Below are 144,179 nucleotides of genomic sequence, written 5' to 3' on the forward strand. Positions count from 1 at the left end.
ACCATTGAACTACCATAAATATTTTGAGATATTATATAGGCTGATGCTAACTAGTACTATACTCTTAGGACACTAATTAAGAAAATCAAAATAAGTAAATTTTGTATTAGAAATAATATTTTTATATTTTTAAAAAAAGTAAAATACACAAGTTTATATATTATTTTTTTGTCAAATACCCTAATGTCCAGAAATTTCACTATATATAATTGCAATGTCCATACCAAGGTGTATATAAACATTATAGAAATTTCATCCTATTATATATATAAATTTTACAAAATTCACCATTGAATTGAAAATTTATATTATATTTTATATATATATATATATATATATATATATATATAGAGAGAGAGAGAGAGAGAGAGATCATTTATGTAAATTTTTAAAGAAATAAAAAGTTATTTGATGTTATTGAGAATCGTCAAGATTAACAGCATTCAATAAAAATGCATACTCGTTAGTTTTGACGAGTCTCAATAACATATCAATTAATTTTGAATTTTCTTAAAAATTTACGTGAATGATTTATATAATATCAACTTTCAACTTTCAATGTTTTAACTTGAAAATTTGAGGCATAAAACTCTAACTTGGTTCAGCCCTGAATACAAACTATAATCTTACGTTTTATTTTCTCTTATAATAAATTCTTCTTTTCATTGTTCAATCTCTATAGTCATTCTTCTTCTATTAGCAAACTAATAATCTAATTAACTAATTCCTAAATTCTAATAGAAACAAAGAAAGGTGTATACCTAATTTCACCGAATGATAGGATATATATTCCATAAGTGTGATTCGAGTTTAGTAGCTGGATTTATATACCTTATGCTGATAACATTCTTTTCTTAAGAGAAGAACAAAGAACCTTAAATCGTGATTTGTCCCAAAGCCAACTAAAAGAATCTAAGCTTGTGAGATAATTAAGAGTAAACGGCTCGATTTATGCCATATTGTTAAAAAAATGAATATGAATGTGACAAAATATATTTTAAATATCTAATAACATTTTATTAATTTAAACTTTTCTTAGACAGTTTCTTAAGAGAAATTTTTTTTTTATAATGAGCCAGAGAAATTTAACTTATTTTCAGTCAAACTCCAAAGTATCACAACCTTTTTTTTCTTCGCTGAATTGAAAGATTAAGACCAAAATAAATTATTATTCTACTAATCATCGAATCATATAATATTGCATCTAAGATCTTAGGCAAAATGCTCGATACTTAAGAAGATAGAGTCACAGTCAAACCACGTTATGACGTCTTTGACTCTTCTTTCACAAATATTGCCGATGAAAGGGTCTTCCCTTTAAAGCAAAAATTATCGGTTTATGTAAATTTTGAGGTTCTACTCGATAGTCATAAACATAGAGTATCAACAAGCTATATCTAATGTAGGTTATATAAGTGTCACATTCGTTCTTGTTAGTTTAGTATCCTTTGATGCTAATTGTTTCGAACTAAGTCAAATCAGAATCAGATGCCTAATCATGATTGTTAAATGAAGGAACTTAGGCCGTCTCCATATAGTTGTCCAAAAAAAGGTTCTACAATCTAAAACTCTAAGTCTCTCAATAATGTCCAACTTATGGTTTAAGCTTAGGTATGCACTTCTCCCTAAAACCTCAAACCATGACTTCTACAACTTAATCGTCAGAGTATTTGCAGACACATTTCCACCTTTAAAAGTTTCTCTTTCAAGCTAAAAATCGTATGTCTAAAAGGATCACTAATCACCCTAATTTTGAGCTTTCCTATGTGTTAAAAGTCTCATATTGACTACATATATGGTAAAGATAGTCTTTATAAGTGTAGTGCAAACCTCAACTTTTAAGCTAGCTTTTGTGGTTGAGTATAAGCCTCTCAAATTCTAATACTATGGTTAATTAATCAAAATCTCAATGTTACTTGTGAAATGAGAATTCTCACCAAGTTTTTGTATGGTAATTGGTAATTGGTCTGGATTAGATCAACTTAGATAATGACACTATCTCTATTGAAGATAATGTCTCCGAGGATGAATTTATTATGATTACATCTAAATAACAAAAATATAAACAGAAGAAGCACATAAAACCATCTCCAGAGGTTGTCTTAAAATTTATTTAACATCTCCCCGTAGATTTTCTTTATATCATTTTCTTTCTATTTTTTAATCAATAAATATCTTTTTTGTTGCTTAAAAAAATAAAGTTCTTGGTTTCTAAAATTTATGCGGTTATATGTGTGAATTGAATAAGTAGGATTTAAAACGTAAAAAAAAAGTACAATAATTTATTTCTTTAAAATAGAAACCTCAACATGGATTTTCAGCTTCACATTTCAACAGTAACCCACCCATAACTCTGGTTGTAAGATGTGGACCATGCTCTGCATATTCATAGCATAGTGACTTCAAGGGATAATCCAAACAGAAATTCTGACAATTGACACACATTTTTTTCACCGTAGTAAGTTTATAGTAAAAGACTGGATTGGAAGGTACACTACACACGTTACATAATCAAAATTGGTTTGTTATGAGTTAAGTGAAACAGTTGGTAAAATAATATTCATCTTCATCATTTAGGTAACTGTCCAAACCTATATCCTTAAATGGTGTAGCTATCTAGCAACCAAAACTACAATAAGCAAAGGCCAAATATGGTTAAAGTTAGAGAGTATAATTATGGTGCCATTTTCATCTATGGTTGGTGCGTCATAACTGAGAAGAAAAAGAGATGCATGTGGAATTCAAAATTTTGGGACCAGTTTGTCCCCTGCCATTTCCTAAAGGGAAAACCATGACATTATTTTTACACTTTCTTTGGTTGGGTTGATTTTAGAATTTGAGGGTTTATTTCTGAATTTGCAAAAAGTAAAAGTTTTTTTTTTTTTTTAACATTACTTCTTGATAATTTAAAGTATTTATTTAACTAATAAAAACAAGTATATATATATATATATATATATATATATATATATATATATATATATATGAAATAAAAATCGGAGGGAGTAACGAAAACAAGTTATATATATTTAGACAATAATATAGTCTAAATACATAAATTTTACAATGAATCTATAAAGTAAAATGTTTCTTATATATAGAGTCGGATGAAGTAATAAAATAAAATCTATTTACTCGTATATATAAAAAGCTAGGATTCGAATTGCATGCAGTTAGGATAGATATGGACATTCATGATCATGATCGGATTTTAGATTAAAAGAATTTGATCGGATAGCATGACTGCTTTAAATTTAGATTGGCTGATCTTAATCAAACTGTCAGATTAATTTGTCTTGATTACATGCAATCCAAATTCAAAAAACTACGAGAGTACTCACCTCACGAATTTGAATCCCCTCCAATTTTTTCTCCAATATTATCTCTCTTGTTTTAATCCAATGATTGATAAACTATAAAATTACTATAAGTCTATTAACCTGAGAAAAAATTGTAGATGATCCAAATCTGCCAAATCTCGCGGATAAACATCTTGGAACCGAAACGACATTGCATGGAGACATATTGATTTTGCTTGCTATGATTGTGAATTGTGATGACAGGATGTGATGTTATTTTGGCCTTCAATAAGAGTGGAACAATTGGGCCACTGGTTAAAAAAGAAGACTTCATGGCGTACGAATCATAAGGTTCCTTAACTATGGTTAGTTTTGAAGATTAATGGAATCTAGAGAAATTGACTCCATCGCCTTATACAATTTTACTACTAGTGTTTTACTAAATCTAATCAAACCACTTTTGAAAAATTAGAAATGTAGATTTTGGGGTGCCTTTCTTATGGGACCATCCATCATGGTACTATAAAATTAATCAGTGCATGCAAGCATGGAGAGAAAGTTAACTTTAAATTTAAAGAGATAAAAAGATACTACTACCGGTCATTATGAATGAAAAAATATATGTCGGTCTTTGTATGATGATTTCTTATTCAATTTTGTGAGAGATAAAGATGAAATGGGATGGGCTCTATCTATAATTGATTAGTTCTAGCATAAGAGAATAGTAGTGTTCCGCAACGAGTCAAATTAGAGTTTGAATGTCAATAATAGTATTGTCAACGCACGCGTAGTAAGTGACTCACTTGTCACGTCAACATATCTATAATTCATGATGACGGATCGTCACACTCTCTAATCCATGCCTATTTTAGCAACATTAAATGCATTTTAGTAGGTTTTAAGCAATAAATGTAAGAGAAATCTAATCATAAGCTTGATTACTTGTTTTGCAAGAAAACAGGAAAAATTGCAGGAAATTGCTGATTTTCACTACGCTGGGGGCGTAGCCCATCACGCGCCGCGTGATGGAGATCACAGGGAGCCAAGTTTTCACTTTGATCACGCGCGGCGCGTGATAGCTCCACGCCCCCGGCGTAGTTGTTCCTCTTCTCTTCTCGCCGCGCGTGGTCAAGTGCTACGCCGCGCGTGATCAAGTCAGAGAGCAATACAATTCCTGAACAAAGCTTCTCAAGCTATCCTATGGAGTCCTTGATCTGGATCTTGATGCTTCCAAAATCAGAGAATAGATGAATATTGCAGAATTTTCCAACGCTTTAACAGAAAAATGCAGAATCCTTATATAATGAACGCAACCACGCCGCGCGCCAGATCTATCACGCCGCGCGTGGTTGCACTTTCTTCAACGACGCCGCGCGTGTAACGGTATCACGCGGCGTGTGATCAAATCTGAGGTCTCTGATCTTCAACTCTGCCATTTTCACGCCGCGCGTGATAGCTCCATGCCCCCGGCGTAGTTGTTCCTCTTCTCTTCACGCCGCGCGTGGTCAAGTGCTACGCCGCGCGTGATCAAGTCAGAGAGCAATCCAATTCCTGAACAAAGCTTCACGCCGCGCGTGGTCAGGTATCACGCCGCGCGTGATCAAAGTGAAAACTTGGCTCCCTGTGATCTCCATCACGCGGCGCGTGATGGGCTACGCCCCCAGCGTAGTGAAAATCAGCAATTTCCTGCAATTTTTCCTGTTTTCTTGCAAAACAAGTAATCAAGCTTATGATTAGATTTCTCTTACATTTATTGCTTAAAACCTACTAAAATGCATTTAATGTTGCTAAAATAGGCATGGATTAGAGAGTGTGACGATCCGTCATCAATTCACATGTCACGTCAGCATATATGTGGCAAGACAAAAAACTATTTTTGTTAATTATATCCAAAATTTTATCATCCTTAGCTAGCATTTCACATTTTTGTTTCATCATAGTGACTTAAGAGTATCATATCTTCTTATTATTAATAACTTAAAAAAAAAATTACATATTTTAAAAACTGAAAATAGAAAATAAGAAAAGGGTATATAAGTTTTTGTCTTTAAACATAAATTTTAGTCTTAAATTTATTGTATATAAACTTTTATATGTGAATGCATCCACATATAAATAAATAATTTTACTTTCAATTATTTTGTACCAAAACCAATTTATTTAAAATTGATTCTCAGTTTCTCACCACCATGCACTAAGTTTCATAAAAGTTTGAACCATAATCAGGATTAATTATGTAGTATGTAAAACAGCTGGAATCCAAGTAACAGCCAATGGCCAAAGATAAGACACTAATGTTTTCCGAAGAATCCTAAGGGAGAAAAAAAAACACTCGGATGCATTATTACACTATGATCAACTGAAATTTGGAAGAACCTCAGTACACAACAAGCCAAATGCATGTGACAAATCATTTGTTCTATAGTAAATTTTTTAATACTAAGTATATAGTATACGAAAATAAATCTCCTTTATATAGTCCTAGATATGACTTGAAAGTTGAATATATATGTTTGGTTTGAAAATGAAGGTAAGAATTTGAGAGCTGAAAGACAGAAAGTTGATTTGGTACCAATGTGACAAAAAACTTTGAAAGAAAATCTAACAAAAGAAGTGGATGAGATGAGGGATTGGACCTATTACATTGTCCATACGTATAATATTAAATCACAAATTCTTTTCTCTACTATTTTACCAATGTGCTGCTTTTACTATTTTCTTTTGTCTAATGTTGCTTTTAAGAGGTTGAATCACTTGAAAAATATGCAATATATGTCTCTTGTGTGAATTGGCATTTGAGGTCTTATGTAATTTCTATGATTTTCCCTATTGGATATTTTACTTGGCAGAAAAAAAAATTGAACAGATATTAGATATACGAGGCATCTTTATTTATATGATAGGTTATAATTTCTATGACTTTTCTTATTGGATTTTTAATTAGCATTATAAGCAGAAAGAACATTTTGACCAGATATTACGACATGATATCTTCACCTATAACTTTAAGATATTAAATATACGAGGCAACGAGGCATTTTTATTTGTATGATATGTTTAATTTTTATGACTTTTCCTATTAGATTTTTATTTAGCATTATAAGCAGAAAGAAAATTTTGACCAGATAATTGCAACATTATATTTTCAAGATATTAAATATACGAAACATCTTATTTGTATGATATTATGTTCAACATCAACTTTTTTATTCAATGTTTAATTTTTAACCGGCACATGATACACTAACATATAGTATTATAGTATTAGAATTTTTGATAAAGTTTGGTGGGGCGTGTAACTGGATCTTCGTAAGGTCTGGTTGATTGGAGGTCTCTTGTTTGTCCTTTTGATGGTTGATTATTGCCTCCCTTTGAAAGGTTTTTGGATCTTCTTGTGGTCAGAGGCTAGAGGTGATTTATATGATGCTAGTTCAACTTCAACTTTTTTTTATTTAATGTTTAATTTTTAACTGCCACTTGATAGTTGATATAATAACATATACTATCTTTGTTCCTATATAGGACCCGTTAGTTCAACATCAAAATTGTATATTAACATGCGTGGAGTCGTTAAAAAACGACACTTAAAAAGGAACGGGTAGATATACTGTATATAAGAGTAATATTTTTGGATAATAAATAAGAATAGTGATGACAACACAAAATGAATAATTAATCGATGTTTTTTCTTAAGGTAGAATAATCAATTGATAGCCAGGTTCATATTTATGTCGTGAATGAGAGTTGAGGACTTTAGGTATCTGCAATAAAGGCATAGTGAAAAGTACAAATTCCACATTGTATTGCCCGTGTGGTAGCCCACGCTATTGACATTTCATAATTGCCCCATTTCATTACTCTCCTTTGACTTCATTGATGATTGCAGAGAATTGCTACTAGTAATAATTGGTAGGAGTACATGTTGTGCATTTCATGTAGAAATTAATGGAGTAGTATTGGATAATGTGGGGAAACTATGTTTGAACAATTAAATTCATTTTATCACAATATACACACCAAAAGGTGATTTTATAGGAGTCTTAAATTTGGAATATATGAATTTTTGTAAAAAAAAATAAAATCAATGGGAATATATCAATTTGAAAACGTAAAAATGATAAGTTCTTAAATTACGCTATAATATACTTGTATGTGTACAGTGTGAGACACTCTTCTAAAATGACTGTAGTCGTAGGTTTAGAAAAACAAGGAATGCGGTGTTGCATTACTTGACACAGTGGCATACCAAAATAGCATCAATAGGGTTCGGTGGATGAGGTTGGGAGCGAGCGAAATGAAGTGTGATGTCAAAACAACAATTATTACAGAGCAAATGACAATATAATATTCGGATGTGCTTGAGAAATGAACATGACAAATTTGTAGTGGCAAAGACATGGTACCTAGGATCACAACAACCTAGTGATGCGAAAGCTCGAGACTTAAAACGAACACTCATCTGATTTGGTAGTATTAGTTTAGTTCTGGTGCCAATTGAACTTGACCGTAAACAAATGATTAACTATATTTATAGCAAACTTAGTATCAATTTTGATTTTGGAACAATTTTAAATATGCAAAACTTTCTTGATTAATTTTTTTTTATAGGGCGAAGAGCATCTAAGCATAGAGGGACAAAGCAAACAAACTTTCTTAGTTAGTTGATTATCAAACTTTATGATAAGTTTTATTTGAAAACAAGCAAATAATACTCCACATTTATTAGCAAGAGCATGATTCTTTATACTAGTTCCCAAATCATGATCGTAACCACAGATAGTACCTAACCTAGAGTAAAAAATTGCCCTAGTTTTCAAAGCAAACCTTTAAATTGATCTGATCTGATCTGATTTTCTTTATGTCAAATACTTTAGGAGTAGTTGATTTTTTTAAAAGGTGAAAAAGGCAAAAATAAAAAGAAAGAAAATGATAAAGGCAGAGTCAAACTTGATTGGTACACACGCACATCAGCACATGGAGTCCAGCAAAATAATTAGAAGTTATTGCGCTTTGCCCTAAACTCAACGTAATTCCACTCCACACGGTGGGCACTACAGCTTCACAACTTGCGCTGTTATAAGACCATTGGTGATTTCGTATATGCAGGGTCAGCCTAAGTAACGTGTGGCCCAAATCTTGACTTTATGTCAAAAATATTAGAAAAAAATTTACCTCTCACTTTTATAATTAACTTATAGTACTATAATTAATTAACGTCAGGTTACAAAATATAAGTTTTTTTTTTTATAAATTCAAAAATAAGTTAATCAACCCTAGAACATTTAGATGAGATGATGCGAGGTTCTGGGTTCGATCTCTGGCTTGGACATGCAAAAGTGTTAAAACTCTTAGGGAGAATTTGCCACTATTTGGGTCCCACAAGACTCGAGGGATTAGTCTCTACAGTTGCGCGCAGAGGATACCCGGTTTGAATTTTTTTTTAATCCAAACGAGGTCCAAGTGTTTTGGTTTCGACAATATTACCAGAAGTCCATAACACTTTTAATAAGTGTTTTGGTTTATAAATTGTTGATGTTTTCTCTCCCGACCTCTGTGTTTCTTTTATACCCCCTGAATTTCTAATTTTACCCTTGAAAAAACTTCGGTTTGTGAAAACCGAAGTTTTTTTTTTTGCCTTGAAAACAAATTTTGGTTTCTAAAAACTGAAATTTACTTTGAATTTGCACTAGAAAAAAATTTGTTTTCTACCAACCGAATTTTTTTGCAAGGACAAAATTGGAATATTGAGAGTATAAAAGAATCACGAGGTCGGGAGAGAAAGCATCTAAATTGTTTTCTCAATAGCAAACTCATATATGAAATGAAATGTAATAGAATTTTTTTTTCTACCCATACATTTAATTAACCTTCCACCCCTACAAATAATCTGATATTCCGATTTTACCCTTTGTTTAATATATGATTTTTTACACTAATGTATTCCGGTAAGAAAGATTTTTAAATTTACCGGACAACTTTTAACCAATATCCCCATTTGTAAAAAAACGACCGGAACACTTTGAAACACTATTCTGGTATGTTAAATTTTCCAGAAATTATATCCAAAACAATTGATAATTTGTAAGAATTTAATCCCATCCGGAAGTTGATAATTTGTTCTGGTTTGTTAAATTGTATAATCTTTTGATTGAGACTATGGGTGCTTCATCTGGTTTGTTAATTTGTATCCCATCCGGAACAGTTGATAAATTGTATAATCTTCTGGTTTTTCTTTGGTATGTTAATCTTTTGATCGAAACGGCGCTCCATTTGGCTAAATCTTTGAACCTTAAAGAAATTACCACCACTTTTCTTCGATTTTCCCTTTTTCTTCCGAGCAAAAACAATTTCAGGCACATCATCATCAACATCAAAATCATCACCATTATCTTTAACTTGTGAAGATTTAGCATTACCTTTCTTTTTCCCAAGTTTCTCTTCCACCACCGCTGGAGCCGCCTGTTCTGGACTGGGCCAAAAGCTGGCCCAATCACTCTTTTGCCCGACATTTGGGGCACATCCCAACAAGGGGAGACCTCCCCGACACGTCAACCAATGACGTGTCCTCCACGACGTAATGGATAGATACCACATTAAACACGTGCTCATCTATCCACGCACGTCTCATCCGCTTGAGTCACGAAGCCTATCCATTACCCACCTAAAGTGGAACGGCTTCAACCAAGATAGGGGCGAATAACCGCCCCCCCTACGATACAGGGCCTATCTTGGCAGTTGAGTCTATTGGGCCGGTTATTCCAGCTCAATAGACCAACCTTTGGCCTAGCGCCGGGGGCACTATATAAGCTCTCCTTTACATGAGAGCCAGATATTCTATTCATTCTACTCTCTCACTTCTTACTTGTATCTCTCTCATTCTCTTGCTGACTTAAACATCGGAGTGCCTGCAGGTACAACCCCCCCCCCTTCGGTGGACGAACTGCTCAACGGACCAGCCATCAACCTTCTCTAATCAATAGGTTAGATCACCGCTGTTTCCTCTGAAAGCTCAGTTCCGATAGAATATTCATCAACATCGATAATCAGAGCCTTCTTCTTTGATTCACACGGATAATTGGATCGATTGCACGAATTTTACAGGAAAAAGGTTAATAAAAAAGCGAGATTCGTGTTTCGATGAAACGAAAGAGAAACAGGAATTTCGATCAAGAGAAAGGGAAAGGAAAGAGATTGGGAGTGCGGCAAGAAAGAATGGTTATAATGGCTATATGATGTTCCGTATTGAAATTTTGGAAAATTTAATATACCAGAATAATTTTTCAAAAGTGTTCCGGTTAATAAAAAATGTGTACCGGAACATTATGTTGGAGAGGGTGAACAGGTTTCCGCAAAAAAATGAAATGATTGTTTGAAAAAAATATAAACAAAGGATAAAATTGGAATATTAGATTTTTTGTAGGGGTGGAAGGTTAAATGTAGGGGTAGGAAAAAAAAATTCAATGTAATATATGAACTATATAAGGCCCAAAAAGGTTTACAAGGCAATAGGCCAACTAGTTCTTTTTTTATGTTTTCTCTCTAGGCCTCCCATGTATCTTTTATACCCCCAAATATTTCAATTTTTTTTAGTTCAAATTCAGGGAAAATTCGATTAACAGAAGGCAAAAAAATTCGGTTCGTAGCAACCAAAATTTTTATTAAAGGGAAAAAAAATAAAATTCAGGAAATAAAAGAACCATGGGAGGTCCTAAAGAGCAAACATCAGTTTTCTGTTGTTGTGAATCATCCGTTTGGAATGTTTTTTTTAGTTACGAAAAATAATTTATATAAATAAATAAGTTGTTTTTTTTTTTTTGAACGCAAATAAGTTGTTATGTTTTTTTTTTAAGGAAAGCTATTATATTAATTCATAAGTTTTTATAAACTAAAATAGTATCTTCATAGGCTGTTTTTCATAAATTAGTTTGACAAACTTATGAATAAGGGTCAGGATCAAATGACATCAACTAGTTTGACACCAAATGTTACACCTCTCAATAACGTTTTAACCGATATAAATTTTATAAAATTCACCGTTGGATTAAAAGTTTATATCATATAGATCATTTGTGTAAAATTTCAGACAAATCCAAAATTATTTGATATGCTATTGCAACACATAAAGATTAACGGCATATAAAAACAAATACTCAAAGCGTTAATTTTGATGTATCTCAATAACATATAAAATGATTTTGGATTTGTCTAAAGTTTTACACAAATGATCAATATGATATAAACTTTCAATCCAACGCTGAATTTTATAAAATTTATATCGGTTAAAACGTTATTGAGAGGTGTAACATTTGGTGTCAAAAATAATACATAAAAATTTATTTATTTAATTAACTGACATAAACTCAAAAATAAAATAATTCAAACGGAATCTCACAATTTGAGCCTAAGTTCCAAATTTCTTTAAAAAATAAAAAATACATGATACCACAAGAAGGCATAATGCACCACTTGAACCAACTTTTCATCTTATGCAAACCCCTTTGATGCTAATGCTATCTATTTTCTCACAAATTGAAACACCCTCTACTTTTCATCTCTTTCTAAAATTCACCCAAAATAGGCAATCAAATCATACGAGAAAAGAGAAAAGATGAAGAAATAGTGAACCCTAAATGTTTTATGATTCCTAAATAGTTCTCCTATCACTTCTCAAAACCCTAATCCACTTAAACCAATAAATTTTTTTTCATTTAGCCACGTCAACCATTTACATCTAATTACACCACTCTATATGCCACGTCACTTTCCACTTAGATCATTTGCATCTCAATGATATGCATATGAGGAGACGTCAGGTTCCATAGAGACGGTAACAAGCTGCTTAATTAGACTATAATTGCTGAGAAAAGGGGCTGTTTTGTCTCAAGAGAAGAAACCAATTGCTTTCTTTAGTGAAAAGTTGAGTGAAGCTCAACAAAAATGGAGTACTTATGACCAAGAATTTTACGCCGTTGTCAGAGCTCTTCGCCAATGGGAACACCATTTGATTCATATAGAGTTCATTCTGTTCACTGATCATCAAGCTCTGAAATTTCTTCATAGTCAGAGAATAATCAACAAGATGCACGCTCGGTGGGTGAGTTTTCTACAAAAATTCCCTTTTATTATTCAACATAAATTTGGAGCTCTTAACAAGGTAACTGATGCTTTAAGTAGGAGAGCTTCTATACTTGTCACTTTAGCATAAGAAGTTGTGGGTTTTGAATGTCTGAAAGAGTTGTATGAGAATGATGCCGAGTTCAAAGAATTATGGGCCAAGTGCAATGATCGCCCTTGTGCAGATTTCCATATTAGAGAGGGATACCTTTTTAAAGGGGACCAACTGTGCATTCCTTACTCGTCCTTAAGGGAGAAATTAATTAGAGACTTACATAGTGGCGAACTTAGTGGACACATGTGGCGAGACAAGACCATTGCTAGTTTGGAAAAAAGGTTTTATTGGCCGCACCTGAGAAAAGATGTTGGAACCATAGTCAAGAAATGCTACACTTGTCAAGTTTCTAAAGGTCAGTCGCAGAAAACTGATCTTTACATGCCTTTACCCATTCCCAATGACATTTGGCAGGATTTATCTATGGATTTTGTGCCGGGTTTGCTTCGTACCCAGCGAGGTGTGGATTCTGTGTTTGTGGTTGTGGACCGATTCTCCAAGATGTCCCACTTCATTGCATACAAGAAGACTGTGGATGCATCCAACATAGCCAAACTGTTTTTCAGGGAGGTTGTGCGCCTTCATGGGGTTCCCACATCTATTACTTCCGACAGAGACACCAAATTCCTTAGTCATTTCTGGATCACTCAGTGGAAATTATTTGGAACATCACTGAACAGGAGTTCTACCGCTCACCCCAAACCGATGGGCAAACTGAGGTCACGAACAGGACTTTGGGAAATATGATTCGCTGTGTTTGTGGTGATAAACCTAAACAGTGGGACTTGACTTTACCTCAGGTGGAATTTTCTTATAACAGCACGGTGCATTCTGCTACCGGAAAAACACCTTTTGCACTTGTTTACACTTTTGTCCCTAGGCATGTGGTTGATTTGATTAAGTTGCCTAAAGCCCCTCGAGTTAGTGTAGTAGCTGAAAATATTGCTGGGGAGATTATAGCCGTGAAGGATTCTGTCAAGGCCAAACTAGAAGCTACCGGATTGAAAAATAAAGTTGTTGTTGATAAAAGGCGAAGGGTCAAGGTTTTTAATGTGGGTGATGATGTGATGGTGTTCCTGCGTAAAGAAAGATTTCCATCTGGTACCTACAGCAAGCTACAACCCCACAAGTATGGTCCATTCAAAGTGACTAGCAAGATCAACGATAATGCGTACGTGGTAGCACTTCCAGACTTTATGAACATTTCCAACACTTTCAATGTGGCATATATATATATATATATATATATATATATATATATATATATATATATATATATATATATATATATATATATATATATATATATATATATATATATATATATATATATATATGAATGTCATTCAGAGGAGGTCCTTTATCAAGATAAGAACTTGGGGTCGAGTTCTTCGGAGGTGGAGGAGACTGATGTAGGCACACTAGCAGCACGTATCGAAGATGAAGTGGCGCGCAAGAAAGGTTCACTTGAAAAATAGTGAAGATTTAATTTTGCTATATTTTAGAAAAATTTAGTGAGGATTTAATTTTATATTTTAGCTAGATTTATTATTTTTATATTAACTAGATGTGTTATTTTCTTTTACTATCTTTTAGGAGATTTACTATTTTTATTTTTCACTGCTATTTAAACTAAACTATTGTAGACTTGAAAGCCAACCTTTTGATTCAATAAAAATTATAGAGAATTTTCTCAAATTTGGTGGATTCCAAATTACTCTTTCTAGTGGATTCCAGAACTTTATCTGACAGGTTTGTCGCTTGCGAACCTGTGTTCCATAATAGGATTAACGCTTGCTTTTTCTTCACGCTTCCGTACTGCCTCAGTTAGAGTACTAACTATTTAGGCCAACAAAAAAATAAGAGAGACTTGTCGCTCCTTTATAAAATGATTCTCCTTAAGCTGGAATTGCAGGCTAAAAAATGGAGAAATGAGTAAGTTGATAAATTTGTCTAAACTTAAGAGATAAAACCGAGTTTTCGTTCTTTCGAGTGCACGATAGAACAATTAGTTGGATTCCTAAAAAAATACATTAATCATGCATAGAACAATATATCTTGGCTCACGTCTACAAACAACACACATAAACTCTCTTCATGACATGATATGATTCGCTCACGATTCGCCTCACTTATGTGACATAAGAAGAAATAAGATTTTTTCAAATGATTGAAGTACTTAAAAATCAAATACTTCTCATATACCATTTCAAAACCTCTCCAATGCAATCTTAAAATATAAGAGACTGAATATATGATAATTTTAACTTTATTGTGTTTGACATTAAAATTGTTTTTGGAATTGGACAGACCAGAGACTAAGGGATTGAACAAAAATTGAAATTTTTACCCCATTAAATAATGAAACAATTTTTTATCTTTTGTTCAAGTTATAAAATACCAAAATAACATTTTATTTGCAAAATAGTATCGTACAAGATAATATTTGTCCAATACCTATGGTTTGTCTCATGTCATATTCTATCGTATTTACATTTCGTACATCAAATAAACCCTTAAAAGTTAAAGCATAGTATACTACTCCACATCATTCCTAAAAATACATAATGATAATTTTTGAGTATTACAATCGAAATCGGTACCCTATAGACAAAAATAATTTAATATAAAAAATGATATAAATAAATGAATTTAATTGATATGCACCGACGGTGTAAAATAATTTTTCACTGTCAACCAATACCAACCAATCAACCATGTTTTCCGTCACATCACCCCACTTTTTTGATATGACATGGTTAAATAATAATTGTTTATTGAACGATTGTATAAAATTATTTTACACCGTCGGCGCATATCAATTAAACTCTAAATAAATTAAATAATTAAACGATAAGCATACATAAGATAACCAAAAAAATATCATGGTGTTCACCTAATTTTAAAATATATTTTTTGGCTAAATATATCATATCCAATTTTTTATTAAAAAAAAAAGTAACCGTAATTAAACGGTTTCCTTCCATTTCTTTCCTCCGCTCAATCTCATTACATTACAAATAAACAAAAAACCGATTCCAAAAACAACCACCACACTTTTTTCTTCTTCTTCTAATCAAATCATATCAACAACAACAAACAAGAGAGGCGTCTTAATAAACGTCCATCTCTCTCAATCATTTCCATTTTCGATCTTAATTTTTTTCTTCAAAAATGAGAGAATGCATTTCGATCCACATTGGTCAAGCCGGAATTCAGGTCGGAAATGCTTGTTGGGAGCTTTACTGCCTCGAACACGGCATTCAGGTAACAATCATCGATCTCCCTTAATGTCAACAGATTTGTTGATTTTATTCCTCATTTTTTGGATCGTATCTTCAATTTTTGTTTGCATTGATAGATCACCGTTGATTCTTTATGGCATTGTTTCTTGCGTTAAATGATTTACCGTTCTACATATATGTAATGTTCAATGTAGATTATGATTTGCATTTAATTTTGTATTTCTTCATTGATTAGAAATGTAAATCTAATTGCATTTAGTTTTCATTTACAGTTCTTCATTTGTGTTTAGTATATATTTTTTTCCAAATTAGTGTTGATCATTGATACATATATCGTTAAATTATCCTGGTTTTCAATTGGATAATACTTTCTAGAATAATCTAGTTCCATCGTTCAATTTAGTAATTTAATCTAGTAATTCAATGAGGGATCCGAGGTTTGAATCCCGTCCTGACGTCCGACCTAACAATTTCGGCATTTTTTGTCTGCTAGGATTTCTGGATTTTTTTTTTTTTGTAATCTTAATCTCAAGTATGAATGTATTTATATAATTTTGTGGATATGTGTAAAGCTTTTATAAGTCATTCATTTTTTTAATCATGTTTAGATTCGTTAATTGGTGATTCTCTTGGTTTATGAATTGTTTAAATTTCTCATTTGTTAATTCCAAGTGGCATTCTATAATTTTCTAATAATAACAGAAAAACAATTTATAACCTAAGTGTGAGTCCGTTTACAATTACAATATACATCCCTCCGTGACATTTTATAAGCACATTTCATCTTTCTAGATTCATTGCATAATTAATGTATCTGGACTATAATTATGCAATGAACCTAGAAAGGTGAAATTTGCTTATAAAATGTCACTGAGGGAGTATGTGTGTGTAAGGAGGGTGTTTGGTGTTGTCGTTGACATAGTTGTAAATTGTGGTCTTGAGCTGCAATTGTGGCCACCACATAAATGTTTTAGAGGTGTCTGTAACAATATCACAATGGCAATTGCAGTCATATTTGCAACATTTGTTGTAATATCGAAGTTTGTAGCATAACTGTGATTTCGAACGCACTTTGTAGTGTTTCTACTTGTTATTTTTACTCCACGTACTTTGGAGTTAATATTTGTTTCTTGTATGTGGTGTTATAGGCTGATGGGCAGATGCCAAGCGATAAGACTGTAGGTGGAGGTGACGATGCTTTCAACACCTTCTTCAGTGAAACTGGAGCTGGAAAGCATGTACCTCGTGCAGTTTTTGTAGATCTCGAGCCCACTGTGATTGATGAAGTGAGGACTGGAACATACCGCCAGCTATTCCATCCTGAGCAGCTCATTAGCGGAAAGGAGGATGCAGCTAACAACTTTGCTCGTGGACACTACACCAGTAATTAATCATATATTTCAAATAAGACATTATCCTTTTTTAATATCAAACTATAATAATGTTGTTTTCTTTTGTTTTTAATTACTATAGTTGGAAAAGAAATTGTCGATGTATGCTTGGACCGCATCAGAAAACTTGCAGACAATTGCACTGGTCTCCAAGGCTTTCTGGTTTTCAATGCTGTGGGTGGGGGTACTGGTTCTGGTCTTGGTTCCCTTTTGCTGGAACGCCTTTCAGTGGACTATGGCAAAAAGTCCAAGCTGGGCTTCACTGTCTATCCTTCCCCTCAAGTTTCAACCTCTGTTGTTGAGCCTTATAATAGTGTCCTCTCCACTCATTCCCTTCTCGAACATACTGATGTGGCTGTCTTGCTTGACAATGAAGCCATTTATGATATTTGCAGGCGCTCCCTTGACATTGAGCGACCCACCTACACCAACCTTAATCGCTTAGTTTCTCAGGTATATATTAATAAGATTTAATTTCACTTTTGATTCAGTACATTGCAGTTCTACAATTTGTTCCCTGAATTTTAATTGATTCTAATATTTGTCATACTATTATAATTCACATCCTCTCAGTTTTCCTATATTTTGAACACCAATTTTTATATTGTAATGTTTGTGCTGTATTGTGCCCCTTTAACATTTTGTTGGTATATTCAGGTGATATCATCACTAACTGCTTCCTTGAGATTTGATGGAGCCTTGAATGTTGATGTTACTGAATTCCAGACTAACCTAGTGCCATATCCTAGGATTCACTTCATGCTTTCATCTTATGCTCCTGTGATTTCAGCTGCGAAAGCATACCATGAGCAGCTATCAGTTGCTGAAATCACAAACAGCGCATTTGAGCCGTCGTCTATGATGGCAAAGTGTGACCCACGCCATGGAAAATACATGGCCTGTTGTCTCATGTACAGAGGTGACGTGGTTCCCAAAGATGTCAATGCAGCTGTTGCAACTATCAAGACCAAGCGCACTATTCAATTTGTTGACTGGTGCCCCACTGGATTCAAGTGTGGAATCAATTATCAGCCTCCAACTGTTGTTCCTGGAGGTGATCTTGCCAAGGTGCAGAGGGCTGTGTGCATGATCTCCAACTCCACCAGTGTTGCTGAGGTTTTCTCGCGCATTGACCACAAATTTGATCTCATGTATGCCAAGAGGGCATTTGTACACTGGTATGTTGGTGAAGGTATGGAAGAGGGAGAGTTCTCTGAGGCTCGTGAAGATCTTGCTGCCCTTGAGAAGGATTACGAGGAAGTCGGTGCAGAGGCTACTGAAGGTGAAGATGGTGATGATGCAGAGGAATATTGATTAATATTAGATGTTTGCACCTTCTGTTTGTTGCTTTTCATGCCCATTTATGCATTCAGTGTGCTATCTTCTTATATCTGTCATTTCTGTGGAGCTTGCCTTGTTTCTGTACTAAATAACATCAATCATAAGGTTGTGGCTCTTTGCTTTTGGAATAAGTAACAATGTACTAAATAAACTTTAGTCATAAGGTTGTGGTTGTCATATAAAAGAATGACTCTTACAAGTGATTGTCTGCTATAATTGCTTTAAGCCTTTAATAGCTATACTCTGATAGAACTTGTTGTTTTAAGCAATTCTCCTTGAAGCTAGTTATAAAGTTAGCAAAATATATATATGTTTCGAGCTATGGAATTGAGTTTATGAGATAAGAGTCTAAAGTCTAAGGATGCGTTTGTTTCCCAGATTCCAAATTCTTTCCAAGGAAATCTATTCCCAGGATTATAATAGCAGGCATTTTATTCCTAGGCATTTGTAAAAAAAGTGTTTGGTTAACTCTATAATTATTTTTCTTTCATTTTAAATTTTTATAAATAATTAAAATAAGTAAATACCATTGCATGACACATGGCAAAGTGTTGTGTACGTGTCACATAAAAAACTGCTTCCTTGACAAAACTATGGTGAAAACGTGCATAAACTAGTGGATCATATATCGGTTATACATAAAACTGACCGGAATGATTTATTCCCATGCTTATAAGGAGGGAATACAACTCCGGGCTTTAAAGGAATAAAAAGTTCCTGGTAATAATAATTTCCCAGGTATCATTATTTATTATCTCATAACAAACATAGGTATTTTTTATTCCCATCTTAGATTCCCAGGAATAAGTTTTTAATCTCCGAAACAAACGCCCCCTAAAGTAACAATTTTAAACAAAACATGAGTTTTATTTTGCAACAAATTCATAAATAGGAAAAAAAAATAACCCAAGAGGGTTTGTATATAGCAGCAACATCTCTTGAGAGACAATGGCCTTTGCTCTCATGATCGTTGTCGAATCTTGAGGTACGCATGCATATTTGTTATCATGGAGAGTTTTTCGAAATCACAGTGAGCCACTATAATTTGCAAAAGTTACAAAATGCAGCTTCTACAAATCACTCTTCAACCTTGAGGCACTTGGTTCGAGATTCTGGCACTAGAGAGCAACTTGAAATAAATTGATAACTCATTTGACTTCGGCTTTTAGGAAAACGGAAAGTGTAGAATGAAAGATTAGAAATATGGTGAATGATGCACTTATTTTTTCACAGCTAATTTGACAAGTAATATGCTACTACCTCCGTCCCCAATCCCCAATTATAAGACCATATTAAAAGAGAGGTCTAAACTCTAAAATATCAATTAGAACTTAGTGAGTGAGACATTTGAGAAGGACAAGGTCAAATCTGAAATTAAAAGAAGCATGCCATACCAGCCTATCTTATTCTTAGGTAGTAGTCAATTAGTACAATAGAAATACTCTCTCAGTGTGATATGCAGCATGAAACAATGAGATTAAGGGTCATCAACGAATCTGATTCAACAACAACCTCTATATGTCCCTCTTTCCAAACAAGAATGATCACATATAATAGCCATGAGTTCCGAAGCAACTCCACGTGACCATGCAAAACCAACAATCAATTTTCGTATGGCCAACAATGCTTAGATTACTGGTAGAGCTGCCATCAACAGCTAATTTGACTATTACATTTTGAGTGAGAGTAAATATTTTTTGTTTGATGGCACATCTACCATTATCCTGTTGGAGAACAAGCACACACTTTGTGTTATTGAAGAAGATGAAGGAGATTTAGGAGAAAGAAAAAAGATTCTTATTGATTAGTGAATATTGTGGAATGGTTTTTTAGAAGTGATTCTACACTTTATTCTAACTCCTACTTATAGAAAACAAAGATAGGTGGTTAACTTGATAGACAAGTAACCAACTAACCAACTACTAACTAACAAGTTAGTTACAACCAACTAACTTGAAATGAAACTAACTTCTAAACTAGGTTTGAACAATTACAAAACAACATGCTCCCTTAATTTTCAAACCTATACAACAAGTTCAACCTCATGATCTAAGTTGGAACACACCAAGTGAATTCCTTAAGTTCAAAAATCTGTCAACCTTCAAACTCTTAGTCATAATGTCTGCAACCTGTGAACCAGTAGCACAATGAATTACTTCTAAGCTACCTTGATTCACCTGCTCCCTCAAGAAATGAAATCTGGCTTCTATATGTTTGCTTCTTCCATGCAGCACTGGATTTTTAGCTAAGTTTATTGCAGATTGATTGTCAATTTGCAGTGTAATTGGCTTCTTCACATCGATCTTCAATTCCTTAAGCACTGAGTTAATCCATAGGGCTTGACATGCTGCATAAGAACCAGCAATATATTCTGCTTCACACGAGGAAAGTGCAACTACTGGTTGCTTCCTTGAACACCAAGCAACTGAAGCATTCAAATACTTGAAAAAGTAGCCAGTGGTACTCCTTCTATCCACTTTATCACCACACCAATCAGCATCTGAATAGCAAATTATTTCTGATTTTGCATTCACTGCTGACTTTGGAAAGAGAATTCCAAAATCTAGTGTGCCAGCTATGTACCTCAATATTCTCATAGCAGCTTTCATATGAGATTGTCTAGGATCCTCCATAAATCTGCTAATCAAGCCAACTGCAAAGCATATGTCTGGCCTGCTATTGCACAGATATCTCAATGACCCAACAATCTGTTTGAACATTGTAGGATCCACTGCATCTTCACTTTCATTCTTTTCCAGCTTAAGATTTGTCTCCATTGGAGTTATAGCATAGGTACAATCAGACATATTGAATCTCTTCAAAATCTCACCAGCAGACTTTCTTTGATGTAGCATTAATCCTTTTGAAGTTTTCAAAAATTCAATACCTAAGAAGTAAGAAGTTTCTCCCAAATCTGTCATTTCAAATTCAGTCATCATGACATTTTTGAACTTCTCAATCTTAGCTATGTCACTCCCAGTTACCAAGAGATCATCAACATACAAACATATAAGAATGATGCTTGAAGTTGACTTTTGTACATAAACTCCATATTCTGACTTGCATTTGCTGAAACCTTGTTTCACAAGGAATCCATCAATCCTTTTGTTCCAGGCTCTTGGAGCTTGCTTCAAGCCATATAGGGCTTTCTTCAACCTGTATACCATGTTTTCTTTACCTTTTATCACAAAGCCAGGAGGTTGAGTTACAAAAACTACTTCTTCTAATGGTCCATTTAGAAAAGCAGATTTGACATCTAGATGGTACATAGGCCAATCTCTTGCATTTGCTATAGCTACTACCAGCCTTACAGTCTCAATTCTAGCAACAGGTGAGTAAACCTCTGAGTAATCCAGCCCTTCTCTTTGCAGAAAACCTCTTGCAACCAATCTTGCTTTGTGCTTTGCTATGGAACCATCTGGGTTGAGCTTCAATTTGAACACCCATTTTACTGCTATTGCTTTCTTGTCTGATGGTAACTTGACTATCTCCTATGTATGATTCTTCTCAATGGCACATAGTTCTTCCTCCATAGCTTGCTTCCATTTCATGTTATTCAGAGCTTCAATATGATTGACAGGTTCTGCTCCTGCTAGCAGTGCAAAGTGTACTAGATCACCATCTTCATTTACCTCATTATCATTTACCACATCACAATCTTGTAATCTGGCTGGAGTTTTTCTTGCCCTTGATGATCTGGCTCTGGTTCCAACTTCTGATGCTTCAGCATCTGCTGCTTCTGAAGCTTCAGCATCTGCTGCTTCTGAAGCTTCAGCATCTGCTGCTTCTGATGCTTCAGCATCTGTCTCAGCATTCTGATCACTATCACTGTCTTCAGTTAAACTCATCAATGGCTTGCTTGTGCTGCTGCTAGATATCCAATCCCAACTCTTTGCTTCATCAACAATGACATCTCTACTGTATATCATTTTCTTTGTTGTTGGATTGTACAGTTTATAAGCTCCAGTTACATGATAGCCTACTAGAATCATTGATTCACTTCTATCATCCAGCTTCTTTCTCTTGGCTTCTGGTACATGCTTGTGGCACAATGCACCAAAAACTCTAAAGTGACTTACACTTGGCTTCTTGCCACTCCATACTTCTTCTGGTACTTTGTCTTTGAGTTTCTTTGTAGGGCATCTGTTTAACACATACACAGCAGTACTTACAGCTTCACCCCAGAATGACTTAGGCAGATTTCTATGCTTCACCATGCATCTAGCCATGTCAAGTATTGTTCTGTTCCTTCTCTCAGCCAACCCATTGTGTTGAGGTGTGTATGGAGCTGTGACCTCATGTTCAATGCCATTTTCTTCACAAAATGACTCAAACCTCCTTGAAGTATACTCACCTCCTCCATCAGTTCTGAGAATTTTAATTCTCTTGCTGCATTGATTCTCTACCAAAGCCTTGAATTTTTTGAACACATCAAATGCTTCATCTTTTGACTGTATCAAGTAAACCCACAATTTTCTGCTAAATTCATCCACAAATGTTATGAAGTACCTGTTTCCACCAAGTGATTTCACATCAAATGGTCCACACACATCTGAGTGTACAACTTCCAAAACATTTGCAGATCTTAATGGTAAAGATTTTTTGAAAATGTTCCTGGTTTGCTTGCCTGCTAAGCAACCCTCACATATCTTATCTTGCATTTGAATTTTGGGTAGTCCTGCTACCATTTCCTTGCTTGCTAACTGGTTCAAATATTTAAAATTCAAATGGCCAAATCTCAAGTGCCACAGCCAATTTTGTTTATCTTCTGACACAGCTTTCATGCATTCTACTGTAGCATTGTTGATCACAGTTTTGAAAGTTCTATTCTTAGCCAAAGGTGACCTCAATACTAACATGTTTGCAGGATCATAGAGTTCAAAGTATTCATTCTTTATACTAACTGAGAAGCCTTTCTCTATTAATTGACCAACACTAAGCAAGTTACAATCCATACCTGGTACAAACAAGATATTTTCAACTATGGCAGAACTACCATTCTTTCTTTTGATTACCATGTTCCCAGTGCCTTCTGCTTGTATGGACCTACCATCTGCTAGTTTCACTTTGCTTTTCTTTGTGTCATCAAATTTAATCAGCCAGTTTTTATGACCAGTCATATGATTGGAACACCCTGTGTCCAAGTACCATGCTCCACTAGCAATTTTATCTTCTGACATAGCAGCCATGAAGGTTACAGCACCTTTACCTTCAACTGAGTTTTCTTCCACCAAGTTTGCTTCATCATCACTGTCTTTTGCCTTCTTTGATCTACATTCAGATGCATAATGACCCCACTTCTGGCAATTGTAACATTGAATGTGACTTTTATCCTTTTTCTTTGGATTTGAATTTGATGTTCCTCCTCCTTTCTTGAAGGATTCAGATTTTTCATCAAACTTCTGCTGGTTTTGTGAAGCATTCTTGGACTTATTCTTTCCTTTGTAGCCATCATTCTTCTTGAATGTTTGAGCTTTCAACGCTTCCACAGATTCTTGTACACCCTTTCTCTCATTAATCATCAATTCATGTGCTTCTAAAGAACCAACCAAATCTTCCAATTTCATGTCTGCTACTTTACCAGCTTCTTGGATAGCAACAATAACATGATCAAAATTAGGGGTTAAGGTTCTCATTACCTTTTCAACAATCATCTTCTCAGAGATTTCTTCACCACAACTCTTCATGGTGTGAATCAGTGCTTGAACCTTTGATGCATAAGATCCAATCGATTCATTGTTGTCCATTTGCAGTAATTCATACTGCCTCCTCAGTGATTGTAGTTCCACCATCATAATACTTCACCAAGATATCCCATGCTTCTTTGGATGTTTCAGCATGAGAGATCTTATCAAAATTTGCTGAATTCAGTGCAGCTTGAATTGCATACATTGCCTTGCAATCTTTCTTCTTCAAATCTTTGTGATTGTTTCTTGCCTCTGCATTTGCATTTGCAGGTAATGCTGCAACACCATTAATCACCACATCTAGTGTATCTTGAAATCCAAACAAAGATTTCATTTGCTTGTTCCATCGTTCCCAATTCTTTCCATCAAGAATTGGAAGATTATTGGGTAAACCACCATTGCCACTTGCCATTGCCTCTGAATGTTGACAATCTTACCCAAGAACCTGAATCTTGTGATGCTACACAATGAACCAAAAGGCTCTAGATACCAATTTGTTGGAGAACAAGCACACACTTTGTGTTATTGAAGAAGATGAAGGAGATTTAGGAGAAAGAAAAAAGATTCTTATTGATTAGTGAATATTGTGGAATGGTTTTTTAGAAGTGATTCTACACTTTATTCTAACTCCTACTTATAGAAAACAAAGATAGGTGGTTAACTTGATAGACAAGTAACCAACTAACCAACTACTAACTAACAAGTTAGTTACAACCAACTAACTTGAAATGAAACTAACTTCTAAACTAGGTTTGAACAATTACAAAACAACATATCCAATTTATTGAAATTTAATATTTATGATCACAAAAAGAATATCACATACTTGGAGTTGAGATCAGCTCCATTAGTATATCCTGATCTCAACTCACTGATCTCAACTCAATTCAATGGTAATGGTGGGATTGATAAATTTAATTTTTTTTAATTACAATTATTAATTGATGTAAGTCTCAAAGCTTGACCCTTGGTGTCATTTTATTTTTTATTGATATATTGGTGTCATTTAATTTCATCTCCTATTTGATCGGGAGGACGTTGGAACCACTTGATGCAAAAAATGTCCCTAAAACTATATTAGACGGTTCAGTGGACCGGATACTAATGGTAAAAAATATATTATATCTCAAATTTTAACACTTAGTTGAACCGATCAATCCAATCCATTTTTACAATGTGGATTCCCATAAATGTGATAATGGAAATATTTATTCCCATGTTTGGTGAAAGGGATTCCAAAATTATTTCCAACAACAAATTATTCCTAGGAAATTTATATACCCACGTACATGGACATCCTATTATCAAGGAATGAAGGAAAGTTAGAACGATTTATTCCCGGTGGTTATAATGATAGTTAGAAACTTAGCATTGTGATAATGCAATTTACAGCATCATACACTCACGATGTGGGTGGGCTTTTTTTATTTAAAAAATAAATAAAAAATATCCCTAGGAATTTTTTACCTGTTAACCAAACTTTTTTTTTTAAAAATCTTTTATATATTAAGACAGAATACATGTGCAAACAATGTTTAGCGCCTAAATGCCTACAAAATCCCGCTTAATAACAGTGTGGCCTCCCAAAGCTTCAGACCCTTCATTTTCCATTTATTTTATTACTTAAATATTAGTAATTCCCAAAATAAAAACCATGTGTCCGTCTTTCTTCCCACCACCAGCCACCGTTTTCTATTTCTTTCTATTTCTTCTACTATACTAGTACTTTTCATGTTAACCATTTGTCTATATATCATGAATCATAATTGGTCATTTCATTTTTTTTTTCTTAAAAAATGGTTTTAAAAATTATTTCAATTATTTGAAATTAAATTATGTTTTCCTATTTTGCAGGATATATTAGGACGGTTTGTTTTGTTTTTTATTAAATGATTTTTGTAGTGTATTGTACTTTTATTAAAAAAAATTAGTAAAGAATTTATAGAGAAGTTTCAAATGAAAAATCGGTTTAAATAGTTTCTCTTAAAATGTGGTTTTAAGTATTTCATTTTTTTTATGTGGTTTTAAATACTTTTATTAATTTTTTTATTATTTTATTTTTGTCAAAAAAAATTCAGTTTTTTTTTATTAAAAAGAAAAGCATTTCATTATTTTTATTTGTAAAAAAAAAGTATTTCATCATTTTGTTATAAATTTTTTTGAATCATAAAATTTCAAAAAAATCTCTAAAAAAAACTATTTTAAATAGATTTTCATAAAAATCATTTTTGAGATATGCATTTTTTAAAAAAAAAAAACTGTGATTTTTTACATTAATGAAACAAACACACCTTAAAACTTATAACATCCAGACACACTCTCTATCACATTCATTTTCAACAAATACTCAACCCACTTGGTGTTGGTCTAGTGGTGTAAGTGTTAGCTTGGATCATTGGTGTAAGTCCATACAGAGCAAAAAAATTATAGTTTTAAATAGTGCCCCCGCAAGTGGCAGTGAGATTGGTCTCCTTGGATTAGTCGGTCATAAGGCCGGATGCCAAGTTTTCAAAAAAAATTCAACAAATACTCTTTTATGTGTTATAATTATATACAAATCTCACCAAATCACGTGGATTCTATATAACTTTAGGGGAATTAGAACGCTTAAAATTTAACCAATAAAAAATTGTTGAAAAGTGTGTGTCAAAAAAATTGCCACTTCGTTATGTAGGCTGCAAACTAAGTTCGCATGAGAAACCTTGGGAGTGCTAAAAGTATATTGGTCCAGTTGGGCCGGTCCAATATTGGCTGGGTTAGTTTGTAAGAAAATTTTTTTGATTCATTTACACGTGCCACCGTGCCTCTAGTATAATAAATTTTCAGGGTGTTCCTGTTAAAACACAAAAAGCTAAACATCAAATTGAGAAGAGAGTAAAAAATGGCGTCGACGCTAGCACGATCTGGTTTTCTTCGCAACGTCCTACGACGGGGAGGCTCCGGTGTCTCTTCCACTCCCAAACGAAACTTTTCTGCTTCCGCTGGTCATCACGATGACGCATGTCAGTACCTTATTCCTCTCCCTCTCTCATATAATTTAATCCCTTTTTGTTGATTTAGGGTTTCGATGAATAGCTCTTATTCAATAGATATATAATTCGAATATTCGTATGATTTTCATTGATGCCTATTATTTTTTAGATTGATTTTGGTTTTGTTATTTTAATTTATGAATGTGGGAAATAATATTTGGATTATTTAGATTTTAGATTGATCCGGTTTGTTTAGATTTAAGATTATTATTATTATTATTATTATTATTTTTGTGTTGTTTGATTAAATTGAATTATTTGCGTTTGTAATTTTTCTCTGTTGAAATGGATTTGCGCTTTGATTTGGCTTTTTAGCCTATTTAGTTTGTTTGAATGTTAATGCACGATGAAGAAACGATCAATTATATTTTAAATCTTGTTATTGAATCAATTAAATTTGCATTTGAATTAATGGATTTTACCTCAGATGGATTTGTATTTGCATTGCTATGTATCATCACAAGTTATTTCGTGGTACATCTATGATATTTTAATACTTAACTTGAATTAAGTGAAAGTAATACTCTCATTTTATGTTTCACTTCACCATCTTAAAAATGAAGATTTCAATTTTGATACATTTTTCTAAATTGTGAATTTCTGGTTAAAATATCATGCAACTGTTCGTAGTTGATATTAATAGATTTTATTTTGCGTACTCTTTCACCTTAATTGTCTTTTGCATGCATCTATTTGAATATTTTGTTTTTGTATTGAATTTGTTATTATCTTATCCTTTGTATCAGATGAAACAAAAAAATGGGAGAAGATTACATATTTAGGCATTGCTTCATGCACTCTTTTAGCGGCTTTTATTCTATCTAAAGGCCACCACCACTATGACGAACCTCCTGTAAGCTTTCCTTTAATATATGGTGTTTGATCTTTTAATTCCTTTCATGTTAAAAATTTTCTGTGAACATTTTGTCTTTCTCTTTTTTTTCATGAACATTTTTGAATTTTGAAGAGAATCTGAGATGAGAGACACAGAGTTTTCTACTCGTTTGCTGTTTTTATGATTGTTACTTTGATGTGTATCAATTTTCTCTTTAGCCCATTTCAATTTCAAATGGATGTTTGAGTGTACTTAGTTTATAAATAAAAGAGCAAACGACTTATTGATCCCTCTTCTCATAAAAACAATTTAATCTTTAGGCTTCCTTTACTTCTACAGAAGTATTGGTGCCTAGTGATCCAGCTCAAGAAATTAACATCCCTCGATTTATGGGAACTTTTTATTCCTTTTCATTGTACAGGAGTGTAACAAATCAATTAATATTTATGGGAACTTTTTGATCTATATAATAACTGCTCAAGAAATTAACATCCCTCTGTTTCTAGAACAAGTAAGGAAATGAAAGACTTAAAATGAGGCACTCCATGTATCCCGAAGTTTATATTTGTCTATGTGAGAATACTAATACAAATATAATACAGAGAGTAGCAAGTGGTGTATGCACCCAAAAAATAAATACATTAGATTCTAGCTCTGATGTTTTTCTATGATTGAAGTTCCTGATGCATAGTCACTGTTTCCCTATAATACACCCTTTCCCTATAATACACCCTTTACTCTTCATGCCAAAATTTGTGTGACATTTCACGATTCCTTTGTGTTCATATGATTAATCTTTTATTATATTTACTCACTTTGATTTTTTAAGTGAGAAAAATTCTAATTCTTTTGTTTCTCTTCCAGGCATACCCATATTTGCATATCCGCAATAAGGAGTTCCCATGGGGTATGTGTCTTTCATCTTATGCCTTGTGATTTTTTTTTTTTTTTATTCTTTTATCCCTTGTGATATTATATTTGCCTTCAGCAGCCAAAAGTTACCCAAAAACCATTCCACTAAATTAGTTGGATTGATTTGATATTTCAGTTCATTCATTGCTGGAAAGTATCATAATTCTAGTATTTTGGTGCATTAATAATTTGCAGTATTCTTTGATGTTTGTTAAGTGAAGAACACCCATGTCTAGCTTATTACAGTAGTTAAGCGGAGTTGGCATGCACATTATATATTTCTAGTAGGATTGTCAAATAAGGATACATACAGTTAATTGTGATGCGCTTTATACTATGGCATGTATTGGTAATGGTATATTGCAAACTCCATTTTTTAGAGTTACAAGGTGGATCTTGTATTTTTTTTTTTTCTTTTCATTTCTTTAGCCACAATCTAAGAAACTGTTATTGCTTTTAGTTTATGCTTCTTTCTGTTCACATGATACTTTCCAAGGCCTTCCTGCTTCTAACTCAAGGATTTATGAGAACTTGGCATTCATTTTTTGAGGAATAACCATGAACTGTTCATGCAAATACCAATAGTTCTGTATGGATAAATTTTGATAGACAAGTCTTTCTTAGAGACAAACCTCAACACAATAAATGAGTTGCTGAGAGTTGACTTATGTAATACTTTGCGCCTAGCCAATATTTCTGTCCCGTATTTTGTATGTTTTTGTTTGTGTATGTATTAATTATATCATTCTCTGAGCTTGATTGCATTTGGTTTTCGTTTATGCTTATGTTATGTGCACGTTATTGTTAGTTTGTAGAATAGTGCAATACATATTGTTGTCTATTTTGCATTGCGAGGACTGCTGCTAGTTATTCATTGACACTGTGTCCGCCTTTGTTTTCAAATAATCTTATTAATTTGAAATTCCAGGTTGTATGACATTTCTCTTTAATGATAAACAGGCCCTGATGGACTATTTGAAGTGAAGGAGGAGCACCACTAGGGAATATTAGTGGTTTCGTGAAGGTGGTTTGTGGGCACTGATGTCTTCCTTTGGCTGGGTAGCCTCAGAAACAGTGATTATTGCAGTTTCATATTGTTTATTGAATTGAGATCTAGAACTTGCACTTGGCATGATATTTTTCATGTAATTTTCTTTCTCATTATGGTTGAAGCAAAATAAAATTGCCCAACAATATTATGCAGTGTTTTTACTTTGAGTCCTGTTGTTTCAATTTTGACAGAAAACGATCCATTATGACAAGAAAAAACTTCTGTGTTTTCTAATGGATGTTTTATGCAATTTAGCATAAAATATAACTAGGTACTATTCATACGACTTGGTGGGAAATAAAACGGAATAACTCGTTATGACTCATTTTGTAAAAATAAAAATGAGTTAAAGTGAGATAACAGCATGTAGTCTCGCCCTGGCGCTTACGAAATTCCTTCTATATATAATTCAATGGTGAGATTGGTGTCTCACTTTGCTTAAGTAACTCTTGACTTTTTTTTATTAGAACTTCTTTAGCAGGAACGTAAATTTTTATTTGACAAATTGAGGTAAATGTTGTTCTCTCTATACATAGTGCATAATATTTTCCAGTAGGGTAAATCTTATTGGAAGATATATTTGCATAGTTTATTTCTGTCAGCAATTCGGGATGAGAAGAATAATTACCACAAATTAATTTTCTAAAGTGTGTTAACAAAATGATTGTTACAACTTACAAGCTCAATGGCAACGAACCTAACAATACCAGATTGCAGCCCGGTGGAGGACGAGCAAACTAGTGGAGACTCCCCTGAAGCCAGTGGACTACCATATATGGATGATGAGATGGAGGAAACTAAGATTTAAGGCACTTATTAAATAACAACACACAGTTTTATTTACTAAGCTTTTGATCCCCTTAAGCAAATGGTCAGGAGTTCAGAAATTATTCATTGTTAATCGGCGGTTAAAACTTCGTATCAATAATATGATAATCTTCCAAAAAAAAAAATTTAGTTTTGATCCCCTTAAACAAATAGTCAGAAATTTAGAGATTATTCATTGTTAATCGGCGGTGAAAACTTCGTATCAATAATATGATAGTTTCATACAATAATTAGCAGGACAATTCGTCTCATCAACTTTTAAATCTAAAATTTAGTTTGTCATTTTATATCGTTGAACGCTACTGTAAATTGAAATCAATGACTGAGATTTGAGTAACACCCTCTGGAGTGGATAGGATAAAGTTACCTCTTCGTGCATATTTTCTTTGACCTTTTCGAATTGGATATGTACCGTAAAAACTCTTTAAATTAATAATGTCAGAATCGGAGAAATTTATTAATTTAGAGAATTATTAATTTATCGATAAATTAATAATTATTAATTTAAAGAGTTTTTAAGTAATTATACCGTACATACCAAACAAAAAGGCAAATTAGTCTATGCCTCTTAGAATTATGTTGCAGCGAACCTTGAGACTCAACGTAAATCAGTAACTACTGTGTTCATATGCATTGGAAATCAATAATGACTTTTGAAGTACAGTAAATGTAAACAAGAGGAACAAATGTGTTCAATGTATTCTTAAAATATTGAATCATATTTCAATAGTGTAATATATTTTTTTTTCGGTTTCTATGAATTATTAATTTATGATTTTCTTAGAACCGAAAATTATAAAGGGATCTCCTGAAAAATTATTATCTTATTATTTTATCGAGTTTTTCAATATTTTACATTGGCCCAAATTGGGACCGGACAAATTTATTATTTTAGAGAGAGTATTAATTTAAAGATTTTCTACTAAGTGACATTTTATCGTGAGCAGAGCAGTTTATCTAGCCTCTGTTAGTGTTATCTTTCTATTCTGTTAGCTGCAGAGGCACTATCTCCGTAGTGAAAGACCAACTACCTTGCTTGTTCTATTTTCCAATGTTCTTTTCAGTTGAACTCAAACTGATTTTTGACTCAAATATCACCTCATCATTATTACTTTCAAATACTCAATCTCAAATTGGTTCAGCTCAACCATGCCATGGAGTCAAGAAAAAGTAACTCCAAATTTTGAAAAAATATCAAAAATAGAAGTAAAGATGTTGAAACTCAGCATGTGATTTGATGTCTAGTTGAGATAAAATTTTCATCAAACACTTGTAGAAGAAAATAAAACAATTTTATTATAAATAATAAATAAGTAACTTTCGGCATAAGTTAAATAAACACTTTCTGACTGTTATTCAGATATCTTCTCCGCAATTGCTATAATCTTCCAAGAGTTTGTTTTGTAAGTCAAATTTCAAATACTTGCTCAATTCTCAAATAAGAACTTCTAAAAGTTAAAAATTAATTCAGACTTGAAGTTAAGGGAAAGTCTTTGAGGCCAAGGACAGTTTTATTCTCTCTTCAAATTAATGTCTTTTGGTTGGGGACTTTTTTGGAGGATGCAAAAAGTACAGTGAGTTAATATTTTAAGGAATGATTAGCTCAAAGTCTATAACATGAAAGATCTCATTATTAAAGAGAATAACTTATCTTTGATGACAATTTAAAGTGATCATTATTCTTCTAGGAAATGGTGCGGGTTACATATAAGACAGAAAAGGAGTTTTTACTAATACAACTCTATTTCTAAATTCTTATTCTGACCCTGTGAAAACAAAAATATGATAAGAATATTTGCTAAGTAAAGAACAATACATGGCTCAACAAAAAAGAAACAAAATAGAAAGTAGGATCAGAAGCAGTAGCAGGATACAATACAACTGATTAATTTGAATTATCATTCCGCAGAAGAAACATCTTTTTTATTGCTTTCTCCATTGCTTTCTGGCAAAGTTCCCAAATCTACGCGGGATTCTTTATCATCCTGAGTTTCTTTATCGTCATGTGTGATTGAAGGATCGGAACTTCCTTGATCATTCGAGTTAGAATTGCTATCTCCATCGCTATGAGTAGATTCCTCATTCTCCTTTTTTGACTCCACTGATTCATTTTGAGCATCACCTTCAGTTTCACTTGTTTTGCTCTGAGCAGTGTTCTCATTCTGATTCTCATTGGCATCATGTGAAGCATTTCCATTGTCATTAGCATTTTGATTGTTGTTCGAGTCATTCTGGTTAGCATCACTGTTGTTTTCTGAGTTTGAGTTTGCCTCTCCACTTTGCTCAGATGAACTGACCTGGCTAGAATCTTTGTTGTCATTAGCACTTTCATCACTGTTTGTGTTGCTTTGAACCGAGTTTGCATTGTCATTCTGTGAAGATTCGGAATTACTTTCTGCACTCGAGGATTCATCTTTCTTTTGTTCTGTTGAAGTATCAGAGGTAGTGAGTTGAACCTCATTGCTAGTAGCATCTTTGTTGTCAGATGTGTTGGATGATGAACCACTCCCTTGAGTTCCTTCTTGACTAGTATTCTTTTCCGCGTTTTCATTGGTGGTGTCCTTGTATTCACCATTATTTGTATTGGTGTCTTGAGTTTCTGAGGAAGATGTGGTAGTGGAATCTGTCTGATCGCCAGCAGTGTCTGATTTAGAATCTTCGGTTTTTGGCGTTGTATTTTGCGTGCTGGAGTCCTCTTCCTTAGAGTTTGCATCTTCCGATGTTTCATTCTGTTTGTCAGTTGTTTGTACATCATCCTTGGCGGTGTTATTCTGCTCTTGCTCTTGCTCTTGCTTCTGCTCACCTGACTCTGACACAGAAATCTTCTGTGAATCATTCTCTGTCTGTGCCTGATCATTCTCATTTCCTTGCTTGTTTTCTGTAACAGTAGAATCAGTGGCTTCAGTAGTTTCATCACTATTTTTCTGAGACTCCAACTCAGACTCAGTTTTTCCCTTCTTGTCAAATTGTTCTTCTGTCTTGTTAGAACTTTCTTGTGAGATGTCTTGCGATTTATGATCTACTACAGCACTGGAGGCATTATCTCCGGCATAATTTTCCTCCCTAGCCTCGTTGTTCTTTTCACCGTCCTGAACCTGATTTTCAGATGAAGTCTCTTCCTGAATCTTACTTTGCTCTTCTTTCTCTCCCCCTCCTGTTCCATTGCTCTCCTCTGTCCCTTCTTTACTATCTTGCTCATGATTTTCCTCCACTTGATCTTTCGCGTCAGTCCCATTCTGGTTGTTTTCTTCCTTCTCCTTATCATTAGTGTCTGTTTCACTTGTCTTTTCATTCTCTTGCTGACTCTTTTCCTCTTTAACTTCTCCAGTTTCTTTCTCCTCCCCTTCATTTTTGTTCTCTACATTTTCTTGCTGACTCTTTTCGTTCTCTTCATTCTCTTGCTGACTCTTCTCTTCATCTTTGTTCTCTTCATTCTCTACCTGGCTCTTCTCTTCCTCTTTGTTCTCTTCATTCTCTACCTGACTCTTCTCTTCCTCTTTGTTCTCTTCATTCTCTACCTGACTCTTCTCTTCATCTTTGTTCTCTTCATTCTCTTGCTGACTCTTTTCTTCATCTTTGTTCTCTTCATTCTCTAACTGACTCTTTTCATCACTAGTTTCTCCAGTTTCTGTGTCCTCCAATTCCTTTTTGATTTCCTCATTCTCTTTCGCTACACTTTCACTGTCCTTGTTATCTATACTGTCATTCTCTTCATCAAGTTTCTCTACATGCTGTTCACCTTCAATGTCAGTCTTAGCATTTTGAGAACTCTCTTCACTCTCTTGATCCACCGAATCCTCTTTATGCTCAGAATTATCTTCCACACCACTAACATCGTCCAATTTTGTTTGATCTTCATGCTTGTTGTCTTGTTCATCTGCTTCATCGTCGTCTTCCTTGTGTCTTGCATCTATAACAGTAGTATCCTCCACAAGAGGATTCAGGTTCTTCCTCCCTAACTTAATAACATCATTTCCAGATTTCGTGGTTTCTCCATAAGCCACTTTTTTCTGGCGAGAGTGTCCAATTTGGTAAACCAACCAAATACAAACACCAACCAGAACAAATATTTGTAGAGCATGCTTCACCTTGAAGCCTTTGGATCTTTGACTCCTCCTGGGAGATAACCTAAACATCCCTAATATTCCTCAGCCACAAATTTTGCTTCTTTTCAAAACAAAGACCTGCACATATGATGAAATTTATTTATTTCCACCGGATACTCACAAAATCACAAATTGCTAACCAACATAATAGAAAACAACAATGCAATATAGGCAAAATAAAAAACACATTCAAGATTCACACATATGATACTAACTACCAAGGTTGATCTACATATATTTTTCTGTTTCAAAGAGCCTAGCGGCAAAACTTACATATGTGTATGTTTGGTTTCAATTCTCGAGTAGCCATAATTGATTCTTGACGTGTAGAATTGACTCTGACTTGTTTGGTTTCTCAAAAGTAGAATTGATTCTGCCTCCAGAATTGATTCTACATGAAGCTAGAAATTGTAGCTTCTAATTCTAGAATTGAGTTACACACTCGAATTTTTTGTTCAACTCACTTTGACATGAATATATCCAAACATAAATCACTTATCTTCAACTTATACTCTTAAGCGCCGAGAAGTGGGAAATTACGAATTCAAACCCGCGCCCCAGTATGTCAAATGTACTTACAAGACGCATTGATCTACATATTACTTATGTTATGTTATGAAAAATAAATAATGTTTTAATTAGTTAAACTAAAGATATTAAGATTTACAATAAAACAGGGACATACCATATATACAACCTACTAATTTAATTATAAAACACCTTAATTTATCATAAATGTCATAAGATTATGCATTTCATATATCCAAATTTCAAATCAATCGTAACAAATCACACTAGAACAAGCATAACATCATACTAATTTGTGACAACCAAATTCAGATCAAGAAAAGAACATTAAAAATATTGGAATGCATATTTAGATCTAAGCAAATTTAGATTCCAATAATAAAAACGAGAAATGGTTACATACGTGGCAAATTGAACGTGCATAAGACAAAACAAAAGGTGCGTTCTTCTTCTTCTTCTTCTTGTTCTTCCTCTGCACTAAGAATTTAGAGGAATGAATGAGAAAGATGAAAGTCTCAGAAAGTGGTTTTTGTGAGTGGAATTTCTCTGGATCTGAAAAAGTAATGTAAGAATAATTAATCACTCAAACTCGTAAATGCGAATGGCTTGTAATGTATCGCTCTTTTATTTTATTTATAGCAACTTACTACTTAACAACAGATCTCAAGCAGAGATTTCATGATTAAATAGTGATGATTAATTAATTGATTATTATATTATGTGTTGTGTACTTAGTTTATTTAATTAATTAATGTAATTTAACTGTTTTCTCACTCAAAGTTAAAATCGATTTAGTACAAAACGACGTTGTTTGGTATGAGGGAAAATATGGAAGCACCGTCAATCGCAAGATTGGTGCTTTGGTGGATATCGAACTTGACACGTTGTCTTCTATAAATCTTAGCCGTTGAATATGTCGGTTACACTCTACAGCCGTTGATTGATACATAAGATCCAACATCACCTCAATAGGTCCAATAAAAGTCAAACCCTTTGTCTTTTTAATGTGAAAAAGAGTTCTATCCAAACAAATTAATAGAGAGTAATGTGATAAATAGTGGTGGCGAGCCGATCTGTTTAACCCACCATTTTTATAGGTTGAGTTCAGGTTTTTGACTCGATATTTTAAGTTGGTTCACTCCGCATATCCCGTTTAAAAATGGTGCAATGGTGGAGTGGATTTTGTCTACGGACTTTTTATTTATTTATTTTTAGGGTCATACAAAAAAACGAGTAAAGAAATGGTGAAAAAAGAACATATATTTAGTAATGATTTAATTCAAATCGTAAAAAAATAAAAAATAAAAATTGACAGACCAGCCCGGCAACTCGTCAACCCACCAATAAATGGGATGAAGTTGAGTTTTGAGCCAGCACACCTAAGTTCCCCCCACCCACCCCCACACTTTTGGCACGAGCTTCAACGAGGCAGACCTAAACGGAGCGGGCTGCCCGCTTTGGGTTTAGATAGATATCTTTACTCCACTTCATTTCTACATGAACTTATATAATTTTAGTTGGAAAGAGAGTGTTTGCTCCACATGTTCCTAATAGAGATTAATCATTATTAAACGATAAAGTTTCATACGAATAATATGATAATCCAAAACAAAAAGAATTTTCTAACTTGTATAAAAAAAAAAAATCAATTAGTAGAAGAATACACCGTGTGTATTCAATAGACTTCTCGACAAAAAATGATTGTCAATAAATAAAACTTTCTACCTATATAACCCAAAACAAAACAAAACAAAAGATTGATCCATTTTCTTGTGCTTGAATAGTTTGTTTATGCCATATTTTATATCTTATTCTCACTAATAAAATTTATTTTTTGGCCTTTATAAAAAAATATAAAAGTTTGTCTTCTCTTTGCCAAACCGATAATATAGCTACTATAGCGTTCAACTCAAAGCATTAAGCTGCCTTTGCCTCCATTTGATGTGTGAAAAAGGTAGGATTGAAAAACAATGATGGATTGGAATGTCGGCTGCTTATTATTTATTTTTCATTCGACTTCAACTGAAACAAGTTTATTATATTCTGAAATTTAGAAGGGAGAGAAATAGAAGAAAAAATATATAAATATTTTTTATTTTTTTAGAGATAGTTTTTATAGCGAATAATAAAATAAATATTTATAACTGATGCTATTAGAATTTGTGAGGTATATCTCAACCACAAAAGCTAGCTTGAGAATTGAGGTTTGCACTACACTTATAAAAGTTATCTATGTCATATCTTTAGTTAATGTGAAACTTCTAACACACACCCGCACGTCCATGACTGAGCAAGCTGGAACGTAGAATCAACAACAACGGGTGACCCAAATATGGGAAGTCTCCACAACAAACAACAAATGGATCTAGGATAGACTCTGATACCATATTAGAATTTGGGAGGCCTATACTCAAACACAAAAGCTAGCTTGAGAGTTGAGATTTGCACTACACTTATAAATGTTATCTATGTCATATCTCTAACCAATGTATGACTTCTAACAATACTAAAAACAATATAACAATATAGACCTTTACCAAAAAAATAAAAAATAAATATAACAATATAGACCGGAGAGATTTAATGTTTATGGTATTTTTCTTGAACCTAATTGATATGTTAATGGTGTGAACTTGAGGTTGAGCTTTGTGAGAAAATCAAACTTTTGGAGCGATAAATGGGTGGCTTTGGAGCTTAATGTATTCATATGTCTTAAGAATACATGTTAAAAATACTTAAAATAATAATTATATTTTAGAAAAAACAACTTTTAACTTTTGAATAATCTCGGATTATGATTCCCCTTGGCTTTATAGTTATTGGAACCTATGTTGTTAATCTCGGATAGCGGCGCGTAGCGCCGACCCTAAAAAATGCTATTGCGGTATAGCGGGTAGCGCTATAGCGGTATAGCGGTCATGTACAAATTAAACATAAATTCCAACAACATACATAAAATAGAAAAATACTCAAAATTAAAAGGACTTTCTTACTTAATAATTATACTAAATATTGTCATTTACCATCAAAATAGGTTATAAATAAAGACTAATAACATTCCATGATTTTACTTCTCCCGATATCCCTAACTGATGCTTCTTTGCTCTTGTTATTCCTCCATTGGAAGGGTGAAAACAAAAATCACAAATAATTGTTTTCTTGCTGCTGTCTTTATAAGAATTCCACTTCCAACCTATATCAAGGTTGTCACCAGTAGGCTTAATGAAGCCTCTATTATCAGTAGTTCTAGAAGATGGTGTCATTGCAAATAGCACGGAGATGTCTAAACCCTAAACCTAACAAAGCAATAACATGAACAGAAACAGAGATGAAGAATATAAACAAAAAAAAAGATGAATAAAAACAGAGATCAAGGAACACAACACATCAATTTTGAGAAAGAAAATAAAAAGTTTTGAGAAAGGTGAGCACCTCAGGTTTGAGAAAGGGAAAAAAAAAGTTTGAGAAAGGAGCAAACCTTGTAAGAAGAGGATAAGGGCAGTTCATTTGGAGAAAAGAAACAGAGGAGTCGATTTGGTGAAGAAGATGTTGAAGGAGAAGAGGTGATTGGTGAAGAAGTCCGTTGAAGGAGAAAAGGAGAAGAGCGTGATGTGAGAAAAGAAAGATAAACAACTCAAATAGAAAAATAAATCATGTGTTGTGATGCGATGGTTGCTTTATGATGTGCAGAAAAGTACAAAATACCCCTTACTTATGATTTATTTCCAAAATAAGAATTTTCATCAATTTTTTTCCCTCCAAAATGCTAAAGCGGCCCAATAGCGCTACCAAACCGCTACGCAGGGCCGGTTTTGGGCCAGGGCAAGCAGGGCCCGAGCCCAGGACCTCCAAATTTTGGGGGCCTCAATATTTTTTTTTCAGGTTCATCATGTAAAACAGTATTCAAGTAAATTTGCTGCGGAAATTTTGCATGAAATGAAGTTTGCTATGGTGGTTGGTGCGCCTCACTTAAAGTCTTAGTACCAAGAGGTTATGAGTTCAACTCTCACCTATGGTACTTTTGTTTTATTTTATTTTAATTCAATTATAATGAACATTTCATAAGCTATTTTTAAAAATGTTTCCTTTTTCAAAATTGTGAGTTTTTTCAATAAATAAAATCACTCTATAACTTATAAATAACTTCACTATTTTACTTTTTTCTTAAAAAAGTACATTTTATTATTTCTTTGAAGATAAAGAATTAATTTATGAAATTAAGTTGCAATTTTTATTAAAAACACTATCAATTTTTAATGATATTAGCTTGAAGTTGTATTTTGCTATTATTAATTTGAAAGTGATTATTTTTTTACATTGTTGATGTTTACATTTTAAATAGATTACTCTTTTTTAAAAATTATTGGTTCATTTTTAATGATATATCGCTTAATTTTTATATTTATCGATTTAATTTCAACACCGTGGAATGACATTTTCTTTATATTAGTTATTATGATTATTTTTGATATTGTTGATACTATTTACAATTTAAATAAATGATGTACTTTTTTCAAATTTTTTTATTAAGGGTCCATTTTTGTTATTTGTCCCGGGCCTTCAAAATCTCGGAATCGGCCCTGCCGCTACGCCACCGCTACCAAAACGCTATTTTCCTGCAAATCGCGGCCGCTATTTCCGCTTCTCTAAATAGCGGAAAACAGCCTTATAGCATAGCAGAGAGGTGGTAAAACACTACGCTATAGCGCCGCTATTAACATCCTAGGTTGGAACAACTGCTAAAAAAGCAAATGGTAATGGAAGCAAACGATAATGAACATACAAAAAGTTTGATAACCGAATTCTTCAAGTGGTGGGTATGTGTATCTCCGACTGTAGAATTCGTTGCAGCACGTTTCTATTAGATTAATGAATGAATTAGGGTTTCAATGTTACAAATGATATTTATAATAATAATAATTTGGTCCAGATCCCTGAACTGTACCGCAGGGGCTACCGCCCTCACCCGCAAAAAAAAAAAAAAAAAAGAAATATTTTGGTCAATCCCATATGGACACAGGGCGGGCGGAGCTTCGCTCCTTGGCCGCACACAATCTCTTTCTAATGCATATCATTCATACTCAACAATAGTTTATAATTAGGACCAACGACAGGAGAAAGTATACTTTAAGCTTTCACTCAAATACTTATGATGGAAAATAAGTTTTTTCTATTTGCATTCAATTGCTTCACAGTAGATATTGAAGATTTGAAGTTATTTATATCTTGCAATAAATTGAGCCTCTTTCAAGTTGCTAGAGTCTCTCAATCAAATCATGACACATGGCATGGAATCTAGTATTCAACTTCATGACAAATGGATTTTCCAATGTCAATATTGTTGCTGTTGCGGCTTGTATTCATGCCATTTTATTTTTGGCAAAGTTGAACTTATAATATTAGGTTGAGCCAAACTCAACCACATAAAATCAACTTGTAAAATTAGGAGTATATTTTAAGATCATTTTTCAATTAATATGAGAATTTTTAACACACCCCTCACACTCAATATAAGTTTGGTGTGTGGATATAAAATAGTAGGGGGTTCAATAGCAGGAACCTTATAGCTAGTAGTAACCCAAAAGATCTTGGAAAATGCTTTGATCTACTCCTTCCGTCCCATTTTATAAGAGTCAGTTTGACTAAATGACACTATTTACTTATCTTGTTTTGACCATATTTTTTTAATAGTATATAAATTTAAATATTAGCATATAATATCTTGTTTGATTTGTTTTGATGAGTATTTTCAAAATATCAAGTTTTTATAATTTTTACTAATAGAGAATTAAAGATATTAGTGATCAAAATTGTGCATTGACATACGTGCAATAGTCAAAATAGTTCTTATATTTTGGGACGGATCGAGCATATTATCAATTATTTAATAAATTTGAAAAGTCAATATCTATTTATAATTAAGATCGGAGAAGTAAAGTTGAATAATAAAATACCAAATAGTAACTAGTGCATCAGATATACTATTAGTTAAGAGTACAAATTAAAATAATTTTTTGGTGAATTCTTCGGTACACATATTATGTGGATGTGTACCGGTACATCGCTGATGTGGTTAACGAGTAATATAGTAATTAATGCAGATTTGTCAAAAAAAAAATTAATGCAGATTTTGTTTCTTTATTAAGTTTTTTATATTAAACACTACTTTTTAATATTGGCAAATGTATCATTCCACAATAAATCAAACCATGCATCATATCTTTCAACTTATATATGATTTTCGACAAATTCAAATATTTTAATATTATTCTAATATCTTATAAATAATATTATTTTAGTATTTTGTATTTTCTTAAAAATTAAAATATGATTTTAATAACTTTTTTAATTATTCAAACAAAAAAAACTTTTAAAATTATTAATATGATTGATCCAACTACGATTTTAATATTTCAATATTATTACCTTTCAATTTTTTTTAATATTATTAGTTTATAAAGATTAATATTCATTTACCACCTAATCATTAGTACATATAATTATTAAAAAATATTTATTATTTAGTAAAAAAAAACTTAAATTTTTTAATATGTTTATATATTTATTGTAATATAGTTAATTTTTAGTGATTCGTTATATTTTACAGGGTTAAATAAGTTTGTTATCGATACAAAATTACTAAATTTAATTTTTCATCTTCATAAGAAAATGTCATGTTTTGATCCCCACAAAATGTTTATGCATGCAATTTTGGTCATGTTGTAAAGTTGATGTATATTTCTGATGATTTTGCAAATATGTATAGCGCATTATAAAAAGTTTGTCCAAAAGTAAGGAGCACAAAATTTGATTTCTAGGTCAAAATATTCGTTACTTTTATCTTGATATTTTGATTTACAAAATTCATATTTAATTCGTCTCATATTAAAAAATACTAAAGTTTTGTAAATGAACTTTTGACATTGTTCTAGACATGCTTAATTGTCGAAATTCAAATTCATAAGTTATTGTTAGTCCAATTAAGTGATATTGAACGACTTGATTGAGAAAAATTGAATTCCTTAATAAAGTAAGTATAATTAGTTAAGTTTGCATATGAACTATGTTTCATGTTGAAGGGTTTGATCTAAAATTTTTTATTTCTGTTGACACAATTGACATTATTAGTCGAGACTTAATAGTCATTTCATTTGAACTATGTTTTATTTAAGTCATAGTTAATCTAACTAGTTGAGGTTGAATTGTTTGATTTTAGAATTTGAATTCTTAAGTGTTTCTCATTCCCACTTGGTCAAGTTGAATAGTGAGATTGAGAATGTTTGATCTCCTTAGTTCCTTTCAGTCTAATTGGTTGTGACTTAACAATCATTTTATAATAACTAGGTTTCTAGTGTAATAGTTCGTCCAACAATATAAGATTGAACTGTTAGCTAGAATGTTGAAATTCAACTTTTTAAGTGTTTATCATTTCAATTAGGTCAAGTTGAATAGATTAACTGAGATGAATTGATTCCCTATGTCACAATTGAGAAAATTAGTTGAGACTTAACACTCATTTAATATGAATTACGTTTCTTGAGTCATAGTTAATCTAACTAGTTGATGTTGAACTGTTACATTGTCGACATTTAAATTCTTAAGTGTTTTACATTTCAATTTGGTCAACTTATTTCTTTGGTTCTTATCGGTAGAATTGGTAGCAACTTTTTTTTTTTTTGAAAACTTGGTATCCGGCCTTATGTCCGACAGAATTGGTAGCAACTTAATAATCCTTTTCTGATAACTAGGTTTTTGATTCACAGGTAATCCAATTAGTTGACATCGAAATATTATATTGCTAAAAATTTAAATGTCATGGGTCTCGTTCCAATTAGGTGGTATTTAATTGTTTGAGAAAAAAATTAAAATCAAACACGTACAATACAACTGAAATTGTCCAGTCAAGTCCTTTAAGTTTTAGCATATCTTTTTTTTTTTAAGAATCACGCACTACATGAAAACCTCAATTTTCTAATAAAACTTGTTGAGGGCTTAAGTAAGTAAAGCCCTCAAACTTATTAGGGGGCTTCTATGGTACATATGAAAAAATTCAATCTACCGGTACATTAGATCAATTAATTAATAATTATTTATTAAATAAAAAAATTAGTTGCCGATTATTGTATTTCAGAGATAATAATTTCATAAGAAAAGACACAATTTCAATGTTTTATAAGCAATACACAAACATTTTTACATTTTTTCATAAAAAAAATCAATATTGACTATTATGAGTGATAAAAATTTTATTTTATTTATAATTTTGATAAATAGTATTTAGTTATTATAATATTTTAAATGATAAAAAATGATTTATTTTGGAAAAATATCCATTTACCTAATAATTTAATGATCTAATATATCGGAAAAATATTCATTTACCTAATAGAGGTCTGGATAGGGTTCAATTTGAAAGCGACTCGCAGGTTTTAACTAAAGCTATTCGAACGAGGCATAGTGATAATTCGGAATTTAGTTTAATTGTTGCTGATATTATCCAAATTATGTTATCGTGTATAAACTTTGAAGTGAAGTTTGTTGGGAGACAAGTGAATATGGTTGCTCATTCACTTGCTCGGGCGGCCAATTCTTGGGCTAGTTTCCATAGATTTGAGATTATTCTCTTATGTATTGAACATTTACTAGTTAATGAAATGCGTTAAGTTTGTTTGATTAAAAACTAAAAAAATTTTGAAGGAATATTTTTAGTAAAGGGAATTTTGGTAGAAACTCTCAAATATCTTAAATATTGTACAAAAAAAATATTTGAGAGTTTCTACAAATATATATATATTTGAGAGTTTTCAACAAAAAAAAGGTACCGTATATATAATATTTGAGAGAGTTTTTTAAAAAATATATAACATTTGAGATATTTGAGCATTTCTACCAAAATTACCCTTTATTACAAATATTTCATCACCTTCCCTTCACTCCATCTACTTCCAAACAAACATACTCTAAAGGAAAATGTTACTCCATCCGATCCTATATATAAGAAAAAGTTTATTTTTTAGATTCATTGTAAAATTGATGTATCTAGATAACATTATAGTCTAGATACATCAACTTTACATTGAATTTAAAAATAAACTTTTTCTTATATATAGGATCGGATGGGGTATTTTGTAAGAATTTTTTTATGCAAGAAAGAGAAGAATGATACCCACAACCTAAAACAAAAAAAACCAACCGCCTGAAATTGAAAAACCTCGAAATTGCATATATGAAACAAAAATATGAACTTTACGAGAAATTGAAAGAAATGCTTCAAAACGAGTGATGCTATAAGTATAAAAAATAATAGAAATTGATGAAAAGCTAAAAAACACACATATTAAAACCCTTTTGTCAATTTCACAAAAAAAAAAAAAAAAAAACCCTTTTGTAAAAAAAAAACCATTTTGAAATTTTTGTAAATTAAAAATCTCATCTCATCTAAAACATCTCATCTATTTTTATTATTTTTTTTTTTACAAAACATCTCTATTTATTTTGACAAAAAGCAATTTAGGAAATTTCTTTAATTTTCATTTTAAAATTTTTGTAAATTAAAAGAATAATTTAGGAAATTTCTATTTAAAGAAGTCTTGAAATGACATGTTAAATTATTATTACATGTGGACCAATTAAAATTATACACCTTAACGGTGTACCGGTACACGGCCACATAAGATGTGTACCGGAGTGCTCACCTAATTTTTTTTAATTCCTTAAATAGTCGATCAAATGCAATAGTTAGCATCACCCTAATAAAATTGGTATTGTACCAAAAAAACCCTAATAAAATTGGTATATGATGCTTGCTGCTTAGTCCGTTTACTCCGGTCCAAATGGACTAGACAAGACCAAACTGATGTAGTTGGTATTTATGTTTGTGGATAATTAAAAAATGAAAAGAAGATTTCGTGCATGAGTAACTAACCTAACATTGTTGTGTTGAGTCATGTCCTGCACTGCAGATAAGAAAAAATAATGAATATTTGATTCGGTATAAGAACTAGGAATACGAGACGATGTTGTATCCCATCACTTTATTTTCATTTTAAACAAATAAAATAATATTATTTTAATAAAGTATCCCGTTTTCTTCCATCATTTCAACCCCAAAATGTGAAATAAAATTATAAAAAGTAAAAACCTTTGGTTGGTTTTTTTAACCTTACACTCAAAAATAGGATGAGTTGATCTCATTCTTTTTTTCGATTGATGCACAAATATGATCAATGGCATGCAATATGGAAAGTATGTTACATCATGTGACTTATTTATTTATTTATTTTTTTGTTAAATCATGTGACTTATTTATTGTCGTGAAACCAAATTAGTTAGTTAGTTTAGTGATGATTAACGCTGAACTTGGTAGGGAGGATCACGGTTCGATCTCTGCAGATGCAATTGGGAAAGAGCTGAATCCACTTGATGTCAGAACTGATCCCCGAACCAGATTAAAGTGGTGGTGAAAATAAAAAAAAAAAAACCACCTTAGTTATAATGATTAGTACCCATCATTTATTTAGGAAAATGGAAGTTCACATTATTAGAAAAGGTTGCAGGCAATTTTCAATGTCATTTTAAAAAAATTAGCCAAGAATATCATTTGTCTTAGATCCTCTGTTTCACTTTCACCTAAGTGACTAGTGATATTTTGGTGCCTGTAAACCTATTTTGGAAATTTCAAATTTGTCATGTAACCAAGTATCGGATAGTGTCAAACCGAAATGGTGAAATTTAATTTCATAAAGTCCTATTTAGATTGGGAATATAGGATGAAATATTGGGATTTATCAATTTGGTGTATTTATTCGGTCAATTTAATTTTTGAACAAGCGGTCAATTTAATTAAGATCGGACAATCTATATATTTTAAGGTAAATTTTGATATTCTTTTAAAATTATTAATCTTGAGTTTGAAATATGTTGATGAAATAGAGAGAGAGAATTAGTTGACATTTTCAATTGTTTGATATTATTTCTATCGAAGTTGTTAGAAAATGAATAGAAAGTGACGAGTTTGGATCCTCTGATGTCCCATCTATTCAACGGAGCGGAGTTAATATCTCTTAAAAAAAATAGGACGGGAACTAATGAAAGAGAGAGGAAAGAAAATTACGGAAACTAATGAATGAATTTGGACTAAAGTTAGTCTAAATTGATTCATTGGTTTCCGTAATTTTTTTTCCTCTCACTTTCTTTCCATTCAACCAAATAAACCATAGAGCTGGCAAAACGGGTTATCCAACCCTAAACTGATCGGTCCGAACAAGCTTTAGATTTTATTAGACCGGACCAAAAAGCCCTATTTAAATATGGGCTCTAAAAACACTAATCCTATAAACACTTAAAAAATTCGAGCAAATATTTTAAGACCCAAGGCTTATATTTTGTTAAACCTATTGCTAATTCAAATATTCAATTAATCTTATTCCTTCTCCATGTTAATGATTATCCTATCCTATTCCAATTAAAGGGCACAAATTAGTGCACCTAAGAAATCTAAATGAAAGCAACGCAATAATATATACTCTGGTCAGAACAAGTAGCAATCAATCTCTTTCATGTTTTGGAGGGAAGTATGCAAAAGAAGAAAATAGATGACAATCAAAAGTTAGCGTGTCAATTATTTTTGTTTTGCTTTCTCTCATTGCATATTGCAGGCCAGAAAGTACTGACAACAAAAATTATCTTGTGAAATTATTATTTTCAACTCATAACAATTTTTTTAACAATATGAATAACTTATAGTAACAAATTAACCACAATACTCCATCAAATTAAAATGATGTAGCATAGCACAATAATAGCTATGAAGGATAGCATATAGGGACAATTGATAAAGGCATATAGTTAAAATAATAAAAAAAGCTATATCCCAAAAAATTAAATTTAAAGAGGTGTATAATCAATAATCATGTACAAAATTGACAAATTTGTATCCTTGATTATGTAGATAAGCTAAATTGATATTCAATTAATTGGATTCTTCAAGGGTTAAAAAGGAGGTTTCCACATTTGCATTTCCAACTCATGGGCTTGTAATTGGTATTGTAATTTCCTCTTGAATAAGCACTTGAAGAGAACTTTGAAGAGCTTATCTTTCTATTCTTCACTTGAGGATTTGTAGGCACCTGAATAGCCTCACAGTGTCCACATGTCCTACACCTTCTTTCACATTTTGGAGGCCTTGACCCTATTTTTGCCCTTAGAAACATCTTCTCCTCATTTACTATCTACAAAAAAATATAACATCATTCAACTTCAAATTAGTACTTCTAACTCTTAAAAAGATGTGTTGACAGTAAATTTGATAAAATTACGGTGGCACCATAATTAGTGATATGAACATTTTTAACCTATGTTAAGAGCTTGTTTAATTTGACGTTGAGTTTGACAAATTCGGTTGAAATTCTAATTAAAGGGTACTCCCTCCGTCTTAAAATATAAGCAAAAGTTGCTCAAAAAAAAATGAATGTATTTGGTCCAAATCTTTAACCAAATACATCAAGTTTCATTGACTCACTTTTACTTATATTTTGGGACGGAGGGAGTAGTTTGTCTAAATGAAAGTACCGTAATTCTGACAATTTTACCGGAAATCTAAACATACACTAATTAGAGAGACAAAATAACAATTTAGATGGAAGAAAAAAAAATACCTTGTGAAAACCAATTTGTTTATGAGTTTTTCTACCTTCAATAACAAACCCTTGCATGATCCAGCTTGAAATTACCAAAAAGAAAAGAGAAATGCAAATAACATGATGATCAAACCTCATTTTTTATAGGAGAAATTTTTAATAGTGGTTGAAGAAAGAAACTAAAGCAAAAGAATATGAAAATTCTTAGTTCCTATAAAGATGAAAAAAAAAGAGATGAGAGTGGACTATAGGAACTAAGAAGAAAGAAATATATAGTTGAAAATTGAGATGATGAGATGTGTGAATAAGGTTGAAGTGATGGAACATAGAAAGACAAATGAGAAAAATGAGTAGCACTGAAAAGGAAAACACTAGTAGTACTTTGGTTACTGAGCCTTAAAACAAAAATTTATTTACTTATTTATATAAAATAGTAATAATAATTGTTTGAAACAAGAATAAGAACACTGAGTAGAAGCAAGTAGATAAAATGAAAGACAAAGAGAACCAAAACAGCAAAACGCCACAAATTTCATCAGATGAGAGTGACAAGTTTTCACTAACTGACATATCTTAGCTAGTAATACTAATTAAAACATTCAAGCTAGTAATACTAATTTTATCATATCTTAGCAGGTGTCACCTTTTAAGTCGTCACGCCTAATGACGATAAATAACTTAATATAAAAATATTTCTCTTAAAAGTTATGTATTCGATTTTTATTTAAAATTTTTAGGGGGAGTTTGTCATCCATTTGGATCACACGAGACTCGATAAATTAGTCTCTATAATTGCGCGTAGATGATAATTTAAAATATGATCTTTTGTGTTTTTATTGAAATAAGTTTCATAGGAGGATGTAAAAATAATTTTTATTGTTATTGATTATGAAAAAAAAGATGAGAATGTAAATTAAATACAATTTGTATTAAATTAAATACCACATTGTCAATTTTTAGTTAAAAAAACCAAAATCTGTTAGGCTCAATGAAGTTAAGCCCAATAATGTTACTGTACCACTGGCCCAGCAAAAGCCTAAGAGGAAATTATGGTTTTGTTTGGTAAAAATAGATTATGGCTAATAAGTTAACTGATAGCTTATGGCTTATAGCTTCTAGCTGATAAACTGATTGAAGTGTTTGGTAAAATTAGTGGTTCAATTGACTGATAAATGTAAAATGACATAAAATGACATCTTTAATTCATTAAATTTTTTTATCAAATTATTATTCCCCCTCGTCCCAAAACTTTAGTTTTTTTGGAGTTTTGCACGGAGATTAAAAAATGATAAGTAAATTCATTTTTACTCTTACTTTATTAAGAAAGAGAAAATATATTTAATTAATGTTTTAACTTTTATAAGGGTATAAATGATAAAGTATCACTAAATGTGCATTGATTTCTTAAAATGACTAAAGTTTTGGTACAAAATTAAAAAGTTAAAAAAACTAAAGATTTGGGACGGATGGAGTACTATTTAAGATACTTAGAATTTAATATTTTAAGTTTTTTTTTAACAATATTTTAGGTTTATTAATTCAATAAATATATCTTTCAAATATTCTTATTAAACTAATTTTTATATGCTGAATTTTTTTTAAAAAAAATTACTTTCCTTTCGGTTGATATATTTTATGAAAAAATAACAACAAAATATATTCATAATATAGTATAATGGTTAATTATAGTAAGGTACGTTGTTTCAAAAAAAATTATAGTAAGGTACGTATCTTTTTTTTTTTGACACATTAAGGTACGTACCTATGAATTGATAAAAAAAAATAATATGTTTTAGCCTTATTTGAAAATAGATAATAAGGCAACGTTAAAACATATATACATGTGATTTTAAAAGAAGCGACGTTAAAACATGCATTTACTTATTTTATTTTAAATTCTAATGATAATAAATTATAAAGGGTAAATATTGATTTTACTTAAAATAATAAGAGTTAAAGAGGAAGAAAAAATGAAAAGCTATAAGCTATAAGCTCATAAGCTACTTAAAATAGCTTCTGAAAAAGAAGCTATAAGTTAGTAAAATAGGCTAAAAGCTCTTTCTGAAAAAGATTGTTACCAAACAGGTCTTTTAACTTATAAGTCATAAGACAAAAGCTAAAAACTAACTTTTTTGGCTTGCCAAACAGACCCTATTCCACCAGGATATCTCAAAGACTACACATTCTAGAAGGCCAATTAGTTAGAGGGAGAGCCAGCTAGAACCTTGGAGATTTGCTTTTGGTGCCCTGAAATTTCTTACGCGCCCCTTAAAATTATCAAACTAATCCCCTCGCCTTCTAGGATGCGAGCAGAGCACTCTTCGCACTCTAAGTAGCGAGTGACAATATTTTTTAACTTAACTCGGTGTATGTGTCCCCCTAAATGAAAAAATATATCATTAAAAAAAACTTTCGCATTCTAGAAAGCGTACTCAGTTTTACAGTTTGTTATCTATAAAGAGAATTCTTTTTTTCATGATTTTTTTCATCTAGGGGGGCGCAAACATTGAGTTTGAGTATAAAATATTGTCACTTGTTATGTAGGGTGCGAACTCAATTTACACTTTTACACTTTAACTAGTGTACCTTATAAAAATGTGACCACTATCTTATATCATATTTTGATTTGCCACTGAAGTGGTTGTGACATTATCGATCAATCATACACACCGTAAACATAGTTATACTTGCAATAGCCATTTATCAAGGCTACATGAGTTGATATATTTGATGATAAATAGAAAATTAGGTGAATGAATGGTTCACTGTTTAACTTGCGAACTGTGTTTCATTCAAAGTTATTTCATGGGAGATGAGAGAAGAGTGAAGAGGACAAAAAAATTTAATTTTTATAAGGTTCACATTCTACAAAGCGAACTCATTGCGGTTTGCTATCTAGAAAGCGAACTTTCCCCCCAAATTTTTACTATTTACACACCCGCTTTCTAAGTAGCGAGAAAGATAAATTTGGAATATCAGGGGCGCACATGTTTACCGAGGGTACAAAAAGTAAAACTCAGAACCTTATGACCGGTTAAGAATAATCAATAGGATTATGATTGTTAGATTCCATCTACTTTTAAAATATTCTTAAATGGTCACATGACCAAATAAATTAAATTTGGTCAGACTCTGAACTTTGTTTGTTGCATGCCGAATTTAAGTCAACAGCTCCAAAACTCTTTGAACTAAATAGGCTGCAAATTTAATTTTTTGGTTTTAATCTTTGTGAAGATATATTTTTAGTTTTAGTCCTTACAAAATATACAATTTTTATTTTGGTTCTTGATAGGGTTTTGTTAACATGTGCATATATGACACATGATAAGATATCTTAATATAGAACTTTAGCATTTAATGATACAAGACATTTAATGCTTGAAAAGTTAAAATGCACAAATTCTAAAGCATAATTTCTATTTTTATTACCTTAACATGTGTCATATATGCACATGTTAACATTCTCCATTATATTAAACTAATGTGTATTTTTGAACGATTATTTTACGGACATGTTTAGAACGTTATATTTTTTTATTTTAAAAAACTTGGTATCCGGCCCTAGGACCGACTAATCCAAGGGGACCAATCTCACGGTCCACTTGCGGGGGGCCCATTTAAAGTCAGAGTTTTTTTTTTTTTTTTGCTCTGTATAGTCTTAGCCCGCCGAAATTGGCACCAGATGGAATCGAACTTAAGACCTCGAGAAGAACATACTCCAAGAATCCAAACCAACACCACTAGACCAACCTCAAGTGTCTGCCAGGTTCATAGGATGCCAGAACTAAACTAATACTACCAAATCAGATGATTGTTTGTTTTAAGTCTCGAGCTTCGCATCACGAGGTTGGGATGATCCTAGGTACCATGTCTTTGCCACTACAAATTTGTCATGTTCATTTCTCAAGCACATCCATATATTATATTTAATTATCCATAATGTTCTCAATTATCGTGGTCCAATAATCTCTTGTTAGTCAAATCATAACGTTCTCAAAAGTCTAAATAAAAAATGTCTTCATGATGAAAAAAATCGCTAATAACATTAACAACTTTATATCAAAAGCTAGGGAAATGGGATAATAAACACTTCATTTATTTTTTTAAGTGTAACTTTGCAGTTTTAAGAAAAGTGTAACTTTTGACCACCACTTACATGTCAATGAATATCTTTGATCAATAATATCTTTAATTATCTATTATAAAAAATTATATTTTAAAAATATTTGTCGAGAAAGTAATAATGAGCCAGATACATTAGTTCTTTGAAAGAAACAAGGGATTAGCTCTTTAATCTTTGAAAATTGCTTTTTAGGCCCCCTGCAGTGCTCTTAGGCCCCCCAAAAACCAAAAACTACCCCTGATTTTTGGGATACAGGATGGTTTGGAAATTACAATCCGAGGATGGTTTGGAAATTACAATCCGAAAACGCCTAATTTTGTAAGAAAGGTCATTTCGAAATGTAAATTCCAAAATTAGTTAATTTTGGAACGTATAATCCAAAATTAGTTAATTTCGGATCCTATAATCCAAAATTAACTAATTTCGGAATTTACGTTCCGAAATGGTCTTTCTGGTTAATTTCGGATTGTAACTTCCAAAATATCAATTTTTTTAAAAAAATAACCATTTCGAAGCTAAGTTCCAAAATTAACTAGAAATAATTTGGTCATAATGGGAGGCCTTAGAGCAACATAGGAGGACCTAAAGAACAATTTTCTTAATCTTTCTCAAAGATTGGGGAAGTTTATGAGAAATCAATATCCCATTTCAAGCCATATGGGCCGGTTGGTTTTGTGTTGTTTTCAATTGAAAATGAATTAAACAAAACAAACAGGAATTTTGTTCGCATAAAAATATGAGAACCATATTTTATTTTCATTTCCTCTCTTTATTCCTTTGGTCAACATAGAAATATGTTGAGATAGAAAAACAAATTGGATATATAATAGGACAAAACTTATATGCATTTTTTTAGATGCTGTTTTTTCTGTTCTCTCATAAAAAGGTAGTTATTTATATTTTTTAATTAAAAAAAGAAAAAGAAGAATGTTTTTAAATAAAAATAACTTCCCTCATGTATCTAGCACAGTAAAAACTGTATATCTGAAATTGTACATAAGTTTGGTCCTATATAATATAGATACAATGTATATATATATATATATATATATATATATATATATATATATATATATATATATATATATATATATATATATATATATATATATATATCGATTAATGAATTAGAGGTGTATGCATAGTCCTAGAAACAGGCTCTTCGAAATGGATGTTGGAACTTGTAATGTGAGGATTGTCTTTTATTTATAAATTTTTGTTTAGGTCATCTTACATCCGATGTGAGATTTCTTAACACACCCCCTCACGACCAACATTCTTGGACTTGGTGCGTGAATATAAATGATGGGTGACCCGATAGCGAGTAACTCTGATATCATTTTACAAATGGATGTTGGGCTTAACTCATTCCTACAAAACCGACTTGTAGAGTAAAACTTGCATCTTACTCCCCCCCATCCCAAAATATAAGAGCAAAACACATTTATATTTTTCTAGATTTGTTTCTTCTTATTCTCATGAAATTAAATGCACTTTAATCAATAACCAATAAAAATTGTTTTTACATCTTCCCATGCAACTATTTTCAAGAAAAATACAAACAAAAAAAATGTCAAATTTTTATATTTTGGATTTTTTTAATAAGTGTTTTTTTGTTCCTTATAATTTGGGACGAAGGAAGTACTTATAAACTCTTATCAAACCATCTCACATTCGATGGAAGACTTCTTAATACATAATTTCTCTTTTATTTTCTTATTAATCTCGCTACAAAAGTAATCAATTCATTTTCCCTAACTCTCCTAACATTTATTCAACTGAATTGTATTAATTGCAGTTAGATGCAATTAGTATTTTTTAACTATATGATCTTGCTCGAATGACTCAGATCTTAACATAACTTCTATCATCATTTATTTAATTTAAAATAGGCTTAACTACACATTTGGTCCTTTACGTTTATTTTAGGTTTCAATTTGATCCCTTACGTTTAAAAAGTATCAATTTGATCCCTTACATTTAAATAGTCTAAATTGATATTCAAATCTAGATCATCCGATCTTGACCTGATCTTGACCGAATAGTTTCTCTCTTAGCAATCGCATGACTGCACCGAATTTGAAATCCAATTAAACCCAATTCTTCATTTTTTTTTTCTTCTCTTTTTTGACATCACCATCTTATCACACTCCTTTCTCTATATTTTGTTTTTCCCTTTCTAGCTAGTGTTTAATGGGTGTCTAAAATATGCTTTCCTTACCAAAGGTGCCGTGGATAAGCTTTTACATCCACTCACGTCCTTAATTAGGATAACACCATTTAATGAATAACATTAAGTTGTATGCTATTTTATAATTATGATTATATTTATGGGTATACCAAAAGGGTTGAGAACCATCTTATCCGTGCATGGGATCATATTTGTACGTCTACATCTTAATGGGAAGGATAGACCTACAAGATGTAAACTGTGTCTACAAATTAATACGTCAAGTCCTTCAATTATTTCCTATGATCGGCCGGAGTCTATATTTCTTCTCTCCACATAATTCACAAAAAATATTTTTATAAAATTTAGATTATCGATATACTTTTCTGTTAAATTTGTCCACTAAATGAGGAAATTTCCAAATAATACAAGAAGGGATGTGTTTAGCCATTAGCCAATAGAAATTCCTAAAACACTGAAATTTAATGATATTGAAGGGTATTATATCTGTCTGATTTTGACGCAGCACCAGTCTCAAACTAATTAATCTCATCTTGATATTCATGGATTAGATACTAATATACCTTAGTATGAATAATATGCCAGCAACACACTCTTTAACAAACACACTCCAACACACTTTCTTTTATTGGTTGAAATTCACATGGGTCCCATTAAAAAATGTGGACCCATATAACTTTTATGGGACCCATATAAATTTTAACCAATCGAAGAGAGTGTGTTTATATAAGAATGTGTTGCTAGCACTCCTCACCTTACTATTGTAACAGTACAAGAAAAACTTGATTTATTGGCAGAAAATATCCCTCACTAAGTGCCTTTTTCCGCCACTATGTGACAAATTACTGGCGGAACAGTTCAGCCATTAAATCGTGTGCCACTAAATTTAGTTGCGGAAAATTCCGTCAATAAATTCGTCTTAAAGTTTGAGGAAGAATCTTTAAAGTTAGTGGCAGATACTTCCGCCAATAAATGTGTGTCAGAACTTAAAGTTACTGGCGGAAAATTCCGCCAATAACTTTTGAATTTATTTTTTAATATTCAACTTTTCAGTTTAAAAAAAAAAAGACCAGAATATTAATTAATTCCGCCACATTCTTTTGTTCTTAAAACAGTAGCAGAAAATTATTTTGTTCATGCGTATTTTTTTTATGGTTACAAAGTGTGGTTAATGTTTTAGTAGCTCCTAATATTAATTCCTCTGTTAATTAACCGCAAGTTAGAAGGAAAAGTATATACTGTATAAATATTAGAAAGGTTGGATGGATGGGGCAACCCAATTACTGCTACTTTGGTACTACGTTCGTATTAGGGTCAAGTTGTTGCAAATTTCCTTGAAAACGAAGAATACATCAAAAACTTACTGTTTTGGCACTTCGGGCGGAATTCTGGTGCCCGGGGCGAAATTTTTAGTAGTGACTTCCTGTTTCTGCGCCCCGGGCGAAGATTCCTGTGCTCCGGGCAAAAATTTCGCCCTGGGCGAGAATTACGCAGTTATATATATATATATATATATATATATATATATATGTCACGTTTTCTAATATTTGTAAGAGGATTTTAGGGTTTCTAGAGCCAACAAACAGACTAGGGTTAAAAGAGATCATCTTGGGAAGACTCTAGGGTTGGGAGAATCATTCTATCATCTTGGGAAACACTTTCATATTGAATTTCTTCGTCACGAGAAGAAATTGGGGCTTAGGGTAGAATTAGGATCAAAGCTAATTTTTGTAACTCTATTGTGAGATTTCATTGTAATCAAGAACATCATTTGATAGTGGTAAACAATTCTATTATGTTCCTTTTCTTTATCGCTTTATCTTTTAATTTGTGATTATTATCGTCGATCTCATTATTTGATTGCTTAATCGTTATTTGCTCCACACATCAAGTATTTTATAAGTGTGATTCAATCCGAATTCACAACAATTGGCGCCCATCGTGGGGCAAAGTATCAAACGATTTAAGTATCATGGGTTCTAAGTGGGACATTGAGAAGTTCACCGGGAGTAACGCCTTTGGGTTGTGGAAGGTGAAGGTGAGGGTAATATTAACACATCAGAAGTGTTCAGAAGCATTGTTAGGAATTGCGAACATGCCTAATACTTTCTCAGCAACAGAGAAGACCGAGATGAATGATAAGACATTGAGTGTCATTATCTTGTGTCTCGCGGATAATGTGTTGAGAGAAGTAGCTAAGGAGAGGATTGCTGCGGGTATGTGGACCAAGCTTGATGCATTGTACATGACCAAGTCCTTGGCACATAAGCAGTGTCTGAAAGAACAGTTGTTCTTCTATCGTATGTCAAGAACAAGTCTGTGGTTGAGTAATTTTGTAATTTACATAATCTAAAAAAATCAAAATTATACTAAAATTACAATATTTTAAAGTAAACTAATTATTAAAAAATCGTAAAATATGGATATTAATTTAAATTTTATAAAAAATTAAATATAATTATTTTGCAATGGTATTTTTATTATTTACGTATGAGATATATCATATATTTATTTAGCTTATCTAACATGTATATATCATTGGGTTATTTATTTGATCATGATTCATATAAAAAATTAAACTTTATTATTTTCTCATGTTTTTTATTTAAAACTATATAAAGTTATTTGATTACTTATTTATATTTTTTATTTAAAAAATTCAAAGTATTACAAAATAATTTTAAAAAAATAACAATTGATTTACAAGGGTAATTTTGTCATTTAAATATTTTATACATCTTATCACATTATTATGAGCATGTATGTATTAAAAACATGCTATAATAATTATCATGTTTGTTATCATGTGTGCACCAAACACAAGATAGGATAACTGATGATAACTGTTATCCTACTGATATCCTATCATATCCTTATCCTGTTTTATATCATATTCTATCATTATCTTATCACGCGCACCAAATGGGCCCTGAAGTTATCTAAACTTCTCTTCATCATTTTTTGAGGTCTAAAATCCTGAAGTTATCATATCCTACCGATATGAGTTTTTTGAGGTCTACGCGAACCAATTTATCTAAACTTCTCTTCATCATTTTTATTTACAATTTCACAGATCGGTCTAAAATCTATCTAATCTAAATATATATTAGAATTAGAGACCTAAGTTTGTAAAAAAAAAAAAAAAAAAATTAGAATTAGAGACCTAAGTCGCAAACTATTTGAACCACATAACCTTAGTTAGGTCCAAAAATCTGCCAAATTTCGGGTCTGATTAATGAAATGGTACCTTTAATGAATACAATGATCAATACATGCAGCAAAATTATCTATGTTAGCTAAGCATCCAAATAAAGTGCAATTTATTAAGTAGCTGGAATAGCTCAGTTGGTTAGAGCGTGTGGCTGTTAACCACAAGGTCGGAGGTTCAACCCCTCCTTCTAGCGATTATTTTTTTTTGTTTTTTTTTTGTGAGATGAGTAAAAGAATGTCAATATAGTTAAAATGTCATTTTTTTTGTTAAACTATCTCTTTGTTGCCTTAAAAAGTACAATTCATTAATCTGTATCATATGCCAACAATATATAATCATGTCGAAAAAAAAGTTAATTGTCGATTCCAACATGATAGGTAAGATTGATAGGTATTTACCTCCTGCAACGTGAACGAAATTTGGTTTACCCTTGTAATATTTTTTTTTCCTTATTACCCCTTTTATTGTGAAAATTTCGTCCTTTACCCCTCATTGAATTTCCGGGCATGCTATTCCATCCTATTGCACCCTATAATGTTAGGAATTTTGGTTTATCCCACACTAGTCATATCACGTCATTACTTATGTGGAATCTTAAGTCAACATATTTTATATGGGGGTAAACGACAAAATCTTCACAATACACTGAATAATCGGAAAAACAAAAGAGAATAAACCAAAACTCACTCACATTACATAGGCTAAACATCATTATCCTGATAGTAATATAAAAGCAATTTGTAAAGTAAGATCAACCACTTTTATAAATCCATTTCCACCTTAATCCTTAACTTTATATATAACATGAGATTTTTCTCGGACATTTAGACATGAGAAGATAATGAGTTTGTAATTCCTCAAGTGCAAACAAACCATAAAAAAATTGAAGATCAAAGATTCCAAATAGATAAGATTGGAACCAAACCGATTAAGCTTCAACTTTTGATTTGGAATTTTCCACGATCATTGTCCTCATGGTAATGCAGGGGTCCAAATGTGTAAGGGCTAAATTTAGCCACAGTTGAACCATCATAAAATTAAAGGTTTTATATTATAGGTTTACTCGTGCAAGTCCATAGCTGATCCTAAATCCTAATTATTCTAAAAAGTTTCATATTTTATGAGCAAATCAAATTCAATATTTGGTTTTTTTTTTAAACCAAAATTCAATATTTGGTGTTTACGACGCACAATTTGTACCAATCACTAATATTAGACTCCGATGGTATAGAAGAAGTTTTTGTTTTTTTTTACACAAGTATAGAAGAAGTTATGTACTTCGAAAATGTTGATAGATGAAATGACAAAGTCATGCAAATAAAATATTAGAGTTTTTTTTAGATTACACTATAAATAAATGTATAAAAGTAATGAATAAGTAGCTAATTTTATCAACAAAAAACAAGTAGCTAATATTAAAATTTTGAAAAGGACATCGAGAAATAAACAAACAACAACTTTTTCCAGAAAAAAATGAAATAAATAATAATAATAAAAAGCAGCCAAGGGAGTATATGGAATATTAGTGGTGGTGGTGTGAAATCCAACACTATACTTAAAGATAAACCAATTTTTTTGTCGGCACAAGTGAGGTCCAGCATATTGCATTTCATTAAGAAATTTTTTATTCAAAAAATTAAATGGTATAATTTTCAATGCGTTGATTTTACGTATTTTCATAAAAAATTTATAAAAAATTCACTATTTAAGGTTTTAAAAAGTGTCCCGAGACACTCGTTATCATTTGCCTTTCTTTTTTCTTTCTAATAACCCAATAATTCCATACTTTTGGATCTTTTAAAATGGACTATTCAACTTAAAATCAGTCGACATAACGTGTTATTTTCTCCGGTCTTATATAAGAAAAAAAAAATTAATTTCGAAATTTATTATAGAATTGATGTATCTAGACAATATTATAATTTAGATACATTATTTTTATAACGAATCTAAAAAGTAAAATCGGACTAATTTTTTTTATTTAAATATAGATTTTAAATATACTATAACATTATACGTTATACGAACCCGGTCCTATACGGGTTGTGAGCTACCCGAAAAGAAGAGAAATACTTATATGTGCACAAGCCCAAATAATGATTTGTTATGCACATTCACAATAAGTAATTAAAATTAAAGAAAAAAAATAATTGAATTGATATTAATTTATGTGACAAATATATTTTCCAATTAATTTTTTGGATTGATGTGTGTATGCCTAAAAATTGTGTCTAAGTAGTTGTGTCTAGGTAAGACCTATGGGCAAAATCTTTATTTTTTGGAGAATGTTAACTTGTGCCCTTAAGGGCACATGTTAAGAAGATAAATGTGGAAAAAATTTATTGAACTTGTGGTGTATTCAATTATCTAAACATTAAATTCTTTGTATCATTAAATGCTATATTTCTATTTTTAGGTAGTTTAACATGTGCCCTTAGGGCACAAGTTAACATGACCCTTATTTTTTTATGTCTGACATAGTCACTAATAAATAAGATTAATTTTTTTTTGTTTTCACCATCGGTTTTATCTGATTTGTGGGTCAGTTCTGTCATCAAGTGATTTCAGCACCCTTCCGACCACTGCAGAGAATCGAATCATAATTATTCTTATCAAGTTCAGCGTCAATTACTACTGATCCAATTATAGATCCATAAATAACACTATTTTTTTTCCTCAAGGTGTTATTTAGATGTACGATATGAAATATTTTCTTATCCAAAGTTTCAAACTACTACTATAACTATAATGTTGAGTCTAGAGACTAGTGATTTTGTCTTCTGTTGAAAAGGCACTGAAATACAAAATCCCAGTTGGAAAAGTCTTTAGCACTACAGTAGATGCATGGCTCATCAAATCCGTTCGTGATCAATCAACCTCTCTCAGCTGTCCTGTCCACCACAGTACATGGCTCATCAAATAAATCGAAAAAGATGGTAATCAATATGGCCTTAAACTATAAAGTACCCTCAAATTATTAGAGACCAAGGAAAATTAAAGATAACAGCAAAGCTCGTAAGTAACATTTTTATGTCTGTCAGGCAGCTGTAATGTACGATTTATAATAACTTCATCACAAACAAATGCCAATACTGAATTTAAAGTTGAGAGTGAGTGGTTAGTTTCTGTTACACATTGACATGAATAAATTAAATGTTACATACATGCTCTTTTCGTTCTAAAATATAAATAAAAATCGGTTAATAAAAAGTGATGTATTTGATGTAAAATCGATCGGATACATTAATTTTTGTTAATCCATTTTTATTATATTTTACGATAGAAGGAGTCAGAGATAAAACACATATATCAAATTCAGTAAAACGAAACATATTAAATATTTTTTTATTAAATTTTATAAACAAAAATCTTCATATGCAGAAAAAACAAACATATATTTTAAAATTTGTTTTATGCTTCATTTACTATTGAACATTATTGGGTTGATAGTAACACCAGGAGAAAGAATGAATATATAACATTGAATAAAAAAAAATATATATCTATAAATCCTAACTCAACTGGTAGAAATGCCGAAATTGCTAGTATCGAACGTCAGGATCGGGGTTCGAAATCCTAGCTCAACTGTGCAAGATGCTCACAATTTCTTCTACTAACAAACTTGCATCCCCTATATAACAAATTAATTACCAACAAATTTATTATTGGGTTTTACCTATATAAGTAATTAAGTCTAACATCAATTATGAATTAACAAAATATTAAATATTATATATATAAAAAGTGACCCAAATATGTAATACTTAAAATTTTGGGTAGAAATGTAACATCTCTCTCCCATAATCTTGGAGCAAGATCCGTTGTTTCTTCCCACCGCTCTCCAAGTCTCTCCAACTATTGGGATCAGAAGTCTGATTCAGCTAGATGTGAGAGCGAGGAGATTGGAATTGTTGACTATAATAATTAAGCAAAATGTTAACCCACATATCTAATATTTTAATAATCACGATAAGAATGTGACATATCTCTTTTATAATTATAGAACATTTATTTGTTTCTCCCTGAACTCTGTCTATCTTCACAACATTTACCTAAAAAATTAGGAAAAAGTAATATAGTCAAATGTGTTTAGCAATATTTATCCCATCCACATATTAAATGCTTTTAATTTTAATTCAAAAATTATTATATTTTATATATAAATATATGAAGCACACGCTCAGAAAATGATTAGGCAAGAGGATTATAGGGCCCAAGCAAGAGGACAAACTGTTTAGGTAGGTCCTATGACGGCAAGCCCTTAGCTGTATAGAAAGCAATGTTGTTATGTTTTAACATCTTCCATTTCAATGCGACAATGAAACTAATTGATTATTCCCAAAATCTCATGTATAAATATAAGCTATTTCCCTTATTTCCTTTCCACAATCAAACATTTCTTCATACATCCATAATACAAACATATAAATAATAACCATGGTTAAAAAAAACAATGGTGTATTTTTTATAATGTTGATTCTTGTATCTTGTGTTTGTGTTTGGGCACGACCAGCAACTTTTGGGCAAGATTTTCATGTCACCTGGTCTGACTCTCATATCAAACAAATCGATCAAGGCAGAACAATCCAACTCACCCTTGATCGAGGCTCTGGTAAGTAACATAATAAAAAAAAAGTTGTTCAAATAATATTTCTCTAATATATATTATGTCAAAAAATGTCCAAAACTTTAGATAAGTCAAATAACATTTTATTATTCAATAACCAATATACTATATACTATACTATATTAATATAATTTGGATAAGTCATGTTATTGTTCCCTATTTATCTATCACAAATACTTAATTGTTTTTTTCATAGGTTGTGGATTTGCTTCAAAAGTGAAGTACCTGTTTGGTCGTGTTAGCATGAAGATCAAACTTGTACCTGGAGATTCTGCTGGTACTGTAACTGCATTTTATGTAAGTTGAAATTAATTTCCATAATCTTTGTTTGAAAGTTAATTAAGTGAGGTAAAAATATGTAATTAATGAATAAAAATGTTGGTTTGTGGTAGATGAACTCTGACACTGACTCTGTTCGTGATGAGTTGGATTTTGAATTCTTGGGAAACCGTACTGGACAACCTTATACAGTTCAAACAAACATTTATGCTCATGGAAAGGGTGATAGAGAACAAAGGGTTAATCTTTGGTTTGATCCTTCTGCTGATTTTCACACTTATTCAATTCTTTGGAATCATCACCATATTGTGTAAGTTAATTAATAAATACTTAGCTTAATGGTTTTAATTAATCACACGTACTCGAGTTGCATGGTGGTATTAGATATTGCAGTTCAAGTTGTTAATTGTGTTTAGTGGATATCATGGTGAATGAATATATTATTGAATGTCAAAATTTACTATAGACAATAATGTTAACTTAATCAACCACAAATTTGGATAGGATTAATCACAATTTTTAGATGTTTTAATCTGCATGTAGTTAAACACTTGTAAATAATGATTAATCATATCTAAATTTGTTGTTAATAAAATTACATTAATAGTAAGAGGTGTATTATATAAACACAAAAAAGTTGACAAAAATACATTACGACAGATATGGCCGAATTATAGTAGGCAAAAAATAAAAAAATTTGAGAAGAGTAGGCAAAAAAATTAAGTCCACAACAAATGGAAATTTATTGTAGAATATGAAATTCAACGCTAAACTTCTTTTCTTTTTTTTTTTACGGTAAAGTAAACTGCTTATCTCATTTCATTAATAAATTCAACGCTAAATTTAGTAACAAAAGAATAAAGGTTAAATTGTCCTTGTCTCTAATGTGGTTGGTATATATCTCACCGACTGAATTGTCATGAGTTCGACTCTTCTATCTAAAGAGTTAAGGTTAAATATTTTAGTTTTTTTATCTAATCTTTTTCGTGTATTATATTTTTACAAAAAACAACTACAATTATGAATAGTCGTGATATTAAAGTCACAGAATCATAAAAAAAAAAAAATTAATGTTGTAACTTGTGGTCAAAATCGCATTTTAACTCTTTTTAAGCAATTAGGTTTAGTTAGTGGTGAATGATTTGAGTAGTATGTTAGATGTTTTGAGTTCGATCCCCGGCTCCATTGTAAAAAACAAAAATTTGCATTTTAAGACTTAATTTCAAACCTTGAATACACATGCAGCTTCTATGTTGATGAAGTTCCCATAAGAGTATACAAGAACAATGAAGCAAAGGGAATCCCATACCCAAAAATGCAAGCCATGGGAGTATTTTCAACATTATGGGAAGCTGATAATTGGGCAACAAGAGGTGGATTAGAGAAAATCAATTGGAACAAAGCACCATTCTATGCTTATTACAAGGATTTTGACATTGAAGGATGTGCAATTCCAGGACCAGTTACATGTGCCTCTAACCCAACAAATTGGTGGGAAGGGGTTACATATCAAGCTCTTAATGCAATTGAAGCTAGAAGGTATAGGTGGGTTCGTATGAACCATATGATATATGATTATTGTCAAGATAAACCAAGGTACCCTATGACCCCACCAGAGTGTCTTTCAGGCATTTAAATACTCAAAACTATATAGTATACATATATTCAAATCGTCGGCAAAATTTTGTGGTTTACAACATTGTGCCACACAATTTTACGTACATGTGATATTCATTTACATTTTTTTTTTTGTCTTATACAAAATTTCAATTGTGTATATGTTAAAGGCTGTTCTGGCTCTTTGGGAGGATTGTTTGTGGTATGAAAAAGTTTGTAAGCATTATTGTGATCAATTGATGAATAATATTTATTTATTTAATTGGTGTTATATTATATAGCAAGTCTCAATTTATGTGGAATAAAGTTTTCCTTTGTTTCTAGTTAAGGAAAATTACAAAAATAAAATAAATGATTGGTCTATAAGATTCAGGGTGGTCTTTCAAGCAGCTGCCCCCTTTTCATAACCTATTTCTTATTCTTCATCCAGAGTGGCTCTGTGATAATGTTTTATCCGAAATTATCCTTTTAAATTGTTTTTCTTTTTCTTTTCATTCAAATAAGTGATTTCACATATATTTAGTTTTTTCTTTGTTATTTTTTTTCGTTTTAGTACGATGTGTTGCTGGTCGTCGTCTTGTTGTGACATTATTTTGTTTGTCCGTCTTGGTACGGTGTTTCTTCGGTTCAGATTCACAGATTAATTTCGACTCAGTGCATATTTAATCAAAGACTTTGGCGTCGTCAACGTTGCATACGCGAAGACATGTATTCCAAGCATTTCAATTTCGTTATATTTGTAGACATTTTGTCATTATATACTATTAACATGAATGTTGTGAGTTTGTTTGCAGATTCATCCTTTTTAGTTTTTAGCGTTTGAAATTGTATTGTTCGATGTATTCTACCAATATGAAGGAATGAATATCATTTTTAGTAAAAAAAAAAAAAGATTCAGGGTGGTCTTGGCCTGTTTCGTTACTTTTCAAACAAAAATTCAGCATTGGAAAAAAAAAGTGCTGCCCAATAAAGGCAAGCACATTCGCTATTGTAATCAGCGGATCTAAAATGTGCGGTCGATATTATTTTAAGTGACTTTATAACTTCATTAATTCGAATTGTTCAATCAATAACTAAAGTCGAAATCAAATACCGTATAAAAATTGTGTGCATATTCACAGTAGCAAATTTCAATTCCTAAGAACATCCACATCCATCAAACTCATTTGGGTTCTTTAAATAGGTCTCACTTAATATTTTATATTATTTTACTCTTTTCAATTATTTAACCAACTCACCTGCATTTTCTAAATATCCATACAATTCATCACACACTTTAAAATAGGTCCCACTTGACCCCATAATACTCCTCACATGCCTTTCTTCAAAAAAAAAAATGCAGGTCTATGTGGCACTTAAAGATGTGTTTGTGCATAGACACGTTCATTAGAGCACCATTATCGGTGCCACATGGACGTGTGTAAACTGCAACCAAACGTGTTTTGTCAGACAAGCTCAATGTTTCATTGACTTGTCTCATTCTTAATTTAAAGAACGTGCTTTTGTTCACATATGTTTTTTATCAGCCACGTGGACTGCACATTGATAAAAGCTTTGTTTCTCAAATTTGACGGTTGCATAACAGTTTTTTTTTTTTTAAAGAATTTTTGAAATTTAATTTTTTTATGAATCATGTCTTCCTCTTATAAATAGATATCTCACTTCATTTTATTTTTTCATTCACATCTAGTCTTAACTATTTATTCTATCTCTTTTTAATTATATTTTTGCACATTTAATTTGACAATGAACTGTTGAAAGTACAAAAGTAAGTATGTTTTTATCGTCTCCACAGGGACTGATGCGATATCGATGCCGTTCAACGATTAATATAATTTCAAGTAAAGGATTTCAAAGATTGGTTGATTACGAAAATTGCGAATACATGAAAGTAGTAAAGATGATTAATTTGACAGAGAGATTATATTGCTGGGATTAGATTTCAATTACTCATTCATGCATATTCCCCTAATCAGTTACACAGGTTTTAGTCATCTATCAATATTATCACGTATCGCTCGTCGAACGTTTCCGTGTCCAGATAACGCCGAGATATCTATTGCATCTATTAACCTCCGATGTCTCGGATCGTCAATCAATACAATAGCATTAAGATTCGATACTCTAAGTGAATATTAAACCTAAATCTATGTCTAGAATTTAGAGTTCAATAGATATTATCCTACTTCTTAGATTCAAAAGGTATATGTCTATAACAATTCAAATCAAAGATTAAAACAATAAAAACAAAGATAACATCAATATTGAGAGCCAACTAAAACCATATATAAAACCATGATCAATAGAAATACATACTAATAGAGTAATTTACACCTAATCCCAACAAAAATGTCTTTAGCTACTCATTACCATGGTAGCTTTACACAAGTGAGAAGAAAAGAAATGAAATAACAACACCGGTGTCGATTTCTCGAACGGTTGGCGTGCATCCCACCTTTGCCTTGCTCTCGTTTCTTCCGTGCTTCAGTCCTCCCTGTTTCTTTAGTTTGGGCGTGTAAGAAATTAAATTAAGGAGTGGCTGATGGCTCCTCCTTTTATAGCTTTAAAAACTTTCACTTAAGCAGCTAGAAGTCTTTGGGATTAAGTAAAAAAAGTAAACATTGGAGACTGTCATGAGGCGGTGTAACTCTCTACTTGCTATAAAGCCAAATTTCTTCCAACTCCAATACTTGTGGTCCAATCAAAACCTTGCTTAGTGGTTTAACATCTCATAACATCTAAGCTTTTTACTTCTTTTTCCATTAAGCTGATATAAATCTACAAAAGTGATAGAAAATAGGTTAAAATAGTTAAAACACAAATTTGCTTATAAAAACTATTATTTACAAATAATTGTGGTTTTTATCTAATATGACTTATAAAACAAGTCAATAAGTGCTTAAACTATATAGGTAAAATCACTGTTTTTGAGCACTTATCATGAACCTCAATCACCATAATTCTTGGTCAAATTATATACAAAATAGTGGCAATTCTTCTCATATCCCAAATCAATAAAGTAACTCATACTTTGGAAATGCACCTCTTAACCCAAATCCAAATCATAACCCGAATTTTCAAAATTCTCCTTTTATCCCAAATCTACAAATTAACCCACTTTTTGGAAATTATCCATATCAACTAACTAACCCCACTATACTTCATGGGATTCAAATGAGCAGTAGTGGCATGCTATCAAATGATCAAGTGCCTGAAACACCACAGTTTTGCACTCAAGGTGGGTTGGAAACTATTAACCTTGGTGAAGAAGTTGGATCGACACCGGTTGTTAATACGCTAAAAACAAGATTCCAACCAAAGGAAGATGAAGTTCTCATTCAATCATGGCTCAACGGTTCAAAGAATGCAATTATTGGGGTTGATCAAAAAGGAGAAACTTTTGGAAGAGAATTGGTGAAGCTTATAACAAGTATCGGGACAAAAAGTATATAGAAAGGAAACCGATGGCACTAAAAGGTCGATGGCACAAAATAAATCATGTGGTTCAAAAATTTGTTGGGTGCTACAAACAAGCTGTGACTACACAGAAAAGAGGGAGCTGTGAGAGCGACATCATTTCAGCTGCAAAACAAATATATTTTCAAAATGAACATGAAAAATTCACATTTGAAGATGCATGGAGAATATTGAAGGATGACGACAAATGGTTTGGGGGTTTAATAGAATCTTCTGCAAAAAGAACAAAGAATTCAGCTTCAGGAGCATATTCATCATCTTCTAACCCATTGGCACCAACGAGCAGCAAATATAATCAACCAACTCCTACTTCATTACATCGTCTGATCGATGGGTCAAAATGCGGCCAAAAGGAAGGAGAAAGAAAAGCTTGTGAAAAAGTCTACTCCTTTGGAAAAAATTGTCCTCTGTTTTTTGACCTCCTTTGTTTATTATTATTATTATTAATAATAATAATAATAATAATAATAATAATAATAATAATAATATAATACTAATAATAACAATACTAATAATGAATTAAAAATTGAACTCAAGTTAATGAAAAAAAGACAAATTAAATCTATTTTTATTTTTTTATAGATTTCTTTTCCTAAATGTAAATAACAATGATAAAACAATAGAAATTAATTTTTTTTGTTGGATTTTTTCAATAAAGTTGCAAACAATAAACAATTTGACATATTTTTGAATTTTTCTCATCAATTTACTAAACTGATAAAATAGGTACCTATGTAGCTGAAGTAGGTACCTGGCATTATGGGAACTGGAATTGGTGTATTCCTTGGGTTGATGTCTTGTTGTCGTCTGAGGCAATTGCATCTACAGAGTTGCTGAGTTTACTTTCAGAAGTTACACCGCCTCAGCACAGTCCAGACCATAGAAAGTGGATACCGAATCATGCTGGTATCTTCTCGGTAAAATCAGCTTATTGTTTTCTGCAGAATCAGGATGCTTCCATGGCTATTAGCGCAAACTTGGTGGACCCGCTTCAGCAACTCTGGCTGAACGACATCCCGTCTAAAGTGATCATTTTTGGGTGGCGGTTATTATTAGCAAAACTACCGACACGAATGGCTTTGATAAGAAAAGGCATTATAGTAAATCCTCACGAATCTTGTTGTGTTTTTTGTTTTAGAGAAACTGAGGATATCGATCACTTGTTTTTCAACTGTTCATTCTCAAATCAAGTGTGGACCAAAATCTTTAGATGGTTGAATGTGGAGTTTATACCGTTTGATGAGAGTTGGAAGCACTTCGTCACCTTTGGTTTGCTACCGACCAATAAAAAATATGCAAATGACCGTCATGTTATTTAAACGTGGAGCTTGTGGCGCTTGCGTAATCACATCATTTTTAGAGGAGATTTGGCTAATTTGTCCTCCCTTGTTGATCAAATAATTTACATTTCTTGGTTTTGATTTATAGGAAGGATAGGAAATAGTTCATCTTTTGTTTTTTCTGACTGGTGTAATGATTCGTTAGCTTGTTTACAAAACATCTAATGATGCTCTCACGAATTGTAAGGGTTGAGTACAGTTAAGTACTCCTTATAATTCAATCTTTGCTTATAAAAAAAAAAACCAAATTGATAAAATGCATAAAAAATGTTATAAATGCATGAGACTTAAAAATGCTATACATGTGTAAAAAAAATGTTATACATAAATCGCAAGCGGAGAAAAGGATAAGGCTGAAACAAACTTAGGGTGCTACCGCCTCCCCTACTTTTGTCCCTTGACGTAGAGGATGTGAATATCAAGGATATTCACGATGAAAATTATAAGGTTCGCTAGTTAAAGTGCGGATTCAGTGTTCTACTTAAGTAACGAAATTTATTTTTCTAAATTTTGCATCACTTCAACACTCGTTGGTTATCTTGCGAGCAGGCGCAAAAAGAACTCCTCATTATGTATCTCCACCAGAAAATTATTATTGGGTTGAGATTCGTAATTTAACATGTGCATAGTTGGGCCGATTTGTTCTCATTAACCAACGTGTATGTTGATCATAGAATTATTTCATTGATGAATGTATGAAGATGAAGAAATGAAGGAAAAATGTATTGTCATTTTAGTTCCTGGCCACATCATCTATCCATTTGTATCACAAATCAACCAAATCAGCATGCCGTGTGTCTGCCCAAAAATGTCACGTCAACTTTTTTGAAAAGTTAACGGTCGTTTTTAACGTTAGGGACCAGAATTTCAAATTCTACGTTCCGAACTTTATTTTCACAGGCAAAAATTGCTGAGAAAAACAGGCATAGAGAAAATAAAAGAACGCAATCACAACACAAGAATATAACGTGAAAACTCCAAAACCGGAGAAAAAACCACGGCCGTTGTCAAAACCGACAACTAGTGAAAATTGTTACAACACATAGACTACCCTCAACATTCTCTTGCCCCCCAGTACACCGACACTCTCCAAAGCAAATACCTAACTACATCTCTCAACTCTCTAATACAATAGTACAAGAGAAAAACAAAAAGGTCAGATATAAGCTTAAAGTGTTACTGACTAGTGCATTCAAACAAGGACCTTGAGGTCTCTATATATAGCATTGAGCTCATCCACTCTTCACTTTTTTAAGCAATGTGGGACTTCTCAAATATAATTTGTTTGACCTTTTTTTCTTCATTAGCAATGTGGGACTTACATTGCAATCAACCCCAACAATCTCCACCTTGATTGTAATGGTCTTCAATCTTCATTGTCTACATCGACAATCATTATCTCTCGCTTCATTGTCTATACTAACAATCATAATTCTCATTGTCTATACCTACAAATTAAATTATCACACTTCACCATAAAAAGTACACTACACTTGGAACTAAATCATCCCAAGAATTTTCTTCACTTAGAACTAAATCATCTCAAGAATTTCCTTCACTTGGAACCAAGCCATCCCAAGAATTTCATCTCGAAACCTTGCTGAAAATTTATGGTGCAACTTTCATGTTGGCTTTCTCCGAAAGTTCATCAGCAATCGAGATAACCGCATACCTTGCATCAATGTCAACCAATGCCCGCACGCTATAATCACACACCTTGCATCCATGTCAACCGATGCCCATGTGCCACCTGAACAACTTCAAACTGCTCTGAAACCACCTTCAGGCCATTGTTAGGCTCCAACAATTTCAGTTTAGTTACATCACCTAGTAAACCTTGTTTCACTAGTTCAACTAAACTCATGTCACTAACAAGTACCCACCCAAAGATCCACAACTTAACCAAAACATGAGAATCGCAACTAGTAACCGATGCATAACCAATAATAGTAGAACTATCAAACAAGTATCTACCTACTATCTATGCATCAAAGTTCAAGAAAATACCTCGCATCGTGTTAAAAGAAACTCACCCATATCTTGAACCTTACAAGCTTTCCCGTCTCCATGATGAACAACTCCACCTTCAACTAGCTCTAGGGATTCAAAAGTATTTCTTCTTCAAACACATGTGATAGGAGCTTCCAAAGTCCATGACTCAACACTCCACTGATTCTTAACTTCCACTAGCACCTCCGCATCCCGAGTATTCTTAGCAACGCCTCTTCAGACTGATGTCGAGTATTATTATCACCGCCTCTCCAAGCTGGTGTCGAGTATTATTACCACCGCCTCTCCAGGCTGACCTTGTGTAACCCTGATTGCATCAGCACATCCTTGACTTGATTTTCCACAAGCCAAACGTGATTCTTCCATCAGTTTTCTGTAGCCTAAACTTCACAGCGGACTTCCTACTCCTGAATCAAACCAAGAGCTCTGATACCAGTTGTTGGGAAAAACAGGCATAGAGAAAATAAAAGAACGCAATCACAACACAAGAATATAACGTGGAAACTCCAAAATCGGAGAGAAAACCACGGTCATTGTCAAAACCGACAACCAGAGAATATATCACTATGTGAAAATTGTTACAACACATAGACTACCCTCAACCTTCCCTTGGCCCCCCAGTACACCGGCACTCTCCAAAGCAAATATCTAACTACATTTCTCAACTCTCTAATACAAGAGTACAGGAGAAAAATAAAAAAAGTCAGATATAAGTTTAAAGTGCTATTGACCGGTGCATTCAAATAAGGAACTTGAGGTCTCTATATATAGCATTGAGCTCATTCACTTTTCAAAGCAATGTGTGACTTCTCAAATATAATTTCTTTGACATTTTTTCCTTCATTAGCAATGTGGGACTTACATTGCAATTAACCCAACAAAAATGAAATTTCATGATGAATAAAAGATGATGGGGGGAGAGGAAGAGAAAGCTTCTTATGTATCTCCACCATAGAATTCTTATTGGACTCTAATTAATAATTTAACAAACGCAAAATTGGGCCGATTTGTTTTCAATTAACCAACGTGTGTGTTGTTGACCTTAAATATGCAATGAATATTTGATTGAACAAAAAAAGTTGAATGACTTTTTGCACCCCATTTATTTATTTATTTATTTATTTGTTCTATTACACTTTATTTTTTCTTTTTCGATTTTTCCCCTGTTCAGAAATATATTTCCTTTTTTTAGCTAAATAATTGAGTTCTAGTGCTTTATTAAGCTCTTCTAGGTTAATTTTTTTGGAAAAACCCAAATTTCACTTATAGAAAAATTAATTTTTTATCAGACTTCATTTTCTTAGCACAACTATTCACTAAATAGCAAGCACACACTGCACAACATATTTATCTCACAATCGAACTCCAAATTACCATCCTTTTTCTAGATAATCAGAGGGTTAACAAATAAAAAATAATATATTTCCTTCTTTAATTTATTTAACTCATTAGCATTTGACGTATTTTTTTATTGTAAAAAGAAATAAAAAAAACAACAAAAGACCTTTGAGGTATTTAATCTTGTGACAGGAAAAAGAACGTCTTTGGGAGATATATATTTTTTTTAATCTGATTAGAGAATCTACTAATTTGAGAGACACTAATACCATTGTCCAGTAATATAGGACCCATTTGAGCAAGAATTTTACGTTGTATAGATAACGATATCGAGAAAATTATAACTAAAATTTGAGAAGAACGTACTCTAAAGTTTTTAACTTTAACTACAAGACCATCATTAAGATATATTGATGAGTCGCATTTCTTAAAAGCATTTGAAATTGTGCTTATAATTGAAAATATGATTAATTTTTTTAAAAGTTTTTGGCTGGATGATTGAAATTGAGTTCTCCGGTATTTTTTTTAAAAGACAAATAATTTTTTTATTGAAATAAAAGAAATACTTCTCAAAGGACAAGATATATATTGAGCACTCTAGTATTGGTTTTAGTTTCTAAGAATGAGAAGAATACATAGGGTGGAAGGATATCTCAATGGTGTGTGAATTCAATATTTAGATTTGTGCGATTATTAGCTTTTATCGATAGACTTGCGCTTATTAAAAAAAGCAAGTCTATTGATAAAAGAAAAATTATTCTATTAAAAAATTAAACTTGAATTCTCTCAAAACTATACTCCCTCCGTCCCAAATTATAAGGGAAAAAATCCATTTTTTTGGTCCCAAATTATAAGGGAAAAATCATTTTCAAAAATGTTTTTTTCCTTAATCTCATAAAATGTTTTTTTCCTCTCTCTCATTTTCTCAATAAACATCAACCAATAAGAATTGCTTTTACATCTTCCCATGCAACTTATTCTAAGGAAAACCTACAAAAACATATTTCAAATTATCATGTTTTACTTTTTCTTAATAAATGTGATTTTTGTTTTTTCCCTTATAATTTGGGACGGAGGGAGTACATCCTTTAGTATTCATTAATAATTTGAGCATAATTTCTTAGTGTTTTTTCTTTTTCAAATTGGAATATTGTTGCATCTATTATAATTAATAATTTGAGTATAATTTCTTAGTGTTTTTTCTTTTTCAAATTGGAATATTGTTGCATCTATTATAATTAATAATTTGAGCATAATTTCTTAGTGTTTTTTATTTTTCTTTTTGAATTGGAATATTGTTGCATCTATTATAAAATGGTTGTTGAGGGTGTGGCTGAATTTGGGGAAACGTCTATGATATAATTAATGGACAACATTTGTAAGTTAGGTATTCCATTTTTTCATTCTTCTGTTCTTGTCTTCCAGCTGCGTTTCTGTTATATACCTACGTCTTTGTTAATTTCTTCCTTAATTTGTTTGTTGGTTTATGGATTTTGTCTTTATTATTACCATTGCTTTCAGATTTTGTAAGGTGTAACTAATTTGTTTGCCTTGATTGCCTCAAGTGCCCAAATCATGCCATGACACAATAATATAATAATAATAATAATAATTAATTAACAATTTATTTTTTTTTACAAGAAGTATAGTAGCTAGAAATTCTACTTTTAAGGTGAATAAGTGATATAACCGAAGTTCGAACCTCGACCATCTGTGTATATAATGTAATATCTCTGCCAACTGAGATAAACTCAAGGACACAGTTATTATTATTTACCAACAATGAATTGGTCCAAGTGATAAGGGTCTTGGTCCCCGTCCCCTTAAGCGTGTGGTCAATTCAATGGTTCGATTCCTGACTCATGCGTAGGGAGAAAAATTCGGCTGAGAGAAAATAACTCACCTTGTGTGCCTCATAGATTCATCAACATGAGATTAGTCATTGATAATCACGATGGAAACTTCGTATCAATATCATGGTCCTAAAAATTTATTATTCTTTTTTGAGACAAAATATTATATACTATATATTTTTTTTAAAGATTAATACAATTAGAGCCCGACAAAGTAGCAAGCAAGCACAAGACATATGTCTTTCGCTTATCCTTAGACTCAGCAAGGACTATTACCTATGCGCACACGTATCATATAGTCATATAATACCAAAATCAACAGAAAATCATCTCATGACAAGAGGTGAAAATTAACCTCCAATATACAAAGATGTTTTGTTTTGAGATCCTTTACCCACATGTACATCAACAAAGTAATTAATACTTCTTTTTATGATATCACTCTTTGCAAACTTTTCTTATAAACAAAAGATTAGGTGAATACCAATATTCTAGGCCGGTGGCATTTAGGGTGCACAAATGTTAAATTTGTGCACCATGCACAAATTTTATTTTGACCATTAGATTAAAAGAAGAGCACACTTTTATCATGGTCTCTCAGCATCAGATCTCCCTCACTTTCTCTTCCTACCTCCACATCTCTTTGTCGCGAGATCTCTCTATTGTACTACTTCTTCTCCTATTCTGACCACCTTCGCCGGAGAGCCACCGCACACCACCATGGGCGATTTTCCGGTGACCATTTCCGTCGGATAAAAAAATGAAGGTGTCAGCGTCAATTTTTTTTTCTTTCAAAATCGAGCATGATAAATTGATAATCCAACAAAACATACAATTAATTTCTTTTTGTTAAATTTCTTGGATGGGTTATGTTGATTTGGATCAATATTTAAAACTACTGTGTTTAAGGCCAAAAAGCTTCATGCTGAATTTGTGGAGTTGAACTCAATTAACATCTTGAACTGCAATGTATTCAATTCTTTCTTTGATTCTCTATTATTTTTATTTTTTGAGTTTTATTTATGAACAAATGTTGCAAAACTACTGTAATCAATCAAATTCATACAAGGTTTCATGTTTGTAAACATATACTGATTGTGGTGGAGGAGGTGATGCAGATGGTTAGGAGGGTGACTTTGATGGTGGAGTGGAAAGTTTGTTGTTGGGAGGCGAGAGGAGAGAAGAGATGTGGAGGTAGGAAGAGAAAGTGAGGGAGATCTGATGCTGAGAGACCATGATAAAAGTGTGCTCTTCTTTTAATCTAATGGTCAAAATAAAATTTGTGCATGGTGCACAAATTTAACATTTGTGCACCCTAAATGCCACCTTCTAGGCCATATAAAATTCAATAGAATTCTAAGATTCAAAGAGTTACATATAAATTATTTTATATGTTATTCACAAGTTCCTCGCAAAGTGAACATCAACCCATTATTGTGAGATGAGCTAAATATTTATCAAACTTAGTTGAATTAATCATATCCATTTTTTTTGCTTACAATTTCATTTTTTAATTATATTTAGTTGGAAAAATTGCACCTACCTAACTCATAGTGGTGGATAGATGGAATAAATGTACCAAGCGTGAGGTTAGAATCCGAGTATTGGAGGTGACCGATGATGAAAAAGGGCATATATCTGCTAAAGCACTTTGACTCTTAAGTCCGTATAAACTTAATTAGAAGTTAGGGTGATGTATACCTTGTGAGGTTGTGAATGGTTGTATATATAAGCCAAAAAATGTGAAATTGGGCCGATTGATTGTGAGATTGAACTTGATTCAGTTCGAAAGTCTGGTCCAAAACAAAGCTTTATAAGTGTGTGTTTGGTTTCAATTCTACACCTAGAATCCATTCTACCGTGAAAGTGAAAAAAAAATTGTGTTTGGCTATTCTCCAAAATCAATTCTAAGGTGGGTAGAAACAATTCTGTTTGAAGCCAGAATTCCTAGCTTCTATGGTGGAGAGAATCAATTCTACATTTATGACATACAAACTCCTCAGTTATTTCCTTAACAATCAATTCTGCATTATTGTATCCAAACATAAATCAATTTTGTCAAACTCAATTATGTCAAAATCAATTTTGTCCACCGCAGAACCAAACACATATCACATGTTAGCAAATACATATCATATATGAATAGGAATTAGTATTGTTTATATATCACATGTTAATTTCCAATTGGATGAGGAGGTTTGTAGCAAACTATTAAGCTCAAACATACCATCCCATCAAATTTAATTAGATATAATAATATACCAAATCTGATTAAAAAAAAGGCATAGGTTTAATAAACTATAATTTTTAAAAATTGTCTTGGTCGGATTGACGATTGATGAAACAAACACATGCATTGACTTATGACTAATTCTCTAATTAGTTCTATCATGAATATTTGGTTTACAAGTTACACCTACAAGAAATAAAAATACCCAAGTGGGTATATTTCTTAATTTGTTACTTAGTTTCACACTATTTTGGTCCTATGCCAATCACATAATTTGAGAAGTTGGAGTATAAAAGAGGGTGTTTTTAGTGATTATGATTGTGATGGACGTTAAAAATGGTGTACGAAAGTAATGAGAATGACTCAAGATTAGTAGTAGTAGTTTCCAGGAAGTTGTCCCCTTATTAGAAAGTCACACTCAATGATATATTTATTGGTCCAACCCATTATGATTGATGAGTGGAATTCAATCCTAATTATCTATAAATAATTATATTATTATATATATAATCCAATTTGTATTGTATTATTTTTTGTTGTATTAGGATGTTAAGGTCCCATTTAATATTTTTTCAATCATGGAAGCGTGGATAAAACGTATGTATACAGAAACATCAAACATGAGACACGAGATCTTTGCCATTCGTTTTGAGCAGTTGGGAAACACAAATGATATGTGAGGTGGAAAATGATGGTTTTTTGGTTTAGATAATAAAGTAATAAATTGACTACATGAAAATTTTAATTATTACGAAACTGATTTTGTCAAACCAGCACCAACCCGTGTTTTCTGCAAAAAATACTATAATATTCTATAGGCAATTGCCATTTAACAGTAGCAAGATTTGGATAGTAAATCCGTCCCGTACACAAACCGACTTCTCCATTATAATTTATAATCACTTTTTCCTTTATGTATGGTTAATCAAAATCTGATTAGACAAATTCTCTATTTTTTAGATTTTTCTCATTCTTATATAAATTTTTCTTACTAAATAGTATTATATTCTATATTGCTCCAAATTTGATTATATCCGATGTACAAAGCTTCATACCGTATAGGATTATCATGAATGAATCCACACCTCAACGCTCAAATATTTCTGTAATTTTTTACTATTTATAAATACACAACACATGTTTTTAAACATTATAATTGCGCAACACTTATAATACAGATTAAACCTAATTCATATTAAAACCATCATTCGACGAGGAGGAAGATTGTTTAATGTTATACAATACTAGTATAAACTTTTACACTATATTATCGACTTCGGGTGTGAGACTCTAAATAGGTTTATGAATCCATTTTTGCACATAAAAATTGATAACTTCTGAAACTCCATGTTGATTTTTATGGTGTAAGTATATGATTAAATGCAAAATATTATACTCCGTCCTAAATTATAAGAAAAAAATGTCCATTTTTGGGAAAAAATTATTTTCAAGAATGTTTTCCTTTATTCTCAAAAAATTAAATGCAAATTGCATTTAATTTTCTCTCTCTCCCATTTTTTCAATAAACAACGAACCAATAAAAATTGGTTTTACATTTTCCTATGCAACTTATTTCAAGAAAAAATCACAAAAATAAATTTTAAATTATTATATTTTACTTTTTCTTAATAAGTGTGATTTTTTTATTTTCCCTTATAATTTGGGACGGAGGGGAGTATGATTAATCATTGCTTTGTTAATTATTATGTATACGAATATCCGTAACAACCATACAAATTAATTACTAACTGTATTGCGGTACGGATTTTGGGCAATTAATTCAGGCAGAAAAGAATGGGAAAAGGAGAGATAGAAGGGATGATGACTTTGAAGGAAAATCCCATGTTAAGATTTTGAGAGAGACCCATAGCCATTGGGTCTTCACGTGGGGGTGTGACCTACCTCCAATCGCCTTAAAGGTAAAATCATATCACGAGACAACACCATGTACGTGTATGCACATAATCAACTTACAACATAATTTTTTATAAGATAAATATAGAAAATTATTTTTTCATAAGAAATATTTATAGCAAGTAGCTAGATAAATCTCAATCAATTTTTTTTCTTCTTGTTTTAACCCTATGGCTTCAAGGGAAAGTTCGAAGTTCGATTGTGAGGTAAGGATGTATGACCACTTGTTTTTATCAAGAATCAAACTCGGATTCTTCAGAACAATTTATCATATGAGAAATGATCTTACCTAATCAGAGAGACGACCGTGTCTGGCGTTGCTCTGCTCCGAACCCTAGTGGAATGAGAGGGAGTTGTGTACCTGCAGTTGTTCCGACGCTCAAGTTAGTAATTTGGGTGAAGCAAGGGTTTTCAGAGTAAAGATAATGTACTTTGTAATATTGAAGGAATGTTGTTTATATAGCCTCCAGCGCTGAGCCAAGACCCTTGATGGCATTAATGGTTATCAAGTGGTTTCCGGAAAACGGCTAGAAAAGCCATGACGAACAGTTAATGTTCATCATTCCGGTGATCGGCCTTTACAACGCGTCGAGCATTGTGACCGTTTGACTCGTAGAGGTTGTTTGTGGACTGCTCCTTGTTGGGTCTTGCTCGACGGTCCAGTTGGCAATTCCTCAGCTAATGGACTTGTAGGCCCAATCCAGAACGGGAAGTTTATTAACAACTTGATTCTAATGTCTTGGTTGATGAAATCTCAATCTAAGACATACTTTAAATTACAATTAATATTAATATACCTTGGTTAAATTCTAAGAGAGGAAGTGACAAACACCGTCACAAATAATTGTGAGGTTCTGAATTCGAATTCAAATGAAAGTGCTCGATATAATAATGTTGATAATTGTCGAGACTTGTGGACATATATACTGTTAGTGAAAAATATGTTTTGTAAATTACAATTATAATTGTGTATGCATGTATTTAAGAAATAATTACAACTAAAATAAAATATTTTTAATAATTTAACTATTATAATTGATTTACTCGTATAATGTAAAAAAAAAATCGCATGATGATATCTTTTTTTTTCATTGTTGGTATCCAGTCCACTAGTTCGAGGTTGGGTTTAGCATCAAGTGATTTTAATTTCCTCTCAATCGTAATTGTGGAGATCAAATCATAATCCTCCTTATTAAATCTAACGTCAATCACCGCTGGATATCAACTAATGATTGGTTTGCACGATGATAACTTGATAAAAAAGAAATGTGAATTACCATGATGTTGGTTTTCTAATTAATCTTCCATTGATTAATTCTTTCTTTTCACACAAGCTCAGTCATCGCTTTCTCTAACTACTCTCTCTAATTCAGTTACTCCTTTAGCAACTGATTTGCAGACACAAACACGTGAGCTAACCTCCTTCTTCACACCTTTGAACCTTTCTATGACTTAATAATTGCCTCTTAATTATATATGTTTGACTATATACTTTTTTTAATATATACTACTCATTAATTTATGCATCCTTTTAAGGATGCCACACTATAATTATTTGAGTCAAAAGACTATGGAAAATAAATAATGTTTTTCCAAATATAATAAAAATAAACTTTGAAAAAAAATGTAAATATGTTTATTTTGTGAGAATACTTCTTTGATTTTACTTTTTATTAGAATATACTATGTTTATTTAAAGTAAGTCGGTGCAATAAGAAAAGATAAAATGCTTCTTCAAAAAAAAGAAGATAAAATGTTAACTGTTTTTATTTAATAAAAAATTAACAAAAATAACTCTTTTGGTACTTACACATAATTTCTATAAAAAATGTAGAGACAAGAAAATAAAAAATGAAGATATGATTATGTATTTAGTCGGTAGATCTTTTTTTTTTTATATAATACAAATTTTTAATACAACTAAATAACTTAATTTATTCTAGAGTATTTAAACGAGATGGTAAGAGGTTTGTTTTTAGTTTAACAAGATATTCCATAGAGGATAATGGTCGAGGAAAATTCAGTTTTTCTTTTGGCGAAGAATATTTAAAATCATAATATTCATGCAATAACGTTAAAATTTATGAGAAATTTTTTTGCAGCGAATATAATTCTTCTTAGCTCAAGATTTAAGACGTTTATTAACAAAAAAAATACTAACCATAAAATACTAACTACAAAATGAACAACCAATTAATAAAAAATAGTTATACCTTCATATATAGATCCATGTCTACTATAAGAATTTACAAACATACAACAAAAGAAAATAAAATAACAAAAATAAAAATAAAATAAATAAAAAAAGTAATATTGATCATCAATTACTAATTTCTACAGTATTAATTAATTACACCCTTTCACAAACTAGCTGTAGTTCTTCACATACCTTTCCCCTGCAACCAAAAAAATACAAAGGTTGTGTGGGAAAGTACACTTGTATTTTTCTTCTTTTATCTTTTTTTTTTTTCATATTTTTCTTAGTAACAAATCAACATGCTGCAGAAGAATTTGTAAAGGGGTTATAAAAGTGAGGCTTAGGAGCCATTGAGAAATTGTTCTTATTGGAAGAACCACCGTTAACACCGCCGCCACCACCACCACCTAGTCTCTCACAAGAAGGACACATACTAAGAGTAGCAGCTGGCATAGGCATATACAAAGGTTGTGCTAATTTTAGTGCCTTCAATTCTTGCACCTCTTTTTGTAGTCTCCTATTTTCATCTGTTAATGTTTCACAACATTTCTTTAGGAACTCACAATCTACCTCTGTTTGCTTCAGCTTTGTCCTGTTAAACCCAAAAAATCAAACCAAAAAAATCTTAATATAACATATTTTTGATATATATTTTTCAACATGAAATTTTTGTCTACACATAGTTTTTTTTGAATACATGAATGATTAAATTTAATTTCAATTAAATTTAATTAATCTTGGCCACCCATTTATAATTGTTTGTACTAACTACTATGTAGTAGTTGGTGATGTATGATATTTATGTGATACCCATAATTAATATGAAGATAATATTTCATTGGCTATAGTACTTTTTGGTTATGCAGATAATTTTAAATCAATTGCAAATATAACAGTTTTTTGAGATCTCTGCAACAACGGTATCACAACTGTAATTGTGGTCGCAGTTGTCGGCAAAATAAAGAAATTTGCTGATAGTCACAACTACGACCACAATTTAAAAACTATAGGTATGTATGTATTTACGTACCTAGCTCTTCGGTTCTGGAACCAAACTTCAACTTGTCGGGGTGTTAGATTTAACTCTCTGGCTAAAGCTTGTTTTTGTTTCTGTAAATCCATAAAAAAAAATTAATAAATTGAAGGTATGCATGAAATTCTACAATAAGAGAGAGATTATGAATTATAATTACAGGATTAAGAGTGCTGTGTTGTTTGAAACTTTCTTCAAGCATAGCAGATTGATCTTTGGTAAGTCTAAGCTTTTTTCTAGCTGCAGTGGCACCATCTTCATCTTCATCACTAATTCTTGAAGAAACTCTCTCTATTTCAGTTGTTTCCATTTCTAATTCACTACTAACATCTCTTTCTCTCTTCACTCTTCCACTAGAGAAGGAAGCTGAAACAACGCTATGATGAGGTGAATTTGTTTGTGTTGAAAAATCAAGAGGTTCTTCATAGTAACTTTTAGTGGATAAACCCAACGTTAAAGATGGTTCTGTTTCATAGTTATTGTTGTTACTTGATGAATATGGTTTTGTAACAACGTTGTTGGATGATGGTGGTGTGTCTTGTTTGGTAAGAGTGAGAGCTAAGCCTAGAATAAGTTGAAGGCTTGGATTGTTACTTGCATCTTGGTTATTTAGACCCATTAAGAGAGAAAGAGAGAGAGAGAGAGAGAGAGAGAGAGAGAGAGAGATTTGTGTTTTGTGGTATGAAAGGAAGAGAAGAGAGGTATGAGGGGAAGAGTGGGATGATTAGATGATGGTGTGGTTATATAAAGTTTTGTGGGAGTAAATTGGGGGAAAGAGAATGAATGAGACTTTTTGTGGGGTATTTGGGTGGGTGGTTGGGTGGGTGTGGATATGATTATTAGGACTATTATTATCAATAATCAAAGGGTGGAATGAGTACATAAACTAAGAAATTCTTGAGTAAAAGATTGGTCCAAATAGTAGTACAAGATTTTGAACTCAAGTGATCAGTTGTTCGATTACTGACTTTTGCATATAGAAAAAATTTAATTGAAAGGAAAGAACAAATTTTGTGTGTCAATCAGAAATTAGTCATTAATAAACGACGGTAAAAAATTTTGTAACTAAAAAATAAGGGTCTTGCTAACGAGTGCCCCCGGAGCACTCTTTAAGCATTCCATTTAAAGAAACTTTTTATTCAAAAAGTTAAACACTACAATTTCCAATGCGTTGACTTTACGCATTCCGATAAAAATTCTATAAAAAACTTACTATTTAAGGGCTTAAAGAGTGCCCCGGGGCACTATTTAGCATTAACAAAGGTAATAATTATATATATTTAAATATGAGTACTTCCTCCGACCTTAGCAAATTTCTACTTTTTAGGTTCATGCAATTATTAATGTATTTGATTCATATTATAGATCAGATATATTTTAATTGAATATGAAATTGGGGAGTATATATAAAGGGCGCAAATAATAACTGATATGAATCAATTGATCTCGATCCAACGATCACTGAATAAATGTGTGGAAAAAAATCTTTGACTCAAGTTGCCCCTAGCACAAGACACAATGAGAAACAATTCCAACCTTAATTAAGATGTTTATGAGAGTAGGTAGGCTATGGGGCATAGGTGCATTTGAAATTATGTCAAAGAATAGTTGAAAATATGAAATTTCCCTCTCAACAATACTCAAAGATAGGTTGACCATTGAGTCCACAGTGTTACTTCCATTATAATAAGAGACATAGTTGGATAATCTTTCTCTCTTGGTCGGGTGCTAATATAGAATTAATGTTAAGCACTCCACATGGTGTAGTATAGTATAGTGCATAACACACCAAGACGGTGGGTGATTTGATTCACATTCGTACTAAATCTATGAATAGAAATCAATCATCATTTAAAATAAAAAAACACTTATAATTCTTTTATATATCCTATATATGCTTCCTTGCGTAATGCGTTTGTGTAGTAGTTTCACTTTACATATTATTGTCCCAATTATTGGCCCTTTTTTGGTCATGCTTTACTCTTTTCACAGAATTTTTATTTTGTTAAAGTCTAATAAATTAAAAGGGTCATACTAAGTACTAATGTGTTTCCAAAACATTAGTTAGAGAATTAAAAATGAGAAATTTAATATTAAAAATAATATATTTTATATTTTAAAATTATTGAATACACGTGTTTTAAGATAATTATATATTATATTTGACTTTCTTAATTAGTGGTGTCTCTGGATCAGACACTATAGTTAACATTTTTTAATTAAAATGTCATCATTTAACACATTAAGATAAATAAATAGGACCACATTCGAACTCTAACTCCTAAATATTATAATATCTCACATTTATTTAGCACTTAAATACCTCGAAATTAATATAATTATGAATTTATCTTCTTTTCTCCTCCCTTCCCATATAAATTTAATTTATAATTAATAGGGATTTAGTAAATATTTTTTGACATGAAATTAAGAACATGAAATTATGAAAATGAAATTAATTATTAATTATTCTTGATATATAAGTGTTAAAGTATGTATTTTTGCTTATACTTAAGTTTAAATAGAGTAACTAATATATAATATATTGTATCACATAAGTGATAAATGTTAGGTCATGAGCAAGCATGATTATCCCATTGAACTTTGAAAAATCACATAAAAAAATTAAATATTACATCTTAATTCATAATTTTAAAATATTAGGTATATAAAATATAAATCGTCTTATTTATATGTTGTTTAGTATCCAATTTTTTATCTAACGTGAGATTTTTATTCACACTTGATCATATGCTATATGTTTTGTCCCATTAATCACTTGGCATGACTGATCCTTGTCTAGTGCATATTAAAAAATATATTTTGAAAGAAAATAATCTCTTAAATAAATTTCAATTATTTCGAGAGAGTATAAAAATATTTTATTTGCTAGAAAATAGAAATTAACATATGGTAACCATTTTTTTCTCCAATTTCATTTCCTTTTGATTTTCCACTAAATTAAGCAAAACACATGCACATATGAATGGTGTATATTATAACACGTTCAAAATCCACTCATGAAAAGATTGCTTCATAAGTAATTTCCAAAAATTAATACTACCACAAAACAACTAAGAAAAAAAAATACCATGATTGGAAATTAGACTAATTCATGTGTGTGTGAGTGTGTTTTCTATAATAACAACAAACCCACATGAACTGTCTCCCACTCCATGCTTAGCTCAACTAGTTAGAGATATGGGTACCATGTCACCATGTTTACCAATCTTGCATACTTTTTAATGATGGAAGAATGTGAGAGATTGGTTGGACGGTTTTCTCTTGCTAATTATGAATGTGGAGATTAAAAAAGGATGTGCACTATTAATTTATTTTTTTTCCTCCAATAGGAAAAAAAGAAAAGAAATTAAATTAAAGTAGGTAAAAAACACAATTGGAGTTTCAAAGAGTTATAATGGCGCCAGAATATGATTCATCAACGAGAATCCGGATTTTTGCTTAAATAGAAAGTTGATGTAGAGTGTTCCGGACCTACTTTTCTGTATTAGTACAATAAGCACTTCCAATAATGCATTGTCGGCCATGGGGACAGAAGTTAGGTCACCCATAATTGATGATCAACCAAAAAAAATAAAATAAATTAGGAAATGAATACGACAACTTCAATTGAATTGTGTTTGTATTTAAAACTGTTTTTTGATTTAGATAAATTAAATGGCAAAAAACTGAACAAAAATTGTACGTAATTTTTAATCAATCGTTAGTTGGTACACTGATGATTGACATTGAACTTAGTAGTGAGGATCACGGTTCGATCCCCACAACTGCGATTGAAATGAGACTGAAATCACTTAATACCAAAACTGACTCATGAATTAGATTAGACGGTCTAGTGGACCAGATACTGATGATACTATATTTAACTTTGTGTCTACTATACAAGACAAAATGTTGTTTTATACCATAAAAATTTATTTGTGTTATTCTGTTTTGTATTGTTCTATTCGGCATTTACATTTTTTTTTAACATGTATTCTTAGAATAATAGAAGTTAAGGAAACTAAAATTAATAATTTTAATTTATTTTAAAAATTGAATACCACTTTCCCACTCAACATTTATATTGATTTTTCTTAATTTTTTTATCCTTAAAACACTAGTTAGCATTTTTTAATAAATAATCACAAAATAAATTTGTTGAGGAATAGCTTATTTTATTAAACCGTTCAATCTTTTGACGGAATTAATTGTAGATTAATTCGTGTCCATGTATTATTAAACAAAATTTTATTTTTGACAAAATTAAACAAATTTAATTATTCACCTAATTTTTTGTCATGAACATACGCGTTAGTGCACACAAATTTAATTTTTTGCTTGGTTAGCATGCATGTCTGTCTTGACTATTTTATTTGGTTCGAATTAATTAGTAATTTTCATATGGTAAGACCACACAAGTACAGTATTGATTAAGATTATCTAAGAATACAGTTGCAACTTCTTTTGGCGTTAATAAATTTGTTTAATTTTTTTGTCAAAAGAAAAATTGTTTAATTTTTGGCTGGTAAAATGAAAAATTCTCCGCGTTGGAAATGTGATGTCAATGTTGACGGGCAATCTTTGAATGGAAATTTTGTTGGAATTAACTTGAAAAAGATTAATTATATGACTGATTAAATGTGGGCAGTTTTTTTTTTTTACAAACCCTTTGATTGCAGGAGAAAAGGGTCCTAATAATAAGTTAAATTTGTTCCCATTAAAATTAAACTCGAATTCTTTTAAACGATTTGTCTTAAAAAGAGTTAACTAATCGCTTGAGTTCAATAATTTTGTTATATCAAAGAATAACAATAACAATCAATCATTAGTTGTTAATGATGTTCATGTTTAATCTTCCTAACTGCAATTGAGAGGAGGTTGAAACAACTTGATGTCAGAATAACTGCCGAACCAAATTAGACAATCTAATAGACCAGATACTGATGGTGAAAAAAAAAAAAAAAACTATAATGGAATACATTATTGGTGCACCTGAATTTAATTTCAATTCCATCGATAACAAGGTCAAAGAAGAAAGAGCTCAAACAAAATCTTCATAATCATATGATCTCGTGTCTTTTTTCCCTTTTTGTGTTAGGTGTGAAACACAAATTATATATCTTTGCGTGTACAAATATAGGTGATTATTCAATATGATCTCGTTTAATCTTCTTTATTAATCTCTTGGTCCTAAAATGTGGCTCGTAAAAGTCCTAATATATGAGCAATTGAGACAAATTTTGTCCTTTGAGTAGTCAATTTTTTGAAGGAAAATGCTACATACAGCGAATTATTTATCACGAAGCCTCATCGCGAATGACGTGTCTCCAATTTCTGTTTCTATCCTTCTCTGTCCAACACTCCTATGCTTGTTTTTTATTTTCTTCTAATTTTCATATCTCTTCAACATTACCTATCTCTTCTTCTCACTAAACATTCATCAAGTAAAGCTCCTGGTTTTGTTTTCCATCAGGATAAACTCATTTTTATCACTAAAATTGGCAACACTACGATTACAAAATGAAGGTTTCTTATTCAAAGACAAGTGTAAATATGGTTCGGAATTAAAAACAAAATAAAAAAAATGAAGAAATTGTTGTTGATCTGCCTAACAAACTCTACTGATCTGTAATAAGAACCAATTTCCGATTCACAAGTGATTAAAAATTGGAATTGTTTTGAGCTTTTCTTGAATTAAAACATTTATAATTACAAGTCTCGTGAACTCTCTCAGTTTTGATCCTATTTGTTCCTTGAAATCTTGAAACATATCTGGTGTAGTTAAATCTTTGTGTGTGTAAAATCTGGTATTGCTTGTTCTAATATGTGCTTTATAGGAGTGATGAGCATATTTAGAGGATTGAGTATTGATAAATTTTGATGAACGGTGGGTCTCTATTCAAGCGGATAAAAGAGAGGATATTCAAGCGGTTCGTGGAAATTTGCGAAAATATTTTCGCTTTATATAGCATTACTCTTTTTTGAAAACGGAAATGTTGTTTATGCCAAGTTTTTTCTCATTAACGCATCACGATAGTGTTGTAAGTATAGTGGACATTCTTATAACTTTTATATATCCAACCATTCATATATTTTTCAAAATATGCGGACCAAATAAATTCGGATTAATATAATTTTCAAAAAGTTCAATCATAATGTCTTTTAAATCTTTCATGTCCTTTTTTTTTATATAACAAAAGGGGCTGACGCCCGGAAGAAAGAAATTACAAAGTGATTAATCAGAGAGAAGAGACTTCCAATACAGTAACCGCCAATAAGTACTTAATGACCTTGGGCAAACATCAAAATAATCACAGCTAACCCCCATTAAACACTTTATATTTGCCAACGGATCCGCACGCTGATTAGCTTTACGATAAGAGTGATGAACAACATCTTCCCATTTTTTTCGTTCCCTTTGGTTAATGGGAATCTTTTCCCAATTAAAATATATATAATCTTTGTGTGATAGTTTTGGTTGACTTTTTAATTTGTTGTTACATAAAAATATCTATGTAGTTGAGATGTATCTTCAGGGACGTTGGGGGTTGAATGTGGGGGTGGAGGTGGCGAAGACAGATGTTAGCTTAGGAGGAGGATCTTGTTGTGGAATGTTGTGCTGCTCTGGAAAATAACTTTTTGCAAGTGAATATTACTGATTCTTGGAAATGACAACTTGATCTTTATGAAGACTATTCGATCAAAGAAGTTTATCATTTGTGTTATCTAAAGAGAATAAGGTATAGATGAGTTGGAGCAACACAAGGCGATTTAGAATAGTTTTATTTTTTTGAAGGTGTCATTATGTGCATGGAGGCTAGTCCAAAAAAACTACCAGCAAAAGACAATTTGGCGAGAAGGAGAATGTGTCGCATTTGAATTCTTTACTATGCGCTGCTCCTTATGGTGGAGATGTGGAGTATTGTAGTTCCTTTGAACTATGATTATCGTTATGGTGAAGTATGATAGTTTTTTTTTTAACTATAATCATCTTTGAAAATTGAAGCAAATATATTTCTTTCAACCAAGATGAAAATTATTGTTGTTAGTTGAAAAGATACTTGTTGAAAAGTTATACGTTGCTTATTATATAAAAGAATAGGGAGATTAAGCTTAAATATGGATTTCAGTTCTTCATTAAAGGATGCACTAGTTGGAAGCATTTTTTTTTTTTGTATAGAGTCGGTAGCATCTTAAGCATATATATGACTTTTAAATTTCTATTATACTCTTTTATTATAGTGTTTTGAGATATAGTTTTTTTTTTTTTAACGATGTTTTGAGATATAGTTAGATATTTATTTTGGGATGTATAGGTATATTGCGGTTATGAAGTGTTTGAAAGAAGAGTCTAATGTGTTATAGCAATTGACACATATAGTGTTAATTATTTGCTGATTGTTATTTGATAGTATTTATCATAATTTTTTACTTCACGTTATATATTTTTGTTTTAATTGTGCTCTTTATTTTTTCCCAACATCAATTGAACAAATTGTTGGGGAGTCTAGGATGGATATCAGATCAAATGCTTCACGATCATAAGAAAGTGAGACGACACATTTCAACCAAAAATTTTAAGACATTAGAATTATATGAACACCTTTTTTTTATAATCCAACTTTATTTTCATTCAAAAATTGATGTAAGATCTAAAACTCAACACAAAATGGTTTAGTGTGTTGAATCTTTATATGGTGTCGATTGAACTGTATTATAAATTGATCGACAGTATTTTATGCCAATCCAATTACCAAAATGAATTTGGTCTTATCTTAAATTATAGTATAAGCCTCTCTTATTCTTTATCTAAATTTGGTATACATTTTATCCGGAGCAAAGTTAACTGTATTGCTCATAATCTTGCACTTATGCTAGTCTCTATGTTTTTTATTCAATTCTATTAAGTATTGACAATTTTATCTTCAATAAAAAGAGTTAATTTTGTGAGTTTATAATACAACTCTACAAATTTTAATTTTAAATCAGATGGGAGTGTTGGATCAAAAACGTTATTTTATTTGGAACAGTTTTCTTTTTTTGAAAGTGTCTAGTAGAGATTTTTCAAAATAAATTATCTACAAAAGATAATCTGGTTAGACGTGATGTGATTCAATTGGATTGTTTTCTTTGTTTAGAACGGTTTGATATTGATGAATCAGTTAGTCATTTATTTTTTAGTTAAATAAATTTTTGTTCTTTATAAATATTTTGAATTTCGTTTTTAGTCTTATAAAAGAATTACTAACTTTTGGTCGCCAAAATATTTTCGGTAATAATTTTCGTTTGATACATATAGACCAAATGACAAAATAATTAATCATAAACTCACACACACAAGTAAGAGAGACAGAGTTCGAACTCCGGTCATAGTGTTCGGCCTAACCATTTCAGCATTATTTTGCTAGTTGAACTAAGACTTAAGGACTTTTCTGTCACAATTTTTGGTCCATACTTTTAATCAACTCTTGTGGACTTTTAAATTTTCGAATAGTTTTTTTGTATTTATGTTAATAATATTATAAGAATTTCACCTATAAAAATTTAGAATTTTTTAACATGAGATAAATTATTTATGAATTTTTAAGCGCAAAAAATTTAAAAAGTCATATTTAATTCATCACTTGTTAAAATAAATAAACTTTTGAAAAAATATATTTCTATAAAGTATTAAACATGACTGTGTAAAAAATTCAAAATTTTGAATAATATACATGAGTTTACTGAAGAAAAAAAAGGATCAAAATTATGACAGAAAATATTTGAGTGACCAAAACTTGCTGAAATTTTATATAAGAACTAAAAACGAAATTTATGATATTTATAGGGAGTAAAAATAAATTTAACTCTATTTTTTATTGTGAAGTTTTTTTGTAATATGTGGCGATGAGTCGTAAAGTTGTTGGGAATAACTACTCTTTTTTCAAATGATACTCATTATCATTCTTAACAATTTGACGGTAGTTATTTGTTTAACAAAGAGATGCAACAATGTTTGCTGACAATTTGGGTGCGTGTTATTTGCTTATTTGAAAATAACATAACAACGAGTTGCTCAAAAAAAATTATCAACAGTTTTGTCGGTGGTCGTTGAAGGCTAAAAAAATAGGTTTCAGGGATGATTTAAATATTTGATGATACAATCTATTATCTTGTTTAGATATTAGAACTGTGTGATTCATTTTTTAATTGTGAGTGTAATATTTTTTGGAGGTGTTTCTCTTTAGTCTCCTTAACACTTTGTATTTTCCCTGATTGTACGTCCTGTATTTAATTGGGATTATTTTTTGATATATTATTTTGTTTCTTAAAAAAAAAATCTTAGTCTATAAATTAATCTTAGATAAAAAAAAAGCTACAAAATTTGATTTTATATATGAATTAATTTTAGAAACAACATCAATTTTAACCAATAACAACTAAATATACCAAAACCAATTCTAAACCTATATAATCATTTTGTTTACTCTAATTATGGCGTGGAGGATGGACGTATGAGAGGGGAGGGGTGGTGTGGGGTGGGAGAGGGAGGGAGGGAGGGAGGAAGACGGGCGTAATAGAATATTTTTGATAGGCTTTTTAAATCGGGGTAGATTTGATAAGGTGAAATTAATAATGTGGTGGTAGTTAAAAACTAAAAAAAAAAAAAAGTTTTATGTTCAATTTGAATATGTGATGATTTAATCTTATGACTTGTTTGAGGTATAGAATTAGATAATAGAAGTATGTGTTGTTATATTCTTTTAAACTCTCGCATTTTTTATTATTGAGTACACCTTATTGTGCTTAATTTTGTGTTAATAATATATATTTATATATATTGTTTAAAAAAAATAATATATTTATATATTTCATTTAGCTTCTTAAATAAAACATACACTTTTTTTAATGGTGAATCTAACATACACTTAATTTAATTTTAATTATGATAGCTAGTAAATTAAGAAAATCCATATAGTATCATCAAATTTGATAAATGATTATCAACGTCATCAATTGCAACTTGTTTAATAATTGTAAGTTAAAAGATCATATGTCATGAACCACTGTATACTTTAGAAAAAGGATTATATATCCGGGAGGGACTTTTGTCATTGAGTGGCTGCATACCAAAAATAAAAGCAGATAGGCAACTTATGTGTTGTTTTTGACTTTGACACTTTGAAGGAATTAAAATTAAGACTAAGAAACAAACAAATATGATTTGGTGAGGTTGAGATGTTGTTAATGACTTAATGTATAGTTGTAAACAGTATTATATATTCTCCCAAATTGATTGCCTTTAATCAAAATATTCATATATCACGTACTACATCTTCCTAGATGGTGTCGGTCTTTTAGCTTTCTCATTGGTGTTCCGCTTATATACGACACCTCTATTTTGTATTTTCGTTTATCCCGGCCTCTGTTCGTCTTATGCAGAGATCGATTGTTATTAATAAAATTTTTCCGTTTAAAAAAAAAACATCTTCCTAATCTTTCGTAAAAAAAAAAAAACCTAACTTATAAGTCCCAACAATTATATAAAACAGAAATTATGATTATAAAAAATATCTTTTAATTAATAGTATGAGATTTAAAATGAAAAAAATGTAAAATAAAAGAGTAATCAATAATATCATAATTAAAAATTGTTTCATTGTCCCGCGAACTTAACTCAGTTTGCAAGGACATTGCATTATATATGCAGGCTACTTGAAAAAAAAAAGTTTTATTAATATTTTAAATGACTTATAATTTAGGGTAAAATAATTTCTTATTAAGTAATTTATAATTTAAGGCAAATAAAATATATATTTTGGCTTTAATCAAATAAACTTGAAACCTTATTAATTCCACGTCACACACACGCAATATATTGACATAAAACCCAAAAATCAGTAGTTGTGTGGTGGTTATCATGTCATCTCTAAACATATTTTTCCCTATATATTATATTGAGTATAATTTTATATACACATAAAAATTTATTTAATTTTAGAAAAGTTGAAAAAGAATGAAGAATAATTAATGTGATACTAGTAATTGTTCCATATAATAGTCACATTTGTTTTTCAATTGTACTCTCAAATTAACATTATGTACATTAGTGTCAAATTATTATTTTCCACTTTATATTTATGGTAATGTCAAAATTTTCTTTTGTGCTTAAGTTTTTTTTTTTAAAAAAAAAACTTTCTTTTGTTCTATCAAAGGGAATATAAAGTGAGTTATCTCATTTCAATCGAATTCTAAACCCCAAATCATTTACTTAATTAAGGGGTTCAAAACTATTACCACTTGAACCAGTTCATTGTTGATTATTTGTTATTATTTTTTTATTTTATATAAAATTGTTGAGATCTATCAAATGTGAGTATATATATATATATATATATATATATATATATATATATATATATATATATATATATATATATATATATATATATATATATATATATATATATATATATATAGGTCAGGATCAAATGACACCAACTAGTTTGACATACACCAAATGTTACACCTCTCAATAATGTTTTAACCGATATAAATTTTATAAAATCCACCGTTGGATTGAATGTTTATATCATATAGATCATTTGTGTAAAATTTCAGACAAATCCAAAATCATTTGATTGAAAAAGTTGAGATTGAACAACATATAAGTGAGAGAACTCATATATCCAATGTCTTATAAGGTTTTGGATGAAGTGTGGTGTTGAAGTCACTTGTGTGGTTGCTGAATGCATAATTTGTTGATCCAACCCAGTTCGGCTACCCCCTCACAGCCTAACAATGGTATCAAAGCCCCGTTGAAGTTAACGGGAGAGAAGTGAGTGGAGATTGATCATGGACACAGAGAAATTTATACTTGAGGGGAGATGTTGATATCTATCAAATGTGAGTAAAAAGTCTCACATTGATTGAAAGAGTTGAGATTGAACAACATATAAGTGAGAACCCATAAACTCAATGTCTTAGGATTTTGGGTAAAAATATCGTGTCAAAGTCACATTGTAATTGCTCAATGTCCATTGTGCCGATCCAATTATGTTCTCATTCACTTGGGATGTCAATGGGACGGGGAACGGACATAGATTACTTTACCACACAATTTTCAACCATTTAAAATTATTCTCATCCCCGTCTTCATTCCCCGTTTTGGAGAGTAATTTTTCCTCTGTCCCCATCCCCACGGATCCACGCAATTCGAGCATGGATACATCAACATTAAAAAAATTATCAAAGTTTCTATTATTTTTAATCAAACTAATTGTTAAAAAAAGTTTAATCATAAAATGAAATAAAAAAATTGACATTATTGTGAGTATTGTGAGTCGTGACAATAACAAACATCACATAAAATTAAATTTATGCATAAATTGTGTAAAAATATAAATAAATATAACATAATGCACGTACAGTTTTTTTACAAAAATATAATGTACTTAAATATACACATATAAAGATTATTTTAATAAAGTGTTCGGGGACGGAGTCCTCATGGGGTGAGGGATAAAATATCATCCCCATTCCCATCTCCAAACCTCTTTCGAAGACACTTTTTTTTTTCAATCCCCACCTCCGCAATTTTTTTTCTTTCTATCTTCGAATCCTTAAACGAAACAATCCCCACAAAGATCTCTATTACATATTAAATTACAACCTAACAAAAATGATTAATTGCCACAAATATTAATAATTAATTAATATGTTAATTAAAAATTAATTCAATGGGTGAGAAGTAGACACATGGCAATTATGAAAAAAAAAACATAAGAAGAAGAAGTAGACACATGGCCCACATGGGGATGAAGCCATTTATTTGTACACCACATACACCCCTCAATGATTGGTATACATTATTATTATTGATGCATGGATGACTCACTATCTTCTTTTTTTTTTTGTTTTTTTTTATATAGTTTTAGGGTTTCATATTAAAATTAAGTACTCTTTTTCTAATAAATAATAATAATACATCATTATTTATATATGTATCGATACTTTTTTATAATGGCAATTTGTATCTATACTATTATTCATTTTAAAGCAATAAAAAGAATATTTATTAATTGATTAATAATAATACCATGAGTGAAATTGTCATACTGCTTTGGACTTTATGGTGAAGAAGAAATAAAAAATGATGGAATGATACAACTCCCATAGTGTTTGATGTTGCTAGAAGAGCTAAGGAGAGTTTAATGGACTGGAAAAAAGTGCAGAAGAGAAGCACCACAACAGGCGATGACAACAGAACTGCAGCAATCCAGACTTGGGAAAAACCGCCGACCGGGAAAATCAAGTGCAACGTCGATTCAGCTTGTTATGCAGAAGATAATATATATTGCGTCGGTGCATGTGTTAGGGACTCACATGGTAGGTTCATCAAAGCTTATGCAAGGCAAAGAGATGGAAGGCATGAGATCGCGGAAACAGAGGCTATGCGAGTGTTAGACGTGTTGCGTTGGATCAAGAACTCTCATATGGAAGTCCATGGAATAGAGAATGATTGCTTACAAGTGGTGCAAACAATTAACTCATAATCTAAAAATAATTCTGAATTTGGTAGTATTATTGTTGAATGTCGTAAGTTATTAGATTTGAATCAAAACTGTAAGCTCAGTTATGTTCGGAGATAAGTCAACCGAGTAGCCATGACTTAGCTCAGGCAGCTCGCTTTTATGCTAGTCCCCAGTTTTTCGATTATTGTGCACCTTGTATTACAACTACTATTATGAATGAAATGATGTGAATTTGCTCTCATATAAAAAAAAAGAGAGAGAAATTAAAATAAAAAGAAAAATGGAAAATAAAAACACTCACGCTAGCCAAATTTAAGATCGCCCCTAACCTGAAAGTTTTCTTTTATGGCAAGAATAAGCTAGATTTGAAAATTTAATAAGTGTTGTATTCTCTTGTATTCTACGTGTAATGAAAATTTAATAAGTGTAATACCTAAAAAAAATAAAAAAATTAGGCTTAAATGCAGTTTTGGTCCCCCTATTTTCAATATTTTGAAGTTTTAGTCCCCCTATTTTAAAAACCAACTTTTTGGTCCTCCTATTTCAATTTTTTAAAATTTTTGATCCCCCACCCTACTTTTGAGTCAATTTTGATGATGTGGGCAACTCTCTTGTAACGTGGCAAATGTCACATGGACACAACAATTACATGTCATTATTTTTTATTTTAATTTCAATAAAATATATTACAATATATTTTTATTGATAAAATAATAAATTAAATTATAATATTTGTTAAAAAAAATAATCCTTATACCGTATGAAAAAAAAACCCTAAATCCCATGGGCATATATCTTGTGCCCCTAGCTAAATTAATTTCATTTTTCTTGCTGCAAAAAAAATATTATTCTCCCTCATTGAGTTTATATCTCTGTTCCATTGTTTCCATACGTTTTTGGTTTTACCCTTTTAACCAAATTAACAAATTAATAATAATTTGTGTTTCTTTTATAAAGATGGATTTTTTATATTTTGCTCCTACTTGAGAGGATCATTGTACTTGAATTAAAATTTGTCAAGTTCTGCCATGATAATCTGGGTAAAGAACAATCTCTTTGTTCCTCGATAGGAACATGATAGACACAATTTTTTTTTACGATAGCTTTTTATATGTGAATGCTTATGGAGGAGAAAAACTTAATTGATGGATGGAGAAGTAGGGATCGATTAGGGAGAACATGGAGGGGAGGATATTGGTTTTGGGAAAGATTGATTCAATTTGAAATTCACAGATTCAATTTTATTTTATTTCTGAAGCAGGATTCAATTTTTATACGTAACATATAGTTTAATTAAATTAATTATTTTATCAATAAAAATATTTTTTAACGTGTTTTATTAAAATTAAAATAAAGAATAGTTACATGTATAATTGTTGTGTCCATGTGACATCTGCCATGTCATAAGTGACTTGGCCACGTCATCAAAATTGACTCAAAAGTAGGGTGGGGGATCAAAAGTAATAAAAAATTAAAATAGGGGACCAAAAAGTTGGTTTTCAATATAGGGGGACTAAAACTTCAAAATATTGAAAATAGGGGGACCAAAACTGCATTTAAGCCAAAAAATTAATAAGTCTTGACTGTTGTATTCTGTGTAATATGATGGTGCGATGTTGCTTATATATATATATATATAGGGGAGGGATCAAATTACACCGGTGTAACATTTGAGTAATGTTACACCGCTCAATAACGCTTCAACGAATACAAATTTTTCAAAATCCACCGTTGGATTGAAAGTTTATATCATTTAGATCATCCGTGTTCAATTTTACAAAAATCTAAAATCATTTGATATGTTATTGAGATTGATCAAGCTTAACGATATTCAATAAAAACACATAAAGCGTTAATCTTGATCGGTCTCAATAACATATCAAACGATTTTAAATTTTTGTAAAATTGAACATGGATGATCTAAATGATATAAACTTTCAATCCAACGGTGGATTTTGTAAAATTTGTATTCGTCGAAGCGTAATTGAGCGGTGTAACATTACTCAAATGTTACACCGGTGTAATTTGATCCCTCCCCATATATATATATATATATATATGAGCAGAGGCGTCTTGCACACATGTGCGGGGTGTGCGACGGCATCGGGACTCAAAATTTTGAGGGCCTCAACTCAAAATTTTGAGGTATTATAATATTACTTATGTATTATTTATATCTATAAAATATTAGATGTATATTAATAGATTAATTTTTAGGCCCTAAAATAATAGTTATATATTGTTAATTTCATAAAATATCATATATGAGTATCAATAAATTAGTTATTTATACTCGTAGATATAATTCTAGTCCTTTTTAATCTTTACATAAAATTTAATCTTACATTATGATGTTCTTTTTTGAGGTTATATACAAAGATAATTATTTTTTATTTCTTGTTCATTTAATTTAATGCAACTGATTTAATATTGATAATTTATATGTTTACAAGAATGATTTTTTTTTTTATATTATATGCAATTTAAATCGACAATTTTCTTTTTTTTTTTTAAATTATACTTTTTTATTAAGGGACCACTTTTATATTTTGCACAAAGCCTTCCAAAACTCGGAGACGCCCTTGTATATGAGATGGATCAAATTATACCGGTGTAACATTTGAGTAATGTTACACCGCTCAATAACGCTTTGACGAATACAAATTTTACAAAATCCACCGTTGGATTGAAAGTTTATATCGCATAGATCATTCATCTTAAATTTTATAAAAATCTAAAATCGTTTGATATGTTATTGAGATTGATCAAAATTAATAATTTATATATTTTTATTGAAGAGAGTTAATCTTGATCTATCTCAATAACATGTAAAAAATTATCTTTGATAAACCAATTCGTTAGAATTCTCTTCAAAATGCCCTTTCTAATATTTGGTGTAACTCTCCTAGCCTCAGATCTTGTTCTAGCTCTCTAGATTTTTTTTTTTTTTTTTTTTGTGAAAACTAAATTTTTGTATAAAGTTTTCTCTAAATTTATGAATATTTCTCGTTGTTGATGCGCTATGCATATTAAATAATATAAATGAGAACTAAGACATTAAACTTAAATGGTTAATCAGTTTCTTTTAGACAAATTATTCGGGAAAACCTGAATTTGCATGTAAAAATGTTTTTTGTCAGACTTTACTTACCTAGCGATTTAAATAATCTGGACTCAATTTTTCTAGAAATAAGAGGTTAATTAACAAAAAAAAGAAGCTATTTCCTTGGAGTCAAGTAGCTAATACTTTTTCTTTGTAAAAAGAAAGTGCCCAAGAATATTTCCTCTAGTTCCACAATGATGACAACATTATATGATGAGTTACACATTGAAGATTTTGACAGCTACCTAAGTTTTAAATGTCTTAATTTCATAGTTCCACATAGACACAAAATCACATTCATATGAACACACACATGTTTTACCAATTGTTTCACAAATATAATTAATCAGGACACATATTTAATTAGTGTATAAAGCAGGAGAATGGGTAACTCTTCTTGTACGCAACTATGATGCCATAAAGTGAATATTATAAAAGCTCATGTAATTAAAAGAAAGTGAAAAAGAAAAGTTGCCTTTAAATAATATGATCAACTTAACAAGCTTGTTGAAGAAATTTAATCAGGACAGTGGCATGCGTGACAATTAGAATTATTCAATGGAAAGGACAATAAAAGCCTAGTCATAGTTATACACAAGTATTTTGTTTGATATTTCAAATTGAGAATGAATGACTGTGAGAAAGAGAACTTCAGTCTATTAGGTTTTTCTATCAAAACTAACTCATTTTTATAAAAGTGGCCTTAAAAAGTGAGGTGTCACTCTTTATGAATTTACCTTATTTTTTATTTTAATTACTTGAGATTCAAGTTTTCTTTAAGGTGAATTATTCGGTATACAATTATTCACATCAGCAGTATACCGTGATACATATCAAATAAGATGTTATCAGAATGTTTATTTTCTCCAATACAACCTCTTATGTCTGCAGTAGGATTTGATATGTACGCATAATTGGTAATTAATTTAATCTATAAACTCCAATATTATATTAAAATTTTATATTGAATCTAACTCATCTTTACAATATTTTTTGATCCAACAAAACGCACCGACTAAAGCAAAAGGCTTTTTATCTTGCCCCACATGAACTCTATTTTCACACATAACAATCATGCTTGCGTTTAAAAGTAGTGAAATCAGAGTGAAGTACCTATGTCACTCCCCACTTTTGGTGACTTCTCACGCAGCATTGTATGTGTAGTGTGTATCATCAAGAGCTGAGAATTAAGGAATGATAGTGTAATTGGGTCCCATATGTGTAGTGGAGTATGAGATGATATATGAGAATGAGAATGGGATGATCCTCCTCAAATGAAAATAAACCCAAAAAAAAGTATATTGACTTCTTTAATTTAATAATGATAATAATTGATATTCTAGATATGGTGGTAAGGGGCAGAGAAACAATTGGAAAGGCTTTATTCTTGCATTGTGGAACAAAGTTAAGGCATTGGGGTCCCACTGTGTGCAAACTATGCATATGATAGGAGGCACTAATAATGCTGATGGAATGGAGAAATATACTCTTTTTTGGTGGTGGTGTGGTGTGCTATAGCACACTTATATTGGATGAATGTGAACATCATAGAACATGATAAGCATGTGTCCGACGTACTCTAGAGATGGGAACTAAACTAATAATTTGTTAATTTAATTATTCAACTCAAACTAATTATATTTGAACATGAATGTGTATATATATATTTTTTTTAATGTTTACGATGTCTTATATATGGAATATCAAGGGAGGGAGTATCTGAGAGGTTGTTGGAAAAAAGTAGGGAGAGTGGATGAAGGATCGGTTTAGCTCAGGCTTAAACTCGTCGGGCATCCCACATGCTCCTCATGTTTCTCCTGGTTTTACTCGCCTAAGCCGTGATCGAGTCATCGACTCTTTAGATAAGATTGATGATGTATGCCCTATTGAAGAGTCAATAGATATTTGGGTCCATTGTAATAATAGTAGATTAGGCCCATTTCAAATGTTAGGCCTCGCCCAATCCAATATTGATTTCGATTTTTGTCTTCTCTATGACCGAGTTAAAATCTAATCAATAAAGACGACCTCTCTATTGATTTTAGTGTTTGTTTCATGTCATTCAAAGTCAATCGCTCATATCCTAACAAAGCTATTTTTTTACACTACATTTTTAGCAATGTTTTTAAAATTGAATCAAACTGACCAATTCAACTTATTGGACCGTCTACCACCTGTCCGGACAAGCTTAATCGTTTGTCTATAAGATCAGTAAAAAGAATTTGGAAAAGCCATTCCAAACCGTCTCAAACCCGAAAAACCGATGAAGCATGTAACACCCAAACCCATTATTTAATAAAATTCTACCATGATAAATCTTTTTCAAAATACGCGGCGGAAAATCAAAATTTGTTATTATAAAATCTTGGTTCAGGTATTACATACTTCATAAAAATACTACTAATTTAATTAATTAGTAAGACTACTTGTTTATACAAATCTTAAATCAAATAATGTATTTATTAACTATACAAAACAACCTAGATAAGGAGACTCTATATACCTATAAAACCCTATTTCCCGTGTCACAATCAGTGCTGAGCTTCGCCGACGACTCTACATCGACGAACACATAACCTATGAAATCGGGTCCCAAACCAGTCAAATACACAAAACGGAGAGTTAGATAAACATAATCAAAATATACAAGTGTAAGTAAACGATACTTAAACACTTCATCAAAAATCATGCATATTCTAACTCATAGATATACTTCATTAATCTTGTTTAATTAGAAGTTACAACCTAATTATACACACACTTCATTAATAAGCATACATCATCAATCTCATTTAATTATAAGCTACAAGAAGTTATAATCAAATATCAATCATAATCCATAAACATCAAACATTGTCAATTAAGTGTCACATATCAATTATCACCAAAATGTACACATAGCCTAATGCATTCTAATGCCACAATCTTCATGCTATGTCCCCTAGACATATCTAATGCATGTGGTACCATCTTCTTTATTAGAGTATCTCACCTCTAATATCCTTCTTTATCGGATAAATATAATCAGATATCCTTCTTTATTGGAATATCCAATATCACATATAATTCATGAATGCATGTGTGTAATTCATGAATTCACTCACAATCATTTTAATTAGCATTAAGCTCTTCTTTTACTAATGTGGAACACTATGAAGGTGTGAAAACACAAGAAGGGGGGGGGTTGAATTGTGTTTTAGTCAAGTTTAAAAACTTTTTTAAGTTCTTAACTTAACTACAACGCAGCGGATAAATAACACAATAAACACGATAAGAGAGAGAGAGAGATCACACAAGCAATTTATACTGGTTCCTCTCACAAAACGAGAGTAGTCCAGTCCCCTTGCACTTCCAAGGGAGTTCACTATAATCACACAAGATTACACCTGCTCAAGCACACAAGCAAGAGACTTCTCAACAATGCTCAAGCACACAAGCTTAAGACTTCACACTTAAGCACACAAGCTTAAGCTATCTCAAGTAATAGTAAAGTATATGAAAATATACAATTTCTCTTAGATGAACCTAAAGAGAACAAATACAAACTAGTACAGAGTATTTGACTAAAGTGCAAAAACACTTAACAGCGGTTCAGAGCTTGTATATCACAAAGTTCAGAGTTTGTTCAGCGCACGTTCAATTCTTAATAAATTATTTTTGTTGTAGCTGATTCTTCTAGTATATATACCACCAGAAAAGAGTCGTTGCAAAAAGAACCGTTGGAGTTGATAATCTTTTGTCTTCAAGCAGTCTGTCTTGATGCAGTTTGGTTGTATCCAAAACTAAGAAAGAGTTTCAGTTACTTTGACTACTGCAGAGTGGACTTTCCTTATTCAGCTAACAAAACTGAAGACCCACGTTCTCAAGTTAGGACAGACAAAACAAGAGTAGCTGAACTGATCAGGCTTGAAAGGTCCTTTTCTTCATTGGTAGAAGAGTTGACTAGCAAAGGGAATCTTCACAGCTTTCAAAGAGATCTTCAGACTTTGATGAAACTAGTAGTCAGTCAAGAAGTTCTGAAGACTTCATCCTCTGAACGTTGTAACTTCTGAAGTCTAACATCTTCTGAGCGCTTGTGAACTTCTGAATTCACATCCTCTGAGGTTCACTCAGAGCTTACCTGATGCTTATATCTGCGCACTTAAAATAAATTTTTAGTCCTTCCAATTGTTTATTAATACTTTGTTATCATCAAAACCTTTATAGATTTAGGGGCAAACATTTTTAAATCAATTTTGTTCCAACAATCTCCCCCTTTTTGATGATGACAAACATCAGTATTAATTGACAATTGTTGTTAAATTAACTTATCATGTTTCTCTTAGGTTTATGAGGTTTGCAAGCTCCCCCTAAGATTGATACTCCATAAAGTCAAAACTTTAGGTTATATCCATGATATTTTAATTTAGTATAAGATTAAGATAATTTGAAATAAAACAAGTTTCATATCTTTCTTCAGAGTGAGAGGTTTGCAAGCTCTCCCCCTAAGTCTCACAAGGCTAAGTTAAAATTGCACTCTTAACTTATCCTTACTTATGAAATTTATTTTAGTTTCAACTAACTTAGTCTCCGCATTAAAATTCGTAAAACAACTTAAAAGTAACAACTTTTAATTTAACGGATAAAAGCGAGATAAAAGGCGTGGTTTCAGTTTTGAAACTTATCACTTATCAATTAATGCGTAACTACTCCCCCTTTTGTCATTATCAAAAAGTAAGAAAAAAATTTATATAACCAAGACAGTCAAAGAAAGAAGAGTGGTTGGTACAAAAGGTGAATTAATTTCAAAGACAGAAAACAACGCGCTTAAAAGGTTATAAAAAGGTGAACGAGTTAACATGCCTGCTTCACGTAAAACAAGAATAAACGAGTAAATCAAGAGAGACTAGGAAGAATGAAAAGATTTAGTTTACGCATCGCAGAGTTTAAGAGAAAGAAGGACGAAGAGAAACGCGAAAACGATGAGAAAGATAAAGAAGACAACAAGAAACCACAAGATGTTGAGATTATAATTATCTCATCAGATTCTGAAGCTGAAGAGAATGAAGATGATGCTGACTATGTTGAGTTTTTGGCTAGCTATGTTCCAGAAGAGGAACAAGAAGAAGAAGAAGAAGAGCAAAACCCGGATCCCATAGAAATTTCATCAGAGGATGCTGAGGAGAAATCTGAGATTTCTTCTGAGTATTATCCATCTGATTAGGATTAGGTTGTCTTTTTCTTTTTCTTTTTTTACCAATGTACTCAACATGGTTAAAGCATTAATAAAAATTTTCATTTTAAAAGCATCTTGTGTTCTTATGGTCTTATTTAACAGAGAAAGTTTGCACAAACAAAAAAATAATACCAAATCACATACCTAACAAAAGAAATTGTTTAGACAAGATATGAATAACAAGTTCAGAAAACAAACATCACAAAAAAATGTAAGCAAAACATAAAAACATAAAGAAAATGTGCATAGAATCCTAGGGTTTCTTAAGGAAGGCTAAGAGTTGGTCAAATTTGTCGTTCAAAGATCCCACATTGGAAACTAAACCATCCACTTTGGTTTCCAATGTTTGGTGAGCAGCTCTTTGCCTTTCCAAACCTTCTTGTTGCTCCCTCAGAGCTTCTTGAAAGATCTGCAACTGATCAATAACCATAGGAGCTTGATCTTGAACTAAAGGCACTTGTTCTTCAACCAAAGGTGCCTTGCCTTTATCAGAGGGTTCACCTTCCTCTGGATAGTCAATCATCAGCACATCCTCGTGATTCTGAGAAGCCAGCACAACATCCTCTGAAAAGTCCTCGGGTTGCAACTCATTTGCCAACTGGGCAACTCTTGCAGCAGCTTCTTCTAACCTTTCAGACTCAGACCTCTGATCTTCAAGACTCTGAAACAGCTTGGAGTCTATCCAGATAACTTTGAAAGCGTTCAGACGTTGTTCAGCAGCAGCAAGTGCTTCCAGCTTAGCACGTTCAGATTCAGCATGATTAAAAGTGGTTAACCTTTTCAATTCAGCCCCAGCCAGACTTTCCCTCATGAAGCTTATCACATCCAAGTCTCTTCTTCCAATGACAGCCTTAATTCCCTCAGCAGCACCATCCAAAGCATTGCAAATCCTTGCCTTAATGCTTGTAACTTCCAAATCCACATCAGAAGGACAAACTAAAAACCTGTCCTTTAGCAGAGATAATCTAACCAAGTCATCATGAAACTGAGTGGATAGATTACTAAAAGGGTTAGATGATGAGGGTGAAGGATTGGGAATGGTAGAGAAGTTTGGTGTTTCAGTAGCAGGGTTGTCAATAATAACAACTTCTGCCTCTGAAGGCTTGGGGGCACAAGTATGAATACGCTCAGGAGAAGTATATTCAGCACTTGGTTGAGGTTGAGGTTCAGGAATTGGTTCAGGATTAGATTGTTCAGGAGATTTAAGTTGGGATGATGGTTCAGCAGGTTTAATTGGAGATGGTTGTTTTGTGGTTGAAGCTTGTTCAGGGTTAGGAATAAGTGATTTAGGTTCAGATGGTGATATGATAGGTGTTTCTTTTTGGGGTTGAGGTTGAGGTGATTTAGGTTTAGGAGGTGATGAAGGTTTCTGGGTGAAGGTTTGATTATTGAGAGGGTCTGGACTAAGATGTTTCTCTAGTTCAGACAAAGGGTTGTCAGAGGTTGGAATATCAGAGGTTGGTAAAACAATTCTGAGAGGTTTGGTGTAACCTATTCCAATCTCATTTTCATTAAAGATGTACTTAGTAGACTTACCTTTACCTTTAGGAGTAGGAGCAGGTCTTTTCCTCAAACGTGCAGCCAGAGTCTCTTCATCAGATTCAGTCTCATCTTCTGACTCAGACTCTTCAGATGAGCTGGATACTTCAACAACAACAGGCTCTTTTGAAGCTTCTTCAGTAGCCTTGGTAGCAGATTCTTCATGCTTCTTCATTGTTCTCTGTTCAGCATCAGCTTGCTCCACCTTAATCCTTTTCTGAGCCAAAAGGTCTGGCTTAGGTAGATCATCTTGAGCTTCAGCCTTTCTCTTTTGCTTCCTAGAAGGGTTATACTGGTTTGCAGGAGCCTTTGGAACCATACTCCTATCAACAACAAAACCTTCTTTTCTGAGCACTTCTAAGTAGTCCTGAATCACATGCTCAGCATCAGCTTCAGATATAACTGGGTAGCCTTCTATGTACAGACGATCTTCAAGCCTAACAGAGAACTCTTGTGGAGGAGCAACAGGCTTAGATGCAATCAAACGCATCTTGGACAGAAAACTAGCATTCAGAATCTCTGGATAAAACTTCTTCTGAACCAGTTCTGGGTGGAACTTCTGCAAGTTCTGAACCACGTGACCTTGATATAGAAGATCTGACAGCAACCTGGGATAAACTATAGTAGTTTTCCTCTGAGACTTACTTGCAAAAATTGCTTCACAAATCCGTTCAAAAAAGTAATCTCCAAGATTAACTCTCTTCCTTGTCAGAAGGAAATATAACAAATGACGATGCGTCCAGGAGATTGTATCAGTCCCTCCAACTCTTGGACTGATAGAAGCAAGGATTATCTTGAACAAAACTCTGCACTCGTCAGTCAATCCTTTGACTTTCCCTTTCAGCTTGAAGTCAGTGCAGATGAGATGCAGAAGATCATCTCTATATCTGGTATCCTTTTCAAAAGCATCTAACTCTATCCCAGAGTTAGGTAGACCAAGAAGAGCATTGAAATGAATTGGAGAGAAAGCCATATTCATCCCACAGATGTTAGACCTAATCTGAACACCTGTAAATTCCAGCAAGCCCATTTCCTTCCTAGTTTTACCCTTCAGACTAGGATTCCTCTCAATAGCAGCAATCTCTTCCTTCTTTGCTTCATGTTTATCAAACACTCTTGCCTTCATCCAAAATTTCTTAAGCAAGTCTGGGTAGATAGGACCGTTAAGCATGTCGAAGTACTTATCCCATCTTTGTGATGTAAAGTACTGCTTAACTTCAAAGCCGTTTGCAGAAAGACTATCAAAGTCCACAATCTTCTCAGACAGAAAGCAGAGTTCAGATTCAGGAAATTCCATCTCGTTCCCAACAATCTGAAGATTCTTGAACATAAACGGTGGAATCTTTGTTGAAGAAGATGACGAAGGTCCGGCCATTGTTGGAGATTAGGGTAGGGTTTGGAAACTAACGAGAGAGAAAGAAAGTGTGTTGGAGGTTTAGAGAGAATATGAAAGTGTAGGTTGTGAAAGTGAATAGTGTGCAAGTGTATTGTGTAAGTTTATTTAAATGAGTACAGTTAACACAAAAATGGCAAATTTGGGAAGTTACGCTAATTGACAGAAAGTTGAATACCAAAAATCATCATTAACCACCCACTACCTGACACACGTAGACCACGTGCAGAAATTTACTCGGTAACTGCTATTTTAATGGACAACTGTTCAGCAGTGAATACTAAACGTTTCCCACTTAAATAGTTCAGAGCCTCTGAGATATTTAAAATTCTCTATCAGAGTTAAGTACTTCAGAGCTTGTGTTTCAGATGTTCTGAATCATAAGTTCTGATATACATAACCTCTTACACTTTAATCGCCAAAAACAATTTTTCATTCAGAGATTGAAAACATGTTCAGATGTTTCTTTATAAAATCAAATCTTTCAACAGATAAAGCTTTAGTAAATATATCAGCCCATTGATTTTCAGTATCAACAAACTTAATATCTATAATGCCTCTCTGAACATAATCTCTGATAAAATGGTGTTTAATTTCAATATGTTTGGCTCTAGAGTGTAGAATAGGATTTTTAGATAAATGAATGGCTGCAGTATTATCACAATATAAAGGAATATTGTTACTGCTTACCTGATAATCTTCTAACTGATATTTTAACCAGAGTAGTTGTGTGCAACACTTAGCTGCTGAAATGTATTCTGCTTCTGCTGTAGACAAAGCTATAGTAGTTTGTCTCTTACTAGCCCAGGAGATAAGGTTTTCACCAACAAATTGACAATTGCCACTTGTGGATTTTCTTTCAATTTTATCTCCAGCATAGTCAGCATCACAGAATCCATTTAGCACATAATCATTGGATTTCTTATAGAGAAGTCCAAGATTAGTTGTTCCTTTCAGATACCTAAAGATTCTCTTTACAGCAGTAAGATGAGATTCTCTGGGATCTGACTGGAATCTTGCACATAAGCAAACACTGAATAAAATATCTGGTCTAGAGGCTGTCAGATAGAGTAAGGAACCAATCATACCTCTGTAGACCTTTTGATCTACCTTTCCTTCATCATCTGACTTGCTCATGTTGGTAGTTGGATGCATAGGAGTGTTCATTATCTTGCAGTCATCTAGATTGAATTTCTTCAGAAGTTCTTTAGTGTATTTTGATTGATGAACATAAGTTCCTTCCTTCTTCTGATTGATTTGAATTCCAAGAAAGAACTTCAACTCTCCCATCATGCTCATTTCAAATTCATCCTGCATTATCTTAGAGAAATTCTTGCACAAAGCAGCATTAGTTGAACCAAAAATAATATCATCAACATAAATTTGAATGATTAAAATGTCTTCTTTGGTTGTTTTTCTAAAGAGTGTGCAATCAACCTTTCCTTTCTCAAAACCCTTTTCCAAAAGAAAATTACTGAGTCTATCATACCAAGCTCTTGGAGCTTGTTTCAGACCATACAGTGATTTCTTTAGTTTAAAAACATGTTCTGGGTTTGAGACATCTTCAAAACCAGGAGGTTGCTTAACATATACTTCTTCAGAAATGAAACCATTTAAGAAGGCACTCTTAACATCCATCTGATATAAGGTTATTCCATGATTAACAGCATAAGATAGAAGTAACCTGATCGCTTCAAGTCTGGCAACTGGTGCAAAGGTTTCAGTATAGTCAATCCCCTCTTGTTGACTATAACCTTGTGCAACCAATCTAGCCTTGTTTCTTACCACTTCACCTTGTTCATTCAGCTTGTTTCTGAATACCCATTTTGTTCCAATAATGTTCTTGTGTGAAGGCTTAGGCACTAGAGTCCACACATCATTCCTTTGAAATTGATTCAGCTCTTCTTGCATTGCTACAATCCAAGCATCATCTTTCAGAGCTTCATCAATCTTTGAAGGTTCCATCATTGAGATAAGACCAACTAAAGATTCCTCATTTCTCAGTTGAGATCTTGTCTTCCTTGGACTGTCCTTGTTGCCTAATATCAGTTCCTCTGGATGTGATGATTTGTATTTGAAAGTATTTCTTGGGGGCTCATCATCTTCAGACTCATCAACATCAGGTTCAGCAGTTGCTTCAGTTCTTTGTTGTTCAGAGTCTGTAGGAACTGTTGTGTTCAGAGGTTCTTCAGAGAATGGATGTTCTGAGTAGTTTGGAATATCTGAATATTGATCCTCTGATACCTGAAATCTAGACAAACCTTCCACAAGCTCTGACACTTGGTCAGGCTCTTTGTCATCAAATTTGACATGCATAGTTTCTTCCACAGTATGTGTTTCAGAAATATACAGTCTGTATGCTTTTGAGCGTTCAGAGTATCCTATAAAAATACCCTTATAACCTCTAGCATCAAATTTCTTTAGATGGACTTTGTTATTTAAGATGTAACACGTACATCCAAACTGATGAAAATAAGAAATATCAGGTTTTCTTCCTTTGAACAATTCATAAGCAGTTTTGTTCAACTTAGATCTGATATAGATTCTATTTTGAACATAACATGCTGTGTTTACAGCTTCTGCCCATAAAAACTTTGCTACATTTGTTTAATGCATCATGGTTCTGGCCATTTCTTGCAGAGTTCTATTCTTCCTTTCTACAACCCCATTTTGTTGAGGAGTTCTAGGAGAAGAGAATTCATGCAAAATGCCATATTTTTCACAAAAGTTTTCAAAAGGTTCATTTTCAAATTCTCCACCATGATCACTTCTAACTTTTAAAATAGTGTAGCCTTTTTCATTTTGAATTTGTTTGCAGAAGATGCTAAACTCATCATAAGCTTCATCTTTTGTTCTTAGGAATTTTACCCAAGTCCACCTACTGTAGTCATCAACAATCACTAATCCATACTTCTTTCCATTGATAGAGGCAGTGTGAACTGGCCCAAAAAGATCAATGTGAAGAAGTTCCAATGGTCTTGAGGTAGAGACAATGTTCTTAGGTTTAAAAGATGATTTTGTAATCTTTCCTTTTTGACATGAACCACAAAGTGTGTTTGAGTGATATTTGATTTTAGGTAAACCTCTGACAAGGTCAAGCTTACTAAGCTTAGAGATTAACCTCCAGTTAGCATGGTCTAACCTCTTATGCCAGATCCATTTTTCTTCACTCAAGGTCAAAAGACACATCACTTTTTGTTCATTCAAATCAGAAAGATTAATTTTATAAACATTGTTCTTTCTCAGACCTTTGAATATCATGGAGTTATCAGATTGTTTAGACACAGTACATGATTCCTTATTAAAGACAACTACATAACCATTGTCGCAAAATTGACTTATGCTCAATAGGTTATGTTTGAGTCCATCAACTAACCAAACATCATTAATAGATAGGGAAGAATTACCTACTGTACCTGTACCTATTATCTTTCCTTTTTGATTACCTCCAAAGCCAACAGATCCTCCTTCCTTCATAGTCAGCTTGGAAAATAGTTGTTTGTCACCAGTCATATGCCTTGAACATCTACTATCCAGATACCATGAGTGTTTCATGATATTTCTTTGAGTGGCAGGCTGTATGAGAAACAACTTTAATCATTGCGATAGAACTCTTCATCAAAGTTAATGATAAAGTCATCCCAGTATTCTTCCTCTTCATTTATCAAGTTCTGATTGTTAACTTGAGAACTTGTCAGCCATTGGTCTAGGACATAAGCCCTTCTTCCTTTGCATAGGACTTGTTTCCACACTCTAGGTAGGACATATCCTTTCCTAGTTGGTAAATCTGAATGATACATTATTTCAGCTTTTGGTACCCATCTTCTGGGTCCACGCTTGTTAGTCCACAAATGCTTATTATGTTGTCTAGTGTTGGAGAAAGATCTTGGTTTGGAATAATATCCTTTTTGAAACCTTTTCTTTTGAAATCTGTTATTATTCCAGGATTTGGATTGTTTATGATTCCAGGGTTTGTATCTATCACCAATCCCATGTTCTGATTGATTATATCTACTGACTCTAGAGTCATAAATAATCTGAGTCCTGTACTCCATCTGAGATTTAGAATTTTTTCTTTTAAAAACTTCTGATCTTTTAGATTGACTAGCTTCAGGTACTGAAGTTCCTTTAGATCCAGAATTTGAAGTTTCAGATGTTGAAGCTTTCAGAACTTCTGAACTGATGTTCTCAGGTTCTGAACAACTTCTATCTTCTGAACATCTTTCTCCAGATCCTGAGGAACTGGGTTCCTCTGAGCTGTCAGCTTCTAAATCACTCAGATCATCTTTGTCATTTTCAACACTACCAGGATTCTTTCCCTCTTCACTTTGTGGAACAACATAATAAACCCAAGATTTTCCAACCTTTTTGGCAAAGGTCTTCAGCTTTGAATATGTTCTACCATATTCATAGCCAAGTCCTTCTCCTCTATGTCTCAAAACATTATAAATTCTATTAGCAGCTTTGCTCTTTCCAAGATTGAGATGCACAAACTGTTGAAGAGCTATTTCCTGCTCATCAATAGGTTTGTGACAAACAGCACAACCCTTTTCAAAGTCATTTACTCTATTCAGAGTTTCTTGATATAGACCTTGAAAATGTTCTGCTTGTTCAGTCAGAGTGTTAAGCTTTTCTTGTAAAACTTTTTGTTTACTTAACACTCTGAGATGTTTCTCAATGACCTTGTTAAGTGCAGTTATAAGTTGAGATTTAGAGCAGTCAGAAAATACCTCATCAGTTACTTCAGAATCTGATTCTGATTCTGATTCATCGTCTGAGTCTGCATCTGAGTCAGCTGAAGCCATCAGGGCTAGATTTGCCTCTTCTTCTTCCTCAACTTCTTCCTCAGATGATAGCTCTTCAAAAGTAGCCATCAGACTCTTTTTCAATTTGCTCTTGAATTGTTGCTTCTTTGAGCTGTATCTTTTGCTTTTGTCTTTAGCAGACATTTCTGGACAATCAGCAATAAAGTGTCCTGGCTTCTTACAGTTGAAGCAGTTCTTCTGATCATCCTTTTTGCTGACAAAATTTCTGGAGCTGTTACCTCTGAAATTTCTTTTGTTAAATCTGTTCCATTGCTGAAACTTGGTGAATAAAGCAAACTCATCCTCATTCATCTCATCCTCTTGACCATCAGCAGAAGATTCCTCTTCAATATCAAGAAGCTGAGTCTTAAGAGCCTTAGAAGTAGTCCTAGTTGACTGTAAAGCCACTGACTTGGACTTCTTCTTAGTTTCTGAGTCAGCATCCAGAACCATCTCATGGCTTCTGAGATTGCTTATCAGAGCTTCAAGACTCAGAGTCTTGAGATTTTGTGCTTCCTCTATTGCAGTGACCTTGGGTCTCCAAGCAATAGGAAGACTTCTCAGAATCTTCTGAACATGGTCATAGGTGGAATAACTTCTCTTAAGAGCTTTAAGACCAGATACAAGGATTTGAAACCTTGTAAACATAGTCTCAATGTTTTCATCTTGTTGCATAGTGAATAGTTCATATTGCCTTATCAAAAGACTAGCTTTAGCCTCTTGAACCTTTTCATTACCATCATAGGTAGCACACATAGAATCAAAGATAGATTTAGTAGTAGACTTGTTCTCTATTCTGACATAATCCTCATGTCTAATAGCACCAACAACAATGTCCTTTACTCTATGATGCTTGGTGTAGGTTTTTAAGTTAGCTGGTGTGAGTAACTTTCTATGCTCAATGGACAACCTTCCATGTTCATTTAAGTTTTCAAAAGTTACTCCCAGCTCAACCAAATCCCACAACTCATGATCAATAGCAGTAATATTGCTATACAGTCTTTCCTTCCACCACTCAAATAATGATGCATCACCATTGAATATAGGGGCTTTTCTATTGCCACCATGTTCATGCGATTCATTACTTAAGTAGTCATAACCAAAGGCATTTCTAGGACCACCACCAGCACCACTGGCCTCACCGGCTTCACCGGTTGTTCTAGTGCTACTATCGTCTCCTCCAGACATAGTGTTCTCACAAGATCTTTACTGTCTCACTGTTAAGTGAAAGTAACAGACCAGAGCTCTAGATACCAATTGAAGGTGTGAAAACACAAGAAGGGGGGGTTGAATTGTGTTTTAGTCAAGTTTAAAAACTTTTTTAAGTTCTTAACTTAACTACAACGCAGCGGATAAATAACACAATAAACACGATAAGAGAGAGAGAGAGATCACACAAGCAATTTATACTGGTTCCTCTCACAAAACGAGAGTAGTCCAGTCCCCTTGCACTTCCCAGGGAGTTCACTATAATCACACAAGATTACACCTGCTCAAGCACACAAGCAAGAGACTTCTAACAATGCTCAAGCACACAAGCTTAAGACTTTACACTTAAGCACACAAGCTTAAGCTATCTCAAGTAATAGTAAAGTATATGAAAATATACAATTGCTCTTAGATGAACCTAAAGAGAACAAATACAAACTAGTACAGAGTATTTGACTAAAGTGCAAAAACACTTAACAGCGGTTCAGAGCTTGTATATCACAAAGTTCAGAGTTTGTTCAGCGCACGTTCAATTCTTAATAAATTATTTTTGTTGTAGCTGATTCTTCTAGTATATATACCACCAGAAAAGAGTCGTTGCAAAAAGAACCGTTGGAGTTGATAATCTTTTGTCTTCAAGCAGTCTGTCTTGATGCAGTTTGGTTGTATCCAAAACTAAGAAAGAGTTTCAGTTACTTTGACTACTGCAGAGTGGACTTTCCTTATTCAGCTAACAAAACTGAAGACCCACGTTCTCAAGTTAGGACAGACAAAACGAGAGTAGCTGAACTGATCAGGCTTGAAAGGTCCTTTTCTTCATTGGTAGAAGAGTTGACTAGCAAAGGGAATCTTCACAGCTTTCAAAGAGATCTTCAGACTTTGATGAAACTAGTAGTCAGTCAAGAAGTTCTGAAGACTTCATCCTCTGAACGTTGTAACTTCTGAAGTCTAACATCTTCTGAGCGCTTGTGAACTTCTGAATTCACATCCTCTGAGGTTCACTCAGAGCTTACCTGATGCTTATATCTGCGCACTTAAAATAAATTTTTAGTCCTTCCAATTGTTTATTAATACTTTGTTATCATCAAAACCTTTATAGATTTAGGGGCAAACATTTTTAAATCAATTTTGTTCCAACACACTATCCAACATTACTTCTTTATTAAGATAACACATACCTTAATATTCTTCTTTATTAGAATAACATAATTCTAATATTCTTCTTTATTAAGTTGATTAACACCTTAATATACTTCTTTGATATTTAAACAAACATCATCAACAACCATTTAACAATTGCATACAAACACAATTAATTCATGCCATCAACATACATCGATTATCACATACAATGTATTTATTTCGCATTTTAACACAATACCAAAATATAAGTCAATTGTATTAAACATGCATTATCTCATAAAACAACTTCCGAAATCGGAATCTACGCGAAAAACTGGGTAAAATAGGTTCCGGGGTCAAAGCTATCAAAAGTCAACGAAAGTCAACGCTGTCAAAAATGAACTACGCTGGGGGCGTGAAGGGTTCACGCTGCGCGTGACACAAGGCTACGCCGCGCGTGGAAATGATCACGCTGCGCGTGATAAGAATCATGCTACCCGAGACGATCAGCAACATTTCCAAAAGGATTACGCTGGGCGTGATGGGGATCACGCTGCGCGTGATTGCTGAGGGACAGTCACGCTGGGGGCGTGAAAGGTCACGCTGGGCGTGATAGATCTGATGTTCTTCATGTTCATACGAAAAATGGTCCAAAACTCACTTATTTGGCCCCAAAACCCCATTTTACATGTTATAAAACCCAAATATGTTTGTTTTCATGTCTACTACACATACATAAACATACAAGAACATATTGATTTACAGATCTACTTCAAAACACGTCATAAAGTAAGAGATCTATACATTTTACTCAAAACTCATAAAACACATTGTTCTTGGATCTAAGATCCACAAATTCCCATTTTTACCCATTAAATTCGTTCATACAACTTATTAAGAGTTTATTAAACATGTTATGATCAATAGATTTCACTTTCATTAAGAAAATCCCACAACCCAAAACGAAAATGAGTGAAAGAGTTTGGGAATGGAGGAATCGACATCCTCCCCTCTTTATGACCACTCATGAATATGAAATCTAACTCTCGTACCTTAGATCCGACGAAATCTCGAGCTTCCTCTTTGAATCTCAAGCTTTCCCTCTTGCCCTAGCTCTCCTCCTCTTCCTTCTCTCTTCATTCTTCTTGAGCTCACAAGGAAAATGAGTTTCTCTCTCTCCTTTTGAGCTTATAAAGCTCTCCCCTTTATTGTGACATAGGCCCAATGGGCCAAAAACCCAATAACTCGGCCCAACTAAAGCTCACGGACGCTAACTCTCACAAACGCGACTTAACTCGCTCATTAACTAATACACTCGATAAATAACTATTCGCCACTAACTTAATTAAAAGTCATCGCAACAATTAATTAAACACTTAAATAGCGAATAATAAAAATCGGGTCGTTACAAAGCATATCAGAATAATTGGAAAATTGGTGGCAACATGTTGTTCTTAGGTTTACTTTAGGTTTTTATTGAATAATAACATAACAAGAATTGAGAGAAAGTGGATGGGCAATGGTGTAAAGAAACACAAGTGGGTTATGTATTTTTGGGCTTCATTTTATTAGTTTAATATGGTTGCATCATTATACATTTATACCATACTTCTTCCGGCCTTATTTATAAGGAAAAATTACTTTTTAGATTCATTGAACAATTGATATATCTAGCTTAGATATAGACCAGATACATATGTTGTTCACTGAATCTAAAAAATAATTTTTGCTTATAAATAAGGCCGGAGGGAGTATAGGTTACGTTTGGAAAAATAATTTATTGGCGGCTAACAACATAAACGCTTATGACACTGTTTGGCAATACCAATAAGCTACCTTATAGCTTATGACTTATAATTTATAAGTTAAAAGACATGTTTGATAATAGTCTTTTTCATCATGAGCTTATAGCTTATTTTACTAGTTTATAACTTATTTTCTATAAGCTATTTCAATTAGCTTTTAAGCTTAGCTTATAATTTTTTTCTTCCATTTTTACCCTTATTATTTTATCTAAAATTATATATTTTACCCTTATTTAAAATAAAACTACTCGGTCTTTTTTTTGCTTACAACTATACGCCCTTATTTAAAATAAAACTAAGTGAATATAAACCATACAATTGATTAGTATCCTTATAGCAATTTTTAAGTTCAATTGAGTTCTTAATTTATGTTGCTCACTGGTGTCAAAAGAAAAATGCATGTTGCTCACCGTCATAAAATTACGTTGTTGACTGTATTATAAATTTATAATATACCCTCATTGTTTTGTTCCAATAAACCATACTTTTTTTTATATAAAAAAAATCAATTTTTAACTGTTAGCTTTTAGGAAAACCATGATTTTTGGAAAATAAAATTTCACCGAATAATTCTGTAAAAAAACAAATAAGTGAATAACAATTAGTTTAATAATATAAAAAATATATTATATATTAGTACATTTAATTTTTAAATTTTAAGTAGGTTAAATATTAATTTGATATCAATTTTATTATCCACGTACAATATCCTTTTATGTCATTTTATATTTATCAGCTAGTTAAACCGTTAATTTTGTCAAATACTTCAATTAACTCATCATCTATCAGTCACCAGTCATAAGCTTTAAGCTATCAGCCATCAGCTAGCTTATCAGCTAACCGCTATTTTTGCCAAACAGAACCTATGTATAGGTTTATATAAACTATTTTTATAGAAATAAAATAAAAATAAATTATATTTTAGTAAAACAAAATAGAAAAAAATTGTTTTTAATTATATATGCTACGAGCTATGTTTATAAGTTATAATATATATATATATATATATATATATATATATATATATATATATATATATATATATATATATATATATATATATATATTAAAGAACTTATGAAATAAGCTGACAAAATTTAATTATGAAATTGTCATAAGTTGATTTAATAAGTCCTCCAAAATAGTTTTGCAAAACTTGTGGCATTAAATAAACTTAAATTAGTCAATTCAATAGAACCTTAATTTCAAAATCTTTTATATTATAAGCTTGTATACACAAGCAAACCTTAAACCCTAATTTGTTTTCTCTGTTTTCCCTCCATTTTATCTTGCAATTTTTATTAAAAAATAATACAATTTTGTCTTGACTGGGATTCGAACCCGCAACCCTTTAGTGGAAGGCAATATTTCCAACCACTATGGCAAGTATACCAATTGTGATTAAAATTATCTGCAATAATTGATAAGCACCATCAATTTTAAAAGTATATCATATCAAAATTATTGTTGACTATATTATTCATCACGAAACATTTTTATGTCTTTCCTGATCAATGATTTTTTTTCTACCGGATCATAAATTTAGAGAATAATAATCATGTGAGATTTAGAAAGTTATTATCACGTGTGATTTGGAAAGTTATTATCAAATTCAATTATGCTAAATCAATTTTTTTTGCAATACAACCAAACACAACCATAGTCATGTCACTAATCACATTCATTATTTTGATTTTAACATTGCAAATTTAATATTAACCGATGATCAATTGATACAATATGTACTAGCAGATATTGAGATGATGTTACGTAGTTGTGGGAAGAGTTTAAAAGATTATTCTCCAATGCCTAGAGCAGACACATCATTAGTTCATGATATACAAAATAGTTTAATACACGACGAATTGAATTATAACAGACAATCATTAACTGAGGAACATGTTAGATTGATGTCAACTATGACTTCAGAGCAACGTAAAGTATATGACACAATCATGACAAGAGTTAACGGAAACAAACCTGGTGTGTTTTTTATTTATGGTTATGGCGGTACAGGGAAGATCTTTATCTGGAGGGCCATGTCAGCCGCATTACGCTCAAAAGGTGACATAGTTTTAACAGTTGCCTCAAGTGGGATCGCTGCATTGCTTATACCTGGCGGTAGAACAACACATTCAAGATTTTGTATTCCTCTAAATGTTGACGAGTTTTCAACATGTACCATAGTTCCTAAAAGCCCTTTGATGCTATTAATACAAAAAGCAAAGCTCATTATATGGGTGGGTTGAAGCACCAATGATGCACAAACACTGTTTCGAAGCTGTTGATCGAACTTTAAAAGATATTCTTAAGTCTGTTGATGAAAAAAATAAACACATTCTCTTCGGTGGAAAAATTGTTGTTTTTTGTGGAGATTTTAGACAAATTCTACCAGTAATACCCAAAGGTACAAGGTCAGAAGTTGTTCATGCTACTATTAATTCTTCGGTTCTTTGGAATTTTTGTGAAGTTTTAACATTTAGTAAAAACATGAGGCTTCTCGGTGGTGCTTCGAGTGCAGACGTTGAACAAAGAAGATTGTTTTCTGAATGAGTTTTGGGTGTTGGCGATGGAGAAATTTGAGATGACAACGACGATGATTTAGAACTTTACATTCCATCAGATTTATTGTTCCAAATTCAGGTGATCCTCTTGCTTCTATCGTTGAAAGCATATATCCCCAACTGTTACAAAACATGAACGATATAACGTATTTCCAAAGTAGAGCTATACTAGCTCTTAAAAATTCAATAGTCGACACAATAAATGATTATATGTTGGATTTAATTCCTGGTGAAGAAAAAACATATTTGAGTTTGATACTCCACTCACACAAAATGTAGACGGTCAAACAGTGGATGATGTTCATACTCCCGAATTTTTGAACACGATTTCTACGTCGGAAGTTTCAAATCTCAAGTTGAGACTTAAAGTTGGAGTTCCAGTTATGCTATTAAGGAATTTGAATCAAAAATTAGGATTGTGCAATGGAACAAGACTTATTATTACGAGATTGGGAAAACGTGCTCTTGAAGGAAAAATTATTTCAGGAAGTAATATTGGTGATCAGGTTTTCATACCTAGATTTTCTCTAACACCATCTGACGTGAGAATTCCTTTTAAATTTCAACGGAGACAGTTTTCTATAATGATTTCTTTTGCGATGATTATTAATAAGAGTCAGGGACAATCTTTAAAGCATGTTGGGATATATCTTCCGTCGCCAGTGTTTTCACATGGTCAGTTGTATGTTGCAATTTCAAGAGTTACTTCTTGAAAAGGATTAAAAATATTGATCATCGATGATAACAGTGAAGATACGACTAAGAATTCGAATGTGGTCTATAAGAAAATCTTCCGTAATATAACATAATTTTCTTTGTATGAATATTTATCCAAAATTATTGGTGAACTATCGTTTAATGTTACTCAACTTTTTTCATACACCTTACATTATCGGAATTATCATATCTTATTTAATCATTATATAACTTACAACTAATCAGACCCGTGCACCGCACGGGTCGATGTTCTAGTTATATATAATAATAGAATTGTGGGTAAGACCTATTTTAAGTGACAATTTCAATATTATTAGACTCAGAAATATTTGCCCGAATTTAAGTTCAAACAACGTATGTTGTGTATGTAAAATTTATGTGATATTTGCTACTTCTTCTGCCGACAAAAAACTAACCCTATATACCTTTGTTGGTGTGGTTTGGATGACTCGACAAACAAGTTGCATGTAACAAGCATCATTCTCCAAATGAATTGGATACAAATAATACAAGTTTTAAAATTGAATTGTACGCATAATATTAGAGAATATTCGCAATGTGAAAAGAATATTACCTCTTATGTGTCCAATTTAAAAGCTAGTAGAACTTTCATAAGTGAATTTATCAAAAAATAAATAAAAAAAGAACTTTCATAAGTGATTCAATTTCATTTTCAAAATAGAAAAGAAAAGGAATTACGTAACGAATTATGCATCCTTTTGCACTAATTATATACCATGCTTACATAATTAATGGAACGTCAAAGCATCTGATTAATTGTTCCCTCTTAATTAATTTAGAAATATACGCTTCACATAATTGACATTACATGACTTGAGAAAACATTGGCAACACAAAATGTTGTTAGGGTTTATAGGGAATATATGTTGGACCTTAATTATTGAGATGACTCAAAAGAGTGGAAAGAAGGGCGTGTGTGCCCCTAATGGATTGCAAATTGTACAAAAGAATATATGAATTATAATACAAGAGTTGATTATTAATCATGTCTTCATATCTTGATTCCCAAGCTAAAAAAAACAGTTGACCATGATTATTCTCATGTATGTCTTATTCTTAGTAGAAAATATGTTATATCTGTGTGTATTTTCAATTGAAGAAGGATATGTATAATCATGCAGATTCTGATTTTGAAAGTTGTTATAAACCGTATATACCTAATTATAACTAATTATAACACTGAACACTCTGGTATCAATTTAATATTAAATATTCTCTCCGATTCTATGAAAAAATTCATTTTTTAGATTCATTAAAAATCTAATGTATTTGATCCATAATATGATCTAGGTACATTAGATTCTTAGGGTCCGTTTGGTATGATGGAAAGAAAGTGAAAGGAAAGAAAATTACGGAAACCGATGAACGAACTTGAATTGTAAAGTAGTCCAAATTCATCCATTGGAATGCATAATTTTCTTTCCTTCCTCTTTCTTTCCGCTCAACCAAACAGAGTCTTAATGAATCTAAAACGTGAACGTTCTCTTATATATAGAACCGGAGGGAGTAATATATGTTGGATATCCGAAAAAATTTCTTTCCCCAATATTTTAGAAGAAAAACAAACATTTTTTTATAGAAGAAAAAAAAAGTTACTTAAATGTATATTTATTTGCCGCATAAAAATGTTATTTTTACATAAAAACTTTAGACCACATTTAACGACTTTTAAAAAAATAAATTATATGGTTAAAAAAAAAAATTTATTCTTTCTCTTTCGGTTAAATCAACACTTAAATGTATTTGTATACAGTATTTGTATGTATAAGGTATCGGAAAAAATATGTCTAAACTCTAAAAACCAGCTCTTTCTACTAAATATTCCAACTCCAAGCATCCATATATAAATGGATTTTAAAATACATTTCAATGAAACTACGGGTGTGATGTTTTTATTTTATAGTGTTAAATTAAAAGAAAAGGAAAAAAGAGAAACAATATTTTTTGGAAATCAGATTCTAGAAGAGTTTACAGAAAGAAGCTTCAACATATTTTGTAGAGGGCGAAATAAACTAAATAATCCATGTTTGATAGTCTCTAAACACACCAACACAAGCTCACAAGCTGAATTAACAAGATTTACCATGAGCAGCTTCGTATGAGTTGCATTTAGTCCAAGAAATGAAAGAAGGATGCCACAAAATCTCTTCAATTTTAAGAACCTTAGGAAGATTCACATTAAGAGTTTTAAGAATCACAAATTCTTTCATATCTTCCATGTTAACAACAACATAAATATTAAAGACACGAGATAAGTACACTCTGATCAAGAATTATTTTCATCAGAAATCGAACTCGAGTTCTCCAAAATGATTTATCCTAGGAGGAACTCATTAACCACTTGAGCTCAATGTCTTGATCATATATCCTTAATCTATTCATATATTTCATAATGAAAAAACTCAAATTTAATTGCAATAAGATAAACCAATATAGTAAGATACTGGACTCAAATTTAACACTAGGCCCAAGCAAATACAAAAGGAGATCTTCTTTTACCACCCTACTGATTCTTAGGCGCACTCTACGAAATTATCAAAATACTCTTGTCCGCTACTTAGGTAGCTGATACCCCTCAAAACACCATACCTTTATAACGTCCGCTACTTAAGTAGCAGACATTATTTTCCAAAATTTCTAATTTTTATAACATCCGCTACTTAAGTAGCGAAAGAGTAAAATTAAAAAATCGTATGGTGCGTGAGTAACCGATAGGGTGACAAAAGTAATTCTCATACAAAAGTCCATAGCTTGATCAATTTTGACCCGACCCTCCAATCCCAACTTAGTATTAATTATTTTATTTTATTTTTTAAGCAATTTATTTTATTAATGAATTATTAGAAATGAGCCAATGAAATCAAATCTAAATGGTAAATGAATTCTTTTAGAAAAATTATTTGGAGTTTTTTCTTTCTTTTAGTTTAGAACATCAAATCAAAAACTCATGTTACTTAAACTCCTCACCACTAAATCAACCTAACTACTAAATCAATCTAGCTAGTGACTTCTTGTCAGAAAAAAATAAATTCGCGATAAGGTTGGAAAATTGGCGATAGAAAAGATGAAGGCAGGCAAGTGTGTGACTAATTGCCTGTGTGCAATTGTAAAAAAATAAATGTCATTTGATTAATCTAAGATTTGTGATTTAACCCTCTCATCTCTCACAATAAAATGTCCTCTCATTTGAAAGTTCCCCATATTTTAGATAAGAGATAATTAGGAGTACACTTGAATAGACAAAAAGATAACAAGAACCTTTTTAGAATGACAAAACCAATCCATTTAAACACTCCGACCTAGGAGACAACTTTTTGAGTTTGATTTCCAAAAGAGAAACAACTTTTTAATAAATTTACTTCCAAACTCATTTCTCTCAAAATGTGAGTTAAAACTTAAAAGTAGATAAGAATGCGAAGCTTAAATATTTCAAGTACGACCCAGCTTGACTGAGAGGAAACTTGTCAAAAATGGCGAGAAACAGTTCCAGCAGAACACTTACTTTCACTCTCACCATTATCATCATCATCATCACCATCATCTCTTCTTCACATCAACCACTAGCATTAAATCACACTCCACGATTCTTCGGTAAATTCGCATCTTCAACTTCAACCATCCCCTCCAACTCACAGCCACAATTTGATTTCCACTACGAAACCAAATTCTTCCAACAACAACTCGATCACTTCAGCTTTTCCAATCTCCCTACTTTCCCTCAACGCTACCTTATCAACACCCAAAACTGGGTTATTGGATCGGGTCCCATTTTCCTCTACTGTGGTAATGAAGGTGACATTCTTTGGTTTGCTCAAAACACCGGTTTCCTTTGGGAAATTGCTCCCAAATTTGGAGCTATGGTTGTTTTTCCTGAAGTAAGGATTATTACTTATTAGGCGCCTGTCTTTGTGATTCATATTTTTTATTACGCAAACTTACGTAAAAAAAAATGTCTGACTTTGTTAATAAAAGATTTTTTATGCTAAAAAAAGTCAAGGGTATAGTTGGAATAGATGTAATGTAACTGTTTACAAGGTGAAGAAGATTATGTTAATTGTTAACTGGTTTGGTTTGGTTTCTATTTTGTAGCATCGATATTATGGTGAATCTGTTCCTTTTGGAAGTAAAGAAGAAGCTTATAAGAATGCTACTACGTTAGGGTATCTTACTGCTGAACAAGCTCTTGCTGATTTCGCTATTCTTGTTACTGATTTGAAGCAAAATTTGTCTGCCATTCATTGTCCTGTTGTTTTGTTTGGAGGATCCTATGGTGGAAGTAAGATACTCTTTGATTTGTTTTTCTTAATTTGATTAAATCAGACATTTTGATTTCAACATGTGTGAGACGTTGTCATTATAGTCCATGTCATGTATGGTAATTACAAAAACATTCAAGTGTCTTTTGTTAGTAATTTTATGGACCGAATCGACTTATGGAACATGTTTTCAATGAAAAAACTAACTAATGAATGGCACATTTGAGTGTATTTATGTATGTTTTTATAATTTTGATACATCTGTGGACTATTGTGGGTGATGGTGTCTCACACATTTAAGGATCGAAATGATTGTTTCCTCTATTAAGTTATTTTTGTTCTAAAATAGAGTATAAATCTATGATTAAAATGTCCGTAAGGCCTATCTCATCTAGCAATGCCGAAATTGCTAGGCTAGACACCTTCACCCGGGTTGGACCTCGCAGTGTGTGTGAGTTTGAGTGGTGTTTACCACTTCGTCTACACTCTACAGACAAAATAAAATGTTAATACAACTTTAAAAAATAAAAAAAAGTTTGCATATCTACACATGCTATTACAATTTAGAATTGATACCGTATTACTGTGAAATGTTCCTAAGAATCTGAAATTTGTCATAAGGGTAGTTTAGTACTTAATATGAGGTGCTGGTGAAAACTTCAAAGGGAGAAAACGGTAAGATAGAAGCTCATAAGGTGTTCTGTCTTTAATTGGATGAGAATTTGGTTACTGTTATGCTTATGTGGTTTTGTTGGTTTATCTTTGAACATGATCTGAAACAGTGTTAGCAGCATGGATGAGACTCAAGTATCCTCATATTGCTGTTGGGGCACTGGCATCTTCAGCTCCAATTCTTCAGTTTGAAGACATTGTGCCACTGGAAACTTTCTATGACATTGTTTCCAATGATTTTAAGGTAACTGATATTGTCTTCCTTCCTTGTTTTCGTATTTGTCCATGCTATAAGTATAATTAGTGCACTAACGATTTTACTCTCTTTGTTTGTATCAATAGCGTGAAAGTTCCACTTGCTTTAACTATATAAAACAGTCATGGGATGAAATAGAATCTAAGGGTCAATCAAGTGATGGCCTTGAACTTCTGACCAAAACATTCAAATTTTGTCAGTAAGAAATTTTTCCTAAGAAATGTGTGTCTATTTTTGCATTACATGATTGACAAAAATGACAATGGTATTATCTATAGTTTTAGTATTTTTATTGTGTTGATTTAGTTATACTGCTTGAAGGAAATTAAAGAGCACTGAAGAACTAACAGATTGGTTGGAGTCTGCATATAGTTATTTGGCAATGGTTAACTACCCATACCCTTCTGAGTTTATGATGCCTTTGCCTGGACACCCTATCAAGGAGGTTAGTTTGATTTCATTACAATTTCCTTGACTGATTTTTATGTTGCTGCTGGAAAATTGACTTGATTAGTGAATGTTTATAGGATTATGTTTGGTATCATAGCTAGGTTGAAGGAATAAAATTATGTTATGGACCTTTGCATGGGCTTGAGTCACATGTCTAGATGCAGTAGAATATTTCTTTAGGCCTTTTGTGATAGCTAGACGTAGATTCGTTCTTGACAATGCCCTCTAAGACTAACATGGATTTTCCTTTTAGAGGCTGCAAATAATGAAGTGATCCTAATCAAGCTACTAATGATAAGTATGTTGTGCAGAATCTTATCAAGATAATGAAATTAAAATCAAAACGTATACTGATAAGGATTTTTATGCAGAGTTTTATAAAGATACAGAAAAAAAGAAGATAAAGAAATGAAAATCAAAACTAGTACCGATAATGATTCTGTAATGCAGAATCTTAACAAGATAAAGAAACTTTAAATTTAAAATAATAAAGATATAAGTAATCCTTAATTACAAGAGCGCTTGGATCAAATAGCTTGAGTCTCTTTCAGCTTAACCAAAGATCTTGGGTTAGAATCCAGTCATGGGAATGCAGCAATGGTAAACTCTTGACGGAAAGCTATGGGTCCATTGTGATCCTACTTGACTTGAGGAATTAATCTCTGCAGTTGAGGATACCCAATTTATCCCCATCAAATTAATCCTTATAAGCAAATCCTAATTAACAAAAATTTGAAAAAATGAAATAATCCTAACCATTATTTCAAATTTAAGTTGTTTTCTTATTTTCTTACAGGTTTGTAGAAGGATAGATGAAAGCCCTGCCGGGAGTAGTATTCTGGATCGCATATATGAAGGAGCGAATGTCTACTACAATTATACCGGAGAAGCTAAATGTTTTGAACTGGATGATGATCCCCATGGTCTGGATGGTTGGAACTGGCAGGTTTACTTTTTTTTTTTTTGACGTTAATGGCATGTTTACTGTTGAATTTGTGGTATTTAAGTGAAATAATAGGAGAAACCAATAAGGAACGATGAATATTATTGATAACGATGTCAATGACCTAATTACATTATTTTCATAATAAAATAGTATATGACTAACTTGGTATTTATAACCAAGTGAATATATTTAAATCTAAACTAAATCCCTTAATTACAGGGCTAAGAATGAACAAACCTAATCATAACAAATAATAATATAATATTTTCTATTCTAACATTTACAATTGTTAAATGTTGTTTTCTCCACAGTTACTAGATAAGCATTTATGTCCAACAGCATAAAATACCTTGACCTATATGTTCTTATTATATTAATCTTTGGTTCATTCCATCTTTTCTTGTCTATGATGGTGTAGGCATGTACGGAAATGGTTATGCCAATGTCTTGCAGCAAGGAATCCAGCATGTTTCCCCCATATGAGTATAACTATTCTTCTTTCGAAGAGGATTGCTTCAAGAATTTTGGAGTGAAGCCAAGGCCAAAATGGATTACTACAGAGTTTGGAGGGCATGTAAGATAATATTGACAGTTTCATTTTACTTCCATTTCCGTTGTTGTGATATTATGTTCTTTTTACCTGTTATTTATGTGTCTGAAAATCTTATTTTGAAGAATATCCATAACGCATTGAAGAATTTTGGAAGCAATATAATTTTCTCAAATGGATTATTGGATCCATGGAGTGGGGGAAGGTGATAAATTATTTATTCTCCAAATATCCTGGATATTATGTTTATTACTTTTCCAACAAGCTATAATCTTTGACAGTTGATGTCAAATTCTGATATTCAAATTGTTTCGGCCCGTTGCAGTGTTTTGCAGAATATTTCTGAAAGTATTGTTTCTTTGGTCACTGAAGAAGGTAAAGCATTTGATGATTTTGAATTTGTTGTGCCTTCTGCATGGATTGTACATTGATTTTTTCTTCTTCTTATTCTCAGGTGCACACCACATAGATTTACGCGCTTCAACTGAAAATGACCCTGATTGGTTGGTAGAGCAAAGGGCCACAGAGATCAGGCTAATACAAGGATGGATTAGTGACTATCACCAGACACATAAAGCTGTTTTTGATATGTGATATAAACTTTTTTAGTCTGAACAATTATTATGAAGTTAGAATCTCACTCACCTGTTGTTTCTCTTATTAACTGTTCCAAGGTGTATCCCATTCTAGATTCTTCTAGTTAATCTGGTTTCTTCAATGTTCGGTGCAATGTTTGCAGGGGATGTAACAAGTAACAAATGTTGATGTTTGGTGTATATATAATTTCCTGGCATTTTAATTTAATATATTTTTTTAACTTTGATTAAGAATCCCTATAGTTATAACTTATAACTCTGAGATTCAGAAAATTGGTAAATGATGAGAGAAAAACCAACAAGCCATGTTAGAGACTTGGCAGAACTTTATCCCTGGTAACTAAGGTGGTGATTTACTCACTGCTAACAAACAAGCATAGCCAAGGTACTTTTTCATCTCATTACTATTGTAAACAAATTCAAATTCAGCTCCCTTTGTTTTCCACTTTGTATTAATCTATTTTGTGTCCATGTTAACTTAATTATTATTGTTCTCTAACCATTGTTTTTCCTGCTGCATGGCAGCACTGCAGTAGAGAATTCACACCCATTTCTGTCGTGTGTGTATAGTTAGAAATTCCGCATTTAAGGTGGATAAGTGGGATAACCGGGGTTCAAATCGTGGCCCCTCTGCATATATAAGGCAATATCCCTGCTAACTTAGCTAAGTTCACGGGATCTTAATCTTTACATAAATGATAAAAAATATAATTTCACCCGACAAGTTATTTTATCCGTGCATCCCTCGGGTTCAAACTCTGGTTATTAATAAGAGAGGTTAAACAAAAATGTACCAAAAAAAAGTTTAAAGAGAAGATGAAACTTAAGTTTTTTTTTTTTGGTTTTTCACCACCAGTTTAATCTGGTTCGGGGGTCAGTTCTGACATCAAGTGGTTCCAGCCCCCTCCCGATCGCAGTTGCAGAGGATCGAACTGTGGTCCTCCCTACCAAGTTCAGCGCCAATCCCCACTGAACCAACTAACGATTGAGGTTGATGAAACTGAAATTTTATCCCTACACAACATTTTCTAGTTTACCATTTTTCATTTAAAGGTCTTTTTCTTTTATATTTTCGAATTTTTCAATTTTTTTAAATTTTGTTTGGTACCAATGAGAATAACACACATAAATAGATTTGCATGTGATATCCAGAACTAACTTGTAACCAATTTTTATTTCACATGCATATAATTTGTTCTTATTGATCAATGGGTAAATATAAAACTAAAAAAAAACTTTAAGGAAATCAAAATTTGTACTAATGGGTCCACTAAAAATATAAAAATTATCATTCAAACTTTAATATTTCATCATCTAAAAACTTATAATAATTTTTTTTATAAGAAAAAACTTATAATAATTTAACAAACATTTAAAATAAAAAGTTCATGAGTACACAAATTGCTAAATTATTAGAAACATAAGGCTAAAATTATAAAACTAATTTGAGACTTATAAATAAATAAATATAATTGTAAATAAAACATTTATTTTATTTTACTTAATAGGCCAACCACACTACTCTGAGTGCTCTCTATTTTTACTGGATTATATATTAATCAAGATTAATAGTAGCGGATTCTAAATCTCAACTTGGCCATAAAAAGGCGGACTAAATAGGTTGACCTGACGAATCTAATTGATTTTGTTATCTCTGTATCTAATTTGGCAGTATGTCAGATGTTTTTGATTCGATCCTCTGTTCTATCGTAAAAAAAAAAAAAAATTTAAGTGGTAAGAATTTTGAATATTTAATACCAAAATTTTTTAAAAAATAAAAATATTTGATACCAAAAATATGGTAAATTTCATAAACCTAACTTATTTATTTAAGAGTCAAAACGAGGTCGTCCCGTAGCCAGATAGAAAAGTATAGCGAACAGTGAGAGTAAGTAAAATTGCGTTTTCGTCAACTTTCAATTCCAATCTGTCAAACGCACTCATCGCACCACACTTTTATTCCCCATTCCCAAAAAGCAAAAGTAAACAACAAAAACCACTAAAAAATAATCGTTGTTTCCAATAAGCTATAATCAAAATCAAAATTCAAAACAACGCTAAAAGTTAGGAGAATCGCGTCTGGAGTAAAAGATGGAGATTTCGACTCCCAGCTCTTCCAAACATCTGTCAATTACACCCAGTTCTAGGGTTTTGAGAAGCCCTCTTTCCGATGAACAGATCTGGAAGCGCCTTAGAGATGCTGGCTTTGATGAAGAATCGATTAAGCATAAAGATAAAGCTGCACTTGTTTCTTACATCGCTAAACTTGAAGCTGAGGTTCGTAACTTTGTTCTTCTCCGTCTTTATGCGTTTCTTTTTCACTCTAATTTATGTGGGTTTGTAGTTAATTAAATTAGGGGAATAGGGTTTTCAGAATGGATAATTGAAGTAATTATTCTTTAATAATATTTTGATATGGCTTTTAAATTAGCGATTTTCTGTAAGATATATTATTAATGTTTGAGATGGCTTAGTGGGTACTGTATAGACAATAGATAGGTCTAAAGAACTCACATTTGTGCTCGAAAGCGTGTACAGTGTCTGACACTGACACAATACTCACTCACACAATACTTGTGATTGCATTCAATTAATCTGTTTTCTAAATTATTACCGGGGTCGACGTGTCGGCGTCAATGCCGTGTCCGGTATCTGTGTCAATGATTGAATAAAAAGCAAGCAAAATTGAAAATTCTATGCTTTAAACTCTAGAGTATTGATGGGAGTCTGTGGATCCGCTTCCATTTTTCCTTTTTATAGAATGCTTTGAATTGTTTGTTTGAAGTTTTAATTGGCGGTGGAGTGGATCAAATTTACACTTTAAAATGCTAGAGGTTGATTGTAGTGGAATTAAAATGCAACTGTAGGGGTTTTTGGGTTGTGAAGCCAGCACTTTGAGTAGGACTTTGCCTAATCACCACTTCCGGTCCAGGGATTTTTGGGTTGTGAAGCCAGCACTTTGAGTAGGACTTTGCCTAATCATCACTTCCGGTCCAGGGATTTAGTCCCGTGGTTAATTACGATATTCAATTAAAGACCAAAATATGTTAAATCTTAGTTTATTGTGTTTTGTCTTGTTAGAATTTTCCAAGTTTCCTGGTAATTTGGGCAATGATCTCAAAGATGTTTCTGAGACAAAGTAACATGTTAATTGTAAATTGTATTTACAAATTTAAGTAATTCAAATTGGCAACTATTAATTTAATATTCCTCTCATGTCACACACACTCATTGTCAATAGCGCGGAATAGCATACTAGTGGTAGGGTTCGGCGCGATGCCATCATCTCGCAAGCCGCCTTCAACTGTGGCCGTTGTTGCGGCCTCGAATTGCGGAATAGCGGCAATCCCGCTGTACTAATCTAGACTCACTACAGCTGTGCCTAATGGACATGCGGAGTCAGAGGTGAAAGAACAAGAATTTGAGTTAAGATAGTTAAGTTTGGTTGTCTACTAATATTGTTTTATAGTTAAGTTATGATCAATGCATGAGTTGGATTTATTCTGTTCATGCTTCAAGTTTTTCTAAAGTAGATATGTGCCCAGTGATTTGTGTTGATATGGCTCAAGTGCTTCAAGTTTTTCGAAAGTAAATTTTGTTGTGACTCAAGATATGGCTCAAATCAAATGTATAGTAAAAATAAGCATGCTTTAGTTTTTGTGGTCAGTTACCTTGCAAAGTCAATTGAGTTGATACTGAATTTGTTAGAATTTTAAAATAGTTTGTTATCATTCAAACTAATCATTTTCTTTCACCAGCTAAATTGTGTTTTCAAGTGAATACCTTGAAATATTTACAAGGTATTCCAATTTTATAAAGGAAAATGCTACACAGTGCCCCGGGCACTAATTAAGCATACTAATAAGGACTTCTTAACATTAACTTTATCATTAATTTCCTTTTTTAGTATGCTTAACAAGTGCCCGGGGCACTGTTTAGCATGACCCTTTTATAAAAAATGTGATGATCATTCATGTTATTGGTGCCAGTAATTTTTTTTCTTTCTTGCTTTTACAGTTTACTTTGTATCTGACCTGTACATTTTATGTAGATATATGATCATCAGCATCACATGGGCCTTCTCATATTGGAGAGAAAGGAATTGGCCTCCAAGTATGAACAAGTTAAAGCCACGGTTGAATCATTTGAGTTAGTGCATAACCATGATTCGTCCAGGAATAAATCTGCATTAGCTGAATCAAGAAAACGAGAAGAATGTTTGAAGAGGACAATAGGCGTCAAAGATGAATGCATAGGAAGTGTAAGCTTTTTGAATAACCCTTGCAAAACCATATATTCTATTTTTTCCTTCCCATATATTTTTTTTTGTCAAACTTTGTGATTTTCTATTTCTTTGTGAAGCTTGAGAAAGCCTTGCATGAAATGCGTACGGAATGTGCTGAAACAAAGGTTGCAGCTGAGAGTAAATTAGCTGAAGCACACCAATTGATAGATGAAGCACAAAAAAAGTTTACGGAGGCTGAAGCCAAAGTGTGTGCTGCGGAATCTTTGCGAGCAGATGCTAATCGTTATAACAGTGTTGCAGAAAGGAAGCTTCGTGATGTTGATGCGCGTGAAGATAACCTCAGGCGGCAAATTATATCTTTCAAATCAGAGTATGTTATTATTCTTATAATATAATTAATAAGTGAATTTATGTGATCTTGGGTAAGCTGGTGGTGATCTTAATCCACCTGTAATAATATAAAATTTTGATAGATTAATTTTTTCAGAAAGTATGTTGATTTCTTTCTTTTTCCCTTCTCTCACAGTTGTGATGAAAAAGACAAGGAGATGGATCTTGAGAGGCAATCTCTCTCTGAAAGGCAAAAGGTTTTGCAGCAAGAACAGGAAAGGTTACTTCAATCACAAACCTTGCTCAACCAGAGAGAGGATCATCTTTTTAGTAGATCTCAAGAACTAAATCGTCTTCAAAAAGAGTTGGAGGACACAAAGTTTAAAATTGAAAAGGAACATGAAGCCCTCAATGACAAGAAAACCAGCCTAAAACTACTGGAGGTCACCCTTATACAGCAAGAGGAGGTTTGTATTTGAAAATTCTCAGTTGGGTCAAGATTAAACTGATATTAAGTAGCATTTGATTTCTGTCTTGTTAACCTGTGGATATTTGTTGTGTGAAAATAGGCACTCACAAAATGGAAAACTGAGCTTAGCAAGAAAGAGCAAGAGTTGCTTGAATTTGAAGTGAAACTTTCTAATAGAGAATCTGTATGTTTTCTTACTTTGGTCCGATGGTTCATTTTAATTTCTCAGATTTTCTCTGCATCATCATTATTTTAATTTTGTTGGATGGAAAATGTAGGATGAAACTCAGAAAGTTATAGCAGAACAGGAAGCTGCATTGAGAACTAGAAAACATGATTTGGAAGTTGAGCTACAAATGCAGCGCAAATCAGTTGAAAATGAAATTGAGACAAAGAGACGGGCTTGGGAATTGAAGGAAGTTGATCTTAGACAACGGGAGGACCAAATCCTGGAAAGGGAACATGAGTTGGAAATTCTGTCAAGATCACTGAGTGAGAAGGAGAAAGACCTAGTGGAACAGTCAACTGCTCTTAAAGATAAAGATCAAAGCCTTAGAGCTGCTGAGAAGGAGTTTGAACTAAACAAAACCCTTTTGCAAAAGGAGAAAGATGATATCGAACAAGCCCATAAAGACCTGCAGGAGTCTTTGGCATCTTTGGAAAATGAAAAAAGACAAGTTGATAACGCGAAGGAGAGATTGGAGGTCATCCAAAGTGAAACTGGTGATTTGTCAATTTTTGAAGTGAAACTAAAGGAAGAGATTGATCTTGTAAGATCTCAAAATTTGGAGCTTTTGGCTGAGGCGGATAAGTTGAAAGCTGAGAAGGCCAAGTTTGAAGCTGAGTGGGAGCTTCTTGATGAAAAAAAAGAAGAGTTGCGGAAAGAAGCAGAATTTATAGAAAATGAAAGGAAGACTGTTTCCAATTTTATTAAGAATGAGCGCGACAAGCTAAGAGAAGAAAAAGAAAATTTGCGTAAACAGTACACCCATGACTTGGAGTCACTTTCTAGTGAACGGGAAAATTTCATGAAGAAGATGGCACATGAACATGCTGAGTGGTTTGGCAAGATGCAGCAGGAGCGAGCGGATTTTCAGAGGGATATTGAAATGCAAAAAAGGGAGTTGAATAACCTAATTGAGAAGAGACGGGAAGAAGTGGAAAGTTATTTGAAGGAAAGAGAAAATGCTTTTGAGGAAGAGAAGAATAGGGAGCTTCAGTCTATTGATGCTCTTAAAGAGAAAGCAGCAAAAGAATTGGAACAAGTTTCCTTGGAAATGAAAAGGCTTCAAACTGAGCGGACTGAGATAAATTTGGATCGTGAGCTAAGAAACAAAGAATGGGCTGAACTGACGGAGTGCATCAAGGAACTTGAGGTTCAAAGGAGTAAACTACAAAAACAGAGGGAATTATTGCATGCTGATAGAATTGATATTTTTTCTCAAACAGAAGAATTGAAAAAGTTAGAAGATTCAAAAGTCATCTCTGATGACCTTGCGATTGTTGAGATGCTTAAATCTGATATGGAATATAACCAACAAAAAATATCTTCTATGAAAAATTTTAAACATCAGAGTTCCTGCAAGGACGTGGATGTTGATAACATCAACAATGGGTTTGATACTCCATTTGTGCAGAAGTCATCAGGGGTTTCTCCTCATAGTGCGGCTCGTTTCTCGTGGATAAAACGATGCAAAGAACTAATATTCCGAAATTCTTCTAATACGCCACTTGTGAGAAAAGAAAATTTGCCTCTGAGTCCTAATACAAATAATGCTAGCAATGGGCAAAAACACTTGGAAAATGACAAACCACTTGGTAACTTTAACAATGGGCAGCAACTGGGATTTTCTTTTGGAGAACCAAAAGTAATTGTTGAAGTACCCTCTCGAGATGGAAATGCCAGCAGAACAAGTGAGTTCGAATCTGTGACTAAAGATGTTAATGGGAAAACTACTTTTTCAGATGAACGCCAAGTGGGCAGAGGGAAAAGAGGCAGAGGGAACTTGATTACTGAAGTAGGTGATTCACTTGTAGATCTGGCCCAGAATAAGAAACCAAGAGCAGAAGAAAGAATGGCCAAAAATACTTCAGATCTGGCCACTACCTACCGGTACAAATTTGACCTAACACATTATTTTTAGCATATTTTTTATTTATTTAGTTCATATGCATGGACAGGTGCAAAGATTTTTTACACTCGGTCAATCATAATTGTTCGATCATTAAACAAGTTCGACTTTCATCATATCTAATTACAGAGTCATACAGATGATGCATCAATATCATTAATATTTTTTATTTATTGAAAGGCAAACTTTATTGATTAAAGTCAATGAAAGCACAAATCGTGCTACATTTGACCCCTAAGACATACAAATTTATTTTTGAACATATACTTAGTTTTACTTAGTAATGTAATATTTATTAAGTAGTATGGTACTAAATTTTTTTGTTGATATTGTTTTCAGTGTGCTTTCCACCCAGTCAGATATATCTGAGATCCAGCAGGTGTCAGTGCCTTCAAATCATAAACAAGGGAAAACCGAAGAAGCTCGTGTAGTAGTGGTTGACAAGGTTATTCATGTTACAGAAGTGACTTCTGAGAAAGTTGATGCTCTCATCATCCCCAATAAAGAATTAGGAGATAATTTGCAGAGTACAGAAGTGACTTCTGATAAAGTTGATGCTCTCATCATCCCCAATAAAGAATTAGGAGATAATTTGCAGAGTCCTACATTGAGAGTGTGTCAATATAATCTTCACAACGAAACAATAGATCAGTCAAATTCTAAAACTAAATCTGAAGAAATTTTACCTTGTGGTTCTAGTGTATTGGAAAACACAGAAGGAATATGCAAAGAAAACAACGAACGTGTTTCTTTCTGAACACTGTTAGGTATTCACAATCAGTTTGGCTTCTATTTATTGTAATTTCTTTTCTAGCCTAGGTGTTTTCAATTCTCATAACTGTTTTCTTTTGTTTCCTTTTCTGCTTAAGCTCCTCTCAGTTCTTAATGGAAGTTTTGTTTGGCTTTGTACAGGGACTATGGATGTGGGCATTGGTACTGAAAAATTAGTTGGTCGAGACATTAAATATATATTAGGAGTGTGTGAGGCGTGTCAATATTAAACCATGTCTAGCTGTAAATTCCTCTAAACTTTATCCCCCATTCAATTTTACTTGGATAATGTTGCATTTTAAAATAGTGTGTTGATTTAATTCATTTCTTCTTGCAATGCAGGATTTCATTTGTTGGTGTGTTGGAGCTGGTTATTTTTGTATAGATAATTGATGTTTGCTTTGTATATACACCTCATGGATGCAGTTTCAAGTTGCAAATTGCAATTAGGATGAGGGTAGAGTACTGATATAATGTTTCATGAAATCAAGTTGTTTGGTACTTCAAAAAGAATGAAGAGAGATAGTTAGATACAAACATATTGGTTTTCTGATTTGATGAGTTCTTTTTCAATGCTATTTTTTTGTTGCTTTCAAATCCAGATTTGTTTAACACAGTGCTGGATGTCATTGTGTAGACAATGATATAGTAATTTTGCGTCTCCGAACACATTGTGATCGGAATCACAAGTGTTTGATTGTTTTTCGTAGAGTCAAGTATCTGGTGCTCTTATTTAATATTTTGCTGATTCTTACTATGTGTTTGTATTGTTGATCTGGTGCTCTTATTAAATGAGAAAGAAAGAGTGTGAAGAAGTTTTCAATTAAGAAAACTAAAGAAAAGAAAGGGCATACATTAATATCATTTTGGCATTGACAGTAAACGCAGAATTCTACGGTTGGCGTGAATAGAATAAGTTTTCATTACTTTTTTGGTGTATTTCAAAAAATATTAGTAATATCTGAAACTTTCATTGACCCTACACTATTGTAGATTGTTACATAGGGCCTAGGGGTCTACCAAAAGGACATTTTCAAACCTTGTTACGAGGTCCACCATTAGGCACGCATAGTTTAGTAAGAAAAATTGATCACTCCATTTTTTCTTCTTTTTGACAAAACGATAAATTAATAATGGTTAGTTCAGTAGATATCTTAAGACGACGGGTGAACAAAGGAGAGATGGTAACCTACTACAAAGACTATTTCATTCCCTTGTTTAAGAACCTGTGAGCTTTTTGTGTCAAACTTGTGTTGTGACTTGTGACTCTTGTTACTAGCTTCTCTGGATTCCTCAACAATTTTGATAAAGAATAATATACGAAAGAAAGTCTTATTTGGTGTGCATAAGTCAATTAATTTTGCATGCATAAATGTATTTTTACTATTAATCAAAAAATTCTATTGTATCACATTTCATCTAATGATGAATTTTATTGATCTAACAATGGAAATTTGTCTTTTGGTGGTCGTCTGGTTCTGCTAAAGTCTGTCTTGACCTCTCTATCTGTCTACACTCTTTCCTTCTTCAAAGCTCCCTCAGGTACTATTTCCTCTATTGAATCTATTTTTATTAAATTCTTTTGGGGGGGTTGTGAGGATTCTAGGAAAATTTCTTGGGTTGATTGGAAATCTATTTGCTTAAGTAAGGAGAGTGGAGGTTTGGGGGTTAGGCGGTTGAGGGAGTTTAACCAGTCTCTTTTAGGTAAATGGTGTTGGAGGATGTTAGTGGACAGAGAGGGGTTGTGGTTTAGAGTGTTGGCAGCTCGTTATGGGATTGAGGGAGGTAGACTTCGAGATGGAGGCAGGAGAGGGTCGTCGTGGTGGAGGGAGATATCGCGTATTAGGGATGGAGGGAGTGAGATAGGGGGCAGGTGGTTTCAGGAGCAAGTTGTGAAGAGGGTGGGGGACGGGTCAGACACTTTTTTCTGGACCGATCTCTGGGTGGATGAGATTCCTTTGAGTCAGCGGTTTGGGCGCCTGTTTGAGTTGGCTGAGACTAAACTGCGTACGGTGGCAGAGATGTTTGCTTTAGGGTGGGGTGAGGGAGGCGAGGCGTGGGTGTGGCGGCGGCAGCTGAGGGCATGGGAGGAGGAGATGCTGAGGGAGTGTCAGTCTTTACTTCTTAACATTTTATTGCAGGCTCATTCTACTGATAGGTGGCAGTGGCGTCCTGATCCGGACACGGGTTACTCTGTTAGAGGAGCATATCAGCTTCTCACCTCACATATTTCGGTTACTATGGATGACGCGGATAACCTCATTTGGCATTCTCAGGTTCCTTTGAAGGTTTCCATCTTAGCTTGGCGTTTATTGCGTGACAGGTTGCCTACGAAAGTAAACCTGGTTACTCGATGTGTTTTATCTTCTACAGCTCACTCATGCATTTTTGGATGTGGAGAGACCGAGTCAGCCCATCACTTATTCATCTCTTGCAGTACTGTTGGTTCTCTTTGGGATTTAGTGCGTTCGTGGATTGATATTCCTTTGGTGGGTTTTACTACTTTGCGTGACCATTTTGTTCAGTTTGTATCTTCAGCAGGTGGCTCTCGCGCGCGTCGTTCATTTTTACAGCTCATTTGGCTTGCTTGCGTTTGGGTTGTATGGACGGAGCGAAACCATCGATTGTTCACAGGATCAGCAGATACACCCCATATTTTGTTGGACAAGATCAAGCTTTTCTCTTTTAGGTGGTTGAAGACGACGAGTGTTACGTTATCTTATAACTACCATAGCTGGTGGTCTAGTCCTATGATTTGTTTGGGCTTTGTATGATTGGTTTATGATTATGTTTCTATGACTCTTTGTAAACTTTTGTAGTCTATCTTGGCACGTCTTGTGCTGGGAAGACTGATGTGGTAATATATCTCATTTTAGCTTTTTCAAAAAAAATTTGTCCATAATATAAAAAAATTGATTATATATAGATCTAGTCAAAAAAGACAATGAGGAAAACATACCAATTCGCTTCATGTCATCTCCAAATCTATTAATTAAGCATATATAGAAAGCTTCAACTTCATGTACCGAAAGAAAAAAACAAAAAAAAAAAGAAAGCTCCAACTTCTTTATTTCACTTATTAAGGACTCAGGTCTTCGGTTCTCTTTTTTCGACGACAACTTTTTCCACACCTTTTTCGATATTTTGTGTTTTCATCAAACCACTTTTTTTTACGTAAAATATTTAGCTCAAGTAGTTAATGAGCCCCCTCTAAAATAGATCATTCGGAAAAATTCGAGTTCAATTCCTATTAAAAATAATTATTGGTCAGAATTTAGATGCAAGAAATTATACTACTTTAAATAAGTTATACTATTTGTCAAAAAAAAATTAGATGGAAGAAATAATTGAAAACAAAAATAATAAAATATGGGGTAAAGATATAGTCTTCCTTTTTCAAACCCACCCCATACAGTGTTCCATTCTTTCTCTAGGCAATTTAGTATCTTACTCTATTTGTTTATATATATTTCCTTCTTCCCTTCCTCTTTTTTTATATAATCATATCATTACCAACTTATATAGTAAACATTGGCTTAACTTGATAATCATACATAATCATACCAATTAACACACAGAAAGGATTATAGAAAAAACATGGGGAGGGCTCCTTGTTGTGACAAAGCCAATGTGAAGAGAGGTCCATGGTCACCTGAAGAAGACTCCAAACTCAAATCTTATATCCAACAATATGGCACTGGTGGCAACTGGATAGCCCTGCCAAGCAAAATAGGTATGTATTTTTATTATTGTAAAAAATTAATACAATTATATGAAAGTTTTAATTGAAATTATAGATACAAAATTATAGCATATATTTATGTTAGAATCGATCATGAATTGTGTATCTTTAGAATTACGGAGATATCTTTATTTGGTTTCAGAACTCGAAATTCTTTCATGTTGTTGAAACATTAATTAATTTCTGTATTTTAGTAGGCCTCAAAAGGTGTGGAAAAAGTTGTCGTCTTAGATGGCTAAATTATCTTCGTCCAAACCTTAAACATGGAAGTTTCTCCGAAGAAGAAGACAACATTATTTGCAGCCTCTATGTCAATATCGGAAGCAGGTAATTAAATTTGTAATTGAAGTTAAATACTAAATTGAAATTGCAGTTGTAGACTTGTAGCCACATTGGCCGCATTTTATTGCAATATCAAATTTTGTAACGTGAGTGCAACTGCAATTGCAACCACAATTTAGAATCATGACTTAAAATGAAAATCGTTAATAAACCATACGTTTGCTTTCAAATGTTCAGGTGGTCCGTTATAGCAGCACAATTACCAGGACGAACGGATAATGATATAAAGAACTACTGGAACACAAAGTTGAAGAAGAAACTTCTAACAAAGCAAAAGAAGGATCAACAATCTCAAACTCGCCGAGCTTTTAGACTAAACCAAGAGATTAAGAGAGAAAATGGAAATTTGGTATTGCCTAATGAAGTTATCAATATTAGCCAAACTCCAAATTATTTGCAAACAGAACACTATTCCTTTCCAAATCCTTCTTTCATCCAAAATTATAATCTCAAGGAAATTGAATTCTCTGATAATCATCAACTGCAGGGAATTAATTCTCAATATCCATGTGACATTTACTTCCAACAAGACCAACTAAGTTATGATCCATCTACAATCAACAACATAAACTCTGCAGGTTTGGCCTATGTGAACCACCAACAAACAGATGGATCAATGAAGATCGATAGTGGCGCGAACTCGACATTTATAGAAAGCAGTAATTGGGGAGATATAAGTTCTTTGGTTTCTGATTATGAAGGTTGCCATCAACAAACAATGATTCAAGAAGATGTTACTTTTGATGAGTCTATGTTGTTCTATGGAATGGTCCAAACACAATAACATTTCTTTGCTTGCATAATACTAGGTAGTTTAAAGAGTTTTTACTTTTGATTAGTTTTTTCCCCTTCCATTTACATGTTATAATTAGTTAGAAATTATTGTACTTTTTCATTTAATTGATTGGGCATAAATTAATTAATAAGTACTAATTTTTTCGTTATGAATTTCTTTGCTAATTTAGTAGTCTTGACTTGAGTTTTAGCTTGAAGTAATATTTATCTTTTCAAAACTAATCTACAAGGTAAAGGGTTCTCACCTTATTTTTTTTATTTTTTATTTTTTTCATAAATCGGGTATCCTCTGCACGCAACTGTAAATACTAACCCCTCGAGTCTTGTGGCAAACTCTCCCTAAGAGTTTTAACACTGCTGCATGCCCAAATCAGATATCAAACTCAGAACCTTGGTTAAGCTAAAAGAAACACGTGTTATCTCATCTAAGTGTCATTGGGTTCTCACCACATCCTTTTCAACATCTAATATGTGTTTTTTCCATTATAACATTTAATGCTCATTAGGGCTTGGTGTGCGTGGAAAATATAGTGAGTTGAACGTTGGGACATAAGAGGGGATTTTTAAAATTTTAATTTTTTTAGCGGAACAATTTCGATAAATAGATCTTTATTAAATCATTAAAAACAAATCAAACAACAAGAAACTATAAGTTTATGTGTTTACTCTTGAAACGTCGAGGAAACAATCTACTTTCTTAAAGTTGAAAGAAGCCACAAATAGCAGCACCTCACCTCCACTCATCCACACGAGTATAAAAATGGAACGTAGTGCTAGCTGATTGATATGAGAGGGAATACGACTATTAATCATAAAAAAATAATTTTGTAAGGAACTATATATATTAGATATATAAGAAAACATAAAATGATGCGATATTAGACTAATTTTTTTTAATTGTTTTCGTTTCAGTTTTTTAATGTAGATATTTTTATTAAATTCTCCCCATTTATTTTGTTTAAATTGTTTTGATAAATGTTGAACTTCACAATTGTTATTTTGGTGAACACTTCAGTTTATCTAGAACACTGTAAATCTAGAAAATGGAAAGAATTAAAGTAGCTGTGGACTAAACATCCAACAACATATACCAAAGTACCACTCATCAACTCAAACAAAGTCTTCTATGAAAATATATAATATAAAAAAAAATCTGTAAAGTTGTTTATAAGAATAATTCATTGACAAGAGCAACCATTTTAGCTACAAATTCAACGTATACCAACAAATAATTTGGTTTTTTCATATTGAAAAAATATTATTTAATGGTAAGTGTCACAATATTATGACAATGCCAAAGAGATTAAATAAATACAAAAATGAGACTTGATTGAAGCATTCAAGTCTGCCCAAGCCACGACAAGTAAACGCCAACGACCTTCTTATGCAAGCATTTTGTCTTTTTATGTGTGCATGGAAGAAATTAAAAAGTATTACTAATTAAACATATATAATCCCCAGAGTTGTTTATTTGATGAAATTGACACTCACTACCAATTAGAATCTATACGTGTTTAATATAATATATATTCATTTTCATCAATAAAGTTTCCATTTCTTCTGAGTATACACGAAGTTTTTCAACCAAAATCAACTTTAAAATATTTTCTTGTGCAATAATTATTCTTCTTTTAGTTGAGGTGAATTTCTTTTTACATTCCCTTAAAATTTAGTTTATTAGCAGAGAGTGTGATGGTTTTGGTGACTAAATAATTTATAGGAACTAAAATATATTACTTTTTTTATGGGGATGAAAAATAAAATTTGATAATTTTTTAGTGGTTAAAAACTTATTTAACCCTCTATCAAATAACTGATTTTTTATTTATTTATTTATAAATAACTAGTAATAGACCCCGTAACGTTACGAAGATATTTTTTTTAAGTTATAGTTTGATACTCAAAATTGGAAGCAAATGTTTTAAAAATTTAGATGTAGTTAATAAGTATTTAGAATTTTGTTGGAAATATGCAGACAAATATATTTTTTGTAAAGTGTTAATTATGAATTTTGATTAATTTTAAAGGTAAAAATAGTTATATGGTGTAAAATTGTGAAAAGACATAAAATTCACTTTGAACATGCACCTAAAAGACATAAGATTTTAAATAGTTACATCATTCTTGTTAACCAAAAGAACATTGGAAAACAAAGTTAGAACTTATCCCGCATAAAATAAGTTTTTTGAAATTTTTATAAGTTAGAATTTGTCTTGTATATGACAATTAATTTTAAATTTATATAAGTTTGAAATTATCCCGTATAAAGTAGCTTTTTTTTTAAAAAAAAAATTATAATTTATAACATGTCTCACATTTAATAAATATTTCTCAATTTTTATCAGTTAAAATTTATCCTGTACAGATAGTTAATTTGGAATTTATATAAGTTAGAACTTATCCCGTATAAAATAAGTTTTTTGAAATTTTTATAATTTAGAACTTGTCTCATATATAATAATTATTTTGAAATCTTTATAACTTAGAATTTGTCCCGTATATGATAATTAATTTGAAATTTATATAAGTTAGAACTTATCCCGTATAAAAGTTTTTTTTTTTTTTGAAATTTTTATAATTTAGAACTTGTCTCACGTTTGATAATTATATCAAAAATTTTATCAGTTAGAAATTGTCTCGTATATGATAGTTATTTGAAATTTATATAAGTTAGAAATTATTCCATATATAAGATAGTTTTTTTCTAAAAAAATTGTAATTGGTTAGAACTTTCTCACATTTGAAAATTATTTTAAAAATTTTATCAATTAGAATTTGTCCCGTATAAGCATGCATAAAAAATTTGTAGGACTAACTCATATCACTTTTTTATAAGAACCAATAACATATTTAACTCTAAAAAAAATTAATTTTATGTCAAATAAATATAAAATAATTTTTTAAAAAGAGAAAAATAAATAAACTTATTGAAAATAAACATAAAAAATATTTTAGGTCTCATGTATGTAGCTGTCACTAAACATCAAAAATATTTTAAGTCTCATGTAGCTGTCACTTATAAATAACGGTAAAGTTTTTTTTTTTTTGCCCACAACTTAGATTTTAGGGTTAACGTTTCATTTGGCGTAAAATATAAGCTGTGAAGTGAAACAGAATAGAAATAGAAATTCTCTCCGATCACTGCCATCCCAATCCTTCTCCACCGTTCCCATTCCAAACCCTAGTCCTTCTCCACCGTCCGATCTTCCCAAATCCACAACCTTCCATTTATTGTACTACGACGATGATGAATTCGGGAAGCCCTTCGTTTTCTTTCTCTCCATCTCGATTCTTGTTTGGCGTCGATGTTATTGAAGAATCTTCAAACCCTAGAAATGTGATTTGAATTCGTGCAGAAAAATAGGATCGAAAGAAATAGACAATTTCTTGATTCCACATTCAACTAATCCGCAGTCTCTCAAGGTAACCTTTGTAACTATTCTGAATTTGATTTTGGCTAATTTGTCTGCTTTTCCATTTTTGATTCATTATAGCTTTAGTTTTGTGTGAACTCTCTGTTTCTCTAATGTCATTGTTTGCTTTTAAATTTGATAAACTGAATTGACGGTACCGAGTCTTGGAATGATGCTCGTATGAATTTGATTTATTTAATAAATTGTTCAACACTCCCTATTTTGGTTGTTTGATATACTCCTTCGGATGCGAAATTCAAATAAGAGAGATGTAGTTTGAGTAAAAGAAATCTGCAGTCATCTCATATTTATAACATAATATGCATGTTATTATGACGACCCTTAATGGAATGACAATAGAAACTCATTTATCTATATCGACAAATTGAGATAAATAATAGTGGATGCGAAATTTGACATTTAATCCTACATGCTTTTAATTCGATAAATTAGAGTGATTGTATTGTGTCTCGTTGATATTTGAGCCTATATGGGTCAATATTTGATAAATTGGAAGGATGATGATATTGTGCTCGAATGAGATTGGATACAAAATTTGATATTTGAATTGTGGTCTAAATTTGAGAAACTGAATTGACGGAGATAGATTCTATGGTCCTAAATTTGATAAACTGAATTGACGGAGAATGACATTGGATATGAAATTTGATATTTGAATTATGTGGTTGGAAATTTGATAAGTGGAATTGACGGAGATGGATTATGTGGTCCAAAAAATTTGATTAACTGAATTGACGGAGAATGACATTGGATATAAATTTGATATTTGAATTATGTGGTTTTGGAAATTTAATAAGTGGAATTGACGGCGAATGATATTGGATACGGAATTTGATATTTGGATCATGTAGTCCTAAATTTGATATACTGAATTGACGGAGATGGATTATGTGGTCCAAAAAATTTGATTAACTGAGTTGACGGAGAATGACATTGGATACAAAATTTGATATTTGGAGTATGTGGTTTGAAATTTGATAAACGGAATTGACGGCGAATGACATTGATAAGTATTGTCTCGATGACCCTAAAGTCCAATGTTTGGCTATATAATTTATGAGATGATTATATGTTGCATTGATGATCCTTAAATTCTGAGATGGTTAAATATTGCTTTTTTAGTCCAATTTCTATTGAGCTATATAAATTCTGACATGATTAACTTTTGCTTCAATGACCCTTAAATTCCGTGATGATTAAATATTGTATTGATGACCCTACGTACAATTGTTATTGGTTATATAAACTCTGAGATGGTTATATGTTTCCTGGATGAACCTTAAATTTTGAGATGGTTAAATGTTTCCTCGATGACCCTTAATTTCAATTTTTGTTGGCTATATAAATTCTGAGATGGTTAAATATTGTCTCGATGTCCTTTAAATTCTGAGATGTTAAATGTTGCATCGGAGACCCTTAAATCATGAGATGGTTAAATTTTGCATTGATACCCTTAAGTCCAATTATACGGTTAACTGTTGTCTTGATGATCCTAAGTTCAGTAGCGCTATTGACTTTACAAATTGTTGGATGATAGTTTTGAGCCATTGATGGCCTTGGACCTATACGCTATTATAATATGTGAATTTATCAAAATATGTGCACATGTGGCCTCAAATGACCCTTAAATACAATTGATATTCATTATGTATATTCACACATAATTTGAAATGGCATCTT

The 144,179-nt window shown here is 32.2% G+C and overlaps 9 protein-coding genes, 1 non-coding gene and 2 pseudogenes across 11 annotated transcripts; 9 read left to right on the top strand and 3 right to left on the bottom strand.

Annotated features, from left to right (window-relative positions):
• The first annotated feature begins 15,401 nt into the window (after positions 1–15,401).
• On the top strand, positions 15,402–18,648 carry LOC123921005 (tubulin alpha-1 chain). Its single transcript, XM_045973377.1, has 4 exons — positions 15,402–15,735; positions 16,862–17,096; positions 17,187–17,557; positions 17,762–18,648. The coding sequence occupies exons 1-4, from the start codon at positions 15,643–15,645 to the stop codon at positions 18,416–18,418; spliced, it is 1,356 nt and encodes a 451-aa protein (XP_045829333.1). The 5' UTR covers positions 15,402–15,642; the 3' UTR covers positions 18,419–18,648.
• An 8,307-nt stretch (positions 18,649–26,955) lies between these two features.
• On the top strand, positions 26,956–30,113 carry LOC123921006 (cytochrome c oxidase subunit 6a, mitochondrial). Its single transcript, XM_045973378.1, has 4 exons — positions 26,956–27,134; positions 27,911–28,017; positions 28,864–28,906; positions 29,872–30,113. The coding sequence occupies exons 1-4, from the start codon at positions 27,014–27,016 to the stop codon at positions 29,910–29,912; spliced, it is 312 nt and encodes a 103-aa protein (XP_045829334.1). The 5' UTR covers positions 26,956–27,013; the 3' UTR covers positions 29,913–30,113.
• A 2,334-nt stretch (positions 30,114–32,447) lies between these two features.
• On the bottom strand, positions 32,448–36,263 carry LOC123921007 (dentin sialophosphoprotein). Its single transcript, XM_045973379.1, has 2 exons — positions 35,828–36,263; positions 32,448–34,974 (listed from the first exon to the last, which is right to left on the bottom strand). The coding sequence occupies exon 2, from the start codon at positions 34,924–34,926 to the stop codon at positions 32,689–32,691; it is 2,238 nt and encodes a 745-aa protein (XP_045829335.1). The 5' UTR covers positions 34,927–34,974; positions 35,828–36,263; the 3' UTR covers positions 32,448–32,688.
• A 10,923-nt stretch (positions 36,264–47,186) lies between these two features.
• Positions 47,187–48,457, bottom strand: LOC123921008 (EPIDERMAL PATTERNING FACTOR-like protein 2). The gene is made up of 2 exons (XM_045973380.1): positions 48,081–48,457; positions 47,187–47,654 (listed from the first exon to the last, which is right to left on the bottom strand). The coding sequence occupies exons 1-2, from the start codon at positions 48,198–48,200 to the stop codon at positions 47,409–47,411; spliced, it is 366 nt and encodes a 121-aa protein (XP_045829336.1). The 5' UTR covers positions 48,201–48,457; the 3' UTR covers positions 47,187–47,408.
• A 9,249-nt stretch (positions 48,458–57,706) lies between these two features.
• TRNAN-GUU lies at positions 57,707–57,780 on the top strand. The gene has a single exon. It is a non-coding gene; the product is annotated as a tRNA-Asn (tRNA).
• A 4,111-nt stretch (positions 57,781–61,891) lies between these two features.
• On the top strand, positions 61,892–64,381 carry LOC123921009 (probable xyloglucan endotransglucosylase/hydrolase protein 6). The gene is made up of 4 exons (XM_045973381.1): positions 61,892–62,199; positions 62,411–62,511; positions 62,607–62,803; positions 63,739–64,381. The coding sequence occupies exons 1-4, from the start codon at positions 62,025–62,027 to the stop codon at positions 64,127–64,129; spliced, it is 864 nt and encodes a 287-aa protein (XP_045829337.1). The 5' UTR covers positions 61,892–62,024; the 3' UTR covers positions 64,130–64,381.
• A 2,100-nt stretch (positions 64,382–66,481) lies between these two features.
• Positions 66,482–68,734, top strand: LOC123922756 (annotated as a pseudogene).
• Positions 68,735–80,465: 11,731 nt separating this feature from the next.
• Positions 80,466–82,319, bottom strand: LOC123921010 (homeobox-leucine zipper protein HAT22-like). The gene is made up of 3 exons (XM_045973382.1): positions 81,663–82,319; positions 81,500–81,579; positions 80,466–81,061 (listed from the first exon to the last, which is right to left on the bottom strand). The coding sequence occupies exons 1-3, from the start codon at positions 82,119–82,121 to the stop codon at positions 80,764–80,766; spliced, it is 837 nt and encodes a 278-aa protein (XP_045829338.1). The 5' UTR covers positions 82,122–82,319; the 3' UTR covers positions 80,466–80,763.
• A 35,641-nt stretch (positions 82,320–117,960) lies between these two features.
• LOC123921011 lies at positions 117,961–118,502 on the top strand (annotated as a pseudogene).
• A 3,326-nt stretch (positions 118,503–121,828) lies between these two features.
• On the top strand, positions 121,829–126,465 carry LOC123921013 (lysosomal Pro-X carboxypeptidase). Its single transcript, XM_045973383.1, has 10 exons — positions 121,829–122,387; positions 122,602–122,788; positions 123,551–123,684; positions 123,783–123,895; positions 124,018–124,141; positions 124,943–125,092; positions 125,511–125,666; positions 125,768–125,847; positions 125,968–126,017; positions 126,097–126,465. Exons 1-10 carry the CDS (start codon positions 121,983–121,985, stop codon positions 126,234–126,236), a joined length of 1,539 nt encoding a protein of 512 aa, XP_045829339.1. The 5' UTR covers positions 121,829–121,982; the 3' UTR covers positions 126,237–126,465.
• A 1,611-nt stretch (positions 126,466–128,076) lies between these two features.
• On the top strand, positions 128,077–134,902 carry LOC123921014 (protein CROWDED NUCLEI 4). Its single transcript, XM_045973384.1, has 9 exons — positions 128,077–128,515; positions 130,290–130,499; positions 130,601–130,854; positions 131,011–131,281; positions 131,384–131,467; positions 131,562–133,396; positions 133,755–134,182; positions 134,328–134,429; positions 134,529–134,902. Exons 1-7 carry the CDS (start codon positions 128,330–128,332, stop codon positions 134,170–134,172), a joined length of 3,258 nt encoding a protein of 1,085 aa, XP_045829340.1. The 5' UTR covers positions 128,077–128,329; the 3' UTR covers positions 134,173–134,182; positions 134,328–134,429; positions 134,529–134,902.
• A 2,735-nt stretch (positions 134,903–137,637) lies between these two features.
• Positions 137,638–139,214, top strand: LOC123921015 (transcription factor RAX3-like). 2 transcript variants are annotated; one of them, XM_045973387.1, is made up of 3 exons: positions 137,638–137,919; positions 138,126–138,255; positions 138,448–139,214. In XM_045973387.1, exons 1-3 carry the CDS (start codon positions 137,784–137,786, stop codon positions 139,052–139,054), a joined length of 873 nt encoding a protein of 290 aa, XP_045829343.1. In that variant the 5' UTR covers positions 137,638–137,783; the 3' UTR covers positions 139,055–139,214. The 2 variants fall into 2 exon arrangements, with proteins under 2 accessions (XP_045829343.1, XP_045829341.1); XM_045973385.1 differs by having other exon boundaries at positions 138,123–138,255; positions 138,448–139,166.
• Positions 139,215–144,179: the final 4,965 nt, after the last annotated feature.

The sequence above is a fragment of the Trifolium pratense genome, linkage group LG4 (genome assembly GCF_020283565.1).
Source record: "Trifolium pratense cultivar HEN17-A07 linkage group LG4, ARS_RC_1.1, whole genome shotgun sequence".
Taxonomy (NCBI): Eukaryota; Viridiplantae; Streptophyta; class Magnoliopsida; order Fabales; family Fabaceae; genus Trifolium; species Trifolium pratense.

Excerpts from the sequence above, each read along its gene's own strand:
- LOC123921010 (XM_045973382.1), bottom strand. The coding sequence starts at position 82,121 with ATGGGTCTAAATAACCAAGATGCAAGTAACAATCCAAGCCTTCAACTT. Across the intron at positions 81,580-81,662 it reads AACACAGCACTCTTAATCCT|AAACAAAAACAAGCTTTAGC; the intron begins GTAATTATAATT and ends ATGGATTTACAG. Across the intron at positions 81,062-81,499 it reads TTCCAGAACCGAAGAGCTAG|GACAAAGCTGAAGCAAACAG; the intron begins GTACGTAAATAC and ends TGGGTTTAACAG.
- LOC123921015 (XM_045973385.1), top strand. The coding sequence starts at position 137,784 with ATGGGGAGGGCTCCTTGTTGTGACAAAGCCAATGTGAAGAGAGGTCCA. Across the intron at positions 137,920-138,122 it reads AGCCCTGCCAAGCAAAATAG|TAGGCCTCAAAAGGTGTGGA; the intron begins GTATGTATTTTT and ends TCTGTATTTTAG. Across the intron at positions 138,256-138,447 it reads TATGTCAATATCGGAAGCAG|GTGGTCCGTTATAGCAGCAC; the intron begins GTAATTAAATTT and ends TCAAATGTTCAG.
- LOC123921009 (XM_045973381.1), top strand. The coding sequence starts at position 62,025 with ATGGTTAAAAAAAACAATGGTGTATTTTTTATAATGTTGATTCTTGTA. Across the intron at positions 62,512-62,606 it reads GTACTGTAACTGCATTTTAT|ATGAACTCTGACACTGACTC; the intron begins GTAAGTTGAAAT and ends GGTTTGTGGTAG. Across the intron at positions 62,804-63,738 it reads TGGAATCATCACCATATTGT|CTTCTATGTTGATGAAGTTC; the intron begins GTAAGTTAATTA and ends ATACACATGCAG.
- LOC123921005 (XM_045973377.1), top strand. The coding sequence starts at position 15,643 with ATGAGAGAATGCATTTCGATCCACATTGGTCAAGCCGGAATTCAGGTC. Across the intron at positions 17,097-17,186 it reads TGCTCGTGGACACTACACCA|TTGGAAAAGAAATTGTCGAT; the intron begins GTAATTAATCAT and ends TAATTACTATAG. Across the intron at positions 17,558-17,761 it reads TTAATCGCTTAGTTTCTCAG|GTGATATCATCACTAACTGC; the intron begins GTATATATTAAT and ends TGGTATATTCAG.
- LOC123921006 (XM_045973378.1), top strand. The coding sequence starts at position 27,014 with ATGGCGTCGACGCTAGCACGATCTGGTTTTCTTCGCAACGTCCTACGA. Across the intron at positions 27,135-27,910 it reads TGGTCATCACGATGACGCAT|ATGAAACAAAAAAATGGGAG; the intron begins GTCAGTACCTTA and ends CCTTTGTATCAG. Across the intron at positions 28,907-29,871 it reads CAATAAGGAGTTCCCATGGG|GCCCTGATGGACTATTTGAA; the intron begins GTATGTGTCTTT and ends AATGATAAACAG.
- LOC123921013 (XM_045973383.1), top strand. The coding sequence starts at position 121,983 with ATGGCGAGAAACAGTTCCAGCAGAACACTTACTTTCACTCTCACCATT. Across the intron at positions 122,789-123,550 it reads TGGAGGATCCTATGGTGGAA|TGTTAGCAGCATGGATGAGA; the intron begins GTAAGATACTCT and ends GATCTGAAACAG. Across the intron at positions 125,667-125,767 it reads CTACAGAGTTTGGAGGGCAT|AATATCCATAACGCATTGAA; the intron begins GTAAGATAATAT and ends CTTATTTTGAAG.
- LOC123921008 (XM_045973380.1), bottom strand. The coding sequence starts at position 48,200 with ATGAGGTTTGATCATCATGTTATTTGCATTTCTCTTTTCTTTTTGGTA. Across the intron at positions 47,655-48,080 it reads AACAAATTGGTTTTCACAAG|ATAGTAAATGAGGAGAAGAT; the intron begins GTATTTTTTTTT and ends ATTTTTTTGTAG.
- LOC123921007 (XM_045973379.1), bottom strand. The coding sequence starts at position 34,926 with ATGTTTAGGTTATCTCCCAGGAGGAGTCAAAGATCCAAAGGCTTCAAG.
- LOC123921014 (XM_045973384.1), top strand. The coding sequence starts at position 128,330 with ATGGAGATTTCGACTCCCAGCTCTTCCAAACATCTGTCAATTACACCC. Across the intron at positions 130,500-130,600 it reads AAGATGAATGCATAGGAAGT|CTTGAGAAAGCCTTGCATGA; the intron begins GTAAGCTTTTTG and ends TTCTTTGTGAAG. Across the intron at positions 133,397-133,754 it reads GATCTGGCCACTACCTACCG|TGTGCTTTCCACCCAGTCAG; the intron begins GTACAAATTTGA and ends TATTGTTTTCAG.